Genomic DNA, 144,179 nt, shown 5'->3' with positions numbered 1-144,179 from the left:
AAAAAAATACATTTTTTTTACCAAAACTGCCCTTGAAGAGACGCAAACAACTTTTTATTATTGTTATTATTCATATGAAAGAGACACATTCTTCTTTTTTTTTTTTTTTTTTTTTTTTTTAATTTTTTAATGAATACGTCTCTTCAACACACATTCAAGCTGAAAAAAATAATAAAATATTTTTGAATGCGTCTCTTAAAGAGACACATTCGAATAAAGACAAAAAAAAACCACCCCTTTTATCCAAATAATTTCAATACTACCCCTTTTACCTAATTAAAAAAAAAACCCTACAAATCTAATTAACCCATTGTATTCAACATTAAATAATTGTCTAGTAAAAGAATTATTATTTTTAAAATCTAATGTGAATGGACCGTGAGATATTTAGGGTGTGTTTAGAATACATTTTGAAGTGTTTAATTTAAAAAAGTCATTTTGGAAGTGATTGAATCAAAATAGCTTTTTAAGTATATTTGGATTGATTTAAGAAAATAATATTAAACTCCTTTGATAAAAACGGTTGGATTGATTTAAGAAAAAAAGTGTTTTTTAAAAAATTCATTTTTAAACTCTTTTGATAAAAAGGGTTAAAAATATATTTCAAAATATATTTTTAATAGTTGTCAAAAACTTCAATCTTTTCTAAAATGACTTATTTTTTAAAATTAAATATTTGAAAATGTATTTTAAATACATCTTTAGTTAATTTTTATCAAAAGAGTTTAAATAAAAATAAGTTTTTCTTATCACTTTTTTATGAAGTTAATCCAAACAAATCTTTAATCATCTAAAATAGATGAGATATAATTATATATTTAAGAGTCAAGGAACTCTGGGCTAAATTATTAACACAACCTAAATTAAGATACCCAAATATAATACATAATCAAAATACTAATTATGATTTTATTATTATTATTATTATTATTATTGAGAATTAATTTTTGCAACCCATTTTGACAGATCATCAATGGATTTGGTAGTTGGTGACTGGCATCGGACGGTTGAAATGGAGCCTGAGAAACCAAAAAATAATATTAGTCTTGTCAAGAATGGGATTCGAACCCATGCCCTTTCGGACCAGTACCTGAAACTGGCGCCTTAGACCAACTCGGCCATCTTGACAGATGATGACCAAACACCACATTAATTATACTTCAATTTATGTAGATTTCGTTCGTTTCTATTGATTCTCTTGTCTGTGTTTAATTTTTTTTTCCGGTTAAAAATAACACTTGTTTCTTCGCATTTTCTTTTTTAGATGACGACTTTTATATTTTGCAATGAAACAATCGAATCTTTAGACAAATTAAAATATATATATATATATAAACAACTTTTAATAGTTACTTTCATCACGCTCTCAAAACTATTTGACTTGAATTTTCAAAATATTATTTCAAAGTAAAGAATAAATCAAAGAAACTCAAATGAAAGTAGATATATATTTTTGGGTGATTGGACAAATGACTGAATAACTAATTTTGATAATATTTAAATTTTAATAATGGACATAAATATCCCTACAACCAAATTCCTATAATTATGCTCTATTTAAAAAAAGAATATTAATAATCTAAAACAAGATGTAACAAACTTAATCAACCAAAATCTAACTTTTATTCTACAAAAACACTATCTAAAGTAATATCACACAAAATCAAACAAATAGATGCATAATCTTAAAAAAAAAATAGAAATTAATGTTGAAAAGTAGAAAAATTAGACTTCAATTTTCACCCATAAATTGACATTAATCAACCAGAATATTTAATTATAATTAATAACTCGAAATTTCTGCACGAAATAAGTAAATACCTTATATTCAAAGTAGTTATTGATTGCCTTCTATCCATCGACTCTAAGAATTTGTCTCATACTAAGCCCATAAATATCTTCACTCATATTGAGTCACTCAAGTAATGCAAATAATATGTATAAAAAAATGTCAACCGTGAATCACATATATACCCTATACTAAAAATCTACATAAATGTTGGAAAAGAAAGTTAAAGTTAGTGTAAAACTATGTCAAAATTGTACTATTTACGTTGCATTTGTGTTGCTTACAAAAAAAACACACTATAATTGAGAAGCAAGAAAACAAAAACATAAATTAATCAAATATCTAAGGTTATCCATTAGAGTATAAAATGAAATACCTAAAGTTAAAACATAATAAAACTCACCGACAAAAAGGAAGATGATTTTTTTTGCCAAATGCGTTCTATAGTGCTTGTTAATAATCCATACTATATTTTATTTTCAATTCACACCATATTCTGTTTTCAATATTTTGCCGTTGAAAGGAAGAAGCTTTTTTTGTTTGTTTATGTTGTGTTGATCAAAATCCTCGAGCAGCAAGGTTATTCATCGTCAATTCTAACCCCTCCTTAGTCGACATCTAAAATGTTGTGTTGATCGAAATGTCCAAGAAGCAGAAAAAAATCAACATTGTAATCTTAATTTAATTGAATTTAAAATCAAATCTCAACAAAATCTTAATTTTAAATTGTCGTGGATTTTCCTAAAATCATCATGAGACTTTTTTTCCCTTTTTATTTGTTGTTATGGGTTCTCCTAAAATGAGGAAAAATATCCATCATCCGTACGTAGGCGCGACACATCGTATTTTTGCCAGAAATCATGAAAATGAAAAAATGACTATTCTCAATTGGATATTGTGTTTTCACAATTTCTTTATATTTTTCCTTAAAATTAGAGATAATCGTATAATTGACCCAAAGTTTGAGTCTAAAATAAAAATATGCTAACTTTTTAAAACTTAAGTTTTTGACCTTTTGCTTGATCATCACTAGCAAAGACAACTTTATCGTGCAAGTATGCTAGGCTCTCAACTATTAACTCTTGCTCTCACTCTCTCCTTACTCTTTTTACCATACAACCTCACTTTCAAGTCTTACTGTAAACTCTTGCTCTTCGCTCTTGATATTTTTCGATATTTGCTCTTACTACTATATACTCCCATTACACTTGAATAACATCTCAATTATCTTGCCATTTGCTTCCTTTTTATAATAAGGGTGAGAGTAAAGAGCAAAACATAAAGAGCAAGTTTAAGTAATAGCAAGAAAAAATAGAGAGAGCAAGAGCAAAAAAACCTAAACCTTAAAGAGGTAAGAGCAAGACCCCAACTTGCGTGCACAAATGCTCTATTTCGACAGTTTCACGCTAATACAACGTTCATGCTAACATAATAGAAGTAGAATGTCAAAAAAACATTCGTTTTAAAAACTGGATTATATTTCATTTGTACCTCTCAAAATGAGCCATCCATACGAAAACCCTACAATTGCACACATTGGTTTAATATATGAGGAAGCAAACGATCTTTGGCTCAAGGTATATATGACCTTAAAAAAAAACTCTGGAACCATTTATTCCCTTTCACTTTCAGTTGTCTTCCTCTCCCTCCTCTCTCATGCATTCATCGCCCTTCCCAATGGTACTGTCGAGAGATTGTCACAATAAACATTGTGGACAGCAATTTTCTCGGAGTAGCAATGCAGGCCATCCCCCCTCTTCTCTTTATGATTTGAATTTTCTCATATTCAATTGATCCCAACCTCATTGCCCTTCTCTCTCTTAGATCCATTAACAACAAACCACAAGAGAATTAAAAAAAAAATAAAACATGTTTCGTATCTCACCATCATTTTTCTTTCATGTATTGTATATCATCTCAGTGTCTGAACATACTCGATCGTTCATACTCAATCAGAACTCCACACATCCTATATCATCTTAGCGTCCCAAACAGTCCCTTAGAGTTTATATAGCAAGGGATAACTAATTGCAAATATGGAGTTTTTAAAATGTAGATTTAGGCCCAGAAGTCTGAAAAGACGAAAATGGGCATCACAGTCTAGCCCATTTTGAAGAGAAGCCCTATTTCGACAACCATCCTTCTTCCTGTCTGGCACATTTTCAAGTCCTACCAACCTTTCAAATTGGGGAAGACAAATTAGTCATCACTGATAGCAAGCGTTTTCCCTTCGATTTCTTTCCAAAATTCAAAAGGTACGTCTCTTCTTCCTTGTTTCTTCGTCTCTTCTTCATTGATAGCAAACCTTTGAAACCATAGGGCATTGTTCTTCTTCTGTTGACAGTAATAATTTCAATTCTTCTTAAAATGATATGTTGTTGATATGTTGTTGATAGTTATTGATATGTTGTTGATAGTTCATTGATTTCCTTCAAAAGTTTATTATGTGAAGTTTATTGTAATGTGTTTGATTATATGTTGATAGTAGTGATTTTGATTCTATTGCTGCCAATTCCTCTTCCTAAAATCAGTGTGAGTAGGTTTGATTTCAATTTCAAATGATATTTGTTGATATGTTGTTGTAGGTTCATTGATTTCTTTAAAGTTAGGGTTGCATGCAATTCTCCATCTTTTTTAGGTGTTTCATTCACTTATTTATTATACATTTTGATCACTGTGATAGCTTTTCTTTTTGAACAAAAGTTGATTATGTGATGTTCTTTGTACCGTGTTTGATTGCTAATTTAGTTTGCAAGTAATCACAACTATGTTTTTAATGTATGTTGTTCTTGCTGATTGTAATAATAATATATTGATAGTTTGTTGATGAATGTATCTCTGTTTCCTATATTGTGAGTTGTTGATGGTTTATTTATGCCAAAATTTTTTATAGCTACTATCAGTGATACTCTTTTGTTACTATCACTAATAGTATCTAGTACTGACAGTATCACTAAGAGTATATAACATTATAAGGATATCATTGATAGCATCTTTAAATGATATCCTTAATAGGCTACTATCAGTGATATGAATATAATGTTTCCATAAAGTGATATTGTTGTTGTTTGTTTTTAGTGTAAATGGAGAAAGGAAAGAGAAAATTATTGCAAGGATCACACCATCTGGAAAAAAGCACAAGAAGTTCAAGGTCCACAATCTAATGATATTTTATAAATTTATATACATTTGTGGTTGCTTTTTTTTTTTTTTTTTTTTTAATATTTATGTTATTGTTATATAAACAGAAAAATGTATTAATTATTCCAGAAAGTGAATGGACAAACCCATTGAAAGTCAACTCCTTCATAACCTTAGAAGTCCTATCCAACATAGAAAAATTAGATGAGTTGTCACTCCAACAATTTAGGGAAGGTCCTTTAGGGTACTTCTTAGATATGAAAATGAAAAGGGTGCCCATCCAACTGATATCACACTTGATTAGAAGGCAATGCATGATTATGAAACAAAATATCTTGGCCTTTAATATAAAAGGACATATTTCAGGATTTGGCCTCAACGAATTTTGTTTAATAACAGGTTTAACTTGTGATGATTACCATGTAGATGGTATCTATAGTGAAAACAAATCAATGGACAATACAATTAGGAACTCTTTTTTTTAAGACAAATATGAAAATTATAAGGAGAGATCTCCAACCTACTTTTAATTTGTTAGGTTTTGGTGTCTATAAACCCATTGATGTAAAAGTCAAACTTGCACACTTATATTTTTTAGAAATCTTCCTAATTCCTACACAAGAACATAACAAAGTAAGTTGGAAGCATTTAAAAAAAATATTGGATGATGAAGAAAAGTTTAGATCTTATCCATGGGGCAAGGTGTCATTTGAATTGACTGTAGAGTTTTTTAAGAAGGGTGTCATCAATAAGTCATCTTCAATTTTCATCCAAGGATTTCCACTTGGTTTGGTATATTGGGCTTTCGAGATCATACCAAGATTATGCAACCTTACTATTGGATTTTCACGAAGAATAAGAAGTGATGGACCTAGAATTACTCAATGAAAATCTTAAGAACCTAATGATTGGCAACATTTCAATAGCAATATTTTCAAAGTTACTGGTATAAGTCTTTTATCATTATTATTATTGGGGTTGATGCCCTAAATCTCGTGGGTCCTGTAGTTTGTAATTGTAATGTAAAAATGATTTGTTTATTTAATAAAATATGAGGCATTTTATTCAACATTTAGTAGCATTAATCCACAAAACCAATAAATTAACATCCAATGTCATCTTTTGTAGCTTAAACATGTATGTAGAGACATACAAGTAGATCATGTTTAAGTGATAACCTAAATGGTCTGTAGTAGATGGATAATGCTGGATACCTTATCCTGGTGACACTACGAAATCGACCCGCTTTGTAGATGTTACAATTATTGTAAAGTGCTACATATGATCTGATCCTGATCATTCATGTGGAGATATGTAAGCGAGTGTGTTCTATACAAAAGGGTTTGTATAAGACCAGACTACAAAACGAATAGTCTCATTATATAATGCCGTTAATAGTAGAGACTTACATTTCACCAGGATGACCATAGGTGACATGACCTGAATCCTGAGTAAGTTGTGAACTCCTGCTTATAAAGGCGATCATTTGATTTGTATGGGTCAGAGTGATCAGATCTCGACTCAATAAACTTACCATTTTGGGGATTCGTCTGATTAGGGAGTTGGGAACACAACTACACAAAACAAAATTCACTCCTTCCCTAAACCGGGGTAAGTAGATAATTAACTCCCTTAAGGATTGATTCCAGGGCTTGAACAATATGGTATCATACCCTCTATTGTCCCGAGAGGGGTTTGTGTTGGGTTATATGTCCTAAAACTCGCAGTTTGTAGAGTAAACATTTTCTATTATCAATAAAGATGTTATTCAACAAAGTTGTTATTGAATTTGTAAATTGCACTTGTAAAGACTAAATCCAATAAACTAAGATCCATGGCTATTATATGAATAATTGAACTTTATGTGGAGACATAAAAATGGATCAGGTTCGAGTAAATAGTCCAAGTGATCTATAGTATATGAATAAGGTTGGGTGCCTCATTCTGGTAACACTATCGGATGTGGCCCACTCTGTAGTTGTTATAATTTATTGCAAGGTGCTACAAAAGTGATCTTGATTCATTCATGTATTAACATGAGGAGTGGGAGCATCCTATGCAATGAGTTTGCATAAGATCAGATCAAGAAATAAGTCACTCTTACTTTATAACACTGTTTACTGTTTAAGACTGACTGTTTCGCTTAAATGACCTAGGTAACTCGATCTTAATCCTAAGCTAACTATGAATTCTTATTTATAGGAATTATCCTTTGATCTGCATAGGTGGGTGTAGTCCAACAACACTACTCAATAAGCCTCCTATTTTAGGGATAAGACTGGGTAGATAGCTAGGGACATAGGGTGTAAGATAAAATTCACACCTACCCGATTTAGAGATAGGAGGAAGGTTGTTCTCTTAAGTGCTGAATCCAGGTCTTGAACAAGGGGCCTCACCCTCTCATTGGCCCGAGAGGGATCTGGTTAGTGATTGGATCACAAATCAATTATTCATTAGAGAATCGGTGGAACTTAAGGAGCAAGACGTAATTTCAGAGGTAAAACAGTATTTGACTCAACCATTATTACGAACAATTTGTGCTGGTTAAATCAAGTGGACGCAAATATATCTACAGTGAGGAGAGTGCAACTATCGAGCTATAGTGGTGTGATTCGATAGTTAACGAATATTGATTAATTCGATCTAAAGAGTTTTAACCAATTAATCTCAAATCGTTGGAGCTCATGATCTGTAGGTCCATAAGGTCCCTCTACTAGCTCGTAAAACATGAATACCTTGAATTAGTAAATTGAGTGAATTTGGAATGATATCAAATTGAAGTGTTCAAATTGAATTTCAATTTGAAATGTTCAAATTGAATTTAGGATTTGAATTTGAATAGCTCAAATTCAAATTAAGGTTTGTATAATTATATTTGATATAATTAACGTTTAATTTATCGAAATCAAACAAAATTGGAGATTTTATAATATTTAAATATTGATTTCAATATTAATTACCTGAATAGGATTCATGTTTAAATTTAGGTATGTGATTAATTTAATATTTGATATTAAATTAGTATTTAATTAATTAAAAATCAAAATTAATTTTCATTTTTATTTCAATTTAAAAAATTTAAATATTGGTTTTGATTTTAATTAATTTTGAGTTAATTAAAATTAAAGACTGAAAAATGGAAATTGAAACTTGGTAGTGGACTTTTCCACATTTTGGTGAAGTAAGGAGGTGTTTCTCCTAAATTCTCACACATTGCCCATTAATTCCATGCATTTGAAGTGGCATCAACAAGTCTCTTGAGTGCCTGCATGAAAGGGAATGTTAAAACTCTTTAATTTTGAGATTCAAAGATATTCAATGCAAAAAACTAGTTTCTGTAGAAACGATTTTTCCCTCTTTTCAAACCCGCACCAAAACCTTCATAAATTCAGCCCAATTGTGAGTTCCATTACTCAAATTCAAGGCTGAGAATAGTAGAGAAAATTTCTTGGTAGTCCACAACTTCAATTGGAGAAGATTGCAACTCAAATTCAGGTTTGAAGGAGATTTTCAAAGGTATGTGTTGAAACCTTCTTAATATCCTATGAACATGCTTATTTTGATGTCAAAATTAAGGAATTAGAATGCCTAATGATCCTGTTTTCTTTCGTTACATGTTTCTGTAATCCAACAGTTTGGTCATAGTTGGACTATGACTTATCGTTCATTAAAGCGATCAGTGGTACTTAAGAAGCTAGATTTAACTACAGGGAAAAATGATAATTTTAGCCTAATTGTACGTACGAGCAATTTGTGAAGGGTCATCACACTATTGACTTGTTATATCTAATGAACATAAAAATATATCTATAGTGCGAAGAGTGCAACTATCGATCTTTAGTGGAGTGATCGGCAGTTAATAGATGTTGAATAATTTAATTAAAGGAGTTTAATTAATTATTCAAGTACCATTGGAGCTTCAATCTACAGGTCCATAAGGTCTCATTGGTAGCTCAACAAGGATCATTGAGAATTAATTTTAGATTAATTTGAATTGTTTAAATTAATTGAGGGAATTAATTATATGTGATATAATTAATATAGTGTATTTGATACGTTATAATATAAAATTTATTTTGAGAAGAATTAAATATTTGAATGTGATTCAAATACTAATTATATGGATGAGATTCATATAATTAAATTTAGTATAAATGTGATTTAGTATAAATGTTATACATTATTGAGAGAAAACAAACTATAGGTTATATTGTATTTGATATAATATTAAAATTATAGGTTATGTGTTATATTTTATATTATATATACTTTAATATATATTATATGATAAGATGATTATCATATATATATTAAAATAATTTGTTATTTATTAAATTATTTTTTTTATAAAATTATTTTTTTTGAAAAAATAGTTTTAGGAGGAAAAGTTGTAATTCTCTCCCCCTCTTTTCTCTCAATTAATCGTGCTAGTGGGAGGTCAGTTTTTTGTTTTTTTGTTTTTTTTATCTTATTCATCTTCTTCATAGAGAGGGTCTCTATGAGTTTTATTGTTTCATCTCTCTGGAAAAATTCTCCTCTCAATACTCCCCCTCTCTCAAAAGAACACAAAGCCCACACCTCCTTTGATTCTCACCCCTATAGAGAATACAAAGGTCTCATTTGTGGTGGTGTCTTGGTTTTAGTTCGAATTTCGAGGAAGGTTCGTGATCGAACCTAGGAGGGATTTCGTGAAGAAGAACTTGGTTCTTCAAGGGTAAATAATTCTAACCCTAATTCTCTTCTCTATTTTCCTTCAAAAGCATGCTGTAATTTTTGTTAAAATGCAAATTTTGGATTTTGAATTTTATCATTCTGTGAAATTAAAAATTTGGGAACAATCGGTGCTTTCGTAGTGGACGTTACGGTTCCTTCATTTATTTTCTTTATTTATATATTAATTGAAAGAAATAAAACACGAGGATTTCCATGAGCAGCGGAAGGGATCGTTCCAAATTCCATTCAAGTTGAACACAAACAATTACAGTCTAAAAACGGAAACTAACAAGTCATGCACAACAAGAAATTACAGCATGCTAACATAGAATTCAAGGGATAGAGTACCCATACCTTTGAAGAAACATTCTTCATGAATCCGTCGATCAATCCAAACGCGTCCACAAAAACTCTCGAATGCAATGAACAGACTACTACCAACAACATGAACACAATGAACACAGCCTCCACGAAACCAATCGAGTCTAACTCGATCCACAAACTGAGTGAGGACACCACCATAATGGTTACCTTGGTATTCTCAGTGTGAGAATCCAAGAGTTGTGGGCTTTTTATGATCTTGGCTTGAGGAAGAGACTGGATGACTACGATCGAGTAGACGATCGAGCAAGTGGGAGATAAGTAGTTTCTATCATATAAATGAAGTGCTCGATCGTGTCGTAAATGGCAGCCTATAGTATAGACAAAGCCACTCGATTGTTTAGCTACGATCAGCTGAATGACTATTGTATAGTTAAAGTTGCACAATCGTTTAGTCTCTGTCAGCCATCGCTTAGTGAAACTCTTTCACTTGAAAGTTTATCACCATGAGTTACCGAATGAAGTAACCCTTAATTTTAGGAAAACAATTTTTCTTTTATCTCACGGTTACCATAAAATCACCAATAATCTCCCACTCAATCGGTTATTAGAGAAAAAGAAAGTAATTATCATATAATTAATATATTATAAATAAATATGATAACTAACTTACCATATTATATTTATAACCTATAGTTTTAATATTTCAACTCATAAAACATACAAACCATAGTTCTTTTTCTATTTTATCGTACGAAAAATGTAAATCATATTTACATTAATCATCCACTTGCCGTATCTCATACATCACACCAATTATATCATATATAATTGAATTTCCTCTTGTTAATTTGAACATTCCAAATCAACCCCAACTGATTCTCAACTCGAATCCATTGAGCTACCAAGGGGACCTTATGGATCTGTAGCTTGAAGCTCCAATGGTATGTGAATAACTGAATAAACTCTTTAATCACGAGATCCACTATCTGTTAACTGTCGGACACTCCAGTAAAGACCTACAACTGCACTCTTCTTACTACAGATATATTTCTGTGTCCATATTAACCAATCAACAGTGTGATAACCCTTCACAAATCGCTTGTAAGTACAGCTGGGCTAATTTACTGTTTTTCCCTGTAGTTACATCTAACTTCTTAAGTACCACTAATTCCTCTAATGAACAATAAGTCATAGTCCTATTATGACTGGGTCTTCTCTTCGAAAGAGAGGATGTGGCTACTATATTCAAGACCCGGAATCAACCCTTAAAGGAGTAATCTATCTACTTACCCTTGCTTCAGGGAAGGAGTGAATTCCGTCTTGTGTAACTGAGTTTCCAGTTCCTCAATCAGACAAATCCCCAAAAAGATAGGCTTGTTGAGTTGGCATTCTGGCCAATCTCACCCATTCTAACCAAAAGACCACCCTCATAGGCAGGAGTTTCCAAAACACTCAGGATTAAAATCATGTCACCTATGGTTGTTTAAGTGAGATGTAAGTCTCAATTATCAACAACATTATATAAAGAGACTAATCATCTCGTGGTCCGATCTTATAAAAACTCTTTGTATAGGACACCCTTACTCGCATGTCTTCACATGAATGGTCAGGATCAGACCATCTGTAGTAGTTCACAACACTTGTAAACCTCTACAAGTAGGTCGTACCGTAGTGTCACCAGGATAAGGTATCCCTCATTTACCCTTATACTACAAACCTTTTAGGTTACTAATTAAGGCATGATCCACTTGTATATCTCATATACATGCTTAAGTTTACATACAATAACTACAGATCTTTGTTTATTGGATATAAGTAAATGCAATAAAATAACTCTTATTTATTAATAACAATGTGTACAAAGTTTACAAACTACGAGACTTTGGTAGAATTAGGACATCAATCCCAACAACCTCCCACTTGTCCTAATGCCTCGGGAGACTAATGTAGAATACATGAAAAACAAGTACAATATACAATAAACTAGGGCATACTCTATACCCCAGTATCATCTCCCACTTACCCTAGACAAGATGGCGCATGTCTTGTAGACCCAGACTCTCTAGATGACCCTCAAATACTTTAGCCATGAGAGCTTTCGTAAACGGATCAGCAGCGTTGTGCTCTGACACGATCTTTGTGACTATCAAATCACCATGATGCACAATCTCTATGATCAAATGATATTTTCGTTTGATATACTTTCCTCTACAATGACTCCGAGGGTCCTTAGAATTTGCCACAGCCCCGTTGTTATCACAATAAAGAGTGATCGACAAAGACATATTTGGAACAACTTCCAAATCTATAAGAAACTTCCTAAGCCAAATAACCTCTTTAGCAACTTCACAAATGACTACATATTTGGCTTCCATAGTGGAGTCTGTGATGCATCCTTGCTTGATGCTTCGCCAAACTACAACCCCTCCATTCATAGTGAACACTGACCCTGATGTCGATTTCCCAGAATCTCAATCAGTCTAAAAGTCAGAGTCTACGTATCCTGTAAGGATCAAATCCTTATCTCCATACATGAGCATATAGTCTCTCGTTCTCAAAAGATACTTGAGAATCGTTTTGACCGTCGTCCAGTGATCTAATCCTGGATTGGACTGATAACGACTGACAATCCCTACTGTATAGCAAATGTCAGGTTTAGTACATAACATTGCATACATTAAGCTTCCAACCGCCGAAGCATAGGGAATCTGTCTCATCTCCTCAACCTCTTGAGGTGTCTTAGGATATTGATCCTTAGAAAAAACAATTCCATGTCTGAAGGGTAATAAACCCCTCTTGGAATAATGCATCCTGTACCTGATCAACATTTGATCAATGTACGATGCCTGAGAGAAGGCTAACCTCTTGTTCTTACGATCTTGAATGATCTGGATCCCTAGAATATACTACGCCTCTCCCAAATCTTTCATTTGAAATTGGGCGGCTAGCCACTTTTTAATGTCAGTAAAAAAGCCTACATCATTCCCAATGAGTAGAATATAATCCACATACAGTACCTGGAAAGCTACTGAGTTGTTGATGATTTTCTTGTAAACACAAGGCTCATCAACATTCTGATCAAGCCAAACGATTTGATCGCACTGTCAAATCTAATGTTCCACGATCTAGACGTTTGTTTCAGCCCATAAATGGACCTATTAAGCTTGCATACTCTTTGCTCTTGATCTAGAACAATGAACCCCTCTAGTTCAGCTATGTAGATGGTTTCCTCAAGATTACCATTCAAAAAGGCAGTCTTGACGTTCATTTGTCATATCTCATAATCATAAAATGTGGCTATGGATAGGAGTATCCTGATAAACTTCAACATGACAACAGGTGAGAAAGTTTCCTCATAGTCCACTCCCTCGACTTAGGTATAATCCTTTGCCACGAGTCTAGCCTTAAAAGTCTACACCTTTCCATCTACATCTCGTTTTCACTTGTAGATCCACTTACACCCTATAGGTTTTACCCCATCAGGCTAATCCATAAGTTTCCAGACATTATTGAAGTACATAGAGTCCATCTTCCGATTCATGGTATTAATCCACTCATCTTTGTCAACATCATCCATTACTTTCTTATAAGACAATGAATCATCGACTCCATCATCAGATATGATGTTTTGGGCTTTAGTCAAACCTATGTACCGTTCTGGTGGGTTCATAACCCTCCCACTACGTCAAGGCAGTTTCAACTCTTGAGATGGTTGACTAGATGAATCGACCTCAACAACTCTTATTGATCTACCAATCTATTCAACAACTCTTGTTGAACTCTCAGTAGTCTCACTAGAAATCTCATGTAAAACAAGCTTGCTTCGTGGTTTATGATCCCAGATGTGGTCTCCTTCCAAGAAGATAGTGTTTGTCAACACAAACATTTTATTCTCACACGGATCATAGAATTATCTACCCCTCATTTCCCTTGGGTAGCCTACAAAGAGGAAAACTTTCAAGCGCGGTTCCAACTTCGTTGGGTTAGCCACTAGCACGTGGGGCGGACATTCCCAAATCTTGAAGTGGCGTAAACTACCTTTACGGCCTTCCCACAACTTAAAAGGTGTTTCAGAAACACTTTTCGAGGGAACGTTCTTCAAAATGTAACATGCAATCTCCACTGCAAATCCCCAAAAGGAGTCTGAAAGATGAGCATAACTTATCATAGATCGAACCATATCTAACAGGGTTCTGTTTTTCCTTTCTGATACACCATTATGCTGAGATGTACCTAGGGTCGAGAGTTGGGACGTAATTCCTTGTGCTATCATATAGTTCTAGAATTTGAGGTCCATATACTCTCCATCACGATCAGATCGTAGTGTTTTTATCTTCTTTCTAACAAGTTTTCAACTTTAGCCTTATACTCCTTGAACTTGTCAAGAGCTTTAGACTTACGTTGCATTAGGTAAAGATACCCATACCTTGAATCATCATCTATAAAATATATGAAATATTCATACCCACCTTGAGCCCTAACACTCATAGGACCACAAAGGTCTGAATTTCTAAGATCCAAGGTTTCCTTGGCTCTATAATCTTTTTCCAGTAAAAGGTCGTTTGGTCATCTTGCCTTCAAGGCATGATTCACACACCGACAATGAGTTTTCTTCTAAACTCTTTAGAAGTCCACATTTCCCCAACTTCTCAATCCTATTGAGGTTGATGTGACCTAACCTTAGATTCCAAAGATGATCGTTTCCTTAGGAGAAACTTTTGATCTTTTAGCAGTTATCGTTGTACTGAACATTTTAGTATTAAGCAAGGCTTTTATGAATAACGACCTTAGTACATACAAGTTATTTTTCATTGAAACAAAACCAATCTCCATCCCATTCTTGAAAATAAACACTTTACTCTCAGAAAAGAAGATGGTATAACTTTGGTCAATGAGACAAGAAACCGAGATTAAGTTCCTCTTGATATGAGGAACTACAAAAACATTATCCAGTAACAGATAATGTTTCTTGTCCAAAAATAACTTCAGCTACCTATAGCAACAACTAAAACAACCTCACCAGTACCAAATCGAAGAGTCAATTCTCTCTTTTGCAACGTTTGCCAGGAACTAAATCCTTGATAGGAGGAACTAACGTGATTAGTAGCACTCGAATCAAGTATCCAGGCAGAATCATCATTCTCTAGCAAACACGTCTCCAAGACCAATAAATCACATTTACTATCTTTAGATTTCTTTCTCTTCTAGAAAGTAGTGGGATCAGTATTAAAACCTAAATAAGCTCAAAGTTCCATTTCAGAGAACACTTCTAGTCAATAAACTTCATCAGAGTCAGCAACACTTGCTTTCTCTAACATGAGGTTATCTTAGGAACTGACACTACTGGTTTCTTTGTCATCCATCCCTTTATGCTCGAAAAGTAAGAATTGATGTTCAAACAATTCTTACAACGAGTCCATGATCTCACGTGCAATGACCATGTTCTCAACCCTTCTGGCCAAAACATCAAGTATGCTAGCCAAAATGTGAAGTTAGGCCAACAAGTTAGCCTTCATCCACACCTCATATGCATTACGAACTTTTCGCGGTGCATCAAGGGTTGGAACTTGAGGACATTCCTCAACTATGACAAACTCGAGGTTGTTTACCATGAAATATGTTTTAATGGACTCTTTCCAATGTATGTAATCAGTCAAAGTAAAAGAGGCAACTAACGGAAAATCATTCATGTTGCTGAAAAAACAAACACATTGACCTACATTAAGTTTTAGCAAATACTCTTTGAAAAAACAACATCCAATACGGTTTAGCAAAACTCAAATGAATCTTGTGTGACATATAGTTTCGCAATGACGCTCCAAAGGTTTGGGACAAAAGCCACCGAAGGGTAGTCAATTTATCCCTCCTCTAAATTGAGACATTCTCAACCAACCATTAATACCAGAACAACTCTTGCTCCTATAACGACTAGCCATCATTGATTTGGTCAAGAAATCATTAACTTGCTTAACAATTTCCCATAAGTGTGACCCATCATTTTAAGCCCTAGAGTTCCGCCCCAAGCAGCCAATCCGAAGGGGAAAATTCGATTGGGGTGGAGTTCACCTTGATATTGACCAACTACATAAAACCTATCCGAAGGGTGACACTCCCAAGGCATCACGAGGAGTGCAAGAAGATCTCACAGTACGAACCAATAAAGGAGACTGCAGGACATGTTGACATACACCCTTCACCCACTTACTATAAACACTCTCTTCGTCCACCTTGATATTGACTCATGCAAACACCATCCGAATGGGGATGCTTCTAGGGCATCACGAGGACAAGCATGAATCTCACGACATGAACATTCAGGGAGAAACGTGAGTGGAATCATTGACATATCATATATATCGCTCCCTCCCACTGAGTATTTTATACTTAGGGTTTAGTTTACTTAGAAAAAACATGGCTAAGAATTTTAACTAAGTGACTTTTTAGGTTTTTCCAAGAGTAACTTTTACCTTAGAAAGTTGAAACAACTTTTTATCATCATTCATTAAACTCTTCAACGAAATCTTTGATCAACTGTCGCATGCTTGTAGCAAATCTATCTAATTCACCTTTCCAGGTAGGTTCCCTGGTAGGGTTGTTTCGTTTCCGTCAGCTTAAGTACCCCAGCCTAGACAGAACCCGCCTTAAACAAAAGGTCCCTTTTAGATAGATTTAATACAAATTTAATCTTTTATGCTAATCAATTTAATCCTATTAAATCGATTCAAAAAATTAAACTTAGTTATCTAATCTCATTAGAACCTTGAACTTAGATCTATCTCAATCCAATTTTAAAACCCTTTTAAACATGAGTTCGCCTAAGTTCGCATGCAACTCTTTCTTATTGATTTTAGTTCTAATTTACATTATAATGCTTATAATAGGAAACAACTAAAATCAACACAATGCGAAGCTACGCATACAAGGCATTCATAATGCTTATAAATTAGCCTAAGTGTCATGCTCCATGCATTGTCCACTCATTGCTACTTTTATATAACACTTATATAACCAAGCAATGAACCAAGCATACATGCTTCCATACACCCTTATACTATAACTCTTATAATATAAAGATGATGCATGAATATGCTTACTGCATGTGTAAATATAACTCTTATATTTCATGATGCATGCACATGCTCTCTTGTAGTTTCATCATGCCAAAGACTATATTATAACACTTATAATATATGATGCATGAATAATTGCATAACCTAAAGTGGGTTTTAAAACTATATGTCATACACTATGGCATATAAACCAAACACATCTCATGTACATTAAATAAAAGTTTATGAATCGGGATAATTAGCCTCAAATCCTCAAAAACCAAAGCTAACTATTACAAAGCACAATGAGTCTCCGGTTCAAATAGGCGAACCGCATCTTGGACCGTCCGGCGAAGAAACGCGTCTCCTTGATCATGTACCAACTCCTTGTGATCGCCTACATGATAGAGTAAATTCTTTACTCAATTGTTTACCAACGCCCCATGAGCTTAAACGAATGTTTAGCAATGATCGTGTACCTTTGACTATGTGATGAAGCATGAAGGAACGCGATCATACAGAGTGCAACGTGCAACGCAACCCTTAAGCGATCAACTAAACGATAACAATTTGGTGAAGCATAATCGTCCAAACGATCACGGAGCAAGCGTCAAGGTATCGTATACCGCATGATCGTGTAGTCAGTGACTATGTGATGAAGCATGCTAACTACACGATCGTTTAATGTGCGCACCTTTTATTAAACGATGAGCATCAAATACTCTACGCGATTGTTTACCTTCAGCGTCCACGTGACCGAGCAACCAACGCTATGCGATAGAGTAAAGACTTTACCCGATTGTTTAGCATTAGCTAAACGATCGTTCAGTAAATACTACACGATCGAGCAGAACTTTTCTACACAATCATTTAGCCAAATCTCAACGATCATTTACCTGAGGCAAGACGATATGCCCAACCTTTGGTCTTCTTCCTCGATGTGAATCGCATCTCCATGCTTCAAAACTTCATCACGAACGACTCAACAACTTTAAACACTATGAGATACATACTCGATTGTTTGTTAATTATGCCTAAAAACGCAGGGGGCCTTACAAAATAGCACTTTGTAATAAAAAAAAAAAAAGAAAGCTTTAAACAGAGGCATTTCTCCCCAAACAATCATCAACACATCCACAAATGCATTTAACACTTAAACGCAATGCAGAAACCTTAAAACCCACCACGACTACAAATGAAGTTCAAAATAGAAGTGAAATTTGGAATATCAGAACAACCTGGCCTGATACCAATTGAAGGAAATCAAACACAATGATTTTCATGAGCAGCAGAAGGGATCGTTCCAAATTCCATTCGAGTTGAACACAAACAATTACGGTCTAAAAACGAAAACTAACAGGTCATGCACAATAAGAAATTACAGCATGCTAAGATAGAATTCAGGGGATAGAGTATGCGTACCTTTGAAGAAACATTTTTCACGAATCCCTCGATCAATCTAAATGCGTCCACAACAACTCTCGAATGCAGTGAACAGACTGCTACCAACAGCACAAACACAATGAACACAGTCTCCACGAAACCAATCGAGTCTAACTCGATCCACGAACTGAGTGAGGACACCACCACAATGGTCACTTTGGTATTCTCGGTGTGAGAATCCAGAAGTTGTGGGCTTTGTATGATCTTGGCTTGAGGAAGAGACTAAAGGACTATGATCGAGTAGACGATCAAGCAAGTGGGAGATAAACAACTGTCTGTCATATAGACGAAGTGCTCGATCATAGCAAACGACAACCTATCGTATAGACAAAGCCACTCGATCGTTTAGCTATGATCAGTTGAATGACTATCGTATAGTCAAAGTTGCACGATCGTTTAGTCTCTGTCACCTATTGCTTAGTGAAACTCTTTCACTTGATAGCTTATCACCGTGAGTTATTTCTAATGAGGTAACTCTTAATTTAAGGAAAACAATTTTTCTTTTATCTCACGGTTACCATAAAATCACCAATAACCTCACACTCAATCGGTTATTAGAGAAAAAGAAATTAATTATCATATAATTAATATATTATAAATAAATATGATAACTAACTTACAATATTATATTTATAACCTATAGTTTTAATATTTCATCTCATGAAACATACAAACCATAGTTCTTTTTCTATTTTATAGTACTTAATGTAAATTATATTTACATTAATCCTTCACATGATGTATCTCATACATCACACCAATTATATCATATATAGTTGAATTTTCTCTTCAAATTAACCCTAATAACTTATTCTCAACTTGAATCCATTGAGCTACCAAGGGGACCTTATGGACCTGTTGTTGGGGTTGATGCCCTAAACTCTTGTAGGGTCCTGTAGTTTGTAAACACTTATATGAACAAACGCTTGTGATGTAATAATATGAGATATTTTCTTCACTGTTGCCTATGAAATATGAGATGTTTTATTTTCATTTACCACAAACTAATAAACTATGATCCCTGGTTGTCGTTGTAACTTAAGCATGTATGTAGAGACATACAAGTGGATCATGCCTTAAGTGATAACCAAAATGGTTTGTAGTATATGGATATAGGAGGGAAACCTTATCTTGGTGATACTACGGATACAACTTGCTTTGTAGATAGTTACAAGTGTTGTGACGTACTACAGATGGTCTGATTCTGATCATTCATGTGCATACATGTGAGCGGGGGTGTCCTATACAAATGAGTTTATATAAGACCAGACCACGAAGTGTTTAGTCTCGTTATATAACACCGTTCATGACAGAGACTTTATTTCACTAGGATAACCATTGGGGAGCTGAGAACTCAGCTATACAAGATGGAATTCACTCCTTCCCCGAAGCAGGGGTAAGTAGATAGATTGCTCCTTTAAGGGTTGATTTCGAGGCTTGAACGATGTGGTTGTTGTCCAAGTTCTTCACGAGAGCGAGAAATCTGTGAAAGAAGAGTTATTCAAAGGTAAGTCTCTTAGTTCTTTTGTATTTAATTTCTAAAGGATGCCATAATTTGTTAGTAGATGCATAATTGGTTTGTATGTTTGTGAATGCTTGTTTTTCTATCACAATGAATTTGGATCGATCCTGCTTCCGCTCATGGGTTCTCTTTAATAAGAGTTCCTTCACCGGTAGCTTGAAGCTCCAACGGTACGAGAATAACTGACTAAACTCTTTAGTAAAAAAAACCATCATTCATTAATTGTCGGGCACTCCACTAAAGATCGACAACTGCACTCTTCTCATTACAGATATATTTTTGTGTCCATATTAATCAATCCACAGTGCGATAACCCTTCACATATCGCTCGTAAGTACAACTGAGCCAATTTACCGTTTTTCCCTGTAGTTAAATCTAACTCCTTAAGTACCACTGATTCCTCTAATGAACAATAAGATCCAAAATCAACCCTTAAAGGAGCAATCTATCTACCTACCCCTACTTCGGGGAAGAAGTGAATTTCGTCTTATGTAACTGAATTCCCAACTCCCAATTAGACAAATCCCCAAAAAAGGTAGGCTTGTTGAGTTGGCAATCTAGCCACTCTCACCTATACTAATCAAAAGACTGCCCTCATAGGTAAGAGTTCCCAAAACACTCAGGATTAAGATCATGTCACCTATGGTCATTTAAGTTAGATGTAAGTCTCAATTATCAACGGTGTTATATAAAGAGACTAATCATCTTGTGGTTCGGTCTTATACAAACTCTTTGTATAGGACACCCTCACTCACATGTCTCCACATGAATGGTCAGGATCAGACCATCTGTAGTAGTTCACAACATTTGTAAACCTCTACAAAGCGGCTCGTATCCATAGTTTCACCAGGATAAGGTATCCCTCTTTTATCCTTATACTGCAAACCTTTTAGGTTATTACTTAAGACATAATCCATTTGTATATCTCATATACATGCTTAAGTTTACATACAATAACCACATATCTTTTTTTTATTGGATATGAGTAAATGCAAATAAAATAACTCTTATTTTACGAATAACAATGTGTACAAAGTTTACAAAGTACGAGATTCCGGGAGAATTAGGACATCAATCTCAACATTTATCAGCATGCTATCAAATGATAGAAACTATCTTTGAAACATCAGTGACAGCTTCTATCACTAATAACTAACTAATGACATAGAAGATACCACTGATTTCAAGTTATCAATGATAGCTTCTATCTCTAATTTCGAGCTATCGTGATAGCTTCTATCATTACAGCATGTTATCATAGATAGAAGCAATCAGTGACAACTTGAAATTGGTGATTGTTTTTATGAACATGTTGTCAGATAGTGATAATATCACTAACATCTTTATTAATATTTTAGTTTATTGTTGTTTCATTGGTTCCAACTGAACAAGAATTACAATCAAACTACTATAGGTATTTTGTGAAGTTGGCAACAAAGGAGATGAAGATTGAAAAGGAAAAGGAAAAAGAATGGAAATAAATATCAATTGGAAGAAAAATAGCATCACTACAAGAATGAATTGAAGAACTAAAAAAAGGATAAGAAGACATTAAAAAAGATATGCATGAAAAACACAAGGAGATTTTTGATATATTGGGCCAAATAAAAGAAGATATCAGTGATCAAGTTCCATAAAAAGAAAAAGGTGGTGAAAAACAATCTTAAGAATCTCTTGAGAAGAAAAAAGCGTCATCATCTAGTTTGGAGCTTTTAGATGCAAGTTTGGAACTTGTAGATGTTGAAGGCAAAGAGGTAAATTTTGTGATTCTTTTTTTATATAAATAAGTATAATAACATAAATGATATATGCATGCAGTTTGAAGCTGAAACTGCTAAGGAGAAGGAGGCTCAAGAAAATGGTGCTCAAGAAATTAAGGACAAGGAGACTAAAGAGAATGACCAACAGAAACAAGATAATGAAAATGTAGAATTTCAAGATGAAGAGAAAGATCAAGAAGAAAAAAGAGGATAATGATAAAGAAGAGGAAGAGAATGTAGATACAGAACATATGACCAATAAGAAGGTAAGTATTGATCAATTGATGTTTTTAAGTGTAGGATTAGCCTACTATTAGTGATATTTAACATCAGTGATAACATAGGATTAGCCTGCTATAAGTGATATTTGACATCAGTGATAACATACTATCAATGATAGCATCTATCAGTGATACTATAAATGATAGGAAGCTTTATTTACTTTACTGATAGCATATTGATGGATGTCATGTTATTTTTTATTCCATGATTTTAGGTTGTTGAAAAGACTTTTAAAAAGTGTCCAAAAAAATAGACCAAAAGTTGTAGTTGAAAATATGTAGGAGCTTTTATGGAGAAGAGACCGAAGAGATAAGAAAAACCAACTAAGAAAATTTTGGAAATGCAAAAAATCTAAAAAAGACAAAAAGAAGATCTCTCCAAACGTGTCTCCCAAGGTGCCTCCCAAGGTATCTCCAAGCAAAGTTACAAGGCATTCTCCAAGGTGGAAGGATGACACTCCAAGCTTTGATCTCAAAATATCACAACTTTGATTCCTATTTCTTTGACAATAGATAGACTTTTGTTTAACAAAGATTGCTGTGTTTTTTACAATAGATAGGTTTTTGTCTGACAATGATTGTTATGCTTATAATTTTCTTGGAAATTAGATTGTTATTTTCACGACATTTTAATTTCAAAATGCATATGAATCTTTCATATATGAGATTGATTTAATTACAACTTTCAATTTAAATCAATGTTCTTCAACAGGTTGTTTGGTTGTTTAAACTTTAAACACAGTTACACAGCTTCTATCATTGATAGCATGGTATCAGCAACAAACATGTTATCAGTGATAGAAGCTATCACTGATAGCTTTTCTTTATCAATAATGCCAAAATGTTTATCTTTTAGTATAATTACTTTTGTTGAAATAGATTCTTGGCGAGAGCATAACTTTATTTTATTTAGATATTCAGATAGTTAAAGTAGATGAAATAAATTATTCACTTAAAAAATTAAACACTCGAGATCAGTGATAGAAGTTATCATTGATAGTGTGATATCAGTGATAGAAGCTATCACTAATAGCTTGATATCAATGAAAGAATCTATCACTGATATATATCAGTATAAAGAATGTCATAAGTTTCTTTCTTTTCTGTGGCTAAATCAAAACAAAGCATCATATTGGCTAAAGAATATAGATGAAGGAACTTGTATTGAAGAGATCCTTGAGTGGAAGCAGGTCGTCCAAAATCCATTAATTATTGAAAACATAATTCACAGTAAACATACAACATATATGCATTTACAATAAACTACAACATGCTTTTTACAAGAAAAAAGGTTTCAAGATACATTACCTTTGAATAACCTTTTTCTTCACGTATCCCTCGAGTAATCACGAACTCAACAACTCTTTACAGACCTTCTTCAAGAATCCTCGAACAATAACCTAGACACTACCACAAAGAAACCTTGGTATTCTCGGGGTGAGAACCTAGGAGTGGTGGACTCTGACTATTTTGGTTAGAAGGGATAGTTCGGGTGGAGGAGGAAGAAGATTCAGGATTCTTTCAAGAACTCACATAACTTTTCTGTAAATTTAACGATAGCAAATCGTGCTTGGAAGAAGAAAAACCAAATTTTCTTTTATTCCTTTTACCATAAAATAATAACTACCCACTAAGGTGGTTAGAGAGAAAAGATGTGAAGTTTATTCAAATAATAACAAAATAATATAAATAAATATGATAACTAACATATCATATTATATTTATATTAAACTATATGTTATATCAAATATAACATATAACCTATAGTTTTAATATTGTATTACATACAATATAAACTATAGTTTCTTTTCTCTATTTTTTGGCATTTAATATAAATCATATTTATATTAAATTTAACAACTATAAATCACATTCATAGAAAATATATTTGAATTTTATTCAAATATTTATTTCCTCCCATTAAACAATAATGTATCAAATACATTATGACATTATATCATATATAATTAAATCCCTCATATTATTTAAACAATTCAAATTAACCCAAAAACTGATTCTCAACTAAATCCTTTTGAGCTACCAATGAGACCTTATGAACCTGTAGCTTGAAGCTCCAATGATACATGAATAACTAATTAAACTCTTTAATTACATTATCCACCATCTATTAACTATCGGGCACTCCACTAAAGACTGATAGTTGCACTCTTCGCACTACATATATATTTTCGTGTCCATTGGATATAACCAATCAATAGTACCATGACCCTTCACAAATTACTCGTAAGTATAGTTGGGCCAAATTACCATTTTGCCCCAATAGTTACATCTAACTCCTTAAATACCACTAATCCCTCTAACGAACAATAGATCATAGTCCTACTATGACTAAACCCCTTTCAGGCCAGTAGAGGGTGTGACGCCACATTGTTCAAGACCGGAATCAGCCCTTAAGGGCGCAATTTATCTACATACCCCTACTTCGGGGAAGGAGTGAATTTCATCTTGTGTAGTTGTGTTCCTATCCCCAATCAGACGAATCCTTAAAATGGTAGGCATGTTGAGTCGGCAATCTGGCCAATCTCACCCATACAAATCAAAAGACCACCCTCATAGGCAAGAGTTCACAACTCACTCAAATTTACGTCATGTTATCTATGGCCATCCTAATGAAACATAAGTCTTTATTGTGAATGACGTTATATAATGAGAATAAACATTTCGTGGTCCGATCTTATACAAACTCCTTTGTATAGAGTATCCTCACTTGCATGTCTAATACATGAATGGTCAGGATCAAATCATTTGTAGCACTTTACAACAATTGTAACACCTACAAAGTGGGCCATACTCGTAGTGTCATAAGGATAAGGTACCCAACCTTATCCATCTACTACAAACTATTTAGGTTATCACTTAAACATGATCCATCTGTATATCTCCACATACATGTTTAAGTTACAAAGATAACCTTGGATGTTAGTTTATTGGTTTGTGGTTAATGCAACTAAAATATCACATATTTTATAGACAAAGTGAATAAAATATCATATATTATTAATCACATAAGAGTTTGTTCATACAATATTTACAAACTATAGGACCCTACGGGATTTAGAGCGTCAACCCCAACAATAGATATATCAACAACAAAGTCTATTTCACTAGCTATCATTGATTAATTGACAATACATTAGTAAGAAAATAAGTTGTCTCACTATCTAATGGATAAATTGACAAACATCAGTAACAAGTTTTCTCACTATCTAATGGATAAATTGATGATGAACATCAGTAACAAGTCGTCTCACTATCATTGATAAATTGACAAACATCGGTAGCAAAATAAGCTTCTTCATTAAACAACTGGTGGCGATTTTCATGTCCTACAATTATGGCCACGACGATGACATCGACTGCACTTTGAGCTATTTTTCTTTTTACTAATTGACAATATTATGTGTTTTCATGGTTGTCCAGCTAGACGTTTAACTATTGGAGGTAATACATTCACACCAATATCAACAAAGCTCCAGTCAGAATGATTTCCAACAGGATAAACTGGTCATTTATAGGTTGATAACAGTGTACTGGAAAAATAATAGTCTGACACAAAAACATATATATCTAAATTTAGCCCATGAATAACAGCACAAGCATGAGCACATGGAATCTCCACCAAATCACAAACATGACAATTGCACGGTTTAGAGGCCAAATTTACCACAAAATGATTGTCTCCATCAACTACTTTATACTCTTTATTGTTAATAGGATCAACCTTAAAAACAAAATAATCAACAAAATGTAATTAATTAGGTGAACTAATGGCATGTCACTGAAAACTAAAATATAAATGAAAATGTAAGTGATACTATCTCTACTTGATGAAAAGTTTTCAAGCTATCAGTGAAAACAAAAAAATATTAGTAATTTAACAAAAAAAATATCAGTGATTTCAAGCTATCAGTGATTGCTTCTATCATTGATAATATGTTATCAGTGATAACATGCTTCTATCATTGATAACATGTTATCAGTGATAGAAGATGCTTCTATCACTGATAACATATTATCAATGACAGAAGTTATCACTGATAAATTGAAATTAGTGATATCTTCTATGATAATGGCTAATTTTGTACCTTGAAGTTTTTGACTGACTGTGTTGCTCTTGCAACTCAAACTCCACCCAACTAGTCAAAACGGTCTTCATGGATAACATTGATTGACTTTTTTCATAAAACCAATTTTAAAGTATTTCTCTAATGGAATCAAGTAAGGATGCTATAGGGAACTCCCTAAATATTATTCAAGTACTTTGAAATATTTGTAGTCGTCATATTATACTTTCTTTTCCTAGAATGTGCACGTGCCTACCTCTCAAAACCAACTTTACTGAGATATTCTCGAATAGTAGGATATATTGAATCCATCCATTTCATATAAAATTCAAACTTATCAATTGTATAAGCTTTTGCATAACTATAATATATGCCATCAATTAAAGAATCCTTATAAGTCAACTTCATATTTTGCAAAAAGTATCGTAGACAAATAAAATACTTGACAGTTGAAAAAACATTCATAATACCTTTTGGAATGCTAAAATGTCAAACGAAAATAATGACTAATCCTTCTCGTTCACCAAAATTTTTTGTTAGATTCTTAAAAAATGATCTCCATGATGCATCATTTTCGGAGTCAACAATAAAAAAGTAAGAGAAAAAATATGATTGTTACTGTCAATTGTTGAAGCTGTCAAAAGAGTCCCAGCATATTTACATTTCAAGAACGTGTCATCAACCAATATATTAGGTTAATGTTTCCAACCCTTAATTGACACTCCATTAGCCATATAACAATACTTAAAATGCCCATTTATGTCAACTTCACAGGAATTGAATGTACCTAAAATAAGAGATACATGAAAATAAACAAGCCAGATTAGAAAAGGTATGATTGAAGCCTATCAATGATAGCTTCTATCACTAGTTGGAGTCTATCACCAATAGCTTCCATCATTTTCATCTTATTAGTGGTGGAGTCTATCAGTGCTAGACTCCTACCAGTGATAGAAGTTATCACTGATAGATCATACAACCCGTTAGTAAGTTAGAAGTAAAAAAATAAATCTGGATTCCTTTCTTCTAACTTCATAAAAAAACAAAACAAAAAAAAAACTTGGATTCCTTTCTTATAACTTCATAAAAAACTTTGGAATCAAAGCATATGATTCGCGTGCATCGCCTTTCAAAGACTTCATTATTTTCTATTTTACCTCCATGATTTCTAGTAGCTAATATTTACTCCTAATTCGTTACGAACTTTATTTACAATACCACTAGGAGTTAAGATATGAGAAGAACTAAATCTAAAATCAATTTTCAAACATTCAGCTATTAAGGATGAGGAAGCTTACCTATGAGAAGTTTGAATACTTTTTATAGAACAATCATGAATATATAAACTTCCTAAGCATCCATAAAACATTGTGCTTGTAACGGACATACTATTGACAACCATCTTAAACACATCAAAACAAAATTACTCTTGAATTTGACGTTACAATCTTAAATTCAAAATTTTTCTTGATTGCTATCAAGTAAAAACAATTTGATAAAATCTCTTTACTAGTAAACAGATCCTTTTCTTTCAAATCACGAGCAATATGTATATCTATAATCACTTGGAAATCGCCAATAATAGGCGTAGAAGAAGCAACAACAGACAAATAATTCTCAGCTCCACTAGAACATCCACTAGAAACAACATTAGATAGGACACTTCCAAATATGAACTAGTGACATGAGCAACCAAAGGATGTCTTGTATTGTATTTCTTAACTAAAGCCAAAAATCAAGCTACATCCTTATTTTCACGAATTTGAACTACATTTTGAACTTCATTCATAACAAAATCTAATAAAGTCGAAAGCTCTATAGAAGAAGTAGATGCATCTAAACAAATATCCTTCACTATTAGAACCACAGAATCTTTAAAACCCATTATACCATCTACTAAAAGTGTCTTCTAGTAGATGATATAATTCTCAGTTCCACTAGAAGATCCACTAGAAACAACATTAGATAAGACACTATTAGACCCACAAAATCTTTCCAGTAGATTTGTAATTCACATAACAGTGTTTTTCATTCCATATTCCACTATGAAAAACAACTATTTGAATAACCATGTTTTAAAATTCCTACGAAAGTAAAACAAAAACTCTTGAATAACAATATCAATAGGTTCTAATATCTATCAAAAGCAAAGATAAATCTATCACTATCACTGATACCAGTCTATAACTAGGCATGTCTTTCAACGGATATCAATAAGAAACAATGAACACATAAAAAAATGATAGCAATCACATATATTCTATCAATGATAGTAATGATAGCCAACTGATATCTTCCGATTGATTACAGTTGCTTCTAAACCTTAAGTTAATACAGTAAAAATTGCATAAAATCATAAATGATAAACAAAAAGACAAGATAGCCGTAATATCAAACCTAAAAATACCAACATCAAAATAGATATATTTCTAGAAATATTATACAGTATCAAAGAAAATATCAAAGGAGTTAAGAATGCAAACCTCAAAATAATTAAAGAAAAGAGTGAAGAATTCAAGCCCTAACTTAATTAATCAATCAAAACTCAAATTATCAAAGAAAAATTGAATAACGCAATGAAGAAAGCAAAACTTCATGAAAGCACAACAAACTCCTCTCATAATCCACTCTGTTCACAATGAGCTAAAGAAATCATTATGTTCTTGAGAACAAAGAGAAAGAAAAGAGTAAATGAGCTGAAGAAATCGAAAAAATGAAAAATAAAATCGAAAAAAAAAAGAACGTTCAAAGAAAACAAACTCACAGTCAAAGACATAATAGAGAAAAGGAAAACGAACTCACGAATTGGGATTGGTCGTAGTATCATGAAGCGACTGAATCGGAGAGCTTCACGAATTGGAATTCATCGTACATTTTCACACCCAGACTAAAACGAAGATGCGACCGTGAAAAGAGTGAAATCCGAAATGTAAAAAAGGAAAGTTAATAAAAGGAAAGAGAAGTTAAATTTGTAATTTTTAAAAAAGTAATACCTTGACCGGTCAGTATTTACTATATTAGCAAATATTTCAAACGTGGAATATGGGATAAATTTTTTTCTCTGTTTGTATTATTTGATACAAATTTCCAACTATATAATTAGTCTTTCATTTTGAGCATTAAAAATAAAAGCTTTAGTATGCTAATACTCTTTAATGACTAAAGTATCTCGAAGATTTCAACTTAAACATTCACACGATATATCTTTCTTATCAAGCGTACGTATTCAATAGAAAAGTAGAGGATCAAATGTCGGAAATCGAACTACATTCATTTCTCCATAAAGTTCATGCAGGGAATGAGTTTTCTTTCAACTACCAAAACTATTAATGTTGGACATCTATATTTTCATCACATAAGGATAAGACAAATTAGTCTAGACCATTGCAATAGTTAGTTTTTTCAGTTGTTAATGTAGTTGCAAATTAAAGAAGCAAATGTTGTTAGAACCACTAACAATCTGTATAGACATTATAATCACTTTTAATTAAAGAAAAATGAGAAGCACTAAACTCAGCCCTGATAAATCATAATTAAAATGTAAACAAAATTGATGTCAGTATCTTCCAGCAGGCTCTCTCTGTTTCTCTCATGGCTTTAAAATTTTGAGACATAATTTGTTGCCTGTGAAATTCATCTTTATAAAAAGATGAGGGGGAAAAAGAAAAGAAAAAGAAAAAGAGGGTTCTCTAATTTTCAAGCACCACATCCAGCGCCGCATCCGGCGGCGCAACCGCCGCCGTAAAGCTCAACGTCGGCCGTGGAGTTCCTCTCTTTTGACATGCCGTCCGAGCAAGAGAAAATTATGGTGGAAATTATGCAGAGTGTAAACAGAGCCGCCCAAAACAGCAAATAAATGTCACCGCCGGCGAGGCCAAAACTTCCATTTTCACTGCCAATTTCTCTAATTAGTCTTGCCATTTTTACAATTTCCCTCCTTTTTTTTTTTTTTTTTTTTTCTAAGGATGGGTTTCAAAGAAAGAAGAAACCCAGTTGAGTTCTTGGTTTCTTTTTCTATTTCTTTTGGGGAAGTTTTCATTCTCCATTGGGCTGGTTTTATAGTGCTCAAAAGTCAAAATTTTTGGACTTAATCTAAATTAAACTAATAAAGTAGGTGTATTTATTTAGATCCCGTTTAATAATTATTTTACTTTTTGTTTTTATTTTTAAAAACTAAGTTTATAAACACTATTTTCACTTCCAAATTTTCTTTTTATCTATTTTTTTCACGAATAATTTAAATAATCAAGTCAAAATTTGAAAACTAAAAATAGTATGTTGTTTTTGTTTTTTAAATTTAGCTAATAATTCAACCATTGTATTAAGAAAGATGCACTATTTATAAAAATTATAGATGAAATAGACCTAATTTTAAAAAACAAAAATAAAAAATCAAATAGTTATCCAATGATATTAATTAATAAAAATTAATAATATTATTTTTTGGGGGCATAGGGGACATTAATTGTATGTGTGAGAAAGATATTGGATGTGTGCACTAAACTTTTGGCAGACAAAAGTGTCAGAATTTGGAGAGTGAAAATGAGAGTAGTGGATGGTTGATGGTTTTGGGTGTTTCTTTGCATTATTATCCCACTCTTCATTGTCAAAGCAATACCATATACAAATAAAGTAACCCATGATTACATTCCAAACAATAATCAAGCTTACTTTTCACACTTTTAGAAATATTAATATTTGTTTTTTTAAGTCTTTTTTAAAGTTTAAATTTGAAGTTCTAAAAATGATCAACATATAATTTTTAATTGATTCAAGCCTTTCATAATGTTTAAAGCTCAAAATTTATTGACAACATGAAATGATACAACGTTGAAATTTATTTTCTATTAATTAAGTTGAGAAATAGTCCAAAATTATTTTAAAAATCGAATGGACTGAAAATTAGATATTACAAACAAGTGGTAACCTCCTAAAAATAATTGTCCCTTTTGAACCGGAGTTTGTTTAACATTTTGTGACAATAAAGACTTAATTGTATTAGATGATAAAAGATACACAATACAAAAATGTTTAAAGTGACTTGTTAAGTATTCGTTTTTAATTGTAAAATGCACTTACAATCAAACTAAACCTACTTTAATTGTGCTTTTGGAAAATTACATACAAAGAGTTAACAAGTGATACAAATATTAGACTAAATAAAAAATTTGTGAGCCCTTTTCCTTTTAAGAGAATAAAGTAAAAGTAGTATATGCATAAAAAGTAAGGAGATTTAGGAAACAATATATATATTGGTCCTATGTTTTGAATCAAAGAAGCAAAGCATATGGCAATCAATTGGGCTTAGTTGATAATGTTTCAATAATTGCACTAAAATATTGATATGAAATTATAAAAAATAAAGCCTTTCCTTTTGGAATTGACTTCATTGTTAGGTGGCATGAAGTAGGATAGAACACTAGTCCAATTCAACCTCCATAATGGGAATTCAAATAATGATTAAAAATTTCAATAATTTGGGTTAGTGGGTGTTTTTCTCTAATGGGGAGCTGAAATTAAATTTTAAAGAAATAAGAGGGGGAATCACATCTATACCCACATAAACACATAATAAGATTTTGGTATAATTCATCAATCTTTCCCCATATCATATCTCTCTCTATTGAGAAATATATTTAGTTTGTGGAGGCCAACTAGGATTTACAAATATTATTCCACAATTCAAACTTGGATCTCATCTTTTTTTAAATGAGATTATTTGAATTTCGAAAATTAATTAGAGTGTAAAATTATGATCACTTTTTTTTTTATAATAATTGCAGATATCAAATCTGTCCACCTTTAAAAAGAAAGGTAATGTTAATTACTGTTGAGATAATCTCACTCTGACAGTGTAAAAATGTCTTTATTGATCAATCTTTTACTTTAAATAGTATAGAGTATGAAATGAGATCAATTTAGATGAAGTTGACATAATGCATGAAATAATTGTTAGAAAGAAACTTTAGTCTAATATTGTTGAAAAAGAAATTTTAGTTTAATGTGGGGTTGTTCTTTTCCAAAGGAAGGTATCCATTATAGGATTGCTAATAGAAAATCTACAAAAATGTTCTCTGGCCCTGGATTTCCAAAGAATCCACCTTCAGGTCAATTTGTATTGACAATCAGTATAAAGATTGTATGGTGACTAATTTTATAAATAAGAATGGATCTTGGAAATTTGAATTTCTAAATCGAGTAACAACTGAAGAAGATGCAAATCTAATCAAGAGAATTCCGATAAACTGAAACCTAAATGACAGACTGATATGGCACTATGACAAATATCGCTTTTACACGGTGAAGTTAGGATATAACTGGTTTTAAAAGTAATGATTATGCTTATGTTCTTCCAGTAGTAACAAAATGAAAAATATGTAGAAGAAAGTATAGAAGCTTAGAATTCCTTCTAAAATCAAGAATTTTATATGGAGGGCCCTTAAAAATATTATCCTCACGAAAATAAACTTATTTAAAAAGAATTAAACATGATACTTGTTTGCCCGATTTGTACATCCTCTATGAAAACTACTGATCACATTCTTTTCACTTGTTTAAGAATGCTAAGAATATTTGGCTTCGATCATTGAATTTTTCCCTTATTTCTAATGACTTCAATGCAACTTTATTGATAGATGGTATGCCCTAGTTGATGCTTGCTCACTGGGAAAGCTAAAATTAATAGCCACTATGTGCTGGTCTCTTTGGAATGACCTAAATTCTTTCATCAATAATAAAAGGATTGTCCCTTTTGATATAAAAAGTAAATGGGTCTTTAACTGCCATAAGGAAATCATGGGTGGTTTTTTTGTAAAAAGTTAATCAACCTAATAATTTCATCAAATTAATCTTGAAGAGTAGCATGCATTTGTCACCTCCTCCTCCTGATTTTATTGCGCTCAACACAGATGTAGCTTGGATTTCTCCCATTGCCTTAACGGGCCTCTCGGTTGTTCTTCGAAATTCAAATAGTGAGATTATAGCGTTGTCTGCTATCCATCTTGATGTTCATTATAGATCCCCATTTACTGAGACCTTAGCAATCCTTGAAGGCTTGAAATTGGTTGCTTCATTACAAATTTTCCACATGCAGAATCAATCTAATTGTCTTCAAACAATTGTGATAGGCCCTCGATTATTAAGAGATATGATAGAAAATGAAATAAGGGAGGGGAATCAAATGTAAATAAAGGAAGGGAATCAAATGTAAATGGGTGAGGGATATGGGAATAAAATTAGTTATGGGCTCTGAGTGACCTTATGGGCCTTGAGGAAAAGATTCGGTTAGTTATAAAATAGATTATTTAAGGGGAGGAAGAGGGTGAGCTAAGGATATCTTGGTTGTATTTTGTGAATGCTCAGTGAGTTTGTAAGGGGGAGTCTCGGCTCCCTTGGAAAATTTTGTCAAAAGAGTGAATATATAATTCGAGTTCTATCATTTTGGTATCAGAGTCATCGTTCCTTAGGGAATGGTGAAGAAAATGGAAGCTAGAATTTTTGCTCTCGAGGAACAACTAACCCTGTTACAGGTTGGAATGGAGACTAGAATGGATCAACGATTTGCCAAAATGCAGCAAGTAATAGAGCAATCCATGGCAACAAGACTGAAAGCTTTAGGGGAAACAATGGAGCAAAAGATGTTGCACGTATTAGAAACATGGTAAAAAATGGGGCATCGCAGGCGATGATAGGAACTCTAGCTCATCTGAACGAATGGTGACTGATAAAGGGAAGCAATCGACGGCCGAGGAGAGTGTGAGAAAGAGGAGCCAGCTAGAAAAGGAAAAGAGGGATGTACCTCTATTCGACATGAGGTTGAGAAAGCTAGAAATCTCAATCTTCAAGGGCGTAGTGGGTGACGATCCACTGAAGTGGTTTCATCGAGTTGAACGGTACTTTGTTGTTAATCGATTGTCGAAGAAGGACAAGATTGAAGCAGCGATCCTGTGTCTGGAAGAAGAGGAACTCGAATTTCATCAATAGGAGGAAGAGCAGACACTGATGGATACCAGGGCCAAGTTCAAGGAGCAGTTATTATTATGTTTCCTACCAGCAAAGTGGAGGATTGACAAGCTCAATTTCTTACCCTAAATCAAGAGAGGACGGTAAAGGCTTATCGATGTTGTTTTGAACAGCTATCGGGACCTATGAAGAACCTGTTGCATGAAACGTTAGAGAGTAAGTTTGTAAGTGGGCTCAAGGAAGATATTCAGGTTGAAATGAGGATGTTCAAACTTGTGGAGATCAAGGAAAAGATGGTGATGGACTCGCCCAAAGATGAAGTTGCAAAGCTATCACTAAACTAATTACTTGGAATCAATTCCCCAAGGACTATCAAGGTGAGGGGTATAATTGGAGACAAAAATGTGGTAGTTTTAATTGATAGTGGAGTATAGCATAATTTCATCGACGAGGAGCTGGTAACAGTACTCAAGTTGTTGCGATCACCTACACCGAGCTATGGCATCATGTTGGGCACAGGGAATTCCATTCGGACAACCGGGATTTGTAAAGGTGTGGTACTTAACCTCCCCAATCTCACTATCATTAACGATTTTTTTTCCTTTACCTCTAGGAAACACTGATATAGTTTTGGGTATCCAATGGCTTATTAAATTGGGAGAGTCGAGTGCGACTGGAATACGTCCGAAGTGGACTTCTAAATTAGTGATTGGAAGGTGCACCTTAAGAGAGATAAAAGTCTGATGAAGTCATGTTGAAGTTTCTAAAAGAGGCAGGCTAGGGCATATTGCTAGAATTAAACACGACCAAGGCCCAAACAGACGAAGAACTCCATAAGCTAGAACATGATGATGCCCACCCCGAAATATAGGCGGTTCTACAAAAATATCAATCGGTGTTCTAGCTCATCAAAGAACTCCCACCGGTGCGGCACCATGACCATTTAATTAAACTAAAGCCAGGGGCAAGACCAGTACATGTTCGCTCGTATCGATACCCCCAGTTTTAGAAAGATGAAATTGAGCGACTAGTTGAGGAAGTGTTGATAGCAGGGGTCATACAGCCAAGCACCAACCCCTTTTCCAGCCCAGTTTTATTGGTTAAAAAATACGATAGCTGGAGGTTTTGTGTCAATTACAGAGCACTCAATCAAGTGACGGTGCCAGATAATTTCTCAATTCCAGTTGTTGATGAGCTACTTTACGAATTAGTGGGAGCCATGGTCTTTTTCAAAATAGATCTGAAGTTTGGGTACCATCAAATATGGGTAACACCTAAGGACGTCCACAAAATGACGTTTCAAACTTATGAGGGTCACTACGAGTTCTTGGTCATGTCGTTCAGACTACGAAACGCTCCCTTGACATTTCAATCGATTATGAGTGATGTTTTACGGCCCTATTTACGCAAATTTGTATTGGTTTTCTTTGATGATATATTGATTTATAGTTCATCGGTTCATGACCATATACATCACTTGTCTCTTGTGCTGTAAGTATTGGTGGAGAATTAGTTTGTGGCCAACTTTAAAAAATCTACGTTTTGTTGGATTTAAGAAGAAAGCAGCGGAAGCCAAATAGGACCACAAGTATTTTAATTCATTAATTTGGCTTCAAACTAAGCATGCTCATAAACTAAAAATAGAGTTTCAACACTAACCTTTGAAGTACCTCTTGAATCACGATCTTCAGCTGCAATCTCATTCTTCTTTGGTTTTGAACCACCACAAGGTCTTCCTTACTATTTTCTTGGAGCCTTAGATTGACTTGTGGGACTCAAAACAAGCTTGAATTGAAGGGAATTGGAGAAGAGATTACTGGTTTTACACAGTGTGAAGAACACTTCTTCAAACACAAATTCTCAGCATTCAACAACGATTGTTCTACCCATTCCACTAAAAATTCCAGCTTTATATTGCATGACTTTCATGCAACTAACAACCTTGCATGAATCACAACTCATGCTTGTGAATTTGAGCTGAAAACTTGGTGGTTTAGTGACTAAGGTGCTTGCACCTAAAGTGAGAAAACCTCACTTTTCCATTTCCAATTTTTTTTTCTTTTATTTTTCATTTCCAAAATAAAAAAATGATTTAAATTAAAAAATTGAAATTTTATTAATTTTATAAAATTAATTCAATAATTAATTTTTTAATAAAATTAATAAAATAATAAAATAATTTTATTAATTTAATATCAAATATTAAATTAAGTCGTCACCAATTTCATTACCATGAATCTTTATTCATGGATTTAATATTTAAGTCATATTTAAATGTTAATCGATTCGCCAATTTCATTTAATTCTAATTTGAACGTTTTAAATCAACTTATCACACTACTCTAAGGCTAATCTGTTTTTGAGCTAGTAGTGGACCTAATAGACCTACAGATTATGGGCTCCAACGATCCGAAATTAATTGATTAAACTCTTTAAACCAAATTAACCCTCATTCATTAACTATTGGGTCACTCTACTAAAGCCCGTAGTTGCACTCCCCTCACTGTAGATATATTATATCCACTCGATATAACCATGATTAGTAAGTTAACCCTTCACAGATTGTTCGTAATAACGACAGGTCAAAAGGTTGTTTTACCCTCGAGATTACTTCTTGTTCCTTAAGTCCCATTAATCCTCTAATGAATAATGCTTTGTGATCCGATCATCGAACTGAGACCCTCTTGCTCCAGGGTGGGGTCCCTTGTTCAAGACCCGGAGTCAGCACTTAAGAGAACAACCTCTCTACTATCCCTGAAAATGAGTAAGAGTGAATTCCATCTTACACTCTATGTCCCCAGCTATCTACCCGGTCTTACCCCTGAAAGGGAGGCTTATTATTCGACGCTGTTGAGCCAACCCTGACCTATGCAAATTTAAGGATAATCCCCAATAAACAGGAGTTCATAGTTAGCTCAAGATTAAGGTCAAGTTATCTAGGTCATCGTTTTAAAATAGTTCGTCTTAAACAGTAAACAACATTATAAAGTAAGAGTGACTTATTTCGTGGTCCGATCTTGTGCAAACCTATTGCACAGGATGCCCCCACTCCTCATGTCATTACGTGTACAAATTAGGATCACTTCGTCTGTAGCACTTTATAACTCCTTATAACAACTACAAAGTGGGTCGCATCCGATAGTGTTGCCAGAATAAGGCATCCAATCTTATTCATATACTATAGATCATTTTGACTATTTACTCGAACTTGATCCACTTTTCTATCTCCACATAAAGTTCAAGTACTCATATAATAGCCATGGATCTTTTAGTTTATTGGATTCATTTCTAAAACGAAATAAGCAATTCATATATTCAATAACAACTTATTGAATTTTCAGAATCAGTTTATTGCTTACAAACCACGAGTTTTAGGACATAAAACCCAACACATTCGCAACCTCAAAAATAGAATATTTTGACTAGTAATTTCAGCAGATGGAGTAGCGGTTGATCCTTCCAAGATAGAGGTCATGGTGCAATGGCCAACACCATCCTTAGTTAAGTAGTTGAGAGTGCTTCCTCGGGCTAACCGGATACTATCGAAAGTTTGTAGCCAACTATGGCTCAATTGCATTCCCACTTACACAAAAACTCATGAAGGATAACTTTAATTAGAATGAGGTGCCCAGAAAGCTTTCGATGCTTTGAAGCAAGCTATGACAGAACTTCCTGTCTTGGGATTTCCAAATTTCAATCAACCGTTTGTAGTTGAGACAGATGCATCAGGGGTTGGGGTAAGAGTTTTTTTAATGTCGGAAGGCCACCCATTGGCCTATTTTAGCCATGCCCTGCCACTAATATATCGTTTAAAGGCAGTGTATGAGCGTAAGTTAATCGCCATTGCCCTGGCTATCTAAAAGTGGAGACCGTATTTACTAAGCCAACGATTCACAATGCGCATGAATCAGAAAAGCCTTAGGTTCTTATTAGAACAATGTGTAATTACCAGCGAATATCAGAAATGGGTAGCGAAACTAATCGGGTATGATTTCGAGATTGAATACTGATGAAAATAATAAAGGAGAGAAACCAACACACAGTTTACGTGAAAACCCTAGAACAGGGAGAAAAACCATGATACAGATCTTTTCTTACTATTTTTAATTGATACACTGAATACAAGAGAACAGGGTGAATAAATAGATAGTAGAGAGCCCTAGGGTGAGAGACAATTACAAAAATACCCATAGGGTAAAATCCTTATTTTCAAGACTCCCCCTCAAGTTGGTGCATAAATATTAATAAGACCCAACTTGCTATGAAAACAGTCAAAATTAGGTCTCAGTAGCCCCTTGGTGAGAACATCTGCCACTTATTGATTAGAAGGGATATAGGGGATACAAATGCTCCAATTATCCGGTCTTTCTTTAATGAAGTGTCTGTCGATCTCTACATGTTTGGTTCTGTCATGCTGAACTGGGTTGTTTACGATGCTTATTGCAGCTTTATTATCACAAAACAACTTCATTGGAAGATCCCTATCTTGGTAAAGATCAGTCAGCGTCTTATTTAATCAGATTTCTTCACATATCCCTAAACTCACTACTCCTAGCCACCACTCCCTGTTTCTTACTTCGCCAGGTGACAAGGTTACCCCAGACAAAGTTGCAATATCCAGAGGTCGGCTTTCTATCAATGACAGAGCCTGCCCAATCAGAATCTGTGTAGGCTTCAATAGTCTTTTTCCCAGACTTCCTGAACATTGGACCCTTACCGGGGGTCCCCTTCAAGTACTGAAGAATACGGTCAACCACATTCATATGTTCCTTATAAGAAGCTTGCATAAACTGGCTGCATATGAAATATCTGGTCTTGTATGGGATAGGTAGATCAACTTCCCAACCAACCTCTGGTACCTTTCCTTGCTAATAGGAACTTCGTTGTTTGTAACACCAAGTTTTGCATTATACTCCACAGGTGTGTCAACAGGTTTACAACCAGTCATGCCAGTTTTTTTAGCAATTCAAGTTTATATTTCCTTTGCAACACTGAAATACCTTCTCTTGATCGAGCCACCTCCATTCTCAGGAAGTATTTCAGCTTACTAAGGTCTTTAATTTCAAATTCTCTGGCCATTCCCGCTTTAAGCTTCATAATTTCATTCTCATCATCGCTGGACAGAACAATATCATTGACATACACTATGAGGACGACAATCTTCCCGGAGTTGGACCGTTTCGTAAATAGTGTATGATCTGAGTGCCTTTGGTTATACCCCTGTGCTTTAACAAATGTGGTGAACCTATCAAACCAAACCCTTGAGGACTGTTTTAGTCCATATAAGGATTTTTTTAGTTTGCAAACTTTGTGCTTGAATTGACTCTTGAATCCAGGAGGCGGGCTCATATAGACTTCCTCTTCAAGTTTTCCATTAAGGAACACATTTTTAACGTCCAACTAATGCAGTGGCCAATCTTTGTTTACATTAATTGACAACAAAACCCAAATAGTATTGAGTTTGGCTACGAGAGAGAACGTTTCAGAGTAATCAACTTCGTAAGTCTGGGTGAAACCTTTAGCAACAAGTCTGGCCTTATATCGATCAATCGTCCCATCTGATTTGTATTTTACGGTGAATACCCATTTTCATCCAACTGTCTTATGCCCTTCAGGTAAAGGCACCTGTTCCCATGTACCATTTTTCTCAAACGCCCTCATTTCTTCCATAACAGCCATTTTCCATTCAAAGTTCTCCATTGCTTCACGAAAACTGCTTGGGACCATGATAGTGTCCAAGTTGGTAGTAAACGCTTTAAATTCGAGAGACAAATTATTATATGTCATGTAGCTATGCATAGAATACTTTGCGCATGAACGAGTACCTTTTCTTAGTGTTATTGGAAGATCGAGAGAGGCATCATGATTTTCCACCTCTCTTGGTTTCTCAGCATGACTGGTCACCTGTAAATCAAGACTTTCACTAGTATCTTCCAATTCCTTGTCAACAATAGGGCTTTTCCCTTTACTATTATCACTCTCAGCTGTTTCTACATTTGTCACATATTCAGTATTACCACCTCCACCTTTTTCATCCTTTTTTTCCCTGCACTCGTTAGTCTCCATACATATATCAACATCATTAGTTTCAGGAATACACGTACCTAAACCAAATTTAGGGTTTGATTCCTGGACCGGAGCCGGCTGCTCAACAGGTGGCAATTCTTCCTTTCTACGATTCTTCCTATAGTAGGTTATCCAAGGAATCTGGTTGGTAGGGAGGATAGGACAGGCTTTTTCAGAACTAGTAGAAGGAATCAGGGTGGAATCCCCTAAGGGAATATCATAAGTGGACCAGTTAGGCTCTTCACTTAGGCTCTCCCCCTAAAGATGACTAACGGGAAAGAAAGGTTGGTCTTCAATGAAAGTAATGTCCATGGAGATAAAGTATTTTCGAGAGGACGGATGATAGCATTTATACCCACGTTGGTGAAGAGGGTATCCAACAAAGATACATTTTTTAGCACAAGGGTGGACTTTTGTGCGATTTGGGCCATGGGAGTGGACAAATGCGACACAGCCGAAGACACAGAGGGGTACATCAGAAATCAGGCAAGTAGTCTGAAAGGATTCTTTGAAAAGGTCCAAGGGATTTGAAAGTAAAGAACACGATAAGACATACGGTTGATGAGGTGAGTCGCTGTAAGAATGGCATCCCCCCACAGGTAGGACGGAAGAGTAGCAGACAATATTAAAGATCGGACAACCTCCACCAGATGGCGATTTTTACACTCAGCTACTCCATTTTGTTGGGGAGTATAAGCACACAAACTCTGGTGGACAATTCCCTTAGACACAAGAAAGTCATGGAAAAATGTGTTAAAGAACTTTCGTCTATTATCACTCCTCAAAATCCCAATTTTGGCATGGAACTGGGTTTCAACCATGGTATAAAATTGTTTAAAGGTAGAAAACACCTCTGACTTATCGGCGAGTAAGAACACCCAAGTAAGGTGTGTATGGTCATCTATGAAGATGACGAACCAACGTTTACCAATAGAGGTAGTAGTTAGTTATGGTCCCCAGACATCACTATGAATGAAGGAGAAGGGACTGGACGGCTTATAAGGTTGAGAACGAAACAAAATACGACTTTGTTTGGAACAAAAGCATACATCACAATTTAGAGACATTATATTAATATTGCGGAATAAATGTGGAAATAAATATTTCATATACTGAAAGTTCAGATGTCCTAAACGATAATGCCATAACATAAAGTCATTTTTAGAAGTAAAAAAATTTAAAGACATAAAACCAGTGTTGTGATCCTTCCTAGAAGAAGCATCGTCAGAAAGGAAGTAGAGCCCCCTATCGTACTGGGCAGTGCCAATCGTCATCCCCGACTTCTGATCCTGAAACACAACAGAATCTGGTGAGAAAATAACCTTACAATTCCAATCTCTTGTAATTTTACTGACTGATAAAAGATTATATGAGATTTTAGGCACATATAATCTTTTATCACGTAATACAAAACCATCAAACGGGGAGGTATTCCCTTTCCCTGCAACTGGGGCAAAATACCCATCTGCAATTCTGGTACGTTCATTCCCCGCACTCGGACAGTATGAAACAAACAACTCTAAAGAACCAATGAGATGATTTGTGGCCTCTGAATCTATGATTCAGGGTTTTTTGCCATTAATGCTAATAAGGCCAAAAGATGGGAATGTACCTAATTGAGCAATGGCATTCATCCCGACAGCATTCAAATTGGTCTTACTATTAGCTGAGGACTGATGTTGTGTAGTCTCAGTAACAGAATCACTTACAAGAGCACGCCCAGAGTTTGATCTGTCATGTGACTTTCGTTTCTTACTGTTTGGGGGCCTGCCGTGCAGCTTCCAACATTGGTCCTTCGTATGCCACGGCTTCTTACAATGCTCACAGACAGGTATGGGCTTTTTATCACTGTCGAAATTGGACGCCTTTGAAACAAAGGCTGATGCATCAATAGAGGTGGTCACAGGATTGTTCATAACATGTGATTGGTCTTCTTCTAGTCGAATCTCTGAACACACCTCTCTAAGAGACAGGGTAGGTCGTTGACCCAATATGCTTCTCCAACCACTATCAAATTTTTGGTTCAATCCAGCCAAAAACACATAAACCCGATCTGCCTCTTCAAGTTTCAAATACTGCGTCCTATCTTATGCGCAGTTCCAGACAATCTCCTGGCACAAATCCATCTCTTGCCAAAACACTGATAGTTTATTAAAGTAGGAAGTAACGTCCATGGTCCCTTGCTTGCATTCATGGACATGTTTGTGTAACGTGTACAACCGGGATGCGTTTTGTCGTTTCGAGTACAAGTCCCTGGTTGCATCCCAGATTTCTCTAGCAGTCGCTGCATACAGTAAAGGTCGGCCAATCTGGGCCTCCATACTGTTGATAAGAACAGACCGTAACAGAGAATCCTCCCCTTTCCAGATTCTTTCTTGAGGATCACCTAGGATAGATTGCGGAATTTCTCCTGTCAGATACCCGAATTTGTGTCTTTCTTCTAGGGCTATTCTAATCGACTAAGACCATGAGAAATAATTCTCCCCATTTAGTTTTTCTCCGACCAAAATTCCTATAGAATTGCCCATGGAACCAGTTAAGTAAGTTGTATTAGGCAAAATAGAGAACGAGTTTACCGGACTCTCTGGACAATTAGGTTGTTGGGGATTTGTGCCAAGCATTGTATCGAGATCTGAAATCTGCTGGTGCAGAAAGGCCAACCATTGTCTCACATCGTCGGAGTAATGAACCGAACTACAAGCGGTTGAAAACTGGGCTACCATGGTTGACTGACCATGTCACCAGTGGGAAAATGGTCGCTGGCTGAGAGATCGCCTGTAGGTAAGAAGATTCCGGTCGGTTGTGCTACTCAAGGTGGCTGTCGGGCTGCCGCTGGTCGAATGCGCCTAGGGTAGAATCGGAGAGGTCCTATTCTCCTTGTTGGACGAGTGGGTTCACTGGATCTGACGTGAAAACCCTAGGGTACGGCGGGGCGGTCAAGTTTTTGCAAGTCGAAGCCGAAGCCCTAGGCGTGATCAGAATCTGTCGAAGGTCTAAAGCCCTAGACGCGATCAGGAGCCCAGCCTATTCATCGAGTATCTACAGGTCGAAGGTGCAATCGAAAGCTGTCGAAGAGACTCTGTCTGCCGAAGGGTTGCTGCGGATGCGGACGTCCCCGATCGGAGCCAGATCTGATCCGCCTCACGGTGGGTCTGAGGGGTTGTTGCGGCCGTACCTGATCTGAGCCGGATCAGTCGATGATGATGCAAGACGAGGCAGATCGGATCTGTTTGAGTATTCTTCAGATCTGTCCGTGTGCGACTCCCATTGACAGCGACTCTCTATTGATTGCGGCTCTCTGTTAACTGCAACTGGACGGCAGAAATTAATTTCGGTAAGGCAGCTTGAAAACACTCCTTTACCGTGATCCGAATAGCAGTTTTCATATCAAAATTCGAAGATCCACCAGCTGAAGGCGACTGTGGATGGTTTTCATCCATAATAGCTAGGGTTTCGTCCCATTGCTTTGATACCATGATGAAAATAATAAAGGAGAGAAACCAACACACAGTTTATGTGGAAACCCTAGAATAGGGAGAAAAACCACGATACAAATCTTTTCTTATTATTTTTAATTGATACACTGAGTATAAGAGAACAGGGTGAATAAATAGACAGTAGAGAGCCCTAGGGTGAGAGACAATTACAAAAATACCCTTAGGGTAAAAACCCTATTTTCAACAAATATAAAAGAGGATTAGAAAATTCTGCAGTTTATGCGTTATCCCAAATGCCGTCACCAATGGAGTTGGGTTTGTTGAATGTTATGGGTAGTATTAATCCAGCAATCTTTAGCAGGTAGGTCGATTTAGATGACGAGCTACGGGGGATCCGGGACTTTATTCAAGTTGGAAATCCACACCCTCAAGGATACTCTCTGAAAGGGGAGTTATTATTATACAAATAGAGATAGGTACTACCTCCTTCGTCACCAACAATTCCATTATTACTCCAAGAATTTCATAATAATCCGGTGGGAGGCCATAATGGAACGGTCAAGATGTATCAGGGTCTCAAAAAAGAGTTTTCTTAGAAAGGAATGAAGGCTCGAGTGCATGTGTTCGTAGGTGATTGCTCCATTTGTCAACAAGCCAAATATCTGTCTTTCGCTTCAGCAGAATTGTTACATCCTTTGCCCATACTAGAGCTGATCTGGGACGACATCAGCATGGATTTCATTGATGGATTATCAAAATCTGAAGGGCACAACTCCATCATAATATTGGTTGATCGTTTATCGAAATACGTCCATTTTATCATACTCCATCATCCCTTCACAGCAGCCACGGTAGTAGGGGTTTTTCCTTCGGGAAGTAGTAAGATTACATGGCATCCCGCGAAGCATCGTATCAGACAGAGATAAAGTATTCAGGAGCCTTTTCTAGGAAGAGTTATTCAAATTGATGGGAACCCAATTGAAACGAGGCACGTCATATCACCCACAAAACGACGGTCAGACAGAAGTTGTCAATAGTGGGCTAGAAGCATACCTATGTTGTTTTGCCATGGAAACACCAACTAAATAGTCCAAATGGCTAGCACGGGCAGAATACAACTACAATACTTCCTATCACACAGCTATCAAGAAATCACCATACGGAGAGGTGTATGGCCGGCCTGTACCTCCGTTAGTATCATATGAAGCAGGGACCGTTGTGGTGGGGGAAGTGGACATCCTATTAAATTATAGAGATGGGATGCTGAAACACATTAAGGCCACACTAGAAGCAACACAACAACGAATGAAGTCTCTTGCAGATGCTAAAAGACGGGAGGTGAACTTTGAAATATCTAATTTGGTATATATCAAGCTTAAACCATATCGCTAAAGCTCCCTATTCATCCATAAACAGTCGAAGCTCTCTTCTTGCTGCGTAGGCCATTTCCAAATCATTCAAAAAATTGGCCCGATGGCATATAAGCTCAATCTTCCCACACATCAACATCCATCCAGTGTTTCATGTGTCTCAACTATGGAAGGCCATCGGCACATTATTACCAAAGATAACAACTCCTTCTATGTGGCAGAAAGACGGGCAATTACACCCTCATCCAATGGTTGTTTTAGGCGTATAGAAGGTCGGTATAACAGTCGTATCTCCAACCCATTTTGAAGTCCTAATCCAATGGAATGGCATGACTCCAAAAGATGCAATATGGAAAACGGACTGCAAATCAATAAACAATTTCCATATTTTCACCTTGGGGACAAGGTGGTCTTTTAGGGGGTGGGAAGTGATAGGCCCCCGATTCTTAAGAGGTATGAAAGGAAATGAAAAAAGGAAGGGGGATCAAATGTAAATAAGGGAGGAGAATCAAATGTAAATGGGTGAGGGATATGGGAATAAAATTTGTTATGGGTTGTGAGTGATCTTGTGGGTCCTGAGAAAAAGATTCGGTTAGTTACAAAATAGATTATTTAAGGGAAGGAGGGGGGTGAGCTAAGAATATCTTGATTGTATTTTGTGAATGCTCAATGAACTTGTAGGGGGGAGTCTTGACTCCCTTGAAAAATTTTGCCAAAAGAGTGAATATATAATCCAAGTTCTATCAGATTTCTCTATTGAATGGCACTATCTTCTACTCTAACTGAAATTGATTGTTGGATTGAAGCAAATCATCAGCCACGCTCTTCAACAATATTTCTTTTCTTCATGTCAATAGAGAATGTAATAGGGTTGCAGATTCTTTAGCTAAAGCTGCTAAAGATTTGTTGTTTATAGGTGTTTGGATGGAAAATTCCCCAACCCATTTCCTTCATCTGGCTGATAAGGATATTTCCTCTCAATCTTGCCCTCTGAGGCGTTAATAAACTTTCTATTTTGATTTTTAAAAAAAAATCTATATGTGCATGGGTGTAATTCAAAATTTGTAACTTTACGTTGAATACCTAAATCCATGACTAGAATCGTTCTCTTGTGAGCAACCCTCCCTATTAGTGAAAATCAATTGGAGGCTAAAAAAATACAATACATTAAAACCATAACCACATATATTTATAAATTGACTCTAGAGTTTCCCAGTCTTCTAAGGTCGATGAATAGGTATATGTTCAACAGGTCACACCTCTAATTAAAAGTAAAGAAATCCTAAATTAGTCCAATTATTGTACCATGGATAACAATACGTAAACGTATAATTAGAAACTTTGAATTGTTACCTATAAATGAATTAATCTAATTAATTCCAGCAATATTTAGGGTGTATTTGAAATACATTTTCAAGATTTTAATTTAAAAATAAGTCATTTGAAAAAAAATTGGAGTGTTCAACAACTACTCAATATAACTTTTCAATAAATTTTCAAGTGTATTTTAATCTATTTTTATAAAGAATATTTAAATAAAAATGAATTCTTTAAAAAATAATTTTTTTCAAGTCAATCCATAGGGCCCTTAATCCATGATTTTTGTTTCTTTTGAAAACATCTCGTAAAAACACACCAACTATCCACGTTACAACAATAGTAAATACACGAGGTAGTATATATGGAAATTGTAGTTTAATCTAAAGATGATAAAACTCACTGAATATATTTATTTAGAGATGGAGAATTTTAGTTTATTACATGAAAAGACATTATTAATTAATATGATTTATATAAATAATAACAAAGTATACATACATATATAAATATATATTTGAAGCAAATTAATTAAATTATCTGAGTTTCTTGTCTTTGACAGGTCCTCTTGGGATCTTGTTGAGGAATTTGGCATCAAAATTTCTGTAAGATTTCTTGGTTTGAGAAATGGCCTTCCCAGCAAACTGATCAACCTCTTCTTCATACTTTTCATACAGAAATGGCAAAGTTTCCAATGCCACAAATCCTTCACATATATAACATACATCAATTTTTCGATGAAGATTATATTATAAATTTTGTCAGAAGAAAATTACAATTTAGTTCTTATGGTTAAGATAAAATCTTATAAATGGTCTCTATGATTCGATAAAATCTTTATAAATAATGCTAATTAATGTAGGAACCATTTATAAAGATTTTATCGAATCATAGAGATTATATTCCAAATATTAGTTACAGGGACTAAATTTTTAATTTGTAATTTAATTTATAACAATGTAGAGTGTGAATGAGATGTTTCTTACCGAAATAAAGGAGATTGAGAAAGCTAAAATACGATCCAATCACTGACAAAAGATACAGGGAAACAATTGCCTGAAAAGGTGATCATTAACAAACCCATGAGAAAATGTCCTCTACTTCAAGTTATTCTATTTTATCATTTTAAGTTTCATGAAACTTAATTTTGAAGGGGAGATATTTATCCTTTCTTTGCCTACATTAAAACTTCCTTTGCTAATCTTTTTATTTTTGTTTTTTTTTTTTTTTTTTTTTAAAAATTAAGCCTATATCATCTACATTTCTTACCATGATTTACGTTTTTCTTAATAATAATGGTTGAATTCTTAGTTAAATTCCAAAAATCGAAATTACTTTCTGAAAACTACTTTTTTTTAGTTCTCAAAATTTGATTTAGTTTTTTAAACCATTGGTAAAAAAACAAAAACAAAAAATAAAATGTTTACAAAATGGGACCTAAATTTTTTACAAATAAAAAAAGAAAGAACACAAATATTTACTTCTCTAAAGGAAATAATTGTTGTACCTAATCTCATGTTTTTATTGTCTTTAACATCGTAAAAGTCAAATTTTTTAAAAAAATTATTTTTTATAAAAAAAATTGACACATGATAGCCTTTCATTGAGTGTTGTCTGAATTGCACAAAAGATGTGCAGTCTAGGTTTCTTTTAATATTGTTTTTAAATATAGAAAAATAAATTAAAATATTTACAAAATATGACAAAATTTTAAAACTGCCAATGAAAGAAGCTGATAGACACTAATAGACTTTTATCAAGTTAGTAAATAGATAACAAATTAAGCTAATAATTCATAGATAAGATTAGTGTCTATCATTGATAGACCGTAACATTTTACTATATTTGTAAATAAGTTGACTCATTTTTGTATATTTGAAAATAATTTTTATATGTAACTAAAAAAAATGGTGATTTATAATTTTAATTTTAAAATAAAAATGATAATGTGATATTTAGAAATGTTGAAAAGGGAAAAGATGCATACACATATAAATAAATTTTAAAAAAAATACCAGAAAGAAGAGTGGGAGATCTTTTCCATAAGCGATATCGAAAATCTTGGTTAAGAACTGATTGATTCTTTTGTGGAAAGTGGAAGCAACTTCTTTGAATGTTGATTCTTTTAATATTGCTTCTGGAAACCGTGGAGGATTCCTGTTCGTATATTTATATATATATATAATATCATCCCAATTTTATCAGCAATTAATTCCAATAAAATATATATATATAATCCAACCACACACAACTTGCATATCAGTATATATAATATATACACATTTTTGTAATATATCTATATAAGTATACATTTTAGTCCTTTAAAATAAGTCTTAAGGTCTATTTAGATTGATTAGATAAACAAGTCATTATTATTTAAACTACTTCGATAAAAAAAAATATTTCAAAAATTATTTTGAGTGGTTGCTAAATATTTCAATTTTTTTTTTAAAATAACTTGTTTTCCAAATTAAACATTTGAAAAGTTAACTCAAATACATTTTGAATGTTAATTAGTTTATGGCTAACTTTTATGGTAAAAATGATAGCATCAAGTAACTAACTTCATAATTATCTTTTCTTTAAAAGATTAACTTCAAACTCCCAATAAGTATTTATTTAAAGAACATCAACTAAATTTAAATTTTTGAAAGTGGGGGAATAAATGAAATGAATTTCAAAGTATAAGAATTCAAATGATATTTTAGCAATATATTATATTAAAGATATATATTTACCAATTTGATATAGTACTAGTGAAAGAAAAACACATCATATTAACAACTAAAATGTTGCAAGTATTTATATCGACGATAAGATGTAATTTGCTTTTAAACTTAGTGATACATTTTAGTACGCATGAGAGTGATGTAATAGTAAACCCGAACATAATTCAACTACTTAATTTATGTATATACTCGGTAGAGAAAATGATTTGATGAGTATAGAAACATATACCATTTGAAAAATTCAGCACCAGTGCACCAAATGAAGAAGATGAGCATGGAGGTGATAGAGAGGTGGCAAATGAGAGTGACAAAGTTGTATTCAACAACCTCAAACAAAAACCATAAAACTGTCATTCCCAACAGCAATCCAGCCGACAACTTCGTGTCTTTCCATAACAATATGTCCGCAACTGCCCATATTATCCAAAATTATATTATTTTTCTCATTCATCATCATCAACAACACATTACCATAAAGAACCCAACAAATATTTCCCACATAAACAAGAAAGAAATCTAGAGGTTGGATTAATTCCTTTAGGTACCACTCCAATTGCTGGCTTCAATTTTCCTCACTTTATTTATCACAATATAACATGTTGCATATACGAAGAGTAATCAAATTAACTAGGCATTATTGGAATTTTTTTACCTCTCCCTCCTCCAAAAATTTCATGAATTGGGCGGCGGCGGCCGAAGAGCTTCGACGGAGGTACCGAGTCATCGTCAGAGTCGGAGTAGGTCGACATGATATGGGAGAAAGAGGTGAAGTAACTAAGAGGTCAAGGATTTGTTTAGAGGTCTTGCAATGAGGTGGCTATGGGAAGGTTTAAAATTAGGTGTAGTATATGAAAGGGGGGGATGGAGGGTTCTAAGCTTGATAGTAAAGAAAGCTAAGTTAAAGGAAGGAATGGCTTGTGGGATATGGCTGTGTGGCTCTCTTTCTTTTCCTTTTGCATGCCCTTTACTACAAGAAAGGCAGTTCCTCATCTTTTCATGTCAATTCATTTCATGGTCCTTATAAAGACAATGACTTGTATATGTTAATCAACCTTGTATATTTGGTTTTTTATTCTACAACTATATATATTCTTAATATCATTGAACTGTTGCCATTCTTTTGTTGGGATGTTGTCGTAGTGTTGTAGAAAGCAAATGTAACATGGAATCTTCGTTTAGCGAATGATGGAGTGCGTGGAGGAAAATTTTTCCATACATATATATGTATGATTCTTTTTGCTTACTACTTGAATAATTTGATATGTTTGTATATAACATCCTCAGTTTGGAATAAATTGGGATTAATTATCATAAATTGTTGGGCTTTATTTTTATTTTTATTTTTTTTTAGTTTTTGGATTTTGGAATAACTTAAAACAATTGAGGAGATAATGATGTGGTTTTAAATTGATTTAAATATTTGAAAAGATTTAATTTGTATCACATTGATGGAGTTTATGCACTTTAATTTTAGTTTTTGGAGTCTAAATTAAGGTTATTTGAGAAGTTAATTGGTTTATTAATTTGATAGAATTTTTTGGAGATTTTGAAGATATTGTGATAAAATATTTTATTTATCTTTTTAAAACTTGAAAAAAATGAAAAAAAAAATGGGATATTTGAAATTAAAAGAGAGTGAAAATAGGCAAAAAAAAATCAGAAAAAAAGACGCAGTTCAATTTTTCAGCAACAACTTCCACAAAATTATTGATTTTCGAAGTTTGAAACATTGGATTGTGTTGAAATTTGGTCAATCTGTTCATGACATATAGAGTCTCGTTTTGAATGGTTGGATCATTGTTTAGAGCTGTGGTTTGTCGTAATTGCTGCTGAATAGAATCTGTAAAATTGGTAAACCCCCCTTCCCTCTCACTCTTGCAAACCTTCCTCATGCAAGACCCTCACTACCAGCCGCTAGTCTAAACAATTTGCGTCTTCTGATAGCAATGCCCGCTGCCTGTCTATGGTTTCCACCACCGCCATTGTTGCTAGCGCCATTATCGCCGGAATTGATATTTTGAGTAAGTTATTTAGTGTTTTATGGGTTTTCTTAGAAGATCTTGAATAACCATTATATTTTGGTTTACATTTTGGCTTACCCATATTATTTTGATGTTAAAATTGGATTTTATAGACGCTCAAGGTGTTTTCCGACAAGATTAAAATTGTTCGGCGTCCTTCTTTATAAGGTTTTAGGTCTTTGTTGAGAATTTTTGGATACCCATTAAGTATCAGCTTAACTTTTGTTTTAATTGTGATTTTTGGAGGTTGAATTAGAAGGTCTGTTATTGTCCATTAGAGTTAAAGGTTGATTTTGATGATATAGTTGTTGGATCGTGTTGATTTTGAAGCTTCGAAGTGGTGTTGGATCAAACCACGTGTTGGGTAAGTTGTTTGTTGACATTTGGGTTCAGTTATGATTGGAATTGTGTCCTAAACATTGGGATTTAATTTCGATTTATGTTTTTGGATTTATTCAAGATTCAAGGTTTTGCGAAATTAAATTACTAGCTATTTGGACTTAATTCTAAGATAAGTGATTTACTACCGGTTCGTTCCTCGAACCCAAGTTTGTGTTAAGGTTGTGATTGCACTGAAAGCATGATTATATTTTGATGAGTTGAATTGATATAACTTGTTAGGTTGGACTGTTGAGGGTGTTCTAGAAACCTATGTTAATGTTATAGAAAATATGATATTATGTGAAGGTTATGTTATGTTTGATTGATGGATGAACTGTTAAGAATATTTTGAAAACTCATGAGATATGTCACTATGTTTATTATATATGTTATGGCTTGTTATGAATTTGGACAATGTATGTTGAATGTTGGATTGATGGTGATTGTTAGCACCCCTATCGGATTGTGTTTGTAAATCCCTAAACCTATTTTACTAATTAATTGTGTTTAAGTTTTTATGATTATGAGTTAGTAGTGTTTATGTAGTTGAATGTTATGTAAGTATGTTATGATTGTGTATAATATTTAAAAGAGGAAAATTTCCTAAGTATGAGTAGTTGAGCTCTCAGATGAGACAAGAAAACTAACACTTGATGGAAATCAGAGGACTAGATGCGATGAAGGCATATGTTACTATGTGAGTAAGGGTCCAAGGGCTATGCGATGACAAAGAGCATTGAGGCACGTGTAGAGGTTAATGAAGGCATTAATGTGCGGAAGGCCTAAGCATGAGCGCCTAAGGCAAGCAAGTATATTCGCGGGCTAGCAATGCGGTCATTGAGGGAGTACAGCATTGTTTATGCATTGGGTAGAAGGGAGACTTGCATGGATGCAAGCCTATATATTGGTAAAAGGCTTAAGCACCCAGCTTAATCACCCAATTAGTGGGCTAAGTGGCCTGATTAGAGGCCATAAGTGAGCTTAGTGCATCAGGTGTCATCTTAGGGATGTTATCTGATCATGAAGCCCTTAATATAAAAGAAAGTTAAGAATGAGGAGCTCGGTTTGGGCATTCTACTCGTGCTAAAGGATTTTTACTGCCAACCTGAAGCTTGAACAGTGAAGAAGTTAATCCAAACTTTTTGGAGGGAAATTCTTATGGAATTTAGCTAAAAGTTGAATAATTCCTCAAGCGCTTGAGATACTCAGGTTACTCGGACAGGTTGTAAAGATTGAAGAATTCCAAACTCATAGAAAGGAATCAGCGACTGGAATTTTAAGGCAAGTTAGTTAAGATGTTTGGGAATGAGTTCTTAGAAGGAAGTCTCATGAGATAAAGTCTGGAATTTGAGTTCTTCGAGCTGGAAAAGTAAATCTAGAATTTTTGGTTGGATGAGCAAGCAAGCAACTACCACCCAAGCATAAGCAAGTAGCTGACCGGCTGAAGTCAAGTATGGGCTAGTGTACATAGGTGAGGGTATGCGATAGAGTAAGCAGGCACTGACCAAAGTGAGCACACCAAGTGTGTGAGAGGTTACGTACAATGGAAGAGGCGCGTTGAGGATTGCGGCCATGAGCGCCCATCGCATAGGCAAGGTAGATGCATCCTAATGCCAATGAGCACTGTATGCGGATTGCTACCCACTTAACTAATCGTAAGGTAAAACCTGATTAAGGGTGGTAAAGTGCTGAGTCCTCTAATGAAAAATACATCATATAATTATATCTAACTTCTTAAGTACTACTGATTCCTCTAATGAAAAATACATCATAGTCCTACTATGTTAGAGGAAGGCTAGAAGAGAGTAGCTCATTCCCGGCAAAGTAAATCCTTCTCAGGCGAAAAAAAGATATGGCACCACATTGTTCAATTCCCGGAATCAGCCCTTAAGAGAGCAATTTATCTACTTACCCCTGAATCAGGGAAGGAGTGAATTCCTTCTTGTGTAGTTGAGTTCCCAGCAAAGTGGTAGGTTTGAGTCGGCAATCTGGCCACTCACACCCATACAAATCAAAGAACGGCCCTCATAGGTAGGAGTTCCCAACTCACTCAGGATTAAGGTCATGTTACCTATGGTCATCCTAGTGAAATGAAAGTTTCTGTCATGAACGGCATTATATAACGAGACTAAACATTTTGTGGTCTGGTCTTATACAAACTCTTTTGTATAGAGAATCCCCACTCGCATGTCTGAACATAAATGTTCAAGATCAGACCATTTATAACATTTTACAACACTTGTAACATCTACAAAGCGGGTCACACTCGTAGCGTCAACAGGATAAGGTTCCCCTCATTTATCCATATACTATAGACTATTTAGGTTATCACTTAAAGCACGATCCACTTGTATGTCGTCACATACATGCTCAAGTTACAACGATAACTAGGGATCTTAGTTTATTGGTTTGTGGTTAATGCAACTAAAATATCACATATTTCATAGACTGTAGTGAAGAAAATATCTCATATTATTACATCACAAAAGTTTGTTCATACAAATGTTTACAAACTACAGGACCCAACGAGATTTAGGGCGTCAACCCCAACACTATTTTGATTGAAAAATAAATTTACAGTAAACATATAATATATGCATTCATAAACAAATTACAACATGTTTTTTATAAAGAAATAGAGTTCAAGAGATACTACCTTTGAAGAACTTTTCTTCTTATAAATCCCTCGAACAGTCATGAACTCAAATACAACAACCCTTGAAGACTTTCTTAAAAAAAAAAAAAAAAAAACTTCACGAACCAAAATAGACACTACCACAAGGAGCCTTTAGTATACTCAGGGTGAGAGTCTAGGAGTGATGGGTTCTAACTATTTTGTTTTGGAGAGTTTGTTTTAGTTTAGAGGAGGAAGAAGATTGAAGAAGACACAAAATGATTCTGCGAATTTTCTATTGTCTAGTAAAAGCTTCAATCATGTAGGTTCTCACGTAAGTCTATAAGGAAGAATAGAATCTAATTCTTTTATTCCTTTTTTCATAAAACCAATTAACCACCCACTAAGGTGGTTGGAGAGAAATTAGGAATTGTTGATCAAAATAATAAAATTAATATAAATAAATATGATAACTTATCATATTTTATTATATTAAACTATATATTATATCAAATATAACATTTAACCTATAGTTTTAATATTGTATCATATATAATATAAACTATAGTTCATTTGTCTTATTTTATGGCATTTAATATAAATTATATTTATATTAAATTTAACAACTATGAATCACATTCATAGAAAATATATTGAATCTCATTCAAATATTTATTCCCTTAAAATAAACTATAATGTATGAAATACATTATAACAATTATATCATATATAATTTAATTAATTTAATTATATCATATATAATTAAATACCCTCTTATTAATTTGAACAATTCAAATTGACCAAAAAATTTATTCTCAACTAAAGCCTTTTGAGCTACCAAGGGGACCTTATGGACCTGTAACTTGAAGCTCCAACGGTACGTGAATAATTAATTAAACTCTTAAATTACATTATCCATCATCCGTTAACTTTCGGGTAATCCACTAAAGACCGACAGTTGCACTCTTCTCACTATAGATATATTTCTGTGTCCATTGGATATAACCAATCGACAGTACGATGACCCTTTACAAATTGCTCGTAAATATAACTAGGTCAAATTACCGTTTTTCCCCTGTGGTTACCTCTAACTCTTTAAGTACCACTGATCCCTCTAATGAATAATAAATCATAGTCCAATTATGACTAATCCCCTCTCGACTCAGGAAAGGGTGCGGTACCACATTGTTCCAAACCCAGAATAAACCCTTAAGGGAGCAATTTATCTACTTACCCTTGCTTCGGGAATGAGTGAATTCCATCTTGTGTAGCTGTGTTCCCAGCTCCCCAATTAGACGAATCCCTAAAATGGTAGGCTTGTTGAGTCAGCGATCTTGCTACTCACACCCATACAAATCAAAGGACCATCCTCATAGGTAGAAGTTCACAACTCATTCAGGATTAAAGTTATGTTACCTATGGTCATCCTGGTGAAATGAACGTCTCGATTATCAATAGCGTTATATAATGAGACTAATCATTTTGTGGTCCGATATTATATAAACTCCTTTGTATAGAATATCCCCGCTCGCATGTCTAATACATGAATGATCAGGATCAGATCATTTGTAGCACTTTACAATAATTGTAACACCTACAAAGCGGGCCATAGTCGTAGTGTCACCAAGATAAGGTACCCAACCTTATCCATATACTATAGATCATTTAGGTTATCACTTAAACATGATCCACCTGTATGTCTCCACATATATGTTTAAGTTACAATGATAACCTTGGATGTTAGTTTATTGGTTTGTGGTTAATGCAACTAAAATATCACATATATTTATAGACAAAGTGAACAAAAATATCATATCTTATTAATCATAATATTTTGTTCATACAAAGTTTACAAACTATATGACCTTACAAGATTTAGGGTATCAACCCCAATACCTACTACTGAAAATATGGTAAGGTAGGCAGAATCCTGTTTAGTTCTACATGCACGTAAGATCTACGTTATCAATGTTGATGAGATTAAGCAAAAAGGCTCCCTCTCAACTAAGTAAGACTCTGTGCGTGTGCGTGTGCGTGTGTGTGTGCGCGTGCGTGCGTACGTGTGTGTGTATGCATGTGCGTATGTATGTGTGTGCATGCGTGCATGTGTGCGTGTGTTGTGTGTGTGTGTGTGTGCACGCGTGCGCGTGCGTGTGTGTGTGTGTGCGTGTGTGTTTGTATGTGTTATATGTGTGTGTGTGTGTGCGCGCGCGTGTGTGTGCGCGTGCGCGTGTGTGTGTACCCGCGCGCGTGTGTGTGTGTGTGTGTGCACGTGTGTGCGTGTGTGTACACGTGCGTACATGTGTGTGTGTGTGCGCGTGCGTGCGTGTGTGTTGATAGGATGTTGAAATTATAAACTGTTAATTAGGTTTTGACATAAGATGATTGACGACTACTGTCCTCACATCTCTTCTCAGATTTAGAGGATAATTTGGGAGAGGGTGTGATAGTGTTCATCCCTTGAGTATGTTTCGGCGTCTTTATAGGATCGCTACCTACGATTGTATTATTGTGTCTCTTCGGACTCATTACCTATGAAAGTGTGCCTTTGGGTTTTCCTCTTATGTCTATGCTTATGTCTATGTTAGGATGCACACCTTTGTCTTGATAGGGATACTAATTTGTACACCTAGTGGGCCTAGTAATGGGTCACTTATTGGGTTTTTTTTTATATATACTCACTCTTTATCTATATTTTTTAGGTAAAGGAATGGACAGAACAACGAATGACAAGAGGAATCCGTGATCGGGCCATAGGATTTGACAACGCTTCTGCATATGTTGTTTTTTTATATTTGCAAGTTTTTAACTTTGTAATTAAACCTTTAAATTCTCTGAACATTTCAATAGGTTTTTTATTTAATTTATTTTAAATTAAAGTTAGGAGTATCCCAAACAGCTACTTTATTTTATTTTGTTATCGTTTTATAAATATATATATATATATATATATATATATATATATATAATATATATGTTAAAATTCCATTCTGAGATTTATGCATACATATAGTAGTAGTCTGATTTCCATTCTAAAAAGTCGGGTCGTTACAGTTTGAACAATGATTATAAATAAAATATTTTCCCATGTAATTAAATTTTTTGTGAGGATATAGAAAATCAACAATATAATATTAATGGTATGATTCAATTTTACATTTCAATTTACTAAAGTGGCCCCTCTACAAATATCTTACTCATTGCCACAAACAAAAAAAAGAAGTGTCGTATAACAAGAAAAATATATCGATAACACGAAGAATGCCTAAAAAAATACTTGCTAAGTTTGGCTACCACCCTTCTAGGGGAAGTGAGTGAAGAGTCAAGATACACCCCGGTTGCTGTCTTAGATCCATTTTCAATAGGTCACCCGATATAAAATTGTCTCAAGTTAAAGCACACTTAACTTTGAAGTTTATGTGATTGAGCCACAAAAAGGAAACTACACCTTATTACTATAAGTAGTAACTTTAAATATTATTAAGCATTTATTAATCATACTTTTATATCCTCAAGATCTCTCTCATTCAAATGTTATCTCGATTCATTCATGTATCCTTCATAAACTCGAGCCTTAGGTTAGAGTTTAATTTTAATCAATTTTAGTTTTCATATTTTTTTATTCGTTAAAATTTCTTATGTTTATCTTCCTAATTTTAGGTAATTGGATATAGTGATTTGGGTTGTTTAATTAAGATTAATTGTAAAAATGAACATAGATCAGCTAATATAATATTCACTCGAAAAAGAAGATATTATAGGTTCATGTAAGTTGAGCTATATTGGCAATTAGCACAGCAACAGTTAGTATTGATTTTTGCAAAATCTTATAGTTTTAGCTATTTTCCAAATTGAATATAATCATTCAGGAAAAGAAAATAATAATAATTAGCCGTGGCTACACATCGGCTAGAAGTGAGCCGATATATTGAGCCCAAAAGTGGAAGAAGTTTTCGGCCCAAAGTTAATGTGACGAATAGGCTTACTATTTTGGAGCACTTACTAGAAATTTGGAATTACAAAATAAACAGAATTATAAAAAATATAAAAGAAAATTTATTTAAAAATAATTACATTTCATAGAAAAAAAATCCAAAAATACAAACTTTTTACTATAAAGTATAAATATTTTTAGGATTTTTCTATTTATAAGAATTATTTGAATTATAATGAAAAAAATAAAAAATAAAAAATAACAATTATAAAATGACCAAATAATAGCTGTTCAGTGTGCCTTCTTGAACACCAGTAAACCATTTTTGTTCATCTCTCGAGCTTCTGCATTGACAATAATGAAGGATTTGAGTTTACTATTGCATATATTTATATATATATATATATAGATGTGTAGGTAATGGAAATGGAATGAAAATTGTAGGTTCTTTTCTTTGGTTTTTAAAGTTTTGCCTTCTTGTTGGAGTCTAATTTCTACGGTGGAAAGTTGAATTTCAGATCTACTATTATTAACGTTGAGTGTAACAAAAAAATTAAAAAATCGAAAATCTAGACTAATTCAAATTGATCCAATGGTTTGGTTTGATTTTTTTTAATATAAAATTGGACCTATTGGTTTATATTTAGAGAAAACAGAAAAAATAATGATTCGGCCGTTTTTTATTAAAAAAAACAAATCAAAACCAAACCGATCCAGTGATATATATACCCTTCAAAATAAACACTTCATTAGGTATTTTTTAGTATTTTAGTTAGGATGGTGTATGAATATTTGATGTTTCAATAAAAGACCAATTATTATGGAGCGTGTAAATTTTTTTTATTTAGAAAAGTGACAAGAAAAAAAATGTCAAATTTCAATTGATAAAAAAAAAAAAAAAAAAAAGACCCAATTTTAATTTAAATTAGCAAAAAGGACTGATTCAAAATAAAGTGAAAATAAAAATAATAGAATTGGAAAAAAAAAAAAAAGAGAAAATGTCAAAAACCAAGAACCAAACTGATAGTAAACCGATCCAAATAAAATCATATATTAGTTTTGTTCTTTACTAGACATTAGTTTGGATCCCTACTTTGTAAAATCGATTGGTTTAGTTTGGTACTTGGGTTAGCCCCAAAATCGACAAAACTAAACCGACTATCACCCCTAATTAATATAGATAAGCCAAATCAACATGCAAAAGATCACTAAAGGAAATTAAAAAGTCACATATCATTGGTAATTGATAAATTAATAACAAGCATGCAAACAATTAATGATTTACACCTATCACTAGTAGACCACCTATAATAATTGACATCTATTTATGATAGACCTACAATATTGAAATATTTTGTTATGATATATAAAAAATAAACATAATAGAAAACAAGTACAATCATAGATGCCTATCACTGATAAATCTTAATAAGTGAGAGAAGTCTATGTGATAAATATTAGTCAATGATAGAGATCTATCATTGATAAACTTACAATATTGAAATATGTTGATGGACATTTTTATTCTTTCACATACTTTAATCTATCAATAATAATATATTAAACTATATCAATAGTTGAAATCTATTAGTGATGTAATATATATCGTTGCTAAGAATTCAATACAGATAGAATTTTATCAATGATAAAAGTCTATAGTCTATCTACGATAGTCACTAATAAAAGCTTTATCATTTATTGAATTCTATCTATGTTTATATTAGATTTGGACATGCTTATTTTAAAATTCTATCGTAATAGTCAAAGACATAAAATAAAACGATCCCCGATAAAAGTATTTATAATTTAATTATATAAGTGATAAAAGTGTTTTTAATACATATATAATTCTATCAACAATACCTCTAACTATAATAGTTTATTATTGATAAAAATCTATCATTGAAAGACTTCAACCATTTTGATAGATTGATGGGTGTCACAATCATGTTTGTCTAGGGTGTGTTGTCCGTCATTGCATATCATTTTTAACCCCATTTTATCATGCTTTCATTTTATGCGTTTCATTTTATGTAAATTATTTTATGTACTTACATGTACATTTATTATTATTATTTTTTTTTTTTTGTAGCAAGTGACTCATATGGAAAGGTGACAGTCACAAAAAAGCTTATAATATATACTACATAGGAGTAAGATTAACCATCATACTATCATACCCAAAGTTGTTTGCTATTAAACCGTTGTTGTCCTTTATTATTTGTTCTAAAACCATCTTCTTTGAAACGGGGGATGAAGCATTGCCTGTTGTGTGATCGACTATTTGAATTTGAATTGGATGACTTGTTTGTGGATAAGAACAAGTGTGGCACAATCACTCAGTGAACCTTTTGAAAGTGCAATTATGACAATAGGTATCCTAATGGACTTTTTAGTCTTGGATGGGTCGATATTTGTGCCCTACTTCCATTAATTTGGGTTAAATTGCTATATGTGTAATTGACCCAATAATATATGAAGATCTATACATACACATACATATGTGGCCCATTGAGTCGGTTTGATGAGTCAATCTAAATATAACCCAAATAGGACGGTCCATATCCATGGGCAAGTGGGTATTTGGGCATATTTCCATTCATTTGGGTCAAGTTGCTATATGTGTAACTGACCCAATAGTATAAGAAGAACTATACATACACATATATCTGTGTCCCATTGAGTAGGTTTGATGAGCCAATTCAAATATAACATAAATAGGATGGTCCTGATCCATGCCCATGGGTTGGTGGGTATTTTGGCATATTTCCATTAGTTTATGTCAAATTGCTATATGTAGTCAATTGAGTTGATTTGATGAATCTGTTCACACAAGATTTCAAGAGAAATTTGTTTCGTGGTGTTGAACTTGAGTTGATGTTAATGTTGAAGTTGATTTGATGCGATGTGGTTCGATCTCTAGTACTTGATCATCTGATTCTCTCTCGGTTGGGTGAATGTGTTTGACTTAAAGAACAAAAGCACCGAATATTCTTGAAGTAGAAATGTCTTTGTATCTAGAACTAGAAATGTTTTCAAATGTCTTCTGTCTTCTAGGAGTGCAGCTTCAAGAGTCTCGGGAGTCTGCTTCATGGACTTGGGTCTGGCATTGATTGGCCAATAGGTCTGACCTTTAGGCCTAATTTAATTGGACATGGGTCTGGCCTTTGGGCCTAATTAATTGGACTTAGATATGGCTTTTAGGCCCAATTAACTGGGCTTAGGCCTACTTTGGCGTTTTAGGCCCACCTTAAGGCCATATTTGGGCGTAACTAGGCCAAGTCAAAATTATAACATCAAATTAGTCAAAATTAATTTTACTCAATCGACATCTGCGACGAAAATACAAAATTTGTCCTCAATTTCAATTTGAGACACGTGTCAACTCTTAATTGGTCATAAATTTGACGATTTTGGAATTCCGTCATTAATTTAGAAAATGACGTGGCGGTCTATGATTGGTCCAAAATTTCTCCTCCAATAATGCCCCTTTTCGAGATTTGTGCACAGATGTAGGTAGATGAATCTCGAAAACAATGAAGCCGACATCGATAGGCAAGTAATTCGGTCTTTACTTCGATGCCCCCAATTTAATTAATCTGTGAGTTTAGTGACGAGTTTAACTAAACTTTGTAATAGGGGACGGCCAATTTTTTTTTAAAAAAAAAAAATCTCAATCTTTATCTGATTTGGAGAGATAAAACGTAGGAATTTTGAATTTAAAATGAAATTCAAGTTCCATCCCTAATTTAATTTAATTTGGAGATGAAAACATTAAGATTTTGGTTTTAAGAAAGAAATTCGAAATATGACCAGCTTTGTCCCAATTTAATTTGATTTTGGGATAAACGTAGGAATCTCAAATTTAAAAATAAAGGAATAAGTTTCATCCCCAATTTAATTTAATTCAGGGCTAAAATGGAATTTTGAATTTAAAATGAAACTCAAATTTCATCCCTAATTTAATTTAATTTGGAGATGAAAACTTTTTTGGTTTTAAGAAAGAAATTCAGAATATGGCCAAATTTATAAGACAACTTTGAGTTTTGTCATAATTTAATTTGATTTTGGGATAAATACAATCTCAAATTTAAAAATAAAGAAATAAGTTTCATCCCCAATTTAATTTAATTCAAGACTAAAAATGCGATTAACAAAAGGTTCGTTGCATGACCAAAAGTTTTAGAAAATGAGGAATGAAAAAAAAAAAAGAAAATCATCAAAGATAAGATTTGGGTGGAAAAAAAAAGATTTTTTTTTAAAAACTAATAAAATCTAAGATTTCTTAATTTGATTCTAGATTAAGTGAACTCCCTATAAATGGGGCTCAAAACCTCTATATTTTCATCCCGAGAAAAAAACTTCCCTCCTTTTTTTTTTTTCTTTTTTCCCTTTTCTCTCTTTTTTTCTTTCTTTCTCTTTTTTTTTTTTTTTTTTTGTTCTTTTTGTTCTATTTTTTCAAGAAAATTTTGTTTTTATTTTCTTTTTTCTTCCCTTTTTTTTGTTTCTTTCATTTTTTATAATTTTATTTTTTTCCTTTTTTAATTAACTTGCCCCTTTGCCCTTTTTTACCAGAAGTTAGAACTATCAACGACCTCCACTTTGTTGTTTCCCTTACTTCTTCATATCTTTGCACAAAAGGTGGATTTTTTTTTCTTTTATATATATATATATATATATATATATATATATATATATATATATATACACACATATATTGGCAAGGGCATTCAACATGCGGCTGTCAGCTCCGCCAGCACGATCTGACTCCTCCTAGACACAGTCCCTATGTGGGTGATTGTGTAGCCTGAAGGGGTGGTCATCAGCTCCGCCAACAACAATCTGACTCCTGCTAGACACGACCCCTATGTGGGTGACTGTGTAGCCTGCAGGGGTGGTTGTCAGCTCCACCAACAACGATACGATTCCTGCTAGACACAGCCCCTATGTGGATGACTGTGTAGCCTGCAGGGGTGGTCGTCAGCTTCGTTAATAACGATCTGACTCCTGCTAGACACGACCCCTATATGGGTGACTGTGTAGCCTATAGGGGTGGTCATCAACTTCGCCAACAACAATCTGACTCCTGCTAGACACGACCCCTATATGGGTGACTGTGTAGCCTGCAAGGGTGGTCGTCAGCTTCGCCAACAACGATCTGACTCCTGCTAGACATGGCCCCTATGTGGGTGACTGTATAGCCTGTAGGGTTGTCGTAAGCTTCGCCAACAACGATCTGACTCCTATTAAACACGGCTCCTATGTGGGTAACTGCATAGCTTGCAGGGGTGGTCATCAGCTCCACCAATAACTAGTTCCAATCATCATTTTCTTCCCAACCAAGTCAAGCAGATAAAAGTCGTCGATTGGAGGAGGCCAAATTCAATTTAGAGAAGATGTTGTATGATGAAAGTAGCGTACTTGCCCGGAAGAAGGACCTTTTGGAGTGTGATTCTCATGCATTGCAAAAAGAAAAAGAATTGTTAACCATGCTAGAAACCATCAAGACTGAACGTGCTGAGGTGTCTAAGCTGCTTCTTGAAAGCGATGAACTTTTAAAACAACACAAGCTCGAAGTCTCTAAAATGAGAGAGAATATAAATAATCTTGAAAGTACTTATGCTCTTACCGAGAAAGATACTAAAGCTTTGGAGATCCTCCGTGGAATGCTGGAGGTCACGCAACAGGAACTGGAGAACTATAAATGTGTGCCCTGACTTGACATTGCTTGTCCTTTTTTTTATGCATACCTCAATAGTTAAAGGCCTAAGAACTTTTTTGTAATTGTCCTTTTGTTGCTAGCTTTGCTTATCGTAGTGTCAAAATTTCTTATATGGAAGTCGCCTTTTCCTTTTTTTCTTAACAACGCTCTCTGGTGCTTTGAAAACTCCTTCACATTTCCATTTCTCTTTTTTTTTTTATCTATTTATTTTATTATTATTATTATTATTATTATTTTGCACTGGTCTCATGTATACACACATTTTTTTTTTTTATCACGTGACTGAACTTAAATTCCTTTAAGCTGCCTATATACCCTTTATAATGACAGGGATCAAGTCATAACGTAGTTCAAAATAATATATATATATATATATATATATATATTTATTTTTTTTTTTTTTTTATTTTTTTTTTTTGCACGCGACTGAACTTAAATTTCTTTAAGTTGCTTATATACCCTTTATAATGACAGGGATCAAGTCGTAACATAGTTATGTATAAAAGTTTTTTTTTCTTACATTTGTTAAGCGTAAAACTTCTTGAGAATCTTGTCGTTGATTGGGGCGACTCTTAGCCCGTCTTGATTAACTATCTTGTATGCTCCGTTTTTGTAGACTTCTTTGACGATGTAAAATCCATACCATTTAGGTGTAAACTTATTCCCCGCATGTCTTGTCATGATGATTGGTCTCCTTTCGACGAGCACTAGATCACCGACTTGAAAGGACCGAGGCTTTACATGCTTATCGAAGACTTTAGACATTCTTGTCTGGTAACATTCCAACGCTTGTTGAGCTTCTAATCGTTTTGCATCCAGTGCTTCCAACTCTTGAAGTCGCAGTTTGGCATTATCCTCTGTAGTCAGCCCTTCTTGCACCACCATTCTTAGCGATGGAATTTCTCCTTCAAAAAGAAGGATAGCTTCTACCCCATAAATCAAAGAGTACATGGTGACTCCTGTAGAGGTACGGTGAGTGGTGCCATAAACCCACAACACTTCACCGATCTTCTCCTTCTAATCTCTCTTCGACTTGGAAACAATTTTCTTCAGTAGGTTGCACAATATCTTGTTAAATGCCTCTGCCAACCCATTTGCGGCGGTGTTATACATGGATGACTTGTACTGCTTGAAATTGAATTTTTCATATAACCTGTCCATCAAACTATAGGAGAATTGTCTCTCGTTATTCGTCACGATTCGATGGAGAATACTGTACCGATAAATGATATGAGTGTGTATAAAATCCACCACGTTTTCTTTCTTAGTTTCCCTTAGAGCGACAGCCTCAACCCATCTTGAAAAGTAGTTAGTGGCTGCAAGGATATAGGAATGCCCTGCTGACGACTTAGGTGTTATAGAGCCGACCAGATCAAGCCCCCATGCTTCGAAAGGCCACAAGGCTATGGTCGGATGTAGAGGCTTGAGCAGTTGATGAATCAAATTCGCATGATATTGACAGGCTTTGCATTTCTTTGCATAATCCATCGAGTCTTGGATCATTCCTGGCCAATAGTAACCCATTCTTTTCAGCTGAAATTGTAGCTTTGGTCCAACTTGATATGCACCCCATATGCCTGAGTGTACTTCCTCCAAAGCCTTTGCTGACTCCTCTTCATTGAGGCATAGAAGGAATAGTCCTTCAAGGGATCGACGGTATAGGACCCCTTTGTAGTAAATGAAATGCACGACCCTCCTTCAAACCTCGATTTTACGGTGGGAGTCGTCCGGGAGCCTTCCATGCTCAAGGTAATCTATGATGGGTTGCCGTCAGTCTTCCTTATCGATTAAGTAGACTGATATCACATTCGTTTCCCCACATATAGTCCCGACCGGAGCTATAACCCATCTCCGACAAAGCGATATATTAAGGGGTACATTATCCAGGACCATTAAGGCAGTGGCTAGGTTTACCAAACCATTTGCTTTCTTGTTCTCCGTCCTCGGGACATGCTCCAACGTCACGCTTTCGAACTTTTCCATCAACTAGTGAGCGTAAGTGAAATAGGGTTTCAAGTCGTCATGCTTCCCCTCGTATTGGCATAAGAGTTGATTGATTATCAACTTTGAGTTACCGAAGATCTCCATACAAGCTACCCCAATCTCTAAGGCCATTTGGAGACCAATTATCAAGGCTTGGTATTCAGCGACGTTGTTCAAGCGTAACTCGGCAAGTGCGAAGCTATAAGGCAGCATGTGTTTTTCTGGTAAAATGAGGACGATACCCACCCCCGCACCACTTCTCCATGCCACACCGTCAAAGAACATGACCCACAGCCCTGAGGTTTCTATGAAAAGAATTTCGTCATTGGGCAAGTTTTCACTTAACTCCCAATCCGATGGAACTGGGTGATCTGCCTGGAAGTCGGCCAACGCCTGCCCTTTGTGGTACATAAACAATGTCGTACTGTTGAAGCATGATTGCCCACTTGGCTAAACATCCCAAGATGATTGGCCTGGACATGACGTACTTGGTGGGATCGACTTTCGTAATCAAGTGGACTATGAAGGCTTGCATGTAGTACCTTAACTTATCTATGGTGAAGAAGAGGGCAAGGCACGTCTTCTCTATAGGGGAATAATTGATCTTGGCTCCATTTATGGTCCTACTTAAGTAATAAAGAGTGCGTTCTTTTCCTTTTTCACTTTCTTGTGTCAACAATGCCCCCAATGATTTCTCTTGCGCTGCAATGTATAGTATTAACGGCTTGCCCGCTACTGGGGCTCCTAAGACAGGAGGGCTAATCAGGTACCTCTTTATGCTATCGAAAGCATTCTGGAAGGTCTCATCTCATTCGAATTTCTCTCCCTTTCTCATCAGTCTTTGAAAGGGTTGACACCGCCCTGCCAAGTTAGAAATAAACCTCCGAATGTAGGCCAGACGTCCCTGCAAACTTCTCAACTCATGTAGATTCCTTGGTCTTGGTGTCTTCTAGATGGCATCGATCTTGGATTGGTCTATCTCTATCCCTCAATGTCTCACAACAAAGCCCAGAAACTTTCCTGAAGTTACGCCGAACGTGCATTTGAGGGGGTTCATCTTTAACTGGTACTTTCGCAGGCGATCGAACATGGTTCTTAGATCTTTCAAGTCCTGTCGTCGCTTGACCATAAAGTCATCCACATAGCACTCCACGTGTTTGTATAACATATCGTCAAACACCTTCTGCATGGCACGATGAGAGGTAGCGCCAGCATTCTTCAACCTGAAGGACATTACCTTGTAGCAATATATCCTTTTGGGGTTCGAAATCTCGTCATTTCCTCGCCTGTGAGAGCCATTCGTATCTAGTTATACCCGAAAGATCCATCCATGAAGGATAAGGCCTCATGTCCTGTTGTCACATCAGCCATGATCTCTGTGATGGGCAATAAAAAATCATCTTTAGGCATCCGCTGTTTAGGTCGCAAAATTCTACACAGACACGAAGCTGTCCATTCTTTTTTTTAACTGGGACAATGTTGACTATCCACATTAGGTATTTAACTTCGTGAATGAACCCAGCTTCAATCAGCTTATTGACCTCAACCTCAATCTGGGGGATAAGTTCTGGCCGAAAGCATTTCTGAGCTTGCTTAACGGGTCGACACCCCTATTTGATTGCGAGATAGTGGACTACTACTTTTGGATCTAGTCCCGAAATCTCTTTGTATGACCAGGCGAAAACATCCTTGTATTCGGTGAGCAAACTCATATATTCGTCCTCTTCCCCTTCCGAGAGGGACACACTAATGAAAGTCAGACGCAACTCTTCTACTGTGCCTAGATTCACCTCTTTTAGCTCGTCAACTGTCGATTGACCACCATCCTCTAGACCTTGCGGAGCGTCCTCCACTTCTTCTTCGGTCATAACTTCTTTAAATTCTTCGGTGATGGTGATGTGGTGGTTTGCCTTCCTCCTGCACTAAATTTCCATTCCGAGGATTGGTAAAAACGACGTCATGCCTCTTTACTTTGAGCGAGCCCTCACTTATGTTTAGAGTAACGAAGGTCTTTTTCTTCATGTGTGAGGGGACGTTACTATGGATTTCTCCATCACTTCTTGCCTCTCCTGATGGCTTCTAGTCTGATGACCCTTCAGCGTTTTAAACGTCGATTCATCGCCAGATGGACGCTTAGGGTATTGGCCCCCTCTTTCTTATAGTCATTTCGAGGGTGTCAGCACAAGTTTTTCCCTTTCCCTTTGTCTCACTAAGGACATATTGCTCGAGGGGATCTTCAACCCTCTCGTGCTTTAGGCGATAAAAAAATGGGAGCGGGAGGTTTTCCTTTGTTCTCCTTTGGAACTGTACCTAGTCTCTTGAAGGCTGACGGTCGCACCACCATCGACAATTGACAGATGATTTCCTCATTTTCTTCATTCGGCATAGTCAACCTTCAAAAGACTGAGCGTCGAGTAGCTCTGGGAATAGTATGTGGGCTTCCCTTTTCTGATTCTGTCATGCTTAACCTTTCGAAAACCAAGATGCGTGCGGCAGACGGTCTAATACGGTCGAGGGCTAAGGCTCTTTTATCTTTGCCCTCCTTTTCTCCTACATCATCGACTTCTTCTGCAATGATATGATTGTCGTTGGCCACTTTCCCCTTCGCCTTTCTAATTATGCGGACTGGCTCTGACGGCTCATATCCGAGTCCTACCCTCAATATGGTATAACGTGTCTCTCTTGCAAGCGCAAGTTTTTCCCTTTCCCTTTCTCTCACTAGGGACATATTGGTCGAGGGGATCTTCAACCCTTTCGTGCTTTAGGCATAAAAAATGGGAGCGCAAGGTTTTTCTTTGCTCTCCTTTGGAACTACACCTAGTCTCTTGAAGGCTGACGGTCGCACCACCATCGGCGATTGACAGATGATTTTCTCCTTTCATTCGGCAGAGTTAATCTTCGAAAGACTGAGTGTCGAGTAGCTCTGGGAATAGTATGTGGGCTTCCCTTTTCTGATTTTGTCATGCTTAACCTCTCGAAGACCAAAGCGCGTGCGGCAGACGGTTTAATATGATCGAGGGCTAAGGCTTTTTTATCTTTGCCCTCCTTTTCTCCTACATCATCGACTTCTTCTGCAGTGATATGATTGTTGTTGGCCACTTTCCCCTTCGCCTTTCTAATTATGCGGATTGGCTCTGACGGCTCATATCCGAGTCCTACCCTCAATATGGGTATAGCATGTTCCTCTTGCAAAAGCTTCTTTTGGGTCGACAAGAGTCAGGGTTGCTCATAAATCTTCAAACTCTTGAACTCAGTGTGAGTTGCGAAGCCATAGTCCGCCTTCGCCAACAGCTTGTAAGCTTTGGGATCGAATTCGTCTTTAGTTTGCCTCTCGGGTAGCTTTAACCCTGTCACTTTCGCCTCCAGCTTATGGACTTCCTGCTTTGTTATCAGCGTGAGGGGTGTAACAAAACTCTTCTTTAGAATTTCTATGTCGCCGACCTGCAAACCTTTTGAGCATTCCGTAAAAGGTGACTCATTTTTCTGTCTCGACAAGGGGACATAGCGCAAAATCGGAGGTTTTGAGGCTTTTTCGCCCCTCACCACGGGTGTTTCTCCAATGTCGAGGGATGTACTACTCTCTTTTGGGCTGGAGGCTTGTACCTTGCTACCCGCCCCTTTCTCAGTATCTATTAGCAACCTTGATCAGGATCCATTTGCTTTCTTTGCCAACAAGGTCTCTACGGGCATAGTCTCACCAGAATTCTCGCTTTTAAGTAAAACTTTGAATCTGCAAAGTGAGACTCAACCTCAAAAAATGGATTAGAATCTGCTTCAACCTTCTTAATCTCATCTTAGTAAAACTTGAAACACTGATGCAGTGTCGATGTAATCACATAATTCCCATGAATCCAATGGCGTCCCAATAACAACTTATAGGTGGTCTTTTAAGTCTATCACATGAAACAGCGCATCAGCCTTCAGATCGCCAATGAGAAGCTCTAAGTATGTCATGTCTATCGTCCTTTGGCTACCTTGATTGAAACCCTGAATTACTAATTTGTTGTTTGATAGCTCTTCCATGAATATGCCCAACTGCTTCATAATCGTCTTAGACATTATTGTCACACCCCTCTCTTAATTTGGATGGAATGGTGACTGCAGCAATTACCAACCTTTTTGCTAGTACTTACTACCCATCTAACCTGTTGAATTTGCTCAAACTCTGAATACTTACATTTCATTAATATACTGAATAAATTAATTCAGAACTTAACACATTTACATTACAGGGTTTTATAGCATTTCATACATGAATATTACAACTTAATGAGCCCCATCTATGATACTAGTCCCTATCTGATAAACACATGTGTACTAGCTAATACAAGTCTTCAATTAAGCTTCCTTCAACCTGACTCTTTAAGTGGCATAGCAGCAGCAGAGAAGTCTTTTGGGAACTGACCGCTACCTGAAAGGAAAACATTTGAAAACATGAGCTAGAAGCCCAGTGAGTGACTAATATTTAAAGCATAACATTCATACATAAATTTGATATTAAAACTGAAAGCTTTAACTGAAAAACATAAACTTGGAACTATTATCCATGTCATCATCAACATCATATAGCACTATTTTATGCTTTGTTGGACTATGCCTTAGTCTATCAGTCTAGAGTGGCCCATTTACTCACTCTTTATTATCCTTTACTGCATTACTACTTAACTAGGAAGGAACCCTTTTGTTATTTTCCTAAAAACATAATTTGCAACCTTAGTTGAGAAAGAACCTTTAGTCAATTCCTCAACGTCAATCCAAAGTTAGTGTGGAGTGATCTCTACACTACCAATAACAACTTTTCTTACATTCATGTGATTCTAGTTTAAGTACCGTCATACCTTAGGTACTACTGTTCAGATACCGTCTCCGTGTACTTCAGTATCGAGCTGCTCGAATACCTTTTCTGTGTCCTTCAGTATCGAGCTATTCAAATTCTAGGACAAAGCTTCAGTACCTTCTTTGTGTACTTTAGTACTGAGCTATTCAAATTATAAGACAAAGCTTCAGTACCTTCTCCATATACTTCAGTACCGAGCCATTCAAATTCTAAGATAAGGCTTCAGTACCTTCTCCGTGTACTTCAGTACTGAGCTACTCACACTGAACTTGCTTATTCTTATCTCTTAATGACTTAGTTGCCCAAAAGCTTTCTATACTAATGCATCTTCTTGTTCATTGAAAAGCATAGTATAAACATATCATTAATGTGAGATGCGTTGCCTGGTAACTATTTGAGAATAGTTGTCATAAATAGCTTTCAGTAAACATACTTTGTTGAACATTCATAAGCATTAGCAATTTACTTAAAACATTTAAAGCATTTAGAGTCACTCACTGCTCGTCGGGCTCTTAACGGTTTATATGCCTCTCCTAGCTCCTCTTGGCCACTTCCAGCGAGATTTGTGACTTCTAACGAGATTTGTGACTTTTCCAGCGAGATTTGTAACTTTCCCGTGAGATTTGTGACTTCTAGCAAGATTTGTGACTTCTAGCGAGATTCAGCGCAAAACCAGCGAAATCTTCATCCTTAGCGAGATCCTCCTCTTCCTTAACTCGCTCTCGCTCTCGCTCATTTTCTTGTCTCGCTCTCGCTCACTATGGTGAGCTGCTTGCTTATTCTTCCCAAGCAGCTGCTTGCTTATTCTTCCTAAGCAGCTACCTATTTATGCACCGATTCCCTGTTTCAACTTCAAAAATTCATAACTCAAAATCCAAAACTCTTTTTAAGAAACTTTCTTCTACAAACTTATTTGAATTGAGTTAACTTTCTTACCTTAAAATATCGGCCCCAAATTCCTTGTAATTTGGCTTAGAGCTTCCAATCTTCACTTCGGCCCCTGATTAATCTGAGAATCTGCCCCTTCTACAAGTTCTTCATTTTTGTTCTTCTCCCTGTGAGATCTTTCTCTGGCAAAACAACCTCAAAATCTAGGTTCTCCCAGCTTTCAAATGGCACCGATCTCACTTAATTTGTTCAAGTCGTTTGCAAAAACCTAGCTTCTGAAGTTCCTCTTCCTTTTATACTTCCTGCCGCCTCCCCTATTCAAGGGTCAAACTACCACCTCATCCAGCACTTAGTGCTTTCGGTTAATTCCCATTATTGAGTTTCTTTAATTATTTTGTTTTTTCTTCCCTTCCTTCATAACCCATGTTAGGCCTTTGCCTCATAATATAAATTTAGCGTGCATCGAGTTTCAACGCCTTGCGTACATCGCATACTCCATCGTCTAACGCCCAGCGCTTATTGTTTAGCGCCCAATGTCTATCGTCTAGCACCCAACGTCCATCGTCTAATGCCCAATGTCTATCGTCTAGCACCCAACGTCCATCATCTAGTGCCCAATGTCTATCATCTAGCGCCCAACGTCCATCGTCTAGCACCCAATGTCTATCATCTAGTGCCCAACGTCCATCGTCTAGCGCCCAATGTCTATCGTCCATCGTCTAGCACATTGTTCAACTCCGCGCAGTTACTACATGATCGCCCAGCGCCCGCCTACACGATTGCTTACCTCATCGTGTAGGGTCGTTCACTTACTAGACGATCGCATACCCAATCGGATAGTGCCACTCATCTGCTATACGATCGTCCAGCGCCTTTGCTCGCACACACTTTGTCGCAAGCCTTATCAATCGACATCTGCGACGAAAACACAGAATTTGTCCTTAATTTCAATTTGAGACACGTGTCAACTCTTAATTGGTCACAAATTTGACGATTTTGGATTTTCGTCATTAATTTAGCAAATGACGTGGCGGTCTATGGTTGGTCTGAAATTTCTCCTCCAACAGAGTTAATCCAAATATGACCTAAATAGAACGGTCCATAAGCCAATTCAATCTTGAATGGTGATACATATCCAATCCAAATGAATGAAACTTGGATTGAACTTTGATCTATATCCAATCCATATCCAAATGAATTAAATGACCATCCACATCCAATCCAATTCAGTCAAGGTTTAACATTGGATCAAACTTGGATCAAATATGAGTTAGACTTGCACCAACCTTTGAGCTTCGAACTCATCGCTAAGGATGAGAAATAGGAAAAGAAAATGAAAAAGGAAATAATTGTAGTGGAGAATTGGGAGCATGCTTAGTGATAGTGAGCTAATGATTGTGAGCCGTATGATCATTGTTAATCAAGTGAGCATGCACATCTAAAGTAAGCAACCTATCATGATTTTGAATGACCCATATAATCATTCTAAGCACCCTTCTACATTCATGCTATACAAACCTATAACTAATAATAAAGTTAGAAAAATATTGTTTTGATCCCTACACTTTAAAATTTATTTAATTTTAGTCCCATTAACATATTGTTTATTTTTTCAAAACAAATTATTATCTATTAATATTTTCATTATAGACTTTGAAAATATATATGAAATTTATTACTATTATTTAATCAATTTCGATAAAATTAATTTGGAGGAACTAAATTTAAAGTTTAATAAAAGTACAAAACTAAAATTGAACATTTAAAATTACATGTTTCTGAACAAGTTTTAAAGTACAAGATCAAAATGACATTTTAACCCTAACAATAATAAATCACAGCCTAGATGCAATATTTTTTTAAAAAAAAATAGTGTGTTCATTATAATATTTAAAATAGAAAATGGTTCAGACTAAATAAAATCATTTTTAAAGTTTAAAAGTAATTTCGGGAATTCTAAAGATAAAAGTACTTTTAGAAATATATATGACTATCATTTCTTAACCTTTTTAAAGTTTATTTTATATGACTGGTTGAAAATCTTTATAAAAAAAAAAAAAGAAAAGAAAAAGAAAAAGCACTAGTTGAAAAAGTGTTCCATTCACAAATACTACCTACTACTATGGTATTCAAATACGAGGAATGAACAAAGATTAATGGTTCCACACTAGTGACATCTTGAGTCATAGTTTCAATTCATTTTTCTTCACTTGTATAGTTTCAAATCTGAGTGTATAATATATATATTCAGATTTCTCTACTTTCAATTCGACCCCAAAGTCCCTAAAGTCCATCAAGATTCTTGAGTAACTTCAAAGTAATTTTGATGGTCAATAGGATTTCTTAGACCAAAAAAAGAGAACAAAAATACAAAACAAAGGTCTTAGTGGAAGAAAGTGGTGGAGTAATAGTGTTTAACGTGAATTTGCAAAAAAGGTGTATTCAATGATGATATTCCATGTGGCTGCTCAATAAGAAGAACTATTCCTATGGATGGAGAATGTAACAATTATTCCCATCAACCTCACCGAAAGAAACCACAGTCCCCCATTAGAAGAAGTGGGCTCTCCATAATTTCATTTGATAGCAATGATTGAAAGGGAAAACGCAGAAGGAAAAATAATAACCAAAACAGAAACAAAGAGAAAAAATTTTGTTTGATAATGATTAGGGGATTGCCTTCCATACATTTTCCTCTGTACTTGTGGTAGAAATGCTGGAATAGATCCTATATTCATGTCTAATCATGGAAAAAAGGTCCTTTTTCTGTTTCTTTGAAACTATTTAGGGATCGTTTAGGACAAAGAGTTGATTATTATAGTATTAAATTATTATAGTTGGATTATAATAGTTTGTGTTTGAGATGTAGATTATTTTAATTTTGGTCATAATAATATGGGTTTAAGGTATAAACTATTTTAGTTTGAAAAGAAAATAGTAAACACAGTAACAAATAATAAAAAAATTATATGTAAAATAGTAAAAACTGTAATAAATAATAAATACCGTAGTAAATGAGGGTTTTTAAAACAGTATTGACTATAGTTAATTGAAGAATACAAAATAGTATTTATTGTAGTAAGAGGTGATTATTATAATCGTAGGAGAATTTTTGCCCCAAACACACCTTTGGTATTTACTCAACATAATTTCTAGAGGTTCCTCATTTTTATATTAAAAAAAAACCTAATATATGCATTGCTATAGCTCGTCTTTCCATATAAATCAATGTGTATGAAAGATAATAATATGAAACAACTTAAGCTTATAATAATTATTCAGTAACCAGTAGAGATGATTACCGTACAATGTGGAGAGATTTCAGAGGAGGGAACTGCTACACCTTTGAAATTTGCTGCAATGATTAAGAAGCCCAATTGGTAGCACGAGAGATCTTTGAGTCCACTATTTGTCCTTTTGTACTACGATTTTCAAAGTAGCCAAAATTTCAGAACATTTTCTCTTCCTCTGCCTGTCTTTGATAACCTACAAAACGGCAATGTGAACATGATAACTCTTTACTCTCTGTATAGTTTTTCTTTTATATTTCAAGACCATCTCCTGGCTTATAAATTGAGAAGCAACTTAAGCCATTTTCACCAAGCATTCCACATCTCTCTATTCTATCTCTCTCTACCTCTCTCTCTCTCAAACACAACTAAATTCAACTATCCTCAGAGAGAAAATGAAGGCATCACAGATTGCACTAAGTATGTTAGTGATGTTTATCATGGTTGAGATTTCATTGGCAGTGACATGCAGTCCAGTGGAACTGAGTTCCTGTGTTAGTGCACTCATATCTTCAGTTCCACCATCTAAGCTCTGTTGCTCTAAGATTAAGGAACAGAAACCCTGCCTCTGCAAGTACATGCAGAACCCCACTCTAAAGAAGTTTGTGGCCTCTCCCAATGCCAGGAAAGTTGCTACCACTTGTGGAACTCCATTTCCCAAGTGCTAGGATTTGCGCCCCCCACCCCTTAAGGCTTTCAGCATCAAAGGGACTTTAAGACCTCTAATTTCTACTGTTGTGCGTTCATTATTATGCGCTTGGTTACTAGCTAAAAGATAATCTATGTGTGCGGGTGTTTGACTTCAGTGTGTATTCTGTGGTTGTGTATGTTAGAGTGTTTGTAGTAAGACCAGAGGGTTATAGTTATTGAAATGGGGAGTATTTTGTGTTGAGTCCTGCGCTCTTATGACATCCCCCATTTTTGTCTTAGCTCTTGTTCTCCTCTTATGTGTACAAGTTGCAGATGATTGTTTTAGAAATTCAGCTTTGGACCAAATCTACTCCCCCCCCACCCCCCACACACAAAATCCTCAAACTATATTATGAATTACTGCCCAAAAAATTATATATATTGAAAATAAGCAACTAATATTTTCCATTTGGCTGCCCATCCAGAGCAGAGGAGAAACGTATATATAATCAGGACAGTCAAATAAAATATAGGCCTCCAAAAACTCAATTATTGGAGCAGGCTAATATTTGGAATCACACAAGTGTCGATGCAGATGAGGACTAATCTAAACAAGAAGGGGAAAATGAATTAAATTCTTTTATTCAGATTGGAATTAATGATACGAAAAGATCAATCATCTTTGTTGTGTCCAATCAGACACAATATAAGAGAAATTTTGGAGGAAAACTCCAAAATTAATTAAGATGTACAAAAGGAATCAGAAGGTAAGGTACTTACAAAAAGAAATGTATTCTCACAAATTAAGAAGGTTTGAAATTGGGTTCCATCCCATGATCCATGGTCTTTTGTCGGAAGGAACAACAAAATTGAGTTCAAACATCTCCCTGGACATATTGCCTCCTTCACAGAACCCAACAAGCTTTGCCACTATCTCTGCACTGTCCTGAATATGCTTGGGGTCGTGAGGATTTGTCCAGAGCTTGTTTACAAATTGGATTCTCCTCTGTTTCCCTTCAAGCGGCACTTCCCATTTAATGTACAACGCATCTCTTTCTTCTGCTGTCAAACGAGAAGATAATCTCTTTGCAAGAAACTCTCTTTCACGTTTCAATGCCCTCATGCTACATAAAAAACAGGATGGAAGGGGGAAAGTTAGTGTAATGATTCCAATTGATTGATCAACATTAAGAATCAGAAGTGAGAGAAAAGAAACCTTGACGAGCGAGAGATTGTTGGCTCATCTCCAAAGTGAGCTGGACTAGCATTGCCAAATTCCGCTAGGTGATCCTGCAGCCATGTTAAGCGCCTCATCTCAACTTCCAGGTAAATCTGATCAGCCTCGTCGCCCTTGAATAACAAGTAGAACTGAGATCTGTGAATAATGGAGACATAGCAAGCATCCCATAACTCAATAATCTGCTGCCTTTGCTCCCTGAAAGTTACATGCCATGGAACCTGGTCGTCATCCTGCACAAATGTGTTCTCATCACAATCTAATTTGTTTCCAGCTGCTTCATTTGCTTCCAGCTCAAGGACCTACATACAACATGGGAAAAAATGTGAACTTAGTGATGATAATAACAAAAAATTTCAATGGATGAAATTCAACAACAATTAAACGCACCTGACAAACAAGTAGCTGTTTTTGGTATTGCAGTTTAGCCACACGTTCTTTCAATTCTGTCACATATGCTCTTATGCTTCTTACATTTTCTTCTGCTGCATTTTGGAACATCTTCTGCATCTTCTTCATGTTCACAGAACTTGATCTTCGATAACAAGGAGTGCTCTCCTTTGATGAGACATCTCCACCTTCTTCACTCTTTGTGGGAGTCTCTTTCTCAGACTCGAGCAGAATCTCAGATGAGATGACATCATCATTCTCAGGAGCTCTATTTTCAATATCGGACTCCAGTACTTGCTGGGAAGTTGCTGAAGGTGAGCATGGCGATCTTAAAAAGTTTTGCCGGTTGGCAACATTACTTGAGGCCAAAGGAAGCAATTTCTTCTTTTTGGTATAACTTTTTTGTTTGGGGGTCGATTCACTGCTCATGAACTGCTGATAATTGCTTGGTAGAGACATGACCAACTTGTCGATAGACTTCTGAACATTTTCAAGCTGCTCCTCTAAATTGGCAATGGTGCTACCTTGAGAATGAAGCCGTGTTATCTCTTCCTTGAGATTAGCCCCTACACTCTGGTTAGTAGCAATAACGCTCCCAACCTCAACCTCTTTTGGTTCTGAACGGACTGATCTCATTTCTCTTATTTCAGCTTGTAGTTTGGCAATTGTTTCTGCTGCATCTTGGTTCCCCAGTCTGTGACAAGCCACCTCCTTTTGCAATACTTCGAGGGCTCTATTAGCTTCCTCCCCAAGCTGCTCCTGGAGATGTTCCAGCTTGCGAATTTCATGCATAAGTGTGAAAGGAGCAGTGGATGATTGTCTCATCATTGACTGTCTCATCATTGACTGCCTTGATATCATACCACGGCCAAGGTCCTTGCTGTCGACTTTCTGAGACAATGCACCAGTAAAGGACAAACACTTTTTCACTGGAGGACGGGCAGATTCAATTGGATTAGAACCCTGAAAACGAGAATGGATGTTAGTATTTCCTGATCTCAAGGCACGTGATATAATGTTAAGGAGAAATATGTTGTCAGCGAGTATAAGGAGAGATACCTGCTGGTCTTCCTCAAGTTTTCTGCGGAGCTCATCAACCTGAGATTGAGCCAGGTCTCTTTGTCGTTTTAATTCTTCAATCTCCATTTCCATCTGGATTTTAATCAAACACTAAGTTCTGGTTGATTCACTCAACTTTATGTAGAGAAATAGTCAAATTGAAATGTAAGTTACCTGCTGGATTTTTAAATCTTTCTCCCTTTTTGGATCTGGAGTCCGCAATTCTGCTTCTAGCCTGGCAACCTCCTTCTGTAAATGTTTGACCAATTGTTTGTCTGATACAACCTGTTTAAAAAAATTCAAATAAAAAGTTAACGGAAATCCTTTTGCATCTATTAAAAATGTGTTGAGGATAAATGTGGTTATTACCATATTAACTTGGGCATTATTAGTCACTTCCTTTGCCCGGGTGGCGAAGTACAAAGTGTTCCGCGATTGTTCAACATGAGTCAGGGCTGGACTCAATGTGCATATAATGGCGGTTCGTGCATTTCCACCAAGCGAATGCTGCAATATGCGGGTGAGTTTTGAGTCTCTATAAGGTATATGACCACTTCTCTTTCCAAGACTGCAACAATAAACAAAAACTTCAGATACTATATAGAATACTGCCGGCAAAAAAATTCCAAAACATACCATATACAGTACAGAAAATATCAGATACAAAGCATGTTAATATTTTTCACGAAACAGATTCTGACCTTAGCTTTCTGATCACAGTTGTGAGCGTCATCAAACTAAGGTTAATATGACAGCCTTCTCTTAGCCTAGCACCATCAGCATGTGTCTGTGAAGCTCTCTCACTTCCAGCTAGATCAACAAAATTCTGCATAATGTTGAAATTAGCAAGTCCTTAATACAAAAGAACAAGATTGAAGATAAAAAGAATGCAAACAAAATTTTCCTACCAAGCTTGCCACAAAAGACCTAACGCAATCTGAATTTTCTCGTAGGGTACTTTGAATTGTCTGCATATACAATCAATCAAAAGCATTTACGGAACAATCCAAAAGTTGAAAAGGAAAACCTTTCAGATAAGAGTATCAGAGGTGAATGATTTCCATAAAACTAACCAGCCTTATAATCTGGTGTGACCGAGAGCTATAGTCATTCAAGGCAGTTTCACCAACTTGTCTTTGAGCTACAGAATAAAATTGAGCTAATGTTAAAACAGTGTATTATGGAGGACATTGGGAAAACTTAAGAGAAGACATAGTTCTTACCCTCACAGATGCTAATCAAATGTCTCAAATGTTGATCATTGTTCGCCGTTTCCTCTACTAATTTCTCAACCATTGTACCTTTCTGCATAAAGAGAATCACAATTTCGGTATGTAAACAGAATTTATTCAGTGGAGCAATTTCCTTTAACCCTTACAATTGTTATTATGAATACTACCTCCGGGTCATCATGAAGCTTTAGATTCCGACCTGATTCTGTATTCAGTAGATCCCTAACATTCTCATTGTATATTTCCAGTCCAGAAATTCTTATTGTAAAATCTCTCTCGGGTGTCTGTAAAATAACCAAAGATACCTGATGATTATTTAAGGTACTCAAAATACCAGCAGAAAAAAAATTCCGTTCAAGGCAGTAAAAACTTACATTACTAATATGTTTGTAGATATCATTAACTGCTTTCTCAGTTATCCCCCTCATTGTAAATGTCTTTCCACTACTAGTTTGCCCATAGGCGAATATAGTGGCTGCAACATAAAACAATATACAATCATTTGAATGGAAAGTTGGGTGATTACAAAAAAAACTGAACTGATAAATTCTTTTAAATACCATTGATGCCCATTAGAGCAGATAAGGCAACATTCTTTACTCCTTCCTCATATACTGCCTCAGTCAAAGAAGCGGGACTGAAAACTTTATCTGCAACAAGAAATTAAAAAATAAAAAAAAATAAAGGTGTAATGGCGTATACAACCTTTAAGAAAGAAGTAAGAAAATGGCATGAAAACAATGATGGCATTAGTACCAAATGTGAATGAGGCCGGTTGAGTTTGACGTTCCTGAGGCTGAGGTTTGTACACAATCGTATTATCATCAATGCACTCCCATGCCATTTGATCCTTCGCTTGCTGCTCCTTTTTACTAAGAGGCCTTAACCGCACAGTAACAACGATCTTCTCTTCCTTAGATCGAGGTCCTCCAGGTGTTGATGCCGGTGTCCTCTCTGTTTTCGAAGCTGGTGTTGCAGGAGTTTTGATAGTCATCGTGATAATATCTGCTTATTTCTCCCTCACAGTCGGACCAAAATACTGAAATAGTAGGGAATTGATTAAAGGTCTATATGTACTTTTGGAAATAGCTAAAATATATGCTACAGCGTGAAGATCATGAAACGAATTTACACCGAACACGTTTCTCTGTCAAAATGAACAGAGTTGAAGAATTTCAGTCGAGGCATTTTCTTTCTCTACTACGCTAACAATGTAAAAATTTAGGAGGGGCCAAATAAGTAACATTTCTAACCTAGGTCTCCAGATATTGAGCTAAACCATGACTAAACCTTGTTGAAGTATCGGGACTGATTCCGATCCCAAAATTTCCACATCAGGTGGCATGCTCAGGAACCCTAAAAACTCATTGACATATTGTTTCATTTTCGATTTGAGTGGAAATTGAAACTTCCGCCTCAGGAACTAACTCTATAAGCTTAAAATGAAAGAAACGGCAGAAATACATCGAGCATTCTACAGAAAAAAAATCAAACTAGTTTTCGAAGAAAAAATCATCTAAAATCAAGAAAAGCAGTAGTTCTCACGTTAAATTCGAGCCAAATCGGAGCGTCGCAACTTAGACGGCCAACACACTCAGAAGTCAGATCCAACTCTTAGGCCGTAAAATTCGCTGCGACAGAAGAGAGAGCTTCGAACTTGCCTTATTAGGGTTTTGGATAGGAATTTGAGAGAAACAGAGAAAGAAAGAGAGAGTATTCTTTGTCTCTCCGAAATGAAAAGGCGTTTGTGTTTTCTGTGCGTACGACCAATTAATTTGAATCCAATGGTCGCAACGGCTAGTTTTTCTTTTTCTTTCATTTTCTTTATTTTTTTCTTCTCTCTAAATAGTTTTTTTTTTTTTTTTTAAATTATTATTGTTGTTACAGCTTGTCGATCTTTTACATTGGTCGAGTCGAGTGGGACCCGGTTTCAAGATGTAACCGTTTGTTTTTTCAATATATTTTCTATTTTATTTAACATAGTTCTCACAAAAGACAAAATTAAAGAAAGTTATCTTGCTGGAACACCCCAAAACTTTACACTATTTCTCTTTGAAACCCTATTAATTCATATCATTTCATTTTGGTTTCGAGTTGGATACTTCTTATAAATTAGGGCATCAATTTATATCATAATGTTATGGGTGATATTCGACCTATGAAAAATACTAACAAATGATCAAAGTTTGAGGATAAAATTCAAAAGTTGTCTCATCCTAAACGAATACAAGAAAGATAGGAAACGGACTCCAGAGAGGCACAATTAAGGAATGGTTGAAGCGATTGGCTGATCTAGTCTAAAATGTTGCATAAATTTCCTTGGTTTGAAAACTCTTTGTTGGGATTAGGGGTGTTAAAAAAAATTCGATGATTCGAAAAAACAGATCAACCCAACCCAACAATGCGATTTGAGTTAGGTTATCAACTCATTTGGATTGGGTTGGATTCAAATAAATGAAAATTTTATATATTGGGTTGGTTCATGGTTCACCTAATATAATCCAAACCAACCCGGATTTATTATTAACTTTAAATATATATATATATTATTATTTATAACACAATTATTTATACATACATTGATTTTAGTTTTATTTAATTCCAATATTTTTTTAATAATTTATTCTTCAACAATTCTTAAAGGTAGTTTATTTGCACTTTTTTCACTATATAAATTGAAATTGAATTGTTAATCTTAATTCAATATATGAAAATAATTAAATTAGATTTGTACTTCTTTTATAACAAAATTTTAAGTAAATGCCCGATTAACCCGAACCAATCCAATCCAAATATTTCATGATTGGGTTGGGTTGGGTTCATTTTTAACCAGGGTTATTTGAGTTGATGAAATTTACAATCGGAACAATTGAGTTTGGTCTAAAAAGTCTTTCAATCCAATCAAACTCAACCCATGAATACCCTTAGTTGGGATATTATTTCCTCTTGGATGGTTAATATATTAAATGGGATTTAAATATTTCAGTTTCCATTGGACTTTGCGTTTAATGAAATTCATTTCTTAAAAAATAAGATACAATTCTCCCCACTCCTATTCTAGAAAACAAAGTATGGAAATGAGATTTTTGAAAAAAATTGTTTTATTCAATAATTTCTTTTTTCTTTTAATATAATAGGCTTGGTAAATTCGAACTACATACCTCTTAGTCGCTAATACATACTACATTAAGTTAAGTTATGCTTGTTTTGTTAATAATTCTCTTTCTATTAATATTGTAGGAATTTTTATGATGATTGAGGATATTTTTGTATGGATGACCCAATCCCAACGACGTTAATGCTAAATGAACAAATCCTAGAAAATTAATAAATATTAAACTTCTACTTAAGTCATAGAGTATTCCACCATTGTCTGGAATGCATCATCACGTTAGAGATGTCTCACTATCGAAACATAGTTGGAACCCTAATAGGATTTTCATTTTTAATCACCAGTTGGTCAACTATTGATTTTTTTTAAAAAAAAAATCTCGATTGAAATGAATACTGCGTTAGGGCTCTTATTATTTTGCAATGAGAGAAATCTCCTTAACACGATAATGCACTATAACATCAATAGAAGATTATTTTCCATTCATTTAATAAGATGAGTCATTTAGTACTAACACGTCTCGAGATGAGTCATCTGTAAATAACCCTATGATTGAGGCTAATGGTTTCATGTGAAACGTGTGTTTTACGCAGAAGAATCACTAATTCTGTGCAAGTCTAATACAATTTTGGAAGATCACTAATTCTGTGTATACCAATTATTGGAAGATGGAAAGGCCTTATCTTACCTAAAAAGAGCACTTATGATTGATCTGTTTATTGATCTGATTGTATAGTTGAAAGCGTGTTTTACAAAATTTTGTAAGGTATTTGAAAGTGCTTTTGAGCAAGCATCCAACGGCCAATCGGCACTTCTTTTGATATTATTTATAGAAAAAAATTGGAAAATTTTACTTTAGTTTCATTAATTTGAATTCCAGATTTAAGTAAGGGTCTCAATTTATATCATCTGTTCAATTTTGTTAAAATTCACCAACTAATTGAAATAAAAAAAACAATAAATAAAATCTTGCAAATAACAACAAAAACCAAGCATTGTAAAACTAAGTTGGTAGCATGAGATCGATCATAAAACAAAATTTAAAATATTCACAAACTTTAAAAAAAAAAAAACACCCATATATATATATATTGAAGTCTCATTAATATTGATATAAAATTTCTCTCTAATTCTCCCACACTAAAAATCTCAACCGTTTCTATTTTAATCTTAAAGATTGAATTAAATGGCTTAAAATCAATACTCTTTACACAAATAACAAGTTTCTTAGCTTAAAATTCGAACACTCCTCAAGATTAGATGATTAATCCTACATAAGGTATGTTTGGTTTAACTTTTCAAGTGTTTAATTTTGAAAATAAGTCGTTTTGAAAAAAATTGAAATATTTGACATCCACTCAAAATAGTTTTTGAAACACTTTTCAAATGTATTTAAAAAAAAAATCAAAAGAATTTAAATAAAAATGAATATTTTGAAAAATACCTTTTTTTCTCTAGCCAACTAAACAAGTTCTTAATATTCTTCACATGCGACTTCACTCATGAATTGCAAAATTTAAAAGACTCTCCTAACTAAACTTTGAAAGGAGCAAATAATGCTAGAACTAAATTCATCAGTCATCAAAATTACAAAAGTACTCATACTTAATAGATAAAATTCAAAAATAATAAAATTACATCAAAATTATTAAATAAAATACAAATAATAGTTTGGCTTCAATATCACCACCATGGATGAACTGTTTTTATTAGCTACAACAATTCTTAGTTGGACTTTTAATATTAATATTGTTGTTTTGAAATTTATTAGAAAAATATTGTTGTTTTGGAAATCTGAGGCTAGAGGTCGAACGTTAAGAACTCGACTAATGTGGAGGTCGAATGTTGAGAACTCGACGAACAAAGAAAAACTTGGAAACAATACATAAGCCGAAACTTCAACCCTCGACAAGGGAAATCTCGCGAATCTCGCTTAGGTTGAAATTTCGACACACATCCACCCTCGAGATTGCAAGTTTATTACTTTTCTTTTTCCCTCATAGAGGAAATAAAGTAATGAGATGATATACTATATGTATCTGTGTACTCGAGTTGCTTCTAACAACCTATGCATTTTGTTATCATTTCGAATTAGACGGAGGCTTGTGGGATTGACGTGAGGGGTGGGGATGGCTATATTTCTGAGAGCGAACTCCAGGTGAATATGAAGCGCATGAATACAAGTTATGCCTTAGAATGAAAGACAATTCCGAATTAGCTTTGTCTACGAACAAAAAAGTAGATCCATAATAAAAAAAGTGTTTGTGATTGTTCCTAGTAATCATTAATGGAAAAATAACAACAATAACAGAGAGAGCGAGATATTGAGAGAGAACGAGAGCGAGCGCGAGAGCGAGAGCGAGGGCGCGAGAGTGAGAGCGCGAGAGTGCGAGAGCGAGATCTAAGGAGAGAGCGAGAGTCTTCACTTTATTTGAACTTTCCATAGAAATATATATAAAAAAAGAGAGAAAAAAGCTAATAATCATTAGACTATAATTGAATATATTAGATTATTATACTATAATTGAATAATCATTAGACAATAAATTGAATATATTAGATTATTATACTATAATTGAATAATCATTAGACAATAAATTGAATATATTAGATTATTATACTATAATTGAATAATCATTAGACAACAAATTGAATATATTGATTATTATACTATAATTGAATAATCATTAGACAACAAATTGAATATATTAGATTATTATACTATAATTGAATAATCATTAGACAACAAATTGAATATATTAGATTATTATACTAAAATTGAATAATCATTAGACAATAAATTGAATATATTGAATATATTAGATTATTATACTATAAATTGAATATATTAGATTATTATAATGTAAAACTTTATTGATTACAAAAAAAAATTGAATATACAGTAGATTATTATAAAAAAAATTGAATATACAATAAATTATAATAAAAAAAATTGAATATACAATAAAATGAATATATAATAAAAAAAAATTATTTATTATTCAATCCCTAACTATCTGGAGCCCATCTTAGTAACGAATGACACTTCCTTTTATGTCCTAACTAGTTACAAAATCCACATCGTTGTTGAGTAGTTGGTTCTGTCCAATCCATCTCGTTGTGATAACGTGAACTTTTCGGGTGTCAGTTTTTATTTATCGTGTCGGGTGTCAGTTTCAAATTCAAAAGTTCAACAAAGCAATTGAAGATATCAAAGGAATAAATCGGAACTATCTAAGTTTTTTTGACAACATTAGTTTAGCGCAATGGACTTACACATAATAGAGGATTCAGATATGGGTGGATGACGAAAAATCTATCAGAGTGCATAAATGGAGTCCTAAAAAAAGCTCGAATGTTGCCTATAAATGTTCTTGCTCAGATAACATTCTTCAAATGCGTGAACTATTTCGAGAAAAGAAGAGCAGAAATAAGGGATGCATTGGAGCATCAAGATAAACCAAGGACCTGTTGATCCCGATGTTTTGTACGACCAGTCCATTCATCGATCATATGTTGTATGGCGAGATCGTACTATTGGAGAAATATCTTGCAGACGTCGAGAGGCAGGATTTATTCAGTTGGACTGACATCTGATCACAGCCTTGGTCGAGAGATGAAGGCCCGAGATGCATACATTCCATATGTCTGTTGGAGAGTGCACTATCACTTTACAAGACATAGAAGTGTTGTTGGGGTTACCTGTTGACGGTGAGCTGGTCACCGAAGTGATGTACGATGACTAGTTAAAAGTTTGTCAACTGTACCTCGGTGCGACCCCACCTACCGACAAGATTAAAGGATCGAGGTTAAGTTTAATATGGTTAGGAACACAATTTCGTGAGCTCATAGATGATGCAGACGAGGAAACCGTCATAAGATATGCGCAAGCATATATACTACAAATGATGGGTGGAAGTCTGTTTTCAGATAAATCAAGTCATTTTGTTCATTCGATGTTCCTGCCACTGTTAGCTAACCTCCATGATGCGAGGCGGTATTCGTGAGGTGGAGCATGCTTGGCATGGTTATATAGATAACTATGCAAAGCCACAAGACCTGAGGTTTGAGAGATAGCTGGGCCTCTCATACTTTTGCAACTATGGGCTTGGGAGCGATTTCCAACAATGGCTTCATAGCTACATCATGTTAATGACGCTCAGTTAGTTGGACGAGCCTACAGTTTTTGGTATGTTGTTTTAATTCAATTTAATTTTTATATCACTGATCTAGTTAATTTAAATTCTAAATTATCAATTTAAAAATTTAGGTGGAGAGACAAAATTTGTGTGACTAAGACAGCCACACATGTAGTCAACCAGTATAAATATGATCTGCTTCAACTTGAATAGGTACATTACACTAAACCTAATTGATTATTTTATTTACATTTTTATTGTATTTGTCTTTAATATTCTCTAATATAATATTTTGTGTTTCAGGTTATTTGGGAGTCGTACAAAATTATTATGCATACTTTGCCTAATTTTTGTACAAATGGTCAAAACATATGGTGGACGATGAGTCCTCTCATATGTTTTCACATTGTTGAGTGGCATCTTCCTGACAGGGTGATGAGACAATTCGGTTTTCAGCAGGATATCCCATCGCCTTGTAATACTGAACCCGTACTGTATGGTATTGACCTAAGGACTGGAGATTGGTCCGAAAAAGTTGCACATTTAGTATGCGATGGCACTATCGTGCAAGGTTTATTGCAGTGGGGGTTTCTCTTGAACAATTTGACACAAATGTCACTCCAGAATATATTCATTGGTATAATAATATCACAAGGCGCTACGTCACTCGTCCGGGAGCAGCTGTGGGTCATCTGGTAAATGAATGAATATTATCTAATTTTTTTAATTTAAATTTATTTTAAATATTGTCTAATTGTTTTATAATTCATAGAGATCGAACAACAGTAGACTCCGTGAGGTTGCGAATGATCCGAACCAAGTTCTTGCTATATGTAGTGACAACCAAAGCTATATGGAGGAAATTCATTATATGTACGATATACCTATTGTTCCTCCACCAGCTCCTAGATATAGAGGACGTGTTCGGAAAGAGGATGAGTTTGATGAGGTTGCACATAATGTGGAAGAGTTGTCCCCTATGACGCAGACGCAGAGTCAAACTGATTATGTTAGTCTGATGATGATGATGCCAGCATTTGGTTCAGGACATTATGACTCAGAGGCTAGTCCTTCGTCTTCATATGTGCATGGACATGGTCGGGGTCCTGGAGAGCATAATGAATATTTATATAATGAAGCGTCTGCAGAGGTACCAGAGCAACATCAAGAAGAACCCGAGCAACCTCAAGTTCGAAGTCGACGACGAAAACCAGCTCGAAATCGACGACGTCCGCCTTGTGGGACACATTGATTTTTATAATTATTTTTATATAAATGAGATATTTAATTTATATTTTTTTTTATTTTTATGAGTTATTATTATTTTTAATTTATTCTTTTTAGAGTTTAAATAAAATGATAAATATTTTTAGAATTTTTTTTTATAAAATGGAAAATTAAAAAAAAAAAGAAGAAAGGATTAGAAAGAAGAAGGTGGAATGTGTAATAATTAAAAAGGAAAAAAAAGGGAAATTTGTATGGTATTCTCGCTCTCTATCAAAATCTCGCTCTCGCTCTTGCTCACGCTCTTGCTCACGCTCTCGCTCACGCTCTCGCTCACGCTCATGCTCACGCTCTCAATCACGCTCACGCTCTCGCTCATGCTCTCGCTCTCAATCACGCTCACGCTCTCGCTCTCGCTCATGCTCACGCTCTCACTCAAAATCTTGCTCTCTCAAACTCTCACTGTCTCTCATAATCTCGCTCTCGAATTTGATTAGCTCGTTAGCTCATTAGCGGCAAAAAGAAGAAGATTCATTAGCTCGTTATTTAGTCAGACTTGCTAAGATGACAGAATCCATTTGAAAACAACAATATTTTCCTAAAAAAAAAAAAGAAGAAGGTCGAGGGTTCTAATTTGAAACAACAATATTTTTACAAATAATTTGAAAACAACAATATTTTCCTAAATAGTTTTTAAAAGTACAATATCCTTTTAATTTTTCCATCCTTAGTTTGGTTTTTCTGTTTTACATTTCTCCGTATGACAAAAAGTCATGTTTATAGTTAAAAGAATTAGATACAGTGAAAAAAGAAAAACTATCTTAAAATAAAAACATTTTTCTTGAAAATATATGATTTTTTTTTTAAAAAATACTAAGTAGAAATTATTCCATACAGAATCTTCGAAATATACAGTAAAAACACTTTTTCACCATTCCAAAAAATAATAAACTCAGCTCTTAAAGTTTTTATTACGGATTTTTTAATCTAAAAAATAATTATAAACATGTGAAAATGCAAAGTGTCTACATTCTCACATGCTATAAATCATAAAAGACTAATATGTTATATACTCCATTCCATATATTAATTTTCAATGACATGCTTAATAATTTAAAAGAATAAGTTTTATGTTTATGGAATTCAATACCTTTGGAAAAAAAAGTTTTATATTGATGGGGATAAAAAAATTGAATGAGTCCCTACCATATAACAAGATTGAAATTGAACTATATCTTCAAACAGGGAAACAAAATGAAATTAAACAATCAGATAATAAAAGTGACCATTTAAAAATATATTTTTTTAATCAAGAACCAAAATTTATAAAGAAAGTTAAAGTGGACATAGCTCGATTGACATTCCAATGTATTGATAGCCACGATATTTATAGTTCAAATTCTTCACTCTAAGTTGTATTAAAAAAAATTCACAAAAAACTCATCACCTAATTCATTAGTATTGCTTCAGACACTTTTTTTCGGGTAGATAGTAAATGAATAAACAAAATCCCACTATTACATTTTTATAAAAATAATTTAATTTAGGTCAAAATATCATTTCATTCCTTTACTTTGAAATTTTTGAAATTTATTCCATTTTAGTGATTAATTTTTAAGTGTCCAATTTCAATATTTGTATTTTTTTTAATAAATTTTAAATTAGTTTATTAATGATTTTCTAATATACGCACATGTTGTATACCTTTGCATGAAAAGATTAATATTATTTTGTTAAGTTCGATAAAAATTAACTTTAAGAGATTAAATTTAATATTTTTTGAAAGTGCAAGGACAAAAATTAAATATTAGAAAGTATAAAAATTTAAATGGAACACACACAAAAGTTTCAAAAAGAAAATGATATCTCAATCTTTAATTTATAAATGAACAAAAATGACTACAATAATTCTTTTACGTGAAGAATGGAAAATACATCCCATCCTCGTCTTTGGAGAAACTCCATAAAAGGTTAAAGTTGTATATTAATGAGAGGCCTTATTTGTCCTATGTTCCTTTGCAGGTCAATCGGGTGAAGAGTTAAGCTCATCACACTATGTGGTCCCCCGAGGTAAACAAGTAGAAAATGAATGTTGATGCCTCTTGGAATGCTATGAAGTTATGTTGTGGTGTTCAATGGATGGTCCGTAACTCCTTTGGAGCTCCTATTTGTGTCGAGTTTTAGAAGATCTCACAGGAGTGGTCGGTCAAGATGCTAGAGGCTCAAGCAATTATTGAAAGTCCGACTCATCTTTATTCTCTCTTTATCACCCTCCTAAATGCTATTATGGTTAATTTGACTCAAGGGAGGTGGTAAACTTAATTAACAACTGCTCGTCTGATTTCACTGGGATGAAGAATGTAGTTGATGAGATAGTTGTGTTAGTGAGGAGGTTAGGAAATGTCTTTTTCTCTTCTTTGTCTTTACATTAAGAATTGAGTTGTTCGTCATGTAAACCGTTATGCTATTGAGTTTTAAGTTTCATTATGGTTCTCTTTTATCTTTTCTAATCCGAAAGATTTAGGGAGGACTTAGGACTCTTATTTTTTCAAGTTAGTTTTTAGATTTAATTAACTGTGATTTGTCCTCGTTTGCCCTTGAATTTGGGCCTTGGGGTTTTTTTATGAAGTATTTGTTTTTTCTTTCTATTTTTTTTTTTAAAAAAACACCAAATTGAAGAAATTTTCTTTTCCAACTTTATTCTTGACCTCGAGTCCGAGCCAAAACTGATACCTAACATGGAAGATGGACTATTTTATTTCTAGTAGGATAATTCTCCAAAAGTATTTTTTCGTTTGAAAACCAGTAAAAATAATAAAATTATGTAACAACTACAAATTAATAAATTTCTAGTGAAAAAATTTAGACTCCCTTAGATGCATCTATCTTGGTACATCCTAAGTATTATTTAATAAAATAAGGTCATGCGGTATTTTTTTTTTTTAAGATAATGTTTTTGTAATTCTATTTTTTATGTGGTTAATAAGTGAGGAGTATAAGAGTTAGATGAGCCTAGGCTACATATAATTATTGCCCATTCCTTGTAACTCACTTAAAAGGGTTAGTTGAGTATGATATCAAATTTTCGTTTACAAAATTTTCATCAATATGGTTAATTTCTATTTATTCGACATGACATGAAAGATGAATCGACGTTCTCATTTCATCTTAAAAAATCTATAGAACATTAAACATCAAGCAATAAAATCTCATTAATGTAATACGAGCATAGAAAATTCAGAGAATCAATTTCTTACCTCTCTCTATATATATGGGTAATTACAATTGATAGCAAGTGTTTAACATCATTTAAAAAAATTGCAAATATAGCCAAGTCTATTAACGATAGACTTCTATCATTAAACGATAGACTTGTATCATTTATAGTGATATGATCTATCACTGATAGACTCTTACTAATAATATGACCTATCACGGATAGACTATTTAAATTTGATCATATTTATAATTTTTTTTATATTATATTATATCTACTAATATTTTGGGTTTAATGTCTATATTTGCAACGATCTCTATATATATATATATATTATCTTTTAATATTTTCGTCAACGTCAACATCTATATTTTATATTTTAAAGTTAGATCGAAGAGACATTGAATGGTCTAAGTCTTCCCTAAAAACAACTATCTAACCATTATTATTATTATTGGTTATTTGTCACATTTATTTTATAAAGTTGGATTTCCACGATGAAGCGAATTGATCCAATTGAATTAAAGAAAGAATTAAAGAAAACAGTTGATTAAGAAGAAAAAAACACCGGTGGCTTCTGGAGTAGATTTCACTTCCTCGGGAAATTTTTTCAGTCAACCCACTCGATTTCACATTGTACAATAAGATATTTTCCAAATTTCCAAATTTTCTTCTCCCCTTTCCCGGAAAACGACGCTTTGGTATAAGGTAAAGTAGCGTCAGCATAAGGAGACCATTCCTCCCTAGTTCCTTCCATTTTCCCCATTCTCAGATCAAAATCCAAAACCCTCCAATCCAGTCCTCTGTTCATGTTCATGAGCCTTCTTCAAGGAAATGAAAACCTCTGTCCTTCTCTTCCTCTCCTCCTTCTTCTTCTTCACAATCATTTGCTTTGATCTTCAGCTCTGTTTCGCCGATGACGCCCACGAGGAATTCAAAGCTTGCGGCGTCTATTACAACTGCGGAGATTTGGTTAACATCTCGTATCCATTCTGGGGGAATGAGCGGCAAAACTTTTGCGGTCGACGAGAATTCGAACTCAAGTGCAAAGATAACAAAACCACCACGATTCAAATCAATTCTATGGTCTTTAACGTTGTGAACATCAGTAAATCGGATCACAAAATGACGATCGCAAGATCAGATCTGTTCGATGATTACTGCCCTAACAATCGAATCGAAGAAGTGACGACGTTGGATTACAAACTGTTCAAGTATTCTTCGAATGATCTGAATCTGTCTGTGTGGTACGATTGTCCGCCGCTAGAGGGACCCCTGGGGGATTTCAGATTCTCGTGCGGATCGGAAAGGGAAAGAAGCGGGAGAGAAAATTATGCTTTGGAGATGAAGGATGCGATGTATTGGAGAAGAGACATGAGCGACTGTGAATTGCACATTGAAGTGACAATTACGATGGAGGTATTGAAAGAAGGAGCAACGAATAGAACGATATTGGTGGAAAGGGGAACGAAAGAAGGGTTTGAAGTGGAATATGGGGATTTCTATACAGTAGCGTGCGATGGGTGCAAGGAATATGGAGGCAAATGCGGTGGAAATGCGACTCATGAGTTTTACTGTATTTGTGGAAATGGAGATATACATCCTTATGTTTGCAGACCTCCTCCCCCTGCTCCTGGTATGTTAATTTCTTCTCCATTCTTCTTCTCTTTTGCATCATCCTACACATCCCAACTAATCTATTAATTAGTATTTTTAACTTTTACTCTAATTATTTAGATTTTATTTGATAATCATTTTATTTTTTATTTTAAAAATTAAATTTATGGACACTTTTTTTACCTCAAATTTCTTTGTTTACTTGTCAAATATTTTTAAAACGTTGTTTTTGTTTTTAGAAAGACTAAGAATTTAATCATTGTAGTTATTGTAGATAAGAAAAGATGCAAATCATTATAAGAAATGTGGATAAAATACTTTTATTTTCCAAAAACAAAAAATTTACCAAACGATACTTTTTTTTTTTTTTTTGAAAGTTAACTATATTTTCTCTCAATATCTTACCTTCATTTGCTTATTTATTAAGTAGAGGAGTTGAATTTTTAGTCAAATTTAAAAAATAAAAACAAAATTTAAAAATCTACCTTTTTTTTTTTAGTTTTCATAAATTTCAATGATGTTTTTAGACTTTCCAAAAAAAAAAAAAAGAAGAAAGAAAGAAAGAAAATGATTTCTAACCTTTTTACTTTGAAATTATTCTAAAAAAATAATAATAAATGGTGTTTTTTCCATTTAAATGGCTGGAACAAATTTAGAGAAAACAAACATCATTTACAGTTGACTTAAAATTATATATTAAGAAAAAGAAGATAAAATTGAGATCAAAATGAACAAAAAAAATTAAAGTACATTTTGAAAGATCCATTTTAACTTGAGATCCCTTCATTTTCCTTTTTACTTTCATTTTTAAGAGGAAAAAACAGTAGCTTTTCAAATGCTCAAGGAATATAATGAATTAAAATTGTATATAAATAGTAATTTCTATTGAATGACATAACATATAAATTGCAACGCAATAATTTTTATGTATCAGCTTTTATATTAATTTTTATTAACAGAAGATCTCTACATGAATCTTTTCAAAGTTTATTTCCAGACTATACCTTAGAATTTATTCTATTTTTAAAGGTAAGAAAAATCATTGGCAGCAATAGATTAGGCGTAAAACTCCTTTTTTTTAAAAAAAATAGAAACTTGGAAACTCATTCTATATTTTTTCTTAATACTTTTTAATGGTGTTTTATTTTAGCCTTTGCTATCGTTTTTTTTAATAATTTAATTAAAAAAAAAACTACTTAGATATATATCTACCCATTAATTATTTTTTCTTAAAAGAAAAAAACTATACCAAATTTCTGGTAAACAATTTACAAAATTCTTAATGAAAAAACAAAACTTAATACGTAAAAAAAGTATAAATTAAACATAATAGCCAATAGTACTAAAAGTCAAACATAGTGACCAGTCAAACTCGTGATGATCTAAGTTGACCAATGAAATTGACGCTCAAGAGTGGGCCCACCCGGCCTTAAAGTTAAGGCTACGTTGGTTAGAACGTGTCAACAGCTGTTTATGTGTTGCGGAAGCAGGAAAAGGGATCTCCGGTTTGACCGTATAAAGTCAACAAATCTTATACACAATAAATAAATAATAATACACTATGAATAATATTAACTTAATACACAGGATTGAAAATTCTAGTTTAATACCCTTCGATTTTGACTTCTTCTTATTTGATTTGATTTTTCTTTAAATATTTGTTTCATTTGAATGCCCCACAAAGTATAAATTATCCGATAACGTTTATAATAAATTTGTTCTAAACTTTGTACATTTTCATAACAATAATGAGATTTCAAAAACATATCTTATCCATCTTCAATATTAGAAGGAACAAGATTGAAAAATTCTCCATGGGAAAAGCAGGATAATTTTAAGAAAACTCTATCTTGGAGGAGATCATGATAGAGAAGGAAATGAATAAAATAGAAGAAAGGTTTAGTTTAACTTAAACTTAGCTTAATTAGTTAAGATATATATATCATCTATCAAAAGTCGGTAATTTAAATTACCACCTCCATATGTTGTACTAGAAATATTGGTATCAAATAGGGGTGAAAGTCTATTCGATTTTTTTTTTTATTTTGAGGCCTACCAAAAACTAAACCAAACCAAACCAATTAAGTTTACAAAATAAAGGTGCTAAAATGATGTCCAGAAAAGAATAAAACCTATGAATTGGTTTTTATTCGATACAATTTATTATTGTTTTGATTCTCAATTTTTATCTTCTTTCTTCCAATTTTTCATTTTTATTTATGCTTTTGTTTTAAATCGGCTTTATTTTTTTGTTCATTTAAATTAAAATTGGCATATATATATTTTTTATAAATTGAAATTGGATTTTCTTTTCGTTGGTCTTTTTTTTAATAACGAACATACATGCACCTTAATATTCAGTCATTTAAAAAAAATTCAAGATGTTGAGTTTATATTAAAAGATCAAACCAAATTCAGTGAATTGGTCTGCCTCCAAGTCAATATTTGAATTCTCTCTCTATTACTAGGGACACTTATAAATATAACAATTAAATCCAATATATTTATATATATAATACAATATATATATTTTTTAAAATATCAAAAATTAGATCCAACTCTTAAGGTCTATCAACTTAAATTAGTCTATCACTAATAGTGACAAAGTCTATCACTGATAGATTTTGCTATATTTGTAATTCTTTAAAAATATTGTTATACACTTAATTATTAACCATATATATGTTACCCATTATAATTATTCCTTTTTCTAATGCTCTATCCTTATAATGAAAAGCCTCCAAATTGGGAGTGATACAAGCTTTTAATATTTTAATCATCCTATTTGCTAAAAATATTTTTTTAAAGTTAAATTACAAATTAGATTCAATAGTTTGGAGAGAGTTAAAATTTAGTCACAGAAACCATCCTCAAGGATTATAAGACTTAAGCCATAGAGGCATATTATTAGTTCACAAACCACCCTCTACATTAGAAATAGTCCACCCAGCTAACTTGTGAGCCACCATATTACAAGAACTAGAAATGGATTGAAATCCCAAAATATGAATTCAAATAATCCAATCTTTGATCTCTTCCAAAATAACCCCAAATTGAGAACGAGTCATAGATTTCTCATGAATGACCTTAACAAAAGTTTGGGAATCAAATTTAACCCATTCATTTGAGAAGCCCATTTCACCTACTAATTTAAGCTTAAACAGGAGGCCGCAACATCTATTGAGATGTCTTGAAAATTCGAAGCAACCATCATAGCCATTCCTTAAAAATCACGAAATATTACTCTTAACCCCGTTCTAACATCTATGTCTAGTAATTTCAATGGTTTGATAAAACCCTTATACATAGTCTACATATAATATGAAAGTTTTTATCAAATCATGGTAAATTCTAACCTATAATCATAAGAAATAAATTTATAATTTAATCGATTATTTGTATGTACGTGTTTGTTTGGTTAACTTGTTGGACAATGCAAAAAAGAAGTGAAAAAAAGTCGTATCTACTTCGGTGCCTGTCCTTCTCCAATCTCCACATTCCTCCTTTTGTTCCTGAAATGTAAGTCAAATGTTTCCCATTCTAAAGGGTTGTTTGGTAAACAAGGCTTCTACTATTACCGTTCTACCCTTTTATGACGTCACTACTGCATATACAAAACCTAAGCAGCTTTGATTTAATTGCCCAAGGTCTTCCCATTCTTTTTTTCCGTTTCTTTCACCGATTTCATTTCATCGCTTTGTTTAATTCTTCGAAAAAATTCTTTAATAGTCCTTTGAAATTTGACTGGAAGCCTAAATTACAATTTTCTATTGTAAGAAAATTCAGTACTTTACTCTTCCTTCAATTAAACTTCAACAAATGAATTATGAGAAAATAACCGAACTTTATGTTTGAATATTTTTTCATACGTGCAAAACTTCTAGTCAATTTTTTACCCACTTCTTCCAAATTTAGATTAATCTTTTCCCATTCTGCATGACCAAACTTCTTCCAAGTCTTCTTTTTAGTGTTTTAAATTGTAGTGGTGACCTATAACCGACCTTTCATGATCATATTTTGCCGCCCAAGTTGACCATTTTTTTTATAGCCAAAGTTTCTCTTGATTTCCTCTATTACAATTTCATCCAAATATTGGAAGCAACGTACATCTTATGCCACAAAATTCTCAAAAAGCAATCTTGTGATCTTTCCCATTTGGCCCACCTCCAAGTCTTCTGAATGACTTCTAAACTTTGCTTTTGCTTAAACCATGATTTGTCTTTTCTCTTCCTTTTTCCAAACATCATTCACAAAACCAAAACACAAAGATTTCAAGAACTTAAAACAAGAAACAACCCCCCCAAATCTAATTCAAACAGGGTTGGTTTAACTCACCAAACACACTGGAAATTTCCTTCACAAAACCTCCCTCCATTTTCCCAACTTTCTTCTTCTTCTTCTTCTTCTTCTGGTATATTCTTACTTCATTCTATTCATTCCATATATGGATTTCAAGAGAACCCCTTTTCTTATTATCATCTTCTTCATCATCTTTACTCGCCAAACTCTGTCCTTAGACCAAAAGTTTGAAGCTTGTGCTCCAAAATCCTGTGGGAAAGGTCCAAATATAAGCTATCCTTTCTGGATAGCTCATTTGCATGGCCCCTTCTGTGGATTCCCAAGCTTGGATATTGCCTGCAAAGATGAAAACCCAGTTATCAGAATTTCAAATGATGATTATATTATCAGAGAAATTTCCTACCAAAACCATTCTTTTCTTTTGACAAATGCTGCGGTTTACAATGTGAATTGCCCAACTCCTCTTCATAATTTCAGCCTCCACCGAACCCCATTCACTTACAGTTCGGATCATATTGGTTTCTTCTTCTTCTACAACTGTACTTCCCTTCCTCCCAACTATAGCTACCCAATTGACTGTTCAAGCACAAGCAAACTCCATTCTTTTGCTGCTTTCCATGATGGATTTTTGGAGTTTATGAACTTCTCTTCCAATTCTTGTCAATCCTCTGTTGAGGTGCCTGTAGACGTTAGTAATGAGGATGATGATTTTTCTGGGTTGTTGAGGAAGAGTTATTCTGGTGTCTTGAAGATGGGATTCAGTTTAAATTGGAATGCCCAAAATTGTAGCAACTGTGAGACAAGTGGTGGTCGTTGTGGGTTCGAAAGGAACCAGTTTGTTTGCTTTTGTCCTGATGGACCTCATCTAAAAACCTGCCAAGAGGGTAACTTTCTAGAAATTTTAGTTCTGTAGAATAGGAAAGGCCCGAATGGTTAAACCTTAATTCTTGCTCTTGCTTATAAACTGATTTTGAATTAATCTGCCTATAATGTTTCTTCTGAATTTTGACTGTTTTTTCCATTCTTTTGGTAAAACAATCTTGTCTAACGATTTGCTTCCCAATTGCTTCCCATGGCAGGAGAAAGTAAAAAATGGAAAAAGGCCGTCATAGGTAAAAACAAGAAGTTGATTTCACATTACAGTCATCATCTTATGGTTGGAAAGTGAGCTAATGGAATGATATGGCAGGTGTTTGCATTGGTATTGGAGGTATGCTGTTAATGAGTGTAGCCTTTTTCATCTGGTTTTGTTTGCACAAAAAGAAGCTTGCTCGTTCTTATACTCCCTCCTCCTTTCTCCTACGAAACATTTCTTGTGAACCTTCAACAAAGGAACTTGAGAAAGGAGAAAATGACATGGGGCTACCTTTGTTCTCTTATGAAGAGCTGGAAAAAGCCACAGACAGATTTAATCCAGCCAAAGAACTTGGAGATGGTGGCTTTGGCACCGTCTACTATGGTAAACAATCAGTCAATAATTTTACCCTTTGTTATAACCATATCTACTCGAGTATGAAGCTTTGAATTCCAATATTTGATCTCTTCACAGGCAAACTTCCAGATGGGCGTGAGGTTGCAGTGAAACGATTGTTTGAAAATAACTACCGACGAGTTGAGCATTTCATGAATGAAGTTGAGATCCTTACTCGTTTGCGTCACCCACATCTAGTCACCCTTTATGGATGCACCTCTCGACATTGCCGTGAACTCTTGCTGGTTTATGAATTCATTCCAAATGGTACTGTTGCCGATCATCTTCATGGCAACCGAGCAAAACCTGGTGAGCTTCCATGGCATACAAGGTTGAAGATTGCCATAGACACAGCAAGTGCTCTGGCTTTTCTTCATGCTTCTGAGACCATCCACCGTGACGTTAAAACCACCAACATTCTCCTTGACAACAACTACAATGTTAAAGTCGCTGATTTTGGACTATCTCGCCTTTTTCCTACCCAAGCCACCCATGTTTCAACTGCTCCACAAGGAACACCAGGCTACGTGGATCCAGAGTATCACGAATGTTATCAACTTACAAATAAAAGCGATGTCTTTAGCTTTGGAGTAGTATTGGTTGAGCTGATATCTTCAAAGCCTGCAGTTGATATCACTAGGCACAGACATGAGATTAACTTGTGGACAATGGCGATCAACAAGATTCGAAATGACGAATTACATGACTTTGTAGATTCATCTCTTGGATTTGAAACGGATGAAACTGTAAGAGATATGATATGTGCAGTTGCAGAGTTGGCATTTCGATGCTTGCAAAGTGTGAAGGATACAAGGCCGTCGATGTTGGAGGCTCTGGAAATTCTTAAGAACATAGAGAGTCGAAGTAGTGGCAGAGGAAAAGAAGACATAGATATTTCAGGAGAAGATGATATGCTGCTGAAGGATGGTTTAGTGCCAGAGTCCCCAGATTCTGTTGTCGTACCTTGGATGAGCAAATCTTCAACACCAAATGGCAGTGGCTAAGTTTGTGCTTTATGGGTTCATGGTAAAATAGCACTGCCTAGTCTTTTTTGTTCTTCCACCCATTATTATAAGCTTCCTCAACCCTTTTTAGGTTGAGTCAGATGTACATATTTGAGATTGAATGTAAAGCTCGCGTTGTTATTCTCCATCCACTTCTTCCCTCGTTTGACTGCTCATGATAGAAGTAAAAGAAGAAAATTATGCAGGAAAGAAATATGTTGATAATGTCCAAGTTTACACTATAATAATAAAGATTGTAATGAATGAAAGAACAGAGATCTCACATATTCTTTCAATAATATGCCTGACTTCTAAAATTCAAAAGGTTTTTCCAACTTCATAATCCTTCTCCATGAGGATAAAGAAATAGTAATTGGATGCCTTTATTTATCAGCTAAAGAACGCGCTGGTGTCGTGGTACCGATATTGCCCTTCTCCATTGGAAGCTCACTGGTACTGCAACATCTGTATTACACCTTCAGAGGCTATGCGCATTCAAGCCCTTTACTTAAGCTCTAAGCTGGCTTTAATTTGGAACTTTAACCAAGTCTTTTTGTGATTTGGTTCTTAAATTCTACTCCTAACAAAGGGAAGGGGTTCAAATTGTGATCAGGATCCATTCTCTTGTCGTTGAACGCCTAATCTTAGCTTGATACTCCAACATACAGAAAATCCAAGAGACTTCCAGATTCGAATATCTTTTTTCCTTCGAGTAAACAATTGCCTAATTCAAGCTTGTATGATCTGATGCAAGCAGGAAATCAATGGAAGATCTATTTAATGACGAAATCAACATTTAATGACTTATGGGGTCCTCACTCATTAATGAGAGTGACTTCCATTTCTGACTTCCCAGACCAAATAAATTAAAATTCATAACATATATTTTATGGGGAAGTCCTTAAGAAGCAGAAACTGTCCGTCGAATAAAACAATCCGTACAAACATCAATATTGATGAGACACCGCCGTATGGCACGATCGCTCGCTGCAACAGGGAATTCTGGAAGAATATTGCTTCTTAGGATCATGTCCAATTTTCCTTTTTGTCTTTATTTTTTGTCCACTTTCCTGGAAAGCAACCTTGTAGTACCATCAGCACAAGGAGACGATTTCTTGTTCCATTTTCAGATCAAAACCCTTCAATCCTCTGTTCATCTTCATGAGCCTTCTTCAGTGAAATGAAAACTTCCGTCCCTCTGTTCCTCTTCTCATTTTTCTTCACAATCGTGTGGTTTGATCTCCAGCTCTGTTTCAGCAATGACGCCAACGAGGAATTTAAAGCTTGCGCGGTGTACTACAACTGCGGAGATTTGGTTAACATCTCGTATCTGTTCTGGGGGAATGAGCGGCAGGAGTTTTGCGGTCGGCGAGAATTTGAGCTCAATTGCAAAGACAATAAAACCACTACGATTCAAATCAATTCTATGGAATATAACGTTGTGAGCATCAGCCAATCGGATCATAGAATGAGGATAGCAAGATCAGACCTCTTCGATGATTACTGCCCTAAAAACCAAATCAAAACGGCAACGTTGGATCATAATCTGTTCAAGTATTCTTCGAACAATCTGAATCTCTATGTCTGGTATGATTGTCCGGCGCTAGAGGGAATCCCGCGGGATTTCAGATTTGAGTGCGGTTGGGAAGAGGAAAGTAGCGGGAGAGCGAATTATGCTTTGGAGAAGAAGGATGCAATGAATTGGAGTAGAAACATGAGCGATTGTAGAATGAAAATCGAAGTTATAATTATAAAAGATGTATTGAAAGCAGGAGAAACGAACAGAACGGTGGTGGTGGAAAATGGAGTGAAAGAAGGGTTTGAAGTGGAAAACGGGGATTTGTATACCATAGCGTGCGAGGGATGCAAGGAATACGGCGGCGCGTGTAGTGGAAACGCGACTCAAGAGTTTCTCTGCATTTGTGGAAGTGGAGATGTAAATCCTTACGTTTGCAAAGGAGCCCCTCCTCCTGGTATGTTTAATTTCTAGCCCATGGAGAAACTGTTTTTTGATAAAATCTCGCCAGTTTGGAATTTATAAATAGTTTCAACCCTAGGGATTAGTTTTAAAGGTTTTATCGAGTTATATGGACTCAGTTCTAATTATAAATCCCGACTCAATTCTAATTTTTCTTTTTAAATTATGGGACTCAATTTTTAATTAATTTTTTTTTGTTTTTTTTGGATAAGATACATTTTTTATCCCATGATTTTGGACTAATTTTTATTTGGTCTTTATGTTTAAAAATGTTAGACATTTAGTACGTCTTGAGTTAACAAATTTTCTAAAATAGGAAAAATACCAAATTATTTATGAAAATAGCAAAAAAAAAAAAAAAAAAAAAACACTGATACAACATCTATTAGTGATAGTATCAGTTTTTATTATAAATCGTATTGATAGACTTTTATTAGTTTCTATCACTGATAGACACTGATATATTTTTATAAGATTCTATCAATAATAGATTTCTATCTGTTTCTATCACTAATAGACACTGATAGATTTTTTCAACATCTATCGATGATATAGACTTGTATCAGTTTCTATAATTGATAAACACTAATAGACTCCTATCCGTTTCTATCCTCGTCTACTTGTGATAGATATTGATAACAATGTCCACCACAACTATAATTAAATTTTGATATTTATGTAAATATTTTTCTTTATTTTTCTATTTTTGAAAATCCCTCTTTTGAGTTTGGTTTTCAATTTAGTGAGATTCAAAATATTAAAATTTTACCATGGGATTTAAATTTTATTTCAATTTGGTCTATAAATTTTAAGATTTATATTTTTAATCGAAACCTTTTTAAAAAATTAAAAATATTTACACTTTATAGCAAAAAGTTCCAAAAATACAAATCACTTTTAGAATTTTTTCTATAAATGTAAATATTATATTTTTTGGATTTTTCTATGGATAAGAATTTTTCTTTTTAATCTCGATTTTTCATTAATTACTAGACACAAATGTTTATTAATTAATTTAAAATAATTTTGAAGTGAAATTTTAAATTTAATAACAACCGAAAAAATATTAAAATTTAATTAATTATAATTCTTTTAAAAATCCGAACACAAACCTCAAACCAAAACCTTCGAAGAAACTTAATTGATTCTTCAAATAACAAAAATAAACATTCTTCAAGCTTATTACCTGGCAAAAATTTGGAGAAAATTCGAAGAAATTGGAGGAGGAGAAGAAGAAGAGTAAGTTGACAAGTAGAATGTAAAAACGAAATATTGGTGGGAAGTGTAACATTTGGTTCTACTAAAGGTATAATTGTCTTCGTCTACTCATTGAAATAAAGTGTAATATTCTTGTTTGGCTTTAGTGTCAATCACGACCAGTATATCCTATAAAGTATATACACAGATACGACTACACGATACGGATACGGCGATTCATCAATTTCTAAAAAATTATGATACGAATATGTCTAAGAATACGTAATTTTTTTAATATATATATTTCTAAAAAACGAGGATACTGATATGTTGAAAATACTTTTTTTTCTTTAAAAAAATCTAGGATATAGATAAATTTAGCATACAAGTTAATAACAATAACACAAAATAGAATACAAACACTGAAATACAATACGAAAAAAGCAACATCTAAGATGTTGAAGTACAATAGTTCATAAAATGTAATAGAAAAGTGATTCATATTGCAAAGAAGAAGAAAAATATTAGAGAGAGAAGTATGAAGAAAAACGAAGAACTTATTGTGAAGATATCCGAATGAATTATATTTTGGTGGACTTTGTGGGGATTCAAATGTGAAGATGGAGATTAGATGATCCTAGTCTAGGGTTTGGTCCGTTATTATTTTTCCTTTTAGTTTCGGATTCGAGTAGTGAACTTTTTTGGGAAAAATTAGATGAGTTACTTGTCTTTTTTCTTTAAAAAAAAAGTACGTATAGAAATAGATACGTCAAATCGCCTGTCAGATACGTATTTGGAAAATATCTGAAAGTATAGATACGTCAAATCGCATATCAAATACGTATCTGGAAAGTGTCTGGAAGTATCAGTATCCGATACGTGTCTGATACCGATTTTTTGCCTCACATGAAGTATCTGTACTTCATAGGGTATATCACTAAGACGCTTCATATAAATAATTATACCAAAAGAGTATTATTTGTGAAAGATATAAATATCTAATCTAATCTAATGATTTGTTTTGCCAATTGTTTACCATGACAGCAACACCAGCAAATGTTATATGGATAGAGCCCACCACAGGTAAAACTATACAACCTAGGCATTCCTTTCACCTTCTACTATCTCTATTGGATTATTTTTTTTCTCATGGCTTCGGAAAGACAACCTTATCTTATCTAACGATTTGCTTGCCAATTGTTTACCATGACAGAATCACCATATAACAATGGCAGAAGGAAGCCGGCCATTATAGGTAAAACCTAGGCCTTCCTTTGACCTTAACCATAGACTGATATATATTAGTTTCCTCACCTTTCATATTAGAAGTAATATTCCTAGGAAAAAAAAACACAATTTGGTGTGCATGGATTTATTGAAGTTCAATTTTTTCTTTCTATTTTTGTTGAAATTTCTTAGAAAATCTTAAGTTTCTCGCTTGGTTCGTTTACAAGTTTAATCCATGAATTCATGTTGTATCTCGCAAATTTTTGAACTTTATAAAATGACTTATAAACCTCTTAATTTTCAACTTTGTGAATTGATTCATAAACTTCCAATTTTGTGTCCGGTTAGTTTGCGTATCTTTTTTCAAATTCTTGCATTTTGCATTGATTCACTGATTATATGAGTTCAAAACTCATTGTTTAGGAGCAATATCTTCAGGAGGCTTCATTTTAATAATCTTCATTATCATCTTCATCTATTGCAAGAGAAAAAGAATCTCAAATAAAGACAAAATTGAGGAAATTATTAGGAGATATTTTACACAAACGCCTATGCGTTACAGTTACTCCAAGTTAATGAAAATCACAGACTCCTTCAAGAACAAGCTTGGCCAAGGAGGATTTAGCACTGTCTACAAAGGAAGCCTACCAAGTGGATGTGATGTGGCTGTCAAACTTTTGAAACAATCCAGACAAGAAAATGGCCAAGATTTTATTAATGAAGTTGTTAGCATAGCAAAAACTTCACACATAAACATAGTCACACTTTTAGGTTTATGCTACGAACAAAACAAAAGGGCTTTGGTTTATGAATATATGCCTAAAGGCTCATTAGATAAGTACATATCCCACAACAGGCTGCAAGAAAATGATATGAAGTTGGATTGTAACACACTCTATAGCATTGTTATTGGAGTGGCACGAGGCTTAGAATACTTGCATTGCGGTTGCAACACAAGGATTTTACATTTTGACATCAAACCACACAACATTCTTTTGGATAGTGACTTTTGTCCCAAGATTTCGGACTTTGGACTTGCCAAGCAATGCGAGGCCAAAAAAAGTCATGTGTCGATGACAGGCGTGAAAGGAACGGTAGGATTCATTGCACCTGAAGTAATATTCAAGAATTTTGGTAAGATTTCTCACAAATCTGATGTTTATAGCTATGGAATGTTGGTTCTTGAAATGGTGGGAGCAAGAAAGAATTCCAATGATGGAGTGGAACAAAAGAGTGAAGAGTATTTTCCTGATTGGATATATAACAAACTAAGACAAAGTGAAATAGATGGAGGATGCTGGTGGGGAAACACAAAGGAAGAAGAAGAAATGACAAGAAAAATGATAATTGTAGGGCTGCATTGTATTCAGACATTGCCCGACGACAGGCCATCGATGACCAATGTGGTTGTGATGTTGGAAGGCAATGTTGATGCTTTACAGATTCCACCAAAACCCGACTTGTTCGGTCCTCCAGCCTTTGAGCAGCCTCAACCTTCTTCTTCTTCATCAACTAAATCCATAATGATAGTTTGATACTCTAGCAGAGAAGCATCACAACACCAATCATATTTACCTCAAATGAAGACTCTCAGATTTCATTTCTTTTTATCCTTTTGAGTAATCAATTGAGTAATTCAAACATGTATATGATTCGATGACATTCAGAAAACATATTTATAGGAGAAAATTTTGGCTTGAAATTTTGTTTAAATTACTTATTAATGAATAATTTACCATTTGCAATACCCGTTTACAATTAGGAGACTTGGTAGTTTTACATCTCCAAACTCCTAAATTGTCTACCATGAGAGGGAGGAGTGTTGCGAGCTGCAAGAACTTGAATAGTTAAATCATAGAATGACCTGTTGCAAGATCGTACTTCTTCTATAATTTTTGTTAGAAAAGTCAAATAAAAAAATTCTAAAGAAAGATTGCTAGATTTGTAAACATACTAATATATTTTGATACCCATTTAAGAAGTATTTGGGACAAGAAGTTGAATTGTTTAGTTTGGAGAGATAAATTTAGAGAGTTTTTGAGTACTTTGACAAGAGTCGTTACTCATAACTACACATTTACATTCAAAACATTTCGACCATTGAGGAAAATAAATTTAATTAAAATAATAAAGACAGTTTTCTAAAATAAATAACAAATAAATAAAACCTTTGTTCGGGGCCCCTAAAATAATGAAGGAAAAAAAAAACTTAAACAAATAAAATTTTGACTAACATTAAGTTTCAAATCAAAACTTTTAAATAGCTTGAAAACGTAAACTGAGCGGAAGCGATTTACATGTCTCATATGGCACGATCACAGATCCCTCTTATCACTCGCTGATCCGTTCCTGTCATTACCTGAAAAACATAAATTAAGAAAGGTTGAGTATAAAATACTCAATAAATGATCCCAGTACTGGGATCAGGCTATGCATCCACGAGCAAAGAAAGATAGCCTGTGGCTCAACAACTACATCGGTTTTTGATGATGAAAGGAAAACCAAAAGACGTACTATCTTGCCTTGAAACACATGTCTAGCGGCCCGTAGGCACACCGTCAAACATGATAATAACATGAACGTGAACCCGTCGACCCACGCATGTCTAGCGGCCCGTAGGCACACCATCAAACATAATAATAACATGAACGTGAACCAATCGAATCATGCATGTCTAACGGTCCGTAGGCACACCGTCAAACATGATAATAACATGAATGTTAACCTATCGGTTCACGTATGTCTAGTGGCCCGTAGGCACACCGTCAAAACATGAAACATGAAAATAAAGTAACATGAACGTAAACCTGTCGGCTCACGCATGTCTAGCGGCCCGTAGGCACATCGTCAAACATGATAATAACATGAATGTTAACCTGTCGGTTCATGCATGTCTAGCGGCCCGTATGCACACCGTCAAACATAATAATAACATGCATCAAGGCAAGACAAGAAACTGCTCTACTGGTCTATTCATGCATCACATACATAATATGAGTACTGATTAGAAATTTTAACATGCTCATAATACTTGTAACTACCATGCAACTAGCACAACATAATGTCAAACAAAATCATGCTCCAGAGTACGTCCACCAAGTAACTTGATAGGTCTAATCTAGATCGCTTGGTACGAAGGCACTGGTAATAGTATCACTTTCCTCAACTTGGTAAAAACGCAAAACAAAATCTCCTCAGAACTTCTTTAGCACACTTGAATCAACCTAAAGTTGTGGCTTGATCCACGACAAATTTCAAAACTTGATTCAATTAGCCAATTTGATCAAGAATTAAATCCAAAATCAATAACTTAATTTTCCACTATTACTCTCAATCCAAAAGAACAACCAACCAACAACTTACCCAAAACTTACCAATCTTTACCAATTTTATGCAAAACGAAAGATGGTCTCACGCTTGATTAATGCCTCAAAACTTCCAAATATTGAATCTAAGTTTCACACCAAAGAGAGGTTACTAATTTAACCCAAAATTAGATGAGTGAATTTCACCTCCCAAATTATAAGGAAAATAAGTCTTACCCAAGATTTTTCTCAAGATTCCGGGAAAGATCGGGCAATGGTGGCTGATGGCGCGTCGGCTCGTGGCTACCATAGATAGGCAGCGGGTGTTGCTGTTGGACGACATAAATTGTTTAGGCTCACGACTAGTAGTGAGGGCCTTACATGAGGAGGGTTTGCGAGAGTGAGAGCGAAGGGGAACTTCGAGTTTTACAGATTTTATTCAGCAGCAATTACGAACAAACCATAGCTTCAAACAACGATCCAATCGTTCAAAATGAAACTCTATGTCTCGAACAGACTGACCAAATTTGAGCACGATCCAACGGTTCAAACACTGAAAATTGACAATTTTGTGGAAGCTACTTAAAAATAGAATTGCTCACTCCCCAATTTTTGACCTCTTTTCACTCTCATTTAATTTTGAAAAAATCTCAATCATTTTATTATTTTTTTTTTTCAAATTTTGAAAAGATAAATAAAATATTTTATCACAATATCTCCAAAATCTCCAAAGATTCTATTACATTTATAAATCAATTAACTTTTCAAATTATAGGCTTCAAAAACCAAAATTAAAGGGTAGATCCACCAATTTGATACAAATTAAATCCTTCCAAATATTTAAATCAATTCAAAATCTCTTGAAATTAATTATCTCTTTTATTTATTTATTTATTTTTTAAGTTGGCTCTAAAATCCAAAATCAGAGGGAAACAAAATTCAATATTTTCAAGATAATCAATTCGAATATCTAATCAATTAAATTCAATTTAATCAATAAAAGTTTTTCAATTATTTCAATTTAATCTCAATTTTTCAAATGAAAGGAAAATTTAAACTCAATAATTTTAGATAATTAACTTAAATTGTCCTAAAATTCGAGATGTTACATTTTAGTTTGGAGAGGTAAATTTAGAGAGTTTTTTAGTTGTGGGGCGAGTTAATAAGTCATGCAATTGATGTTTTTTAGTTCAACTCTACTTTTTGAGCAAAACATGCCCTTCCAATTTTCTTTATTAGAAGGGATGAAAACACCAAGGGGCTGTTTGGGAGACCGGATCGTGGAGCGTGAAAAATAGTGGGAAAGAGAGTCGAGATGAAAACAATGGAACGGAATGAGTTTGGTATGACAAATTGGGCCCAAAACTCTCAATCTAAACATGAGTTTTGGATTACATTACAACACAAACTCATTTCACAACGGATCTCTAAATAGCCCCTAAATATTTCAATGCAGGTGAGTATCACATCTTATTATTATTATCATTTTAAACTAATCTAAAGTATAACAATGGATTAAAACTTCATTAAATTCAATGCGTAGTTCAAAGGAAGTTTACATTCAAGACATAAGCTTCTTAAATTCAAACAAACACGTGCATCAAATGCTTCCTTTGTGTTTCTAACATACTGTCATGCATGCACTCTGCACAAAGTTCATGAACATATTTTGCCGCCCAAGTTGACCAATTACTTCTGCAAAAAGAAAAAAGAGCTCCCAAAGTTTTTGTTGATTTGATGGGAGGTGAAGAAAGTGAAACCCTACTTTCTGAGTTTTGATGAAAATAATAATAGAAATTTCCAAATTTCTAAATTTCTATTATTATTTTCATCAAAACTTTGGAAATGATCTTAATTAATTCTTAAGCCACGTCATTCTCAGACAACAATTTTATGATCCAATCTGAAAATAAAGTGTTTTTCTGAATGAATTCTAAAACGTGTTATTGCTTGAACCATGATCTGTCTTTATTCTCATGTTTTTTTCCAAACATCATCATTCACAAAACTAAAAATAAAGGTCCTACTCGGGAATCTTTTGATTTTTTTTTTTTTTAATTTTTAAAATTTAAACCTATCTTATCCATATTTCTTACCATAAGTTGCATATTTCTTAAATACAATGATTGAATTCTTAACTAATTTCCAAAAATAAAAACAACATTTTAAAAATTATTTTTTTATTTATCAAAATTTGGCTTGATTGTTAAACTATTAACGAAAAATAGATTACAAAGGAAGAAATTTAGAGGTGAAAATAGTATCCATAGAACTTTTTTTTAAAAAAAAAACAAAATGTTTATCAAACGGGACAAAAAATTTTAAAGGCTTCAAAAAAAGAAACAACCGCCCAAATCTAATTCAATCACGCTTTGTTTAACATACAAAACTGAAAACAAATTAAAATTTTTCTTCAAAACCACCTCCATATAGTTACTTAAAGCTGAAAAAAATCACACTCCTTCAAGAACAAACTTGGTTGAGGAGGATTTAGTACTATCTACAAAGGAAAGCTACTCGACGGACGTGATATGGCTGTGAAACTTTTGAATGAGTCCAGTTAAATGGCCAAGATTTTATTAATGAGGTTGTTAATATTACTAAAACTTCGCAGGTAAATATAGTCACTCTTAGGTTTCTGTTACGAAAGGAAGAAAAGAACTTCGATTTATGAATATATGCCTAGAGGGTCATAAGATAAATATATCTTCCACAAAGAGCCACAGAGAAACAACGTTGAGATGAATTGGAACACACTCTATAGCATTGTTATCGGTGTGGCTCGCGGCTTAGAGTACTTGCATCGTGGGTGTAATACAAGGATTTTGCATTTTGACATCAAATCACATAACATTCTTTTGGATAGTGACTTTTGTCCTAAGATCTCAGACTTTGGGCTCACCAAGCAATGCAATGCCAAAGAACGTTATGTATCAATGAAAGGCGTAAAAGAGACAGTAGGATTCGTTGCACCCAAAGCAATATTCTGAAACTTTGGCAAGATTTCTCACAAGTCTGATGTTTATAGCTATGGAATGTTGGTTCTTGATATGGTGGGAGTAAGAAAAAACCCAATGATGGACTGGAGCAGAAGAGTGATGAGTATTATCCTGATTGGATATATAAGTATCTTACACAAAGTGAAATAGATGGAGGCAATCGGTGGAGCAACACTGAGGAAGAAGAAGAAATGGCAAGAAAAATGATAATTGTGGGTCTCCATTGTATTCAGACATTGCCAAATGACAGGCCATCAATGACCGATGTGGTTGCAATGTTGGAAGGCAGTGTTGATGGCTTATAGATTCCACCAAAACCAAGTTCAGACCTTCAACGATTAAGCTGTTGGGAATGCGACCAAAGTCCCATATTGATTAGATAAGAAGAGGATCATGGATATATAAGGGAGGACAACTATCTCCATTGGTATGAGACCTTTTAGGGTGAAACCAAAGCAAAACCATGAGAGTTTATGCCCAAAATGGAAAATATCATAAATTGTGGAGATAGTTGAAGTATCGTTAGCCTTAACAAGTGGTATCAAAGCCTATAATTGTCCAAGAATAAATCAAAATTCTATTGAGACTACAACTATGTTGGGGAAAATATGACTAGAACAAAAAGAATCACAAGATGATCTACATAACTATTCATGGACCTTGCTGCTGCCAAAGTTTTGAAAAAGCTATTAATAGTCATGATGCTAGACCACATTGATGACATGAACGATGAGATGAAGTCACTCAATTTAAATGATACATGGAAGTTAGTACCTTTACCTAAAGGATACAAACATATTTCAGGTAAATGAATCTACAAATTTAAGGAAGAGATTCTAGGGTCCAAAAGTCTAGATTCAAGCCAAGACTTGTAACTAAAGGATGATGAAGTGTTCTCTCCTATTGTAAAACAAATATCCATTAGACTACTTCTCTCCTTATTTGTACAAAAGGACTTGGAGTTAGACCAATTGGATGTGAAGACTGCATTTCTATATAGATATTTTAGTGAAACCATCTACATGAAGCAACCTCAGGGATATGTAAAGAAGGGAGAAGTAGATCTAGTTTGTTTATTAAATAAGTCAATCTATGGTCTTAAGCAATCCCCTAGGTGCCGGTATGATAGATTTGATGAGGTGTTATCCAAAATTGGATTCAAAAGATGTTCCGATGATTGGTGTGTTTACACTAACACTAAGAGCTTTGAAGATGTTGTGTATCTACTTCTATATGTAGATGATATGTTACTTGCAGTGAGCTCTCAGAAATTTCTTAAACAAGTCAATACCCTTTTAAAGAAAGAGTTTGACATGAAAGACTTAGGGGAATCAAGAAGCATCCTAGGAGTTGAAATCATCAGAAACAGAAGTAAGTCTAATCTCTATATGAGCCAATCTAACTATTGTGGCAAAGTTCTTCAGAGGTTTAATATGAGTGGTGCAAAACCAGTAAAGACACCTTTAGCACATCATTTTAAACTATCTTCAGCTAATAGCCCTAAACCTATTGATGAAGAACATATAAATTTCATGAAATCAATTCCTTACTCTCAAGTAGTGGGATCCTTAATGTATCTAATGACCTCTACTAGACCTGACCTATCCTATGCTACAAGCTTGATCAGTAGGTACATGTCTAATCCAGACAAACGTCATTGGGAGGCAATCAAATGGATACTAACGTATCTATGTTTTTCTAAAGATGCAAAATTCTGTACAAACAAAATGAACCAATGAATGATGGGATCTATGGCTATGTAGATGCTGACTACGCTGGAGATTTAGACAAAAGATGTTCATTATTAGGATACATTTTCCTATGGGAAAATAACCTGATAAGCTGGAAGGAAAGTTTACAATCTATTGTATCTCTATCCACAATAGAAGTAGAGTTCATTGCATTATCAGAGGCAATAAAAGAAGGTTTGTGGTTGAAGGGCTTACTCAATGATTTTGAAATTATTCAACCTACTATAAGGATTTACTGTGATAATCAAAGTACAATATATCTTTCTAAAAATCAACAATTCCAAAGTAAGACAAAACATTCGATATAAAATATCACTTTATCAGAGAAAAAATTTAAAAAAGAGAGATCGAAGTAATTAAGATACATATCTCAGACAACGCAGCTGACATGTTGACTAAACCCATGCCTCAAATAAAGCTCAGTCACTGTCTCGAGCTCCTCGGGTTTGAGTTACCTGAAAATGGTTAGAAAGTCAGCTCGCGTAGGGGGATCGCTTGTTGTTAGCACAGGTGGAGATTGTTCAGAAATTAAAAAGTACATACCTGTTTTTTGTTGTAATCTCCAAGCTCACCATCAACTCCCTTTAACTCTTGTAAATTCTACATATAAATAAGAATAGAAGTGAGAAAGAATTTTACCTGCCCCCCCTGCATAGTGGATGTAAGCAATTCTGTCGAAGCATTTAAAAATTATGTGTCGACTCTTCTTCTTTAACTTGGATGATCATTTACAACATTAATTTTGCCTCCATCTTCATCTTCTTCTTCAAGCTCCTGAGAGAACGAGAGAGGAAAGTTGAATCCCAAATTTTTCATGTACTGGTAATAGAAAGGAAATTCATTTTCTGATTATCTTCTTTTTGAGTGAAAAACACGTGTGTGGAGAAAAAGAAGACTACATGGTAGTTTTATCTTCACAAAAATTTTCTTTGGGCTTTAAGCATTAGCAAGTGGTATCAGAGCCATGCCCCTAACATAGCCATGTCGGTTGAACCCTCAAGTGTTGAACAAAGGTGTATAGTGGAGCCTTGGAAGTGGTCATGATGTGATCTGTGGTTGAACTCTATTGGATAGGCAGTGTGCTCGACTAAAGAGAAGTTAGCCTAGATAAGAGTTAGATGGATGGATGATTATTTGATGGAGGGCTTGGTGGTCCTTTGTTCGAGAGGAGGATTGTTGGGAATGCGACCAAAGTTTCACATTGGTTAGATAAGGGGAGGATCATGGATATATAAAAAGAGGACAACTATCTCCATTGGTATGAGGCCTTTTGGGTGAAACCAAAAGTAAAACCATGAGGGTCTTTGTCCATATCAAACTATATCATTTGATGATAATCAGAGAAAATTTTGACTTGAAATTTTGTTTAAACTACTCATTTGATGAATAATTTGAAAATGAGAGGCAGGAGTGTTGTCAGCTACAAGTCCTTGAATAGTTAAATCATAGTATGACATGTCGCAAGATCATACATCTTATACAATCAGAGAAATTAATGGATTTGTAGATATATTAATGATTTGACTACTCATTGAGGAAATGTTTAGGACAAGAAGCTGAGTTTAGTTTTGAGAGTTTAAATTTGAAGAGTATTTTAATAGTGAGACCAAGAATTAAGAAGTCATGGCATTTTTTTTTTTTTTTTTTTTTTTTTTTTAACTTACTCTTTGAGCCAAAGATGCCCTTACAATTTTCCTTGATAGAAGGCGTCAAAACACCAAGGAATTTAGTGCAAGTGAATATCAAATTTTTATTACTTTTGTTTTAAACTAACCCAAAATCTAACAAGGGATTAAATAATAATAATAATAATAATAATAAAAGTCACAAACTCAAGAGGCATAAATTTGTACTTCATTCTCTAACTTCGTAAGCTATCACTCTAAATATAGGCTTCTTAAATCTGAACTTCCTAAACTTGCACTCCAAACACAATTTTCTTAAACTCAGATTTGTCCTCCAAACTTAACATTCCAAACCTAGAGCCTAGTTTTATGTTTGAATATACTGTCATACATGCACCCAAACAAACTTGTTCTTTTTACCTACTTGAAATTTTTTATTAAAAGTTATTCCAACTCCTCTCCTTTGTATTTTAAAATGTAGTGCGTTCATGATCATGTTTTGCCACCCAAGTTGACCATTATTTTAATATTGCCAAAAAAGCTTCCCAAGTCTGTCTTTATTTTATGGGAGGGGAAGAAAGTGAAAGTGTGAAACCCCACTTTCAAAAGGAATTTGGAATTTTCTATTACATTTCAATCAAAACTTTGCTAGTGATCTTATTTAATTCTTATAAATGCCACAAACATTCTCAAAAGGCCAATCTTATGATCATTCTATACCAATTGTACGTCCAACCTCCAAATTCTTCTTCTGAATGATTTCTAAACGTGTTATTGCTTGAACCAAGATTTGTCTTTTCTTATCCTTTTTCCAAACATCATCATTCACGAAACTAAAAAACAAAGATTTCAAGGACTTAAATCAAGAAATAACCCCCCAAATCTAATCCAAGATTGCTTGGTTTAACATACAAAACACACTGAAATTTTCCTTCAAAACCACACTCCATTTTCCCACCTTCCAGTAATTTCTTCTTCTTCTTGTTTATTCTCAATTCATCCATTTTCCTTCTATTCATGGATTTCAAGACTGCCCCTTTTCTTCTAGTCATCTTCTTCATCATCTTAACTCGCCAAACTCTGTCCTCAGATCAGAACTTTGAAGCTTGTGCTCCAAAATCCTGCGGGAAAGGTCCAAATATAAGCTACCCTTTCCGGATAGCTAATTCACACAGCCCCTTCTGTGGAATCCCAAGCTTCGATATTGCCTGCAAAGATGAAAACCCAATTATCAGAATTGCAGAAGAGGATTATATTATCAGAGATATTTCCTACAAAAACCATTCTTTTCTTTTGACAAATGCTGTGGTTAACGATTTGAACTGCCCAACTCCTCTTCATAATTTGAGCCTCCAACGAACCCCCTTCAGTTTCAGTTCAAATCCTAATGGGTTCTTCTTCTTCTACAACTGTACTTCCCTTCCTCCCGATCATAGCTTCCCAATTGGTTGTTCTAGCACAAGAAAACTCCATTCTTTTGCTTCTTTCAGTGATGGCTCTTTGGGGTCCATTAACTCCTCTTACCATTCTTGTCAAACCTTGGTTGAGATGCCTTTGCACTTCAGTAATGAGGAAAAGGTTTTTAATGAGTTGTACAAGAAGAGTTATTCTGATGTCTTGAAGATGGGATTCAGTTTAAATTGGAGTGCTCAAAATTGTAGCAAATGTGAGACAAGTGGTGGCCGATGTGGATTCCAAAGCAACAAGTTTGTTTGCTTTTGTTCTGATGGATCTTATCTCGAAACCTGCAAACAGGGTAACTTTCTAGTAAAAGTTGTGTAGAACAGGAAATGATTTTATCATCATTATTATATTACATATATTTTTTTTCGGATGACACTTTTACGGACGCTTTTATGATTCATGATCTGTCCCTCCCAAACTATTGAAATATAAGACCTTGTTGTGAGGTGAGGCTGGTGGAAAAGCATGAAAAAAGTGGCATCGTACTGGCCATCTCATTGGAGTAGGGATAAGCCACCATTGGACTAGGAGAGTCATCCCTAACCCAATGACACTTAAATAATATTAGTGTGTTCTTACGAACGGATGGATCATGAATCCTAAAGATCCTCACGAAAGGGTCAACTGTATAAAAAAAAACTCATGATTTATTATATGAATGAACTCAAAATTTTTGCCCAATTGGAACGAGTGTTTTAACAACAAAGTTTTCTGAATTTTCTTTGCTAATGAACGATTTGTTTGGTGTTGGAACCATTTTGTCCTGTCTTTGAATGTCTAATCTTAGCTTTATAGTTACAGAATCACATTAACCACCAATCTCCACTGATCCAAGACTTCCAGATTTGAATACCTTTCTTCTTTGATGTAACCAATTAGCTAATTGACGGGAATTTTTATACCGATGACTCCTCTTTAGAGGCTCAAATGAAAACTAGTCCAAAGTTGAATTTTAGTCTTTAGTTTGTGTTAGCATCGTGCAGAATTACTATTTTGACCTAATAATGCACGTGTCAAGATTTTCGTGCTCGCTTCTTGTTACTAATTGCTCGCTCTTCACTCCTTGCTCCTTCTATTCTCCTTCTCAATTTATTTTTCTATCGTCATAAATTTTATTGCTTCTCACTTTTTACTCCTTGCTCATTCTATCATCTTTTTAAATTTGTTTTTCAATGGTTAGAAATCTTCTTGTTTTCCTTATTTCTAAAAAAAATAATAAATAAAAATAAAAAATCAGATTGAGCCGAAGAAGAACCGAAGAATAATTGATGAAATTGATTAAAGAAGTTGGATGGAAAGAACAAGAAAGAAGAACCACTTAGGGTCAAAGTGGAGTTTTATATGGTTCTGACACAAGCAAAAGGCCAAAATTACTTCATTTTCAAAATGATGACTACTTTTCATCTAGGCTCCTAGAAAGGGGCCTTGGTGCAATTTTCTCTAATTCAAAGAGGAAAGCAAGTGTAGATATAATTAATGGTGAAATATTAACTAAGTTGGAGTGGGGTCTTCGGAGTGACTCCCACTTCATATTCTCCAAACCAATTAAATTCATAAAGCATATTTTATTGAAAAATTCTCGAGGACTCGTGAGACTCGATCTCACGAAAAATTTTGCCATCTCTATTAAATTTCTCATTTTGTAAGAATTGAGGCAAAAAATTTGCGGGAGTCAAGTGCCATGGGGAATTATTACCTATTTAATCAAAATGAACTAAATTTTGTGTTAAGAAAGCTTTTGATTATAGAGTTAGTTTTCTACTGTGAATACTCAATTACGTAGTTAATTTGAAGTTATTTGATTATCCATTATGACTTATTGTTCTTTTTTCTTCTTCATCATTATTATTCAAAATTTATTTTAATTGCGATCCAATTCTATTCGTTCCAATCCTTTTCACAACAATTATTGCTTGAATATTAAATTTTCATTCAAGTTTATTATTGATATTCATTATCAATAAAATAAAATTATCATATACATTAGTGATATTTAACTTCTATTTTCTATCTCTGTTTGTTTGCATGTTGGTTTGCTACTATATTTACCATTGATTTATAATATTAATAAATTAAAAAAGTTAAATGTTTGGTATTTAACATGGTTGTTTGTAAAGTTACTGGTTATTAAGCAAACTCCATTCTTTTGCCGCTTTCCATGGTGGATTTTTGGAGTTCTTGTCAATCCTATGTTGAGGAACAATTATTCTGATGTCTTGATGATGGAGTTTACTTCAAAATTATTGTAGCAAACTGTAAGACAAGTGGTAGATAATATTCTTGGTCTTTTCTTATAAACTGTTTTTGGATTAACCTAATGCCTAATAATATTATTGAGTTTGACAGTTTCTTTTACTCATTCTTTTTGTAAAACAAACTTGTGATCTAATGATTTGATTGCCAATTGCTTCCCATGTCAGGAAAACTTGATATATGGAAAAAGGCCATCATAGGTAATTACTATTCTTAAGGTTGGAAAGTGAGCTAAACTTGACTATCAAATGGAATGAAATCATTCTAGAACTTGATTTCACATTACAGACTTGATTAATATCAAAGCCATATAATTTTCAGGTGCAACTCCTTTGGGAATTACTATCATTGTGATAATCTCCATTATCAGTATCACCATACACTACACGAGAAAAAGCATATCAAACGAAGACAAAATTGAAGAAAGTATAAGAAGTTATTCTACACAAACGCCCCAGCGATATAGTTACTCAAAGCTCAAGAAAATCACAGACTCCTTCAAGAACAAACTTGGTCAAGGAGGATTTAGCACTGTCTACAAAGGAAAGCTACCCGACGGACGCGATGTGGCTGTGAAACTTTTAAATGAGTCCAGTGAAAATGGCCAAGATTTTATGAATGAAGTTGTTAGCATCACAAGAACTTCACATGTTAATATAGCCTCATTCTTAGGTTTTTGCTACGAGAGGAAGAAAAGAGCTTTGATTTATGAATATATGCCTAGAGGGTCATTAGATAAGTATTTATCCCACAAAGGGCCACAGAGAAACAACGTTGATTTGGATTGGAACACACTTTATAAGATTGTTATCGGTGTGGCTCGAGGCTTAGAGTACTTGCATCGTGGTTGTAATACAATGATCTTACATTTTGACATCAAACCACACAACATTCTTTTGGATAGTGACTTCTGTCCCAAGATCTCAGATTTTGGGCTTGCCAAGCAATGCAAGGCCAAAGAAAGTCATGTGTCAATGACAGGCGTAAAAGGGACGGTGGGATTCATTGCACCCGAAGTAATGTTCAGGAACTTTGGTAAGGTTTCTCACAAGTCTGATGTTTACAGTTATGGAATGTTGGTTCTGGAAATGGTGGGAGCAAGAAAGAAGCCCAATGATGGAATGGAGCAGAGGAGTGAAGAGTATTTTCCTGATTGGATATATAACGATCTTACACAAAGTAAAATAGATGGAGGCAGTTGGTGGGGAAACACTGAGGAAGAAGAAGAAATGGCAAGAAAAATGATAATCGTGGGTCTGTATTGTATTCAGACATTGCCCGACAAGAGGCCGTCGATGACTGATGTAGTTGCAATGTTGGAAGGAAGTGTTGATGGGTTACAGATTCCACCAAAACCCAACTTGTTTGGACCTCCGGCCAATGTGCAGCCCCAACCTTCTGCTTCTTCTTCATCCGATTGGGATTCAGTTTAAATTGAAGTGCTCAAAATTGAGACAAGTTGTGGCCTTTGCTTTTGTTCTGATGGATGTCATCTCCAAACCTGCAAAGAAGGTAACTTTCTAGAAATATTAGTTGTGTAGAATAAGAAACGACTTTTGTAAGAATGAACTAAAAATGTTCGCTCAAAGTTATGTAAATTTTCGTTGTCGTTCCAAATTCTTTCACTTTTCCCTTCTTCGCTCACGGTTTGTTTGGTGTTGGATCCATTCTGTTCTGTCTTTGAACGCCTAATCTTAGGTTGATACACCAACATACAGAAGCACAGCAACAACCAATCTCCATTGATCGAAAGCTTCCAGATTTGAATATATTTCTTCCTTGAAGTCTTACAATTGGCCAATTCAAGAAGGAAAGCAACTGTAGATATAATTAATGGTGAAATCTTCACTAGGCTGGAGTGGGGCCTTCACTCATCAATGAGGATGACTCCCACTTCTGATTTCCCAGATCAATAAAATTCATAAAGTATATCTTATTGGAAAATTCTTAAGAAGCAGAATATGTTCGTCGAATCAAGCAATCTGTTCAAACATCTATGTTGACTAAAAGTTGTCTCCTTTGCCATCTTCTTTGATGATATTATTTTAGCTCTGCCTTTCTTAAAATCGACCGTCTGCCCAGATTTGATTATCTGTTTTTGAGCATTGAAATTGAAACTCCATCTCAAATTAATATCTTCTTCATTTCCTTCATCACTATTCATCTTTCTCCATGTTAGGGTTTAAGGTTTAGGGAGAAAATTCGAGTTCAAGTGCAACAACAACAAAACACAAGGATAGAAATCAAATCATTGGAACGGAATAAAAGGTAGTGCAGTTCAACCAATCAGATCGAAGAATAACTGTACAAGATCAGACCTCTTCGATGATTACTGCACTGGAAATCAAATAGGAGCGACTTTCATCGGGTAATTGACAAAAATAATCTTTTTCAAATTTTGATTTTGACTTTTGAACCCTTTTTAAAAAGTATGTTTTTTTATCCACATTTTTTAAAATGAATGAAAATTACCCTAATACCCTTCACATTTTAAAACTCCCTCAAACCTTCCAAACCTTCACTTTTTCTTTTCTATTTTCACTCTTTTCCATTTCAAAAGTCTTCAATCTCACTCCATTTCACTCTTCCCATTCTACATTTCCTTGTCATTTTCCTTTTCATTAAAGATCATTTGAGATTTTTCAACTAAGGTATGGATTTTCATTTTTTTTCACTCAATGTGTTATAGTTAGGTGTTCTTGTGTGAATATTTAAAATCTATGATCTATGTTTAATGTTATTTTTTTTTCCTAAAAACATAATTTTCGATATTTTCTGAATAAGTTTGAGCCTAAAATGCATTTCCGAAAATCGGTCTTACCTGGTCGGGTTTCATACCATTGTGACCAGGTATGTGACTGGGCGGGCAAGTTTGAGGTTGATTTGGGATAGATTTGGGGAAGAGGGGAAGATTGTGCCCGGTGGTAGACCGGCCAGGCCGTATGTGTATTTCGACTGGGTATGGGCAGGAAAGAGAGGAAAGGATGAGGGGGAAGGGGGAAAAACCGGGTAGGAGTAGTTGGCGGCCGATCCCGGCTTGGCTGGGTATTGGACCGGGTAGGGGGAGGGCACCGGGTAGAGAGGGGGCGTGCATGGAATTATTGGGACTAAACGATCCCTTAGCTATGATCACTTAGTACTAAACGATACGTTGGATTTTCTAAATGATGACACTATACGATCGTTTAGCTACGATGCACGCTAAGCGATGTGATGAAGTACTACACAATAGTGCTGAGCGATCGTTTAGATGTAGAGCTAAGCGATCGTGGCGTAGGAACTAAACGATACGTTGGATTTTCTAAACGATGACATTACACAATCGCTTAGCTATGACGCGCGCCAAGCGATGCGATGAAGTGCTACGCGATAGCACTGAGCAATCATTTAGATGTAGAGCTAAGTAATCGTGGCGTGGGAATTAAACGATACGTTGGATTTTCTAAACGATGGCACTCCACGATCATTTAGCTATGACGCACATTAAGGGATGAGATGATGTGCTATGCAATAACGCTGAGCGATTGTTTAGATGTAGAGCTAAGCGATCGTGGCGTGGGAACTAAACGATAGGTTGGATTTTCTAAACGATGGCACTACACGATCATTTAGCTACAACAAACACTAGACGATAGCCGTGTAGGGAAGGGGAACCGGGTAGAGGGGGGCGAGCCGTGTAGGGGATGCTTCGGGAATTTGGCCCAACCGGGTATTGGACCAGGTAGGGGTATTCTATTTTTTCGCCCGGCCCTGTACCCAGCCGGGTATAGGTCGGGCCATTTATTTTTTTTTATTTATATATAATTTTTTGTTTTTTTTTTTAAAGTTGGCATTTGATGTTCATGATGTGTTGTCTTCTAATTTATCTATTCCATGAAAAATGTAGGTTATAATGGAACTAGATAGGAAGGTTCATCCTAATGACCATTTTCCTGCAGCCCTTTCATGTTGTTCCCACGTAGGAAAGACTATCCCTAAAATTAAGAAAAAACTATCTCCGACACAATTAGCCATGTTTAGACAAATATGTTTTGGTCCTCTCCTTAACATAAATATCATCTTCAATGGACCACTAATTCATTATATTTTTCTTCGGGAGGTAGAGGAACCTAGGAGAGATGTTATTGGCTTTAATCTTATGGGGAATAAAGTATCCTCTAGCCAAGTAGAGTTTAAGCTTACATCATTTTCATCATCAAGGGGGTCAAAAAAACTTGTTTTTTAAAAAATAGATCAAAAATACAAAATCAAACTCCAAATAGGCCATTTTTGTCAATTTTCCATAAAAGTCTTGTCTTTCTTCTTCACAATTTAAAGCTTGAGGTGTGGATTACAACTACAGAGATTTGGTTAACATCTCATATCCGTTATGGTGGAATAAGCAACAGAATTTTTGCAGTCGGCGATAATTTGAACTCAATTGCAACGACAACAAAACCACCATGATTCAAATCAATACTCCGAAATATAACGTTTTGATTATCAACTAGTCGGGTTGTAGAATGAGGATAGCAAAGATCAAAGTTGTTTGATGATTACTGCCCTAAAAATCAAATCTAAGCGACGACGTTGGGGTTTCTTTTGCGGTTTGAAATTGAGTTAAAAATGGCATTATGCTTGCATCTAAATTTACCGATTTGACAATAAGAACCAATCGCGTACTTGGAGATAGATGCTTGAATCACGCTACTCGATGTTCTATACGCTACTAAAACTTGGGAAGTTTGTACGGATGACCAATTTTTTGGGTCCAAAATGTCAAATGACCAATTTTTAAAAAATAATATCAATCGACCTTCTGCTGACATCATCACCATACTAAATTACGTAAATTGTCCTCATGATTAAGTCTCGCCCTTGTCTGATTAAACACTCCTGCTCTCGCTTAAAATTCTCTGGTTTGATGTGATTGCTTGTCAGTGTACGAATGATTTGACAATTTTCACGACTGAATCCTTAAATCAATAACACCTAAATACAATACAATGGTGATTTCTTTAAACTCTAAACTCCAGTTCAATGGTGATTACTTCTCTGGTTTTCAACGGTGTTTTGTCGAACGGGGATTTCCAAGACGAGGCTTTTTCATAATGGAGTAGGTTTTTTAGAAAGGTGTTTCATTATTTTGAGTCTATTTAATTATTTTTGCTGTATTATTTTTGGAAAGGTAACATTACAAAATTTTGTATTGGGAGAGAGAGAGCGAGAGATTGAACGAGAATGAGAGAGAGCAAGAGTAAGAGAGAGAGAGCGAGATTAAGTGAGAGCGACATTAAGAGCAAGCGAGATTAAAAGAGAGAGTGAGATGAAAGAGAGCGAGATTACGAGAGAGAGCGAGATTAAGAGAGAGAGAGAGATTAAGAGAGGTGAGATTAAGTGAGAGGACACTTCAATTGTTTGTACAACTTAATGACAAATTTTCTCTTGCTTTGTAGGATGAGAAAAGTGTCTACTTATTCGATATGAAGGTGATTGAGATGAGAATGAAAGTTTCTATATTGGGGGGAGTTGACAAGAATCATTGTGCCTGTTACATTGAAGTATGAAGGACTTGAATCTCACATTTACAGGGTTATAAATGTTAGTTCTTCAGAGTTTGATCTTATACTGAGAGTTAAATATAAGCTTGAATATGAAGCCCCTCCACAATACATAAGGAATGATGATGATGTTCACTTCCTTCTTTTCCAAGAAGAGCTTAGTAGACTTCAGTTATCTATAACGCTGAAATCGAATCAGGACAAAAATATTAGAATGGAGTTTGAAAATGTGAGTTATGATGATACGACTGTGGACAAACAATACGAGGAATCATATTAGTTTCGTCGGGAAGAGGATGATATTCCATTGTCTACCAACACTGTACCATCAACATTATCTCTAGACAACGAGTGCACTATTCCAACAAGATTGAATTCAGAATTGAGCAGTATTTCAGTTGTTGGTAATGAGAGATTAACTATACTTGATTATATGGATTGTGGTCATCCAGAGCAAAGTTGTGATCCTTCATTGGATGTTAATGAGCAACCAATAGGATTAAATAAAATGGATCGTGATCATGGAGATGTGCGTTGTTCTACAACAGCTTTAGTGGTTCCACCATCTGTGTCTTCAAGTCATAGGGCAGAGTTGATTATGCTTGGTATCTCTTCATCTGGGACAGAGGACGTTGAAGTTGGTCAACTATTTTTGAGTAAAAAAAACTTTAAAATGCGATTATCTATTTTGTCTACCAACAAAAATTTTGAATTTAGGATAAGGAAGTCAACCAAATCTTTGTTCACTATCAAATGTATTGGGGAGACTTGTAAGTGGAGCCTCCATGTAATGAAAATGGAAGGGTTTGATATATTCAAGATCACAAAGTACTGCAATTCGCATACTTCCATTGAAATTCTGAATCACGACCATAGACAAGCAACTGCTACGATTGTTGGTCAGTTGATTAAAGATAAGTTCACAAGAATAGGACGTATTTATAAACCTTGTCATATCGTTGAGGATATGAAGAGAGATTATGGCGTGAACATAAGTTATGATAAAGCTGAAGGAACTGTTATTCAAGATTACCTACGAGCGGAAGCGGATATTTCCAATTCATTGTGACAAAATTTTCACATATACATTCAAACATACTAATATGCATTCATAATGCTAAATTATTGATATGCTCAAATGAAAAATAAATAAGAGATCGAGAGATCATACCAGTTGAAAACTTATTCTTCACAGCAAATCTCACTTTTGCTGAGACAGCAAGCTATTGCTCAGTAAAACCCAATTGTCTACCTCGAACAGTTTCCACACGAACAGAAGAAAATGGGGATGACACCACCACTCAGAGCCCTCGGTATTTTTGGAGTGAGAATCCAAAGGGTGGGCTTTGTTCAGATTTGGTAGAGGGAAGGAGGAAGGGAGATCGTATACAATGATCAAGAAAGTGGGAGATAGGCTCGTCTATCGTATAGACAAAATGCTTGATCGTTTAGGTGAAGTATACGATCGTGTAGGAAAAAGTAAGCAATCGTCTAAACAATCGTGTAGGAAAAATTAAGCGATCTTTTATACGATCGTTTAGTAAATATTGCGCGCTAAATGGTCGCTTAGGAAAAAGTAAACGATCGTTTAGTAAATAGCGTGCGCGGGTGTAATCATTAAGCGATTGCTCAGCACTATCGTATAGCGATCATGCAAGCACTATCGTATAAACATACGTTTTTCTAACCGATGACACTCTTCAACACAATGTCCGCGCATACCATGCTTAACACATCGTGAGCTATTTAAGCGTCTCAGAGTGATTTTTCAACTTACTCATCCATTATGAAAACATAAGAGACGCCGTCCTATTACCCCTTTAACTGTCCAATCAATAGACAATGAATATCATCACATCATATTCATAACTTATGAATTAATATCATATATTAATCATAGTATTTTTTTCTCTACTAGATATAAATCATATTTATATCCAATTTCCTCCAAATTAATGTATCTCATACATAAAGTTAATTATATCATGTATAATTAATTAGTTCAATTATATCATATATAATCGAACTCCCAAAAACTGACTTTCAACTTGTATCCAAGCTACTATGAGGACCTTATGGACCTATGGCTCGAAGCTCCAACGGTACGTGAATAGCTGACTAAACTCTTTAGCCACGATATCCACCATCCGTTAACTGCCAAGCATTCCACTAAAGACCGACAGTTGAACGCTTCTTACCATAGATATATTTCTATGTCTATTGGATATAACCAATCATCGATACGATGACAATTCACAGATGCTCGTAATTACAACATGCCAATTTACCGTTTTGCCCCTGTAGTTACATCTTACTTCTTAAGTACCACTGATCCCTCTAATAAACAATACAACATAGTCCTACTATGTATGAACATCTCTCGGGCCATGAGAAGGTGTGTGGCGCCACATCGTTCAAGACTCGAGATCAGCCTTTAAGAGAGCAATCTATCTATTTACTCCTTCTTTGGGGAAGAAGTTGAACTTCATCTTGTGAAGTTGAGTTCCCAGCTCTCAAATCTGAATCCCCAAAGTGGTAGGTTTGAGTCGGCGCTCTGGCCACTCGCACCCATGTAAATCAAAGAACCGCCCTCAATGGCAGGAGTTCCCAACTCACTCAGGATTGAGGTTATATTACCTATGGTCATTCTAGTGAAGTGAAGTCTCAGTCATGAACGGAGTTATATGACGAGAAGTTAACACTTCGAGATCAGGTCTTATACAAACTCTTTGTATAGGACACCTCCATTCGCATGTCCCTTACACAAATGATCAGACCATCTGTGACAAGTCACTACACTTGTAACAATTTCACAAAGCGAGCCGCGTCTGTAGTGCTACCAGGATAAGGTTTCCCTCATATATCCAAATACTACATACCATTTTAGTTGTCACTTAAAACATGATCTACTTGTATGTCACTATATACATGCTTAAGTTATATAAAGACAATCAGGGATATTAAGTTTATTAGTTTGGGGTAAAATAAAAAACATCTAAATGTGAAAAGTCAATAAGTGAAGTAAATATCATATATATTATACATCACAACGTTCTTACAAAGTTGTTTACAAACTACAGGACACGAGACTTTAAGGCACAAACACCAACAAAAGCGTGGCGTGCAAGGGGAGCCACATATGATCTCACTAGAGGTACTCCAGAATACTCATACTTCATACTACATGCTTATGAAGAAACGTTAAAAATAGAGAATTCGAGTACAGTGTTTGAGATCAAACTTGAAGATGAGGTGCATTTCAAGTATATGTTTATGACATTAGGGTCTTGTATTAGAGGTTTCGCAAGCTGTCGGCCTATAATAATTGTTGGTGGGTCACACTTGAAAGGAAAATACAAAGGTGTCATGTTGGTTGCAGTTTCTATGGACGGGAATAATCAATTATACCCACTAGCATATGAAATAGTGGACAATGAAACCGATCGATCATGCAAATGGCTTATGTTGAACTTGAAATGCAGTATCGGAGAACCCGATAATCTGGTGTTTGCATCTAATCAGATGGTATCTATTAGCAATGCTATTCGTGCATTTTTTCCTACAACATTTTATGGATTGTGCACTTGGCACATAGAATAAAATCTTATTACAAACTTTAAGGATAGCACGGTTGTTGGGATATTTAGAGATACAGCAAGGGCATTTCGCATGACAGAGTTCTAAACAAAATGGGGCGAACTCCGTAGTTTTTGAGACGATGCTATCACGAAATATCTGGAAGGCATCGGTCTTCAAAGGTGGGCACGGGTTTACCAAATAGAACAAAGATATGACAACATGACGTCCAACAGTACAGAGTGTTTCAATTCGTTAACTAAAGAGTATCGACTATTGCCCATGGTATGCTTGATTGAACATGTTAGAGGAATACTCCAATCGTGGTTCTACGAATGGAAGAATTACTGGGCATCTCGAACGACATTGTACTCTGACTATTGTGAAACCCGATTGGCAAGTGAGGTCGATAAGGGCAAACGATATTGGGTTGAGCCTATTGATTGTTAACGAGTCCACCTGTAAGATAATCGATTGGACAGTATTGTGAATCTTCACAGGAAGGAATGCACGCGTAAGGAATTCGACTCATTTGGTATCCCATGTTCGCATGAAATTATTGCTGCCAAGGAACGAAATATACCCATTCAGAGTCTTTGTAGTCGATTTTATACAGTGGACTCTCTAATGACTGCGTATGCGGAGCCTATAAAGCCACTTGGGCACATATCTAAATGGAAGAGACCTCCTGGATATGTAGAAAAGACTATCCTTCCTCCAAAGTTTGTGGCACAAGTTGGGCGACGAAAAGTGAGAAGATTACCATCCAGAGGAGAATTTCGCAGACAAATGAAATGTGGTCGTATGGGAATTATGGGCATAATCGCCAAAATTGTAGCGAACCGCTCACAACCGTGCGACGTACTGAAAATGTCAGAAACCGTGACACAAACACCTCTCATCTACTTTAGTTTATAACTAACTTTATCTTGTAACTGTCTATTGGTATGTGTTATAAATACCATTGATCAGGCTTCAAAGAAGAGTTTTTCATACTTGTAACATACTTCATCTTTTAACATACTTTCTAATTTTTCATACTTGTAACATACTTCATCTTGTAACATACTTTCTGTAAACAAAAAACAATAACAAGCTAGAGTAAATAAAAAACAATAACAAGCTGGAGTATTTCTGTAATAGCAAACTTCATCTTGTAACATACTTTCTATTTTTTCAAAGTCTCGCATGATCTCTCAAAATTTCGCTTTCTCAATCTCGCTCTCTCAATGTCGCTCTCTCTCAAAATCTCACTCTCTCAATGTTTGAACATTGATATAATATTTTATATACCATTGATATAATGAAAAGAGCAGTAGCTCAATTATACTGTTTTGATAAAATGTATAATATTGAACTTTAAACTTTGAACTTTGATAAAATTCTTTTATACATGTTTTACATAATACAATAAAAATACATGTTTTATACACATAAAAAATATGAAGTGTTCGCCTACAATTGATACGCTAACTGTATCCTATATTCACTCATTTTCTCCTAAATGATTACAGACGGATCAACACCAGTCACCAAATGTTCTAGTAATTTTATTGCAAAGATGCCACAATCAAGCAACCTGTGCTGTATGTCGGCTTTCATAGGTTGCAAGATTTTCCAATGGGATGTGGATAGGTCCGGCTTTGAACGATCCACGTCACAGTAGTGAAGTAGGGATGGTACTGTGACAGTCAATGGCTCCAGCCAATTCACCAGCTTTGTCATTGGTGTGTATGACGGAAGTGAATGGAACACGAATATATGGCCTCTTTTAATGTCCATTGCAAGGACCATCCAGGCTCACTGATATTCATTGTCGTATAACGAAATCCACATCTGCTCATTTGACATCGAATTTACCGGTGACGTAGTCCTTGTATGTGTCTTCATCCTCCCATGCTAGGGCAACCTCCAATCTCGTCTTATTCTTTATTCATTTAGATACCCTGCCACGAGCATTAAGGTGACTCTGCCAAATAAAATGAGAAGTTAAGTAACGAAATATACCATAGTAAAATGACTCTGTACAACGAAATATATCAAAATTTACCGTTGCACCAATTAGTAAGATGGTGAACTTGTGCATGCACATGTCAGGTCGGGTATAAAATTTTTCTTTCATAAAATGAAATAAAGTATTTATGGTTTGCACAAAAAATTACTATATCAGTAAAAGTACAAGATATCCAAATGTAAAGAAGTCAAGACTAGGAAACTTACATCGCACTCAACCCACAAACTCAGTTCAATCAATTCCTTGAAAAATTGCTTGGCAAGTGGTTTAAAGGAATTCTCTCGAACCTCGTTATCGGTATTCTCATATGAGATCCAGCCCATCATTTCTGTAAAGACATTAAGTGGGACATCATGTGCTACATTGTACGTGACAATCGCTCTGGATAGTGACGTAGCGACACTTGGGAGAAGATACTTAACCACACTTTTCTTCTTTACTTGAGTTGGAGGTGTATATTTATCAATAACTTTCCTCTTATGAGTAGTTCTTCGAGATTCCTACATAAACAGATAACAAAAAATTACTCATCAAGAAATACAAAAATATAAACAAATATTATTGATAAATAAATTACTCACCAATGTAACTCCTTCTGTGGTCGTAACAATATCAGAAGTGTCGTCTCTGGGTTGTTAGACATGTCGGCCTCTGTATGCGGCATGGTGAGTAAGTCAGACTTATCGGCCTCTGTTTGTAGGACGTTGGCCTCTATAGGTTTGACGTCAGTGGGTGATGTTGTGGTATCGAGCTCTAGAGTAGGGATGAGAGTAGTTGAAGTGGTGGTATTTTGAGGCTCTACGGGGGGATGAGAATATTAGAGGTAGTCACATCAGTGGTATCGGGATTCCGAGATGGGATGGGTGACCTTGTCTTTTCTCATTCACCATGGAACCCTTCAATTAATAAAGTAAAATGATGAGTTCAGGAATACGTAAAAACTAAACACGTAAAGACATAAGATTGTAAATGTGAACCTTGCACATTGATTGCAATAGTGATAGGATGGCCAATAATTGTCCTTTCATGTCTTTCATGTTTTCCTCCATATTGGATACACAACTATCTAAACTCAAAATATGACCATCTAACCTTGATAGTGAGCTGTTAATGGTCTGCAGGTACGAATAAATAGAATCATTGGGATTGGCTTCCTCCCTGCGGGCAGCACACTCAAGACACTCTTCATCCATAGATCACTCTTTATGAGAGTTTGCAAGATGGACATCAGGTGGGTTCAACTCGTTCTCATCGCGTACGTCCTCTACCACATCATGCAACATATCATCACTAGGTGTGTATGTCCCTCATTCCACCCTTCCACATTCATCATTGTTACCTCCACGATGATCATCACTGTCACTTTCAGAACTACCCCCACTACTCGACCTATTGCCACTTGTTGGGATTGGTGTCCTAATTCTCCTGGAATCTCGTTGTTTGTAATGATACACATTGTTTGATGAATAAAATAAATGTTATTTCATTCTGGCATTTACTCATATCCAATAAACAAAGCTCATTGGTTATCTTATGTGAACTTAAGCATGTATATGTGATATACAAGTGGATCATGCCTTAAGTGATAGCCTAAATAGGTATGTAGTATAAGGATTAAAGTGGGATACCTGATCCTGGTGACACTATGGATACGACCCACTTTGTAGAGGTTTGCAAGTGTTGTAAACTACTACAGATGGTAGATCCTGACCATTCATGTGGAGAGTGCAAGTGGAGGTGTCTTATACAAAGAGTTTGTATAAGATCGGACCACAAGATGACTAGACTCTATATATAACGCCGTTGATACTAGAGACTTACATCTCACCTAAACAACCATAGGTGACACGACCTCAATCCTGAGTGTTTTGGGAACTCCTGCCTTTGAGGGTGGTCCTTTGATTAGTATGGGTGAGAGTGGCCAGATTGCCAACTCAACACGCCTACCTTTTTGGGAACTTGTCTGATCTGGGAGCTGAGAACTCAATCTACAAGATGGAATTCACTCATTTCCTAAAGCAGGATAAGTAGAGAGATTACTCCCTTAAGGGCTGATTTCGAGACTTGAACATAGTGGCCATAACTTCTCTTTGGAAGAGAGAACTCAGTCATAGTAGGACTATGACTTATGTTTATTAGAGGGATGAGTGGTACTTAAGAAGTTAGATGTAACTAGAGATGCATAACAGTTATTGGCCGAGCTGTACTTACGAGCGATCTGTGAAGGATTTTCGCATTGTTGATTAGTTAAGATGGACACATAATATATCTGTGGTAAGAAGAGTTCAGCTGTCGATCTTTAGTGGAATGCTTGGCAGTTAACGGATGGTGGATCTCGTAACTAAAGAGTTTAGTCAGCTATTTACGTACCGTTGGAGCTTCGAGCTACAGGTTCATAAGGTCCCCTTGGTAGCTTAATGGATTCAGTTGAGGATCAGTTCTAATAACCAATGGGAGGGTTATGAACTCATCGAATCATTACATAGGTTTGACTGAAGCCCAAAATATCATTACGAATGATGGGTCAAGGATCTGTTGTCTTTTACGAAAGTAATAGCGGATGTTGATAAAGATGAATGGGTTAAAGCCATGAACCAGGAAATGGAGTCTATGTACTTTAATAATGTCTGGGAGCTTGTTGATCCACCTGATTGGGTAAGACCTATCGGGTGTAAGTGGATCTATAAGCGAAAGAGAGGTCTAGATGGAAAGGTGCAAACCCTTAAGGCTAGACTCGTGGCAAAAGGTTATACCCAGGTTGAGGGAGTTAACTATGAGGAAACTTTCTCACCTGTTGTCATGCTCAAGTCTATCCAGATTCTCCTGTCCATAGCCACATTTTATGATTATGAAATATAGAAAATGGACATCAAGACTGCCTTTCTTAATGGTAATTTTGAGGAGACCATCTATATAACTCAATCAGAAGGGTTCATAGTTCCAGATCAAGAGCAAAGAGTTTGCAAGCTTAATAAGTCCATTTATGGGCTTAAACACACATCTAGATCTTGGAACATCAGATTTGACACTGCTATCAAGTCATTTGGCTTTGATCAGAACATTGATGAGCCTTGTGTTTACAAGAAGATCATCAACGGCTCAGTAGCTTTCCTGGTACTATATGTGGATGATATCTACTCATTGGGAATGATGTAGTGTATCTAACTGACATTAAGAAATGGCTAGCTGCCCAGTTCCAAATGAAAGATTTAGGTGAGGCAAAGTATGTTCTAGGGATCCAGATCATTTGGGATTGTAAGAACAAATAGTTAGCTCTGTCTCAGGCATCGTACATCGATCAAATGTTGATCAGGTACAGGATGCAGGATTCTAAAAGAGGTTTGTTTCCCTTCAGGCATGGAATCGTTTTTTCTAAGGATCAATGTCCTAAGACACCTCAAGAGGTTGAGAAGATGAGACAGATTCCTTATGCTTCTGCTGTAGGAAGCTTGATATATGCAATGTTGTGTACCAGACCCAACATTTGCTATGAAGTAGGGATTCTAGTCGGTATCAGTCCAATCTAGGATTTGATCACTAGACGGCGGTCAAGACGATTCTCAAGTATCTTCGGAGAATGAGGGACTACATGCTCGTGTAGGGAGATAAGGATCTGATCCTTACAGGATACACAGACTCTGACTTTCAGACCGATAGAGATTCTCGCAAATTGACATCGGGGTCAGTGTTCACTCTGAATGGAGGGGCTGTAGTCTAGCGAAGCATCAAGCAAGGATGCATTGCAGACTCCACTATGGAAGCCCAAAATGTAGCGCCTTGTGAAGTAGCTAAGAAGGCTGTTTGGCTAAGGCAATTCCTTTCAGATTTGGAAGTTGTTCCAAATATGGATTTACCTATCACTCTTTATTGTGATAACAGCGGGGCTATGGCAAATTCAAAGGAGCATCGGAGTCATTGTCGTGGTAAGCACATCAAACAGAAATACCACCTGATTAGAGAGATTTTGCATTGCGGTGATGTGATTGTCACGAAGATTGCATCAGAGCACAACGTTGCTGTTCCCTTTACAAAGGCCCTCATGACTAGAGTGTTTGAGGGTCACTTAGAAAGTCTGGGTCTGCAGGACATGTGGCATCTTGTTTAGGGCAAGTGGGAGATGATACTGGGGTATGACCTAGTTTATTGTATATTGTACATTTTTATTGTATTGTACATTAGTCTCCCGAGTCATTAGAATAAATGGGAGATTGTTGAGATTGGTGTCCTAATTCTCCCAGAGTCTCGTTGTTTGTAATGATACACATTGTTTGATGAATAAAATAAATGTTATTTCATTATGACATTTACTCATATCCAATAAATAAAGCTCCTTGGTTATCTTATGTGAACTTAAGCATGTATATGTGATATACAAGTGGATCATGCCTTAAGTGATAACCTAAATAGGTATGTAGTATAAGGATTAAGGTGGGATACCTGATCTTGTTGACACTATGGATACGACCCACTTTGTAGAGGTTTGCAAGTGTTGTAAACTACTACAGATGGTAGATCCTGACCATTCATGTGGAGACGTGCGAGTGGGGGTGTCCTATACAAAGAGTTTGTATAAGATCGGACCACGAGATGACTAGACTCTGTATATAACGTCGTTGATACTAGAGACTTACATCTCATCTAAATGACCATAGGTGACACAACCTCAATCTTGAGTGTTTTGGGAAATCTTGCCTTTGAGGACAGTCCTTTGATTAGTATAGGTGAGAGTGGCCAAATTGCCAACTCAACACGTTTACCTTTTTGGGGGCTTGTCTGATCTGGGAGCTGAGAAATCAATCCACAAGATGGAATTCACTTCTTTCTCGAAGCAAGGATAAGTAGAGAGATTGCTCCCTTAAGGGCTGATTTCAGGGCTTGAACATAGTGGCCACAACTTCTCTTGAAGAGAGAACTCAGTCATAGTAGAACTATGACTTATGTTCATTAAAGGGATGGGTGGTACTTAAGGAGTTAGATGTAACTACAGAGGCATAACGGTTATTGGCCGAGCTGTACTTACGAGCGATCTGTGAAGGGTTGTCGCACTGCTGATTGGATGGACACATAATATATCTATGGTAAGGAGAGTTCAACTGTTGTTCTTTAGTGGACTGCCTGTCAGTTTAACAGATGGTGGATCCCGTGACTAAAGAGTTTAGTCAATTATTTACGTACCGTTGGAGCTTCGAGCTATAGGTCCATAAGGTCCCCTTGGTAGCTTAATGCATTCAGTTGAGGATCAGTTCTTGGTATTGATTTGAAATGTTCAAATTGACAAAAGGTAATTCGATTATATATGATATGATCGGTATGGTGTATGAGATACATCTAATGGATGATTAATATAATGAGATTTACATTAAGTGCCATGGAATAGAAAAATAACTATGGTTTATATGTTTCATGAGATGAAATATTAAAACTATAAGTTATAAATATAGTATGATAAGTTGGTTAACTTTTATATTTATAATAATATTAATTGTTGGATAATTAACTCTTTTTCTTGAATAACCAATTGAGTGGAAGGTTATTGGTAGTTTCATGGTAACCGTGAGATAAAAGGAAAATTTTTTTCCTAATTTTAATAATGTTGAAAAAAGTTTTTACAAGGTTGAAAATAATCTCACGGAAGTTGTCAAGTAAATAGGATTTACTAAGCGACAACTTGGAGCGAGCTAAACGATCGTGTAGTGTTTGTAGGCGATAGACACGCAGCTAAGCGATGAGCTAAACGATTGCTTAGCTTTTGCTAGACGATTGCTTAGCTTTTGCTAAACGATTGGGCATCGACCTATACGATAGGTTCAACCTTCTCCAACTTGCTCAATCATTTACACGATTGTTGTTTCCTCCGCCTTCTGTCTTAAACCATGTCCACACAGAGCCCACCCTCTGGATTCTCACACCGAGAATACCAAGGTAGCCTTCTTGATGGTTTCATACTCAATTCGACACCGTCGAGGTTCTGTGGAGGTCGTTCGTGCTGTTGGGGTGTTCATAACTGAGGCAACGCTAAGTTCGAGTGCGCGATGTTTGTGTAGTGTAGCGGTCATGTTGGACGAGCATTCGAGGTTGTTGTGTTCGAGCGTTCGTGATCAAGGAGCGTAGAGATGAGTCTACAAATGTGTGTAGAGTTTCTTCTTGATCATTTGTATTATCATACTGTAATTTCTGTAATGAATGCATAACCATATGTTTTTGTTTATGACTGTAATTGTAAATTTCATATATGATTGTAATTTGGAATGATCTTTCCGCTGCTTATGGAAATCCTCATGCATGATTTCCTTCACAACTTTCAACACTATCATCATTGGCATCTAGATCAAATATAGGTCGTTTGTCCACTGGGGTATCCCGAAACTCCCTTTCAGCGTCTGTCATGACAATACCCTCTTTAACCTTTATCTGCATTAACAACCCAGTAAACTGGTTAGTGTCAATTTAACAACCAAATAAACATATTATACATAGCGTAAACGTACATTGTTAGACTCGAATATCTCTCTCTCGAGTACTTTGAAGGACACTGAGTGGGAGCATGACCATCGTAATATGCGAGGCAAAGCCACCTTGCTCCTTTGCTCTGCAATGTTCCCAGCTATCGATGCAGCTAGGATTTCGTACGTCCATACCTAAATAAAATTTAACATATATTAAGAAAAATAGTAATGTTAAATCAAACAACATGAGTACTATGTTAAGAAAATTTACCTGGAACGCTTGTAGAAATCCACGCAAAGTGTACTTCACGACATAATTTTTATTTCCTTTCACCTTCGTCTTGTATAGACTACTCTTATCATTCAATGCAGTCTTTAGGGCATTGAGTGTCCTCTCTCAAATAATGATACCCCAGTTTAGACTGTTGTAGTACTCTATGTTTTGAACGTCTCTAAAACATTTAAGGTCCACTTCATTTTTCTGTTTGTTTTTTCCCATCATTGCAACCTCAGTATAGTAGACTAATGTGATCTTCACAACATCCTCGTCATTTTTAAACTCAAACTCCTTGTATTTTTCTTCTAGTAGACGGACATATAAGGTTTCCTTCGTCACTCGATTACAAAATACTTGATTGCAAGTTCATACGAGGACTGCTCATTCTGATCAACTCGCGTAAGGGATCACCACAAACTAGTCATCAACAAAAAAATCATCTTTCGAAAAAGTGACGACCTTTCCACAAACAGAGAATGAGATTGTGTCAGATCTCATCCTCTTCACTTCTTTCAACAACATATGATGGATAATTGGGTTATTAAACACCATGTCAACATCTACAAATCGCCCAAAAACTATTCTCTTGAACATCTCTGACTGCCTTGGGGTAAGCTTCTCCTTCACAATCTTGTCCGTATTAGCAATGTGGCCAAGCTCGTTACTTGATCAAAAAATTGGTCGACTACGGGTATTCTGAAACGTGTTGACATCTTAAATCACTTCTATATGAAATAAAGATTCAATCAGTAAACTCCTTCAGAAAAAAAAATTGTAAAAAACATTCTGTTTAAGTCTTGCTGGCTTCGCTCTCACTGTCTTCGCGCTGGTTTTGCTCTCACAGGTATCGCTCTCTCTGGTATCACTCTCTCTGGTATCACTCTTGCTGGTATTTTCTCTCGCTGGTATCGCTCTCTCTGGTGTTGCTCTTGTTGGGTTTTATGTTCTAAAACTCGTGGTTTGTAAACAATAGAACTTATTCTAAAAATTCAATAAGTTGTTATTGAATAGATGTTTTGCTTATTAAAAATCCAATAAACCTAAAAGTCCCTTGACTATTATATGAATACTTGAACTTTATGTGGAGACATAAAAGTGGATCAGGTTCGAGCAAATAGTCAAAATGATCTATAGTATATGAATAAGGTTGGGTGCCTTATTCTGGTAACACTATTGGATGTGACCTGCTCTATAGTTGTTACAAAGAGTTGTAAAGTGCTATAAATGAAGTGATCCTAATTTATTCATGATATGACATGAGGAGTGGGGATGTCCCTGTGCAAAAGGATTTGTACAAGAGCAGACCACGAAATTAGTCACTCTTATTTTAACGCTGTTTACTGTTTAAAACTGACTATTTCAAAGTGATGACCTAGGTAACTTGACCTCAATTCTGAGTTAATTATGAACTCCTGTGTATTCAGGATTATTCTTAGATTTGCATAGGTGAAGGTTGGCTCAATAGCGCCGGCTCAATAACCTCCCATTTCAGGGGTAAGACCGGATAGATAACTGGGGATATAGGGTGTAAGAGGGAATTCACTCCTACCCGCTGTTAGGGATAGTAGAGAGGTTGTTCCCTTAAGTGCTGATTCTGGGTCTTGAACAAGGTGCAATCATATACTTGATTTCTATTCGAACAATTTCCCCTTATTCACCGAAATCTAGATTTATGCTAAAAATACTTTTCCTATGAAGGTCACTCCCAGGGTGACACAAAGTACCATATGAATCTCACAGTGTAAACTATGTGGAAACGTAGCAGTGAAATCGTATACTTGATTTCTGTTCGAGAAAATTAATTTATTAAATTAATTTGTAAAATTAATAAATTTTGATTTTTGAATCAAATTGTTTTTCTAAAATCAAATTTAGAATTTGGAAATTGGAAAAATACACATAAATGGAAGGTTGGATATTTCCATTTCATCTTTAAGTAGCTCACCTATAATCCGCCATATTAAAGCATCAATTACTCAAAGCATGAGTTGTATCTATTTGTTAGATTGTATCAACATGCAGTGGAAGTGACAAGGATCATTAAGCACTCTAATTCATTAATTTTGGTATAATATAAAGCATGCTATTGCAGAAATAAATGGGTTTCAAGTCATACCTTTGTAGAACTCTTGAAATCTCGATTTTCAGCTGCAAATCTCTCCAAATCTTGTTGTAGACCACCACAAGACCTTCCTCACTATTCTCTTTGTGCTCTAGATTGAGCTATGGGACTTAAAATAAGCTGGAATCTAGAAAACTTGGAGAATAGCTCAGCAGCAACCCACTTGAAGAACTCTTTTTTCAACCGAATTTTTCAACAAAATTCTATAGATCGCATTACCTTAAATTTACTCCAATCTATTCAATATATTGCAGACCATCATACAATGAAGATGGCTGCATGAGATGCAGCTCATGCTTGGAGTAATTGAAGCTTTAATATGGTGGGTTATGGGTGAGCTATTTGAAGATGAAATGGAAATATCCTACTTTCGGTTATGGGTGAGCTACTTGAAGATGAAATAGAAATATCCTACTTTCCATTTATGTATATTTTTCCAATTTCCAAATTCTAAATTTGATTTTAGAAAAACAATTTAATTCAAAAATCAAACTTTATTAATTTTACAAATCAATTTCATAAATTAATTTTATAATAAAATGAATAAATAATTATTTAAAAATTTTAAAAGAATTCTAATTAATTTAATATCAAATATTAAATTAATTTTACACAAATCCATCTTCATATATAATTGCAGAAAACTCTTCGGAAGAGATTCTAGAATAAAACCATCTTGGCTTCTCTCATCTACAACAGTACTGTTTACTTCTGCCACATTAAAATGGACTATCATGTCCAGGACATGTTCATGAACAGAGGCCCCCTCTTTCATGCAGCTATTGTAAACGTACTTTATGGCATCATGCCTCAGGGTGAAGGACGGTTGTCCAAACATCCCTCATAGAGATTCCATAATCTCTTTGGCAATACTCATATCCTCATATTTCTTTGCCAAAACATTTGATATGCTACAAGGATATAAGCACGGACTTTATCATTTTCCTTGATCCACCTATCATACGCATCCCGAACAGTTCGATTTTTGTTAGAGCTCGGAATGGGAGGACAATCCTCTATTAAGACAAACCGCAAATCGTCTATCACAAGTATCATGTTCAAATTTGATTTCCAAGCCACATAATTTTCCCCGATCAGTTTATTCGATGCCAAAAATTTTATTAACTCATCTTTATGAAATTATAAACAAATTCTATAAGTGAATTGCTTTTAAATCCAATCAAGTTTTAGTAAATTAATAATGATATACCCATAACCATTATTTATTTACAACGATACAACAACAAGACATTCTTGACTAAATACTATCTCTAGAATAACTCATATTCCGATAGTCATTTAGGTACCGCTTTTGGTTAGAAATTATTAACACTTAATAATTCTGTAGGTGTAACCCTCCATTTTCAGCCATCAGAGGTTGACCCCAACTATGCTACCGTAGTGGAAAGTCAAGTTTGGGAATGGACCTAAGAAATCTTATCCATCTCTGGAGCTTGAGTTGTTCTGAATCCTATGTTACAACCCTTCTGGGGATAGCCGTTGTTAAACGATTAGTAAAGGGCCGCTTAAAGCTAACCAGCAGGCGCAACATAGGAATCTCACGGTCTAAACTAACGGAAGAGACCATAGGATATGTTGACACATTTCCTTCACCCACTTACTATGAACTACTTCCTCCGTTTACCTTGTTATTGACTCATACATCTGCTTTCTGTATGGAGGTCACTCCCAGGGTGACACGAAGTGTCATATGAATCTCACGGTGTAAACTATGTGGAGATGTGGCAGTTGAAATCGTATACTTGATTTCTGTTTGAACAACTTCCCCTTATTCACCGAAATCTAGATTTAAGCTAAAAAAATACTTTCCGTATGGAGGTCACTCCTAGGGTGACACGAAGTACCGCTTAAATCTAAATAGTGAATTTTTAGGGATGTGAGAGCTAAAAATAACATATCGTATATGTTATTCGATATGTTATTAATCTTTCACTGAAGTTTTCTAATAACTTTATCATATAGAAGTTATTGGACTACCACTGAAGTATTCTATTAAAAGGATAAATTTATACTTAGGTTCTTTTCCGACTAATAAAAACAACCCTAAGTCTATGTGGTTTATCCAAGTATAACACTTATAAATGGATTTAAACCTACGATATCTAGGTGATAAACCATTTTATTAACTCACATTGCTCACGTATGCTTATAAAACCAATTACCAACACTCAATAATTCGGCCATAATCCCCAGGTAGGAGGTGTTCCGTAGACCGTCAACTTAAATACCCTAACCTTCGATAGGATTATATACCAGTTGAGTTTGTAACCCTAATTTTACAAGTTTAATTACCTATTTTAACTATTAAAACGAGTGGTTAACCTATGTGAGCATGCAAGTGTTCTTTGTTATAGATTTTAAATGTCTAACCCAATTTTATAACAACTTATAAAACTTTTAGACATGCTAAACATCCACATCATACATAAAGGCATTCACTATTTAATATAACACTTATATTAAATACAAGAAACCCTAACATGCATACTATATATTATAACAAATTATAATATACTTTCAATGCATGTGCATACTTTCTACGGTGGGATTTTAAATCTACATGGCATACTATATGCACATACAAAATTTATTTAATTATAACATACATCAAATACATAAATAATTAAACACAGACTGATATGATTTTAGTTTTGGCAAAAACAAGCAAGCAAAAACCTAATTTTACAAAACAGCTTCAAAACCGCTCCAAACTGCTTGAATCGGACCTGAACCGTTTGAACCGAACCAATAGAGTTTGAACCGGACTAACCAAAAACCATTTGAGGCTGAACTGGACCAGACCTCAAGAGAACCGGTCGAACTGGCTACTATCGCTCCATCCTCAATATCTCGCTAAGGCTCATCGTTTAACATTGACGACCATCGTCTTGCGTTTGTTTGATCGTTTAGTGTTTGCGTGATTGTGTAGCAGCCAACGCATAGTGTTTGACCAAGCCACACACGATCGTGTAGTGTGTTCCATCTATCGCATAGTGTCATCATCTAGTGTCAGAAAATGTTACACAATCGCTGAGCACCATTGCATAATGCCTCTTGTTGATTGTTTAGCGTGCGCGTAGCTATACGATCGTGTAGCGCTATCACATAGCGTTTCAATGCATCGTTTAGCTACCGCACAATGGTAAATGATCGTGTAGTACTATTGCATATCACTTCAACACATTGTTTAGCTCCCACGTGAAGCTACACTATCGTGTAGTGCCCTCGTATAACAATTCAACGCATCGTTTAGCTCCCGCAAGTACATGATCGTCTAGTGCAAAACACTTTAATGCTCAATGCCTGTAGCTACACGATTGTCTAGCTTTTCTTCACATCGTCTAATGCTTGAAGCTAAACGATCATCTAGCACTGAACCTCAACAACGATATGAACAAAGGCTGAAAAATTGGAATCTACAACTCGGCCTCTTCACTTATTTCTTCGATTGCAGCTTAATTTCAACTCTAATGACTCCAAATAAATTACAGACTCTTGGGAACACATATAAGCTCATCAAGCAAGACCAATTAAAAACTTAATTGATAAATTAAAGAGAAATTAAAAGCCAAAACTCAGAAAACCATAGCAGTACAACACTTTCATATAACTCATATAAAACCCACCACACCAAAATTAAACCAAATTGAATGCTTATATAATGCTCTGCTACCGATTGTGCCCTTTGTTCAAGACCCAGAATCAGCACTTAAGGGAACAACCTCTTTACTATCTCTAATAGCAGGTAGGAGTGAATTCCCGCTTGCACCCTATGTCCCCAGCTATCTATCCGGTCTTACCCCTGAAATTGGAGGTTATTGAGGCGCGATGTTGAGCCAACCCTCACCTATGCAAATCTAAGAATAATCCCGAATAAACAGGAGTTCATAGTTAGCTTAGGATTAAGGTCAAGTTACATAGGTCATCACTTTGAAGTAGTCAGTCTTAAACAGTAAACAACGTCATAAAGTAAGAGTGACTAATTTCGTGGTCTGATCTTGTACAAACTCTTTTGCAGAGGGACACCCCCCTCCTCATGTCATATCATGAATGAGTTAGGATCACTTCGTTTGTAGTACTTTATAACTCTTTGTAACAACTACAGAGCATGTCACATCCAATAGTGTTACCAGAATAAGACACCCCACCTTATTCATATACTATATTTCATTTTGACTATTTACTCGAACCTGATCACTTTTATGTCTCCACATAAAGTTCAAGTACTCATGTAATAGTCAAGAGACTTTTAAGTTTATTGAATTTCTATTAAGCAAAACATCTATTCAATAACAACTTAATGAATTTTCAGAATAAGTTCTATTGTTTACAAACCACGAGTTTTAGAACATAAAACCCAACAAACTCCCACTTGGACTAAAACTCTAGTGGTAACTTATATATCCAATATATAAGACTGAGTTTCTGATTTTTTATCGAGAAATACAGTAAACTAGAGCACCCCATACCCATGGTTTACCATCCGGTATCCCATACCCAATAGCTCTCTCTGGTATCGCTCTCTCTGGTGTCGCTTTCTCTAGTGTTGCTCTCTCTTATCTCACTTACATTCTCTCTTTTTACTCGTTTTCAACCACAGAACACATCGAAAAAAAAAAAAAAACCATAGGTTCACAGTATTTTCAAACCCTAGAACGACCCACCCTTTCTAGTGTCGCTCTCTCCGATTTCACTCTCACTTATCTCGCTCACAAACTCTTTTTACTCGTCTTCAACCATATAACACATCGAAAACCAAAAAAACAAACAAACAAAAAAAAAAAACATAGGTTCACAGTATTTCTATACCCAGAACAACCCACAAAGCCCTATTACTGATCAGTTTAAGACATTTTCATGAACAGATTGAAAGATTTACCGATCAGATTCGATTTGTCGACGACAATGAAATCGTTTGCAAGCCCGAATGATGGATTCTAAAGATTTTTTAGTTTATGAGCGATATGAAGCTGTTACGCTTGGGAAATTTGAATGAAGAGTTTTTAGTTTTGGTTGGTTTTCAGTAAAAGGGTAAGAAGATGAAAAGGTAAGGGCAATTTACGTAATTTGGTATGGCGATGATGTTAGCAGAGGGTCAATTGACATAATTTTTTAAAAATGGGTCATTTGACATTTTGGACCCAAAAATTGGGTCATCTGTACAAATTTCCTTGATGTATCAAGAACCGTCTCCCTTCGTTCTTTAAACCCATTTCTTCTAACTCTCTCATTTCAGTCTCTGTCATCGTCGCGCCCCCGTTCTTCTTTTTGGTCGTTGTCTATTAAAGCCTCACCCTCTTCATCGACCTCTGATGGAACCTCTTATAACTTATTAGACATGGGCTAGAAAATTCCCTCACACTTTATTAAAAGGCCAATGGCCAAATATTTATACAAATAGGAGTTGAGCTTAACAAACTACAACAACCTAACAAACTTCAAGTGATTGGGCCTTAACAGAATAAAAACTAAATTGGCCCAACAATTGAATAAATACTATTCTGATACTCCCCATCAAGATGGGGAAAAAAAGGTCCTGCAGCCCTATCTTGTCAAGTAATAGGAAAAGCGAAGTAACAGTCAATGGTTTAGTGAAGACATCGGCCAGCTGATCTCAAGAACGCACGGGCAACAGCTTGATGGATCCATTGTTCACTCGATCTTGAACAAAATGGCAATCTAACTCAATGTGTTTTGTCCTTTCATGAAACATCAGATTTGTGGTAATATAGAGTGGAGCTTGATTATCACAACAATGAAAAGCTGGAGACGGTGATACAATGTTCATTTTAGCAAGAAGACTTTAAAGCCAAATGATTTCACAACTAGCAACGGCCAACACACGGTACTCAACTTTAGCTGATGAATGAGAGACTGTTTGCTATTTCTTTGACTTTCAGGACACAAGAAAGGCGCCCAAGAATACACAAAAGCCGGTTATGGAATGCCTTGTGTGAACACATGCTCCTCAGTTTGCATCAGCAAAGGCCCGAATGGAAAAATCTGAGACTTTAGATAGAAAAATACCTCTGCCAGGGGAACCTTTGAGGTATTTTATGAGATTATGGGCTGCACTGAGATGAGGTCGAGTTGGTTTACTCATGAACTGACTCAATTAGTGGACTACAAAAGTAATGTCAAGCCGTGAAACAGTCAGATACAAAAGCTTTCCAACCAATGTTTTATATACCGAGGCATTGTGGAGAAGATCACTATCATCATTTTTCAACTTAAGATATGAATCCATTAGCAAGTTAGTTGGTTTGGCTCTAAGCAAACCAGAATATTCAATGAGTTGCAAAACATAACGCCTCTAGGATAAAAAGATGCCTGAATGAGAACGAGCCAGTTCAAGTCCAAGAAAAAACTTCAAGTTACCTAAGTCTTTCAATTTGAAAGCTTCATTCAAAGCAATCTTAAGATGGTCAACATGAAGAGAACTAGCCCTGGTTATTATTATATCATCCACATAGACAAGGAGAGCAAGAAAAGTCTCATCTTTTCCTTTAAGAAAAAGAGAGTAATCAACTTTAGATTGCTTGAAGCCTAGAGACAAAAGAAAAGCAGAAAATTTGGCAAACCATTTCCTTGAAGCCTGCGTTAAGCCATAGATAGATTTATGTAACTTGCACACCATTTTCTCCCCCTGAATTGAGACAAGAATCTTGTAACCAAGAGGTAAGTCCATATAGACTTCTTTAAACAAATCACCATTTAAGAAGGCTTTGTTGACATCAAGTTGAAACAAAGGCCATTGCTTTGAGATGGCAACAGTTATAATGGTCTTGACAATAACCATTTTAACAACTGGAGAGAAAGTCTCAAAATAATCAAGACCTTTTTGTTGAGTGTAACCTTTAGCCACAAGCCTCTTCTTATATCTTTCAATGGATCCATCAGCCTTGTGTTTGACCTTATAAACCAAATGGCATCCAACTAAATGTTTACCTTTAGGTAAGGGGAAAATTCTCCAAGTATGATTAGCTTCCATAGCATGTAATGCCGTTTGCATTTCTTGTCTCTAATGATCAAATTTGATAGCTTCATGATACAAATTGGTTCTTGGATAGCAAAAATCTGTAGGGTGAAATGTCT

The 144,179-nt window shown here is 35.0% G+C and overlaps 5 protein-coding genes, 4 long non-coding RNA genes, 1 other non-coding gene and 2 pseudogenes across 16 annotated transcripts; 6 read left to right on the top strand and 6 right to left on the bottom strand.

Annotated features, from left to right (window-relative positions):
* Nucleotides 1–1,047: 1,047 nt before the first annotated feature.
* Nucleotides 1,048–1,128, bottom strand: TRNAL-CAG (transfer RNA leucine (anticodon CAG)). Its single transcript has one exon. It is a non-coding gene; the product is annotated as a tRNA-Leu (tRNA).
* Nucleotides 1,129–46,649: 45,521 nt separating this feature from the next.
* On the bottom strand, nucleotides 46,650–49,983 carry LOC150034580 (reticulon-like protein B9). The gene is made up of 5 exons (XM_090316009.1): nucleotides 49,641–49,983; nucleotides 49,218–49,398; nucleotides 48,275–48,416; nucleotides 47,246–47,315; nucleotides 46,650–46,965 (listed from the first exon to the last, which is right to left on the bottom strand). The coding sequence occupies exons 1-5, from the start codon at nucleotides 49,735–49,737 to the stop codon at nucleotides 46,796–46,798; spliced, it is 660 nt and encodes a 219-aa protein (XP_090172135.1). The 5' UTR covers nucleotides 49,738–49,983; the 3' UTR covers nucleotides 46,650–46,795.
* Nucleotides 49,984–50,054: 71 nt separating this feature from the next.
* Nucleotides 50,055–56,915, top strand: LOC150034579 (uncharacterized). 2 transcript variants are annotated; one of them, XR_016531197.1, is made up of 3 exons: nucleotides 50,055–50,212; nucleotides 50,933–51,009; nucleotides 56,707–56,915. It is a non-coding gene; the product is annotated as an uncharacterized LOC150034579 (long non-coding RNA). The 2 variants fall into 2 exon arrangements; XR_005483486.2 differs by lacking the exon at nucleotides 50,055–50,212 and adding an exon at nucleotides 51,315–51,373 and having other exon boundaries at nucleotides 50,222–51,009.
* Nucleotides 56,916–64,185: 7,270 nt separating this feature from the next.
* Nucleotides 64,186–64,611, bottom strand: LOC150034578 (uncharacterized). Its single transcript, XM_090316784.1, has one exon. The coding sequence runs from the start codon at nucleotides 64,609–64,611 to the stop codon at nucleotides 64,186–64,188; it is 426 nt and encodes a 141-aa protein (XP_090172910.1).
* A 5,185-nt stretch (nucleotides 64,612–69,796) lies between these two features.
* On the bottom strand, nucleotides 69,797–71,330 carry LOC150034577 (uncharacterized). Its single transcript, XR_016531273.1, has 2 exons — nucleotides 70,979–71,330; nucleotides 69,797–70,054 (listed from the first exon to the last, which is right to left on the bottom strand). It is a non-coding gene; the product is annotated as an uncharacterized LOC150034577 (long non-coding RNA).
* Nucleotides 71,331–74,747: 3,417 nt separating this feature from the next.
* On the bottom strand, nucleotides 74,748–80,989 carry HIK (ATP binding microtubule motor family protein). Of its 2 annotated transcripts, XM_090316349.1 has the most exons (16): nucleotides 80,752–80,953; nucleotides 79,963–80,245; nucleotides 79,767–79,856; nucleotides 79,581–79,681; nucleotides 79,374–79,490; nucleotides 79,198–79,279; nucleotides 79,048–79,115; nucleotides 78,883–78,942; nucleotides 78,676–78,800; nucleotides 78,344–78,542; nucleotides 78,149–78,259; nucleotides 77,975–78,067; nucleotides 76,916–77,878; nucleotides 76,505–76,827; nucleotides 76,069–76,412; nucleotides 74,748–74,854 (listed from the first exon to the last, which is right to left on the bottom strand). In XM_090316349.1, the coding sequence occupies exons 2-15, from the start codon at nucleotides 80,198–80,200 to the stop codon at nucleotides 76,085–76,087; spliced, it is 2,898 nt and encodes a 965-aa protein (XP_090172475.1). In that variant the 5' UTR covers nucleotides 80,201–80,245; nucleotides 80,752–80,953; the 3' UTR covers nucleotides 74,748–74,854; nucleotides 76,069–76,084. The 2 variants fall into 2 exon arrangements, with proteins under 2 accessions (XP_090172475.1, XP_038895487.1); XM_039039559.2 differs by lacking the exon at nucleotides 74,748–74,854 and having other exon boundaries at nucleotides 75,903–76,412; nucleotides 80,752–80,989.
* Nucleotides 74,954–75,654, top strand: LOC150034576 (non-specific lipid-transfer protein 2 pseudogene; annotated as a pseudogene). Its single transcript, XR_016531271.1, has one exon. The product of XR_016531271.1 is annotated as a non-specific lipid-transfer protein 2 pseudogene (transcript).
* LOC150034575 (uncharacterized) lies at nucleotides 77,352–78,316 on the top strand. Its single transcript, XR_016531272.1, has 2 exons — nucleotides 77,352–77,491; nucleotides 77,566–78,316. It is a non-coding gene; the product is annotated as an uncharacterized LOC150034575 (long non-coding RNA).
* A 10,335-nt stretch (nucleotides 80,990–91,324) lies between the features above and the next one.
* Nucleotides 91,325–99,437, top strand: LOC120082795 (Serine/Threonine kinase family catalytic domain protein). Of its 2 annotated transcripts, none has more exons than XM_039038111.2 (4): nucleotides 91,325–92,534; nucleotides 97,894–97,926; nucleotides 98,004–98,273; nucleotides 98,364–99,437. In XM_039038111.2, the coding sequence occupies exons 1-4, from the start codon at nucleotides 91,733–91,735 to the stop codon at nucleotides 99,287–99,289; spliced, it is 2,031 nt and encodes a 676-aa protein (XP_038894039.1). In that variant the 5' UTR covers nucleotides 91,325–91,732; the 3' UTR covers nucleotides 99,290–99,437. The 2 variants fall into 2 exon arrangements, with proteins under 2 accessions (XP_038894039.1, XP_038894040.1); XM_039038112.2 differs by lacking the exon at nucleotides 91,325–92,534 and adding an exon at nucleotides 96,960–97,698.
* On the bottom strand, nucleotides 98,508–100,044 carry LOC150034574 (uncharacterized). The gene is made up of 2 exons (XR_016531228.1): nucleotides 99,574–100,044; nucleotides 98,508–99,458 (listed from the first exon to the last, which is right to left on the bottom strand). It is a non-coding gene; the product is annotated as an uncharacterized LOC150034574 (long non-coding RNA).
* A 425-nt stretch (nucleotides 100,045–100,469) lies between these two features.
* On the top strand, nucleotides 100,470–105,436 carry LOC120082796 (LEAF RUST 10 DISEASE-RESISTANCE LOCUS RECEPTOR-LIKE PROTEIN KINASE-like 2.4; annotated as a pseudogene). The gene is made up of 4 exons (XR_016531210.1): nucleotides 100,470–101,262; nucleotides 103,509–103,547; nucleotides 103,678–103,719; nucleotides 104,115–105,436. The product of XR_016531210.1 is annotated as an LEAF RUST 10 DISEASE-RESISTANCE LOCUS RECEPTOR-LIKE PROTEIN KINASE-like 2.4 (transcript).
* An 8,580-nt stretch (nucleotides 105,437–114,016) lies between these two features.
* On the top strand, nucleotides 114,017–119,228 carry LOC120082776 (LEAF RUST 10 DISEASE-RESISTANCE LOCUS RECEPTOR-LIKE PROTEIN KINASE-like 2.1). Of its 2 annotated transcripts, XR_005483279.2 has the most exons (4): nucleotides 114,017–115,127; nucleotides 117,256–117,288; nucleotides 117,410–118,600; nucleotides 118,787–119,228. XR_005483279.2 is itself a non-coding variant. In XM_039038079.2 (3 exons), exons 1-3 carry the CDS (start codon nucleotides 114,389–114,391, stop codon nucleotides 118,519–118,521), a joined length of 1,884 nt encoding a protein of 627 aa, XP_038894007.1. In that variant the 5' UTR covers nucleotides 114,017–114,388; the 3' UTR covers nucleotides 118,522–118,705. The 2 variants fall into 2 exon arrangements, 1 of the variants encoding a protein (XP_038894007.1); XM_039038079.2 differs by lacking the exon at nucleotides 118,787–119,228 and having other exon boundaries at nucleotides 117,410–118,705.
* The last annotated feature ends 24,951 nt before the right edge of the window (nucleotides 119,229–144,179 follow it).

This window comes from Benincasa hispida, chromosome 8 (genome assembly GCF_027475165.1).
Source record: "Benincasa hispida cultivar pf3 chromosome 8, pf3_genome.v1.1, whole genome shotgun sequence".
NCBI lineage: Eukaryota > Viridiplantae > Streptophyta > Magnoliopsida > Cucurbitales > Cucurbitaceae > Benincasa > Benincasa hispida.
This window is presented reverse-complemented; position numbering and strand designations above follow the sequence as displayed.

What these genes read in the sequence shown, in the direction of transcription:
- LOC150034578 (XM_090316784.1), bottom strand. Translation starts at nt 64,611, where the DNA reads ATGTACTCTTTGATTTATGGGGTAGAAGCTATCCTTCTTTTTGAAGGA.
- HIK (XM_039039559.2), bottom strand. Translation starts at nt 80,200, where the DNA reads ATGACTATCAAAACTCCTGCAACACCAGCTTCGAAAACAGAGAGGACA. An exon ending in TGCTCTAATGGGCATCAATG is followed by an intron (nt 79,682 to 79,766) that starts GTATTTAAAAGA and finishes TTTATGTTGCAG; the next exon opens with CCACTATATTCGCCTATGGG. An exon ending in TCTACAAACATATTAGTAAT is followed by an intron (nt 79,491 to 79,580) that starts GTAAGTTTTTAC and finishes GTTATTTTACAG; the next exon opens with ACACCCGAGAGAGATTTTAC.
- LOC120082795 (XM_039038111.2), top strand. Translation starts at nt 91,733, where the DNA reads ATGAAAACCTCTGTCCTTCTCTTCCTCTCCTCCTTCTTCTTCTTCACA. An exon ending in ACCTCCTCCCCCTGCTCCTG is followed by an intron (nt 92,535 to 97,893) that starts GTATGTTAATTT and finishes TTCCCATGGCAG; the next exon opens with GAGAAAGTAAAAAATGGAAA. An exon ending in CTTTGGCACCGTCTACTATG is followed by an intron (nt 98,274 to 98,363) that starts GTAAACAATCAG and finishes ATCTCTTCACAG; the next exon opens with GCAAACTTCCAGATGGGCGT.
- LOC150034580 (XM_090316009.1), bottom strand. Translation starts at nt 49,737, where the DNA reads ATGTCGACCTACTCCGACTCTGACGATGACTCGGTACCTCCGTCGAAG. An exon ending in AATTTTTGGAGGAGGGAGAG is followed by an intron (nt 49,399 to 49,640) that starts GTAAAAAAATTC and finishes TAATATGGGCAG; the next exon opens with TTGCGGACATATTGTTATGG. An exon ending in ATCTCCCACTCTTCTTTCTG is followed by an intron (nt 47,316 to 48,274) that starts GTATTTTTTTTA and finishes TCACCTTTTCAG; the next exon opens with GCAATTGTTTCCCTGTATCT.
- LOC120082776 (XM_039038079.2), top strand. Translation starts at nt 114,389, where the DNA reads ATGGATTTCAAGACTGCCCCTTTTCTTCTAGTCATCTTCTTCATCATC. An exon ending in TCTCGAAACCTGCAAACAGG is followed by an intron (nt 115,128 to 117,255) that starts GTAACTTTCTAG and finishes TTCCCATGTCAG; the next exon opens with GAAAACTTGATATATGGAAA. An exon ending in ATGGAAAAAGGCCATCATAG is followed by an intron (nt 117,289 to 117,409) that starts GTAATTACTATT and finishes TATAATTTTCAG; the next exon opens with GTGCAACTCCTTTGGGAATT.